Raw genomic sequence first — 144,179 nt, 5'->3', positions numbered from 1 at the left:
CCCGCCCCCCTCCAGAGAGCATCACATGGGCATCAATTTAAGAGGGGGTGGGTGTCCTCAGAGCCAATATCGTGGGGCGTGCTGGGAAAGAGGGGGGGGAGGGGGCCATGGGGGGTAGGGGGTGAGGGCTGGTTCTTGTAATGGTTAAGATCAATGCCGCTATCTGTCTGGCCCCAAGAAATGTCCTCCAGGGTTTAGGTCCTCGACCAGACCTGACTCAACCAGACCAGACAGCCTCGACCGAGTGACCGTCTCTGGCCTACTCTTTTTCTTCCTTCCCTTTTTTTCTTTTTTATTATGGTTATCTTTTTTTGTTGTTCTATTTTAAGTGTTTCTCTTCTATCGTTATTCTATGGGGTTTTTGGTTTTTGTTGTTGTTGTTTTATTACTTTCTGTGCCTTATATTTTCCTCTTTCTCTTTACTTCGTCTTCCTCTTTATTCTTTGGGTCCTTTTTCTTCTATCTGTGGCATTCAACGGGCCACCTTTGTTTAAGTCTTGTTCTCTTCTTTTTTTCTCTCTTCTTTCTATTTTCTTTCTCTTTTTCCTCTATCTTCTGATTTTCCTCTTCTATCTTCCCTGTCAGTCAAATTGGTCACCTATGTTCTGTATCGTTTTTAGTGTTGTTCAGCTTGTTTTCTTCCATTTTCTTTCCTGTGGCTGTTTTTCTTTGCCTTCCCTTTTTTCTTTAGGTCATTTTCTGTTCCTCCCTCCTTCGAATGGCCGCCTGCTTTAAGTCCATTTGGTGTTATTCTGCCTTACTATTTCTTTGGGTTTATTTTCCTTCTCTTCCTTAACTCAATTTCAATTTCCTCCACTTCTTTCTCCTTCAGGTCATCAATATACTCTGTGCTACGTTTGCTCACGCTCCTCTTTACAGTATCTCTTTGCTCCTACTTTTTTCTTCCTTGATCTCTTTAGTCTTCTGTCTGTTCTCTATCTGTATCTTAACGGTTTATTTTCCTACATTTAATTTTCCTTAACTTCCTACTCCCTACTTCTCATGCAATTTCTTCCTTCTTTTCCTTCTTTTTCTTTCTCATGATTCGTGCTCTTTCCTGTACCTTTTGCTCTCTTCTTCCTCCCTTCACACTTCTTACTCTTTTTCCTCCTTTTTTCACTCGATCATGACTTTTTTCCTTTTGTTTTCCCAGCTTTCTTTTCCACTACCTGTGACTTCAACTTCTTTCCATTTCCTCCACCTCTTCTTCTTCCTCTTCCTCCTGCTCCTTTTCTTCCTCTTCCTCCTGCTCCTTTTCTTCCTCTTTCTCCTGCTCCTCTTCTTCCTCTTCCTCCTGCTCCTCTTCTTCCTCTTCCTCCTGCTCCTCTTCTTCCTCTTCCTCCTGCTCCTCTTCTTCCTCTTCCTCCTGCTCCTCTTTTTCATCTTCCTCCTGCTCTTCTTCCTCTTCCCTGCAGAGTCCAGGTCCAGGCAAAGCTGTTTCTCTCTTCCTCCTTCTTTTTATCTTTGTGGTTTCACTTTGTCTTACCTTGTCTTTTGTCTGTCTGTCTGTCTGTCCGTTTGTTGGCGGATGCTCTCTCTCTCTCTCTCTCTCTCTCTCTCTCTCTCTCTCTCATATTTCCTCATTTCTTCCTATTTTTCTTATTTTTTCACTAATTCACTTTCTTTTCTTTTCCTTGTTTCCATTATCGCAACGTTTCCATCATTTTCACCCTTCATCTTTTTTTTATGGTCATTATCTTCGAGTTTTTTTTTCATCCTTTACAGTTTCACTTCTCATATTCATCATTCTAATCTTTTATCGTCTGCCCTTCCTTCCTTCCTTCCTTACTTCGTTCTTCTTATCTCCTTCTTTCTTATCTTCTTTTTGTTCGTTTTTATCCTCCTACTTTTACTCCTATTAAACGTCCTTTCTCCTCCTCCTTATCCTCTTTCTCGTCCTCCTTCCTCCACGTCTTGCTCCACCTTCTCTTTTTTTTTCTTTTCTTTTTTTTCTTCTCCACCTTCTCCTATTCCTTCTTTCCATCATCCCACTTATCTTTTGGTTTCGTTTTCTCTTTCTTCTTTTTTTTCTCTTCTTCCTCTCTCAGACACTTCCTGCTTCTCTCCTTCTCCTCCTCCTCCTCCTCCTCCTCCTCCTCCTCCTCCTTCTTTTTCATCTTCTAAGCCATCTTCTTACGCGGAGGCATGTGCTTCATCTCCATCTTTCTCCATCTTGTTCATCTCCTCCTTTACCTCCCTCGTAACCCTCATTTTGCTCCTCCTCCTCCTCCTCCTCCTTTCCTTCTCCACTTTCCTTTCTTCCTTCCTTCCTTCATTCATTCATTTATTCATTCATCCCCGCTTACCTTCCTTCCTTCCTTCCTTATTTCCTTCCTTCTTGCTTTCCTTCCTTCCTTCATTCATTCGTTTCTGCTCCTGCGTCTGCTCTTCCTCCTCCTCATCTAACTACTACTACTACTACTACTACTACTACTATTGCCTCGTCCCGACCTCTGTTCTCTTATCTCCTCCTTCCTTCTTCCTCCATTTTTCCTCCTTCCCACTTGCCATCTTCCTTCCTTTCTCCTTCTTCCTACATTTCCTTCATCTTTTTTCTTCCTTTCCTCCTCTTCCTTCCTACTTCTCCTTCTTCCTTCCTGCGTTTCCTCCTTCCTCCTGTCTATTTTTCCGACCACCCATTCTCCACTCTCCTCCTTCTTACTCTTCCTCCTTCCTCCTCCTTCCTTCCTTCCTTCCTTCCTTCCTCCTTCGGTCACGTCTCTTTATGGCTCATCCTCCTCCTCTTTATGCCCCTCAAGGACGACCTGGAAAATACCTTCAGACGCCTCCTCCTCCTCTTCCTCCTCCTCCTCCTCCTCCTCCTCCTCCTCCTCCTCCTCCTCCTCCTCCTCCTCCTCCTCTTCCTCCTCCTTCTCCTCCTCCTCCTCCTCACAATCCCTTCCGCACTGCATCCTTCACACCTTTCAATGCGTGATGAGGAAGAGAGAAAGAAAGAGAAAGGAAGAGGGAAGAGAGAGGATGACGAGGAGAGAAAGGGAAGAAAGATGAATAATGGAAATGATAAAGAAAAGAAATAACGGAAGAAGAAGAGCAAGATGTGTGAAGGGAAGAAAAGAGCAAAAGGCAATGAAAAACCAGGAAATGAAGGAACAAACTGAAGAAGAGAAGGAGTAGGGAGATGAGGAAAATGAATGACTAGGAGAGCGAGTGATGAGCAAGAAAGGAAAGAGAGTGGAAGGCAAAACATGATAACAACGTGGAGAAGAAAAAAAGTATGAGATAGAAAGGGAAAAAAAGATGAAGGAAGACGGTGAATGACAACAGGGATGAGGACGATGATGGAGGAGAGGTAATAAGAGGAAGAAAGCAAGTAATAAGAGAGGTGGAGGGGTGGAGAAGTGGAGGAAGCAAGGGTTGTGAAGAAAGAGAGGTGGAGGGGTGGAGAAGTGGAGGAAGCAAGGGTTGTGAAGAAAGAGAGGTGGAGGGGTGGAGAAGTGGGGGAAGCAAGGGTTGTGAAGAAAGAGGTGGAGGGGCGGAGAAGTGGAGGAAACAAAAGTTGTGAAGAAAGAGAGGTGGAGGGGTGGAGAAGTGGAGGAAGCAAGGGTTGTGAAGAGAAGTATCTGTTGAGAGGAAATTTTGTGGAGAATAACATGTTTTGTGAGAGCAAAAGACAAAAAAACGAGCAAAATATGTAACGAAAAAGAGCATACAATAAAAAGAAATATGAATAAATGAACTAGAAATAAATGATGCATAATAACGAATGTCAGCAGGGAAGACAACTGGATAGGTATGAAAATATGAACGAGTATAGAAATGAATAATAAAAGGGATATCAAGCAATTAAAAATAAGAGAGAGAGAGAGAGAGAGAGAGAGAGAGAGAGAGATAGAAAAAGAGAAAAAGAGAAAAAAAAACAGGGAGAGCGAGACAGAGATCCAGAGAGTGGGAGTAAACAACTTAGTGAAGAGGGTAGAGAGAGCGAGAGAGAGAAGGGAGGAGAAAGGAAGGGGGTATCGGTAGGGGGGTGACGGGGGAGAGAGAATTAATCCCTCAAAGAGAGCATTTTTAGGAGCTGCGGAGGAGGAGAGTTTCTTCAGTGCTAAGTCCTCGAGATCAAGACAAACGACACTAAGTTGCAACATGGGAAGAAATTTGCATATTAAAGGAGGAGGAGGAGGAGGAGGAGGAGGAGGAGGAGGAGGAGGAAGAGGATGTAGAAGAAGAAAGATTTGTACAGTGAGCGAGATTAATGAATGAGAATGGGTAGTAGTTGTAGTAGTAGTAGTAGTAGTAGTAGTAGTAGTAGTAGCAGTAGTAGTAGTAGTATGGGGAGTAGTGGTAGTAGTAGAAGGAGGAGGAAGAGGAGGAAGAGAAGAAGCAAGAGTTTACATCAGAAAACAAAAATAAATGTAAAATAAAAATAATAAGGAGACGAAGATTAAAGAGTTCCACCATTAACAACAGAAACAACAACAAAATAAGAGAACAACAACACAAACAACAGTAACAAAAAAAAAAGAAAAACAGATAGAGTAAATGATTAGTACAAAAAAAAACAAGACTAAAAGAGAAATTTATGAGAAGGACGAGAAGATGGATAAGGATGAAGAAGAGAAATATAAAGCAGAGATGGAGGAAGAGATGGTGAAGAAGAGAAATAGGAGGAGGAGGGGGATGAAGAAAAGGAGGACAAAGAAGTGGAGGAGGAGGAGGAGGAGGGACGTGAAAGAGGGATATTACAGCTTTGGGGAGGGAGAAAAAAGGATTAGAGGAGGAGCAGGAGGAGGAGGAGGAGGAGGAGGAGGAGGGTTAATGGCTGGCTGTGAGAGAGGAGGAGAGAGGATGTGAGATGAGACGGGTGAGTGGCAGGGAGGAAAAGGGAGGCGACAAGGGACAGGGAGGAGAGGGAGGAGGAGGAGGAGGGAGGAAAGTGATGTTAAGGGGGATGAAAGGGCACGTAGTGAGTGGTGGAAGGTGGAAGAGGAGGAGGAGGAGGAGGAGGAGGAGGTAAGAAGGAGAGTAAGGCTGAATTAAAATGTCCTTGAGGGGATATTAAGGTACCGAGAAAGGGTTTAATAGACTAAGAAAGATAATGATAATAATAATAATAGTCTCCCTTTCCTCATCCCTCTTTTTCCCCCTTCATCCAATCTCATACCCACCCTTTCACCCCCTCTACAAGGTCAATCTGTCACAACTTATCCTTTCCTCTCATCATTTCATCCTTTTCATTACTTATTTATTTTCCTCTCTGTTTTCTGCATTCTTTTCACTCCTCTTTATCTATTTCTTCTGTATAAATAACCCCCTAAGTAAGTTTTTTTTTATCTCCATTACGCAAAAACAAACACGACTCAGAAATTCTCACAACCCCCTTATCTTCCCTTCTTCACCCCTTCACTTCTCTTCGCCCCTTCCTTACCTGCCCTTCCCCAGACCCGCCTACATTCCTCTACAGCTCCACCCCCCCCCTATTACCTGCCTTTCCTTAATCCCTTCCTCACTACCTCTTCTCTTCCCATCTTCACCCAAACACTTCTCTTCGCTTCTTCCTTACCTGCCCTTCCCAAGTCCCTCCCACACTACCCTTCCTCTTCCTTATTCATCCCATCACAGCTCCTCTTCCCCCTCCCCCCTCCGCCCCCCTTACCTGCCATCCCCCGCCCCCCAAGGCCAGGTGAGGTGCGTGGCCCACTGTCCGTCGCGGGAACTTTTCGGAGCAACTCTGGCCATCAATAAAAAAAACTTGCCTAATGTACGTGAGGTCATTATTAACACCGGAATTTCAGATTTTCCTTACCCGCGTCCATTATGCCTCCGAGACGAAGGAAGGAAGGAAGGAAGGAGGGAGGAAAGGAGAGATCTGAGTGAATGAAAGAAAGGAGGAGCGGAAGAAATAAACATGTAAGAAGCTCATAAGGAAGGAGAAAGAGAGTGAGGTGAAGGAAAGAAAGAAGAAATAAACTTATAATGGTTTGTAAGGAAGGAGCGAGGAAGGTGATGGAAAGAATGCGAGGAAGAATAAACATGTAACAGCTGATGAGGAAGATGGGAGAGCATGGGGTAAAGGGAAGAAAGAAAAAGGCGAGGAAAAAAATAACATGTAACGGCTTATAAGAAAGGAAGGAGAGAGTGAGGCTGATTAAGGAGAAGGAAGAGAGTGAAGAAGGAAAGAAAGAAGACGTGGAAGAATAAACTTGTAATGGATTCTAAGGAAGGAGGGAGGGAATTAGAAGGTGAGGAAAAAATTAACATGTAATGGCTTATAAGAAAGGAAGGAGAGAGTGAGGCTGATTAAGGAGAAGGAAGAGAGTGAGAGGAAGGAAACAAAGACGTGAAAGAATAAATTTGTAAAGGATTCTAAGGAAGGAGGGAGAGAATTAGAAGGTGAGGAAAAAATATACACGTAACACCTTATATCAAAATTATATAACCTGAGAAAAAAATTATAAGCTCCTGAACACATAGGTACATTACATCATCCAATCAACTTGCGTAAGAGCACAAGAAGGAGAGAGAGAAAAATGATGAAGAAAAATAACCATATAACGTCTCATTTAAATTGTGTTACCTAAGGAATAAATTATGACCACTACTGAGGATACAGGTAAGTTACAACATCCAGTCAGATTGTGCAAGAGCGTGAGGGGAAGGAAAGAAAGAGGAAGGTGAGGAAAACAAACATGAAACGTATCGTATCTAAATTATGTAACCTGAGGAATTAAAATACAGTGGGGGAAAGTGGAAATAGTTTAATATATAGGTGAGTTACAACATTCAATCAGCTTGCGTAAGAGGGTGAGAGAAAGGAAAGTAAAAAGGTGAAGTAAGAGTGAACTTCTAACAATTGATACCTTAATTGTGTAACCTGAGGAAACAAATCATAAGCTACTTAGGAGACAGGTAAGTTACACCATCCAGTCAGCTTATGCAAGAACGGGAAGGGAAGGAAATAAAGGAGACGAAAAATGACACATGCAACGTCTTATATCTAAATTATGCAACCTGGGAAATTAATATAAAACTAATGAGGAAATAGTTCAAGTCTACCATCCAATCAGCTTGAGTAAGAGCGTGAGAGGAGAGAAAGAAGGAGAGGAGGAGGTAGTATACATGTAACGTCTTATATCTAAATTATGCAACCTGGGAAATTAAATATAAAACCAATGAGGAAATAGTTCAAGTCTACCATCCAATCAGCTTGAGCAAGAGCGTGAGAGGAGAGAAAGAAGGAGAGGAGGAGGTAGTATGCATGTAACGTCATATATCCAAATTATGCAACCTGAGGAAATGGGTAAATTACAACACCTAATCAGCTTGCGTGAGATCGTGAGAGGAAGGAAAGAAAGGTGAGAAAAAAAGACGATGTGACAGCTTATATCAAAATTACGTAGCTCAGGGAAATAAATATAAACTGATGACGATACAGGTAAGTTACAACATCCAATCAGCTTGTGTACTCACCAGTTCCCGCCAGGTGAGGTCAGCCAGGTGAAGTAACGTTGTTTCGTATGCAGGTGTGGCCGGGGCAGGTGCTGGTGGGAGAGGAAGAATGGGTTAATCTGCTGGTAAAAAAAAAGTTATATAAGCTGAGATAGAATGAGTTATGATGGCAAAGAATGAGTTAAGCTGGGAAGAATGAGTTCGGATGGGAGAGAATGAGTTAAGCTGGGAAAGAATGAATCAAGCTGGGAAAGAATGAGTCAAGCTGGGAAAGAATGAATCAAGCTGGGAAGGAATGAGTCAAGCTGGGAAAGAATGAGTCAAGCTGGGAAAGAATGAGTCAAGCTGGCAAAGAATGAGTTAGGATGGGAAAGAATGATTCAAGCTGGGAAAGAATGAATCAAGCTGGGAAGGAATGAGTCAAGCTGGGAAAGAATGAATCAAGCTGGGAAGGAATGAGTCAAGCTGGGAAAGAATGAATCAAGCTGGGAAGGAATGAGTCAAGCTGGGAAAGAATGAGTCAAGCTGGCAAAGAATGAGTTAGAATGGGAAAGAATGAGTCAAGCTGGGAAAAAACGAGTTAATGGGAAATAATGAGATAAGATGTGAAAGAATGGAATAAGCTGCTGGAAGGAAAGAATGAATTAAGCTGGGGAAGAATGATTTAAGCTGGAAGAAGAATGAGTTAGGCTGGGAAAGAATGAAGAAGCTGGGAGGAAAGAATGAGTAAGCTGGGAAGAATGAGTTAAGATGGAAGCGACATTCAAGACACACCATAATCTCTCTCTCTCTCTCTCTCTCTCTCTCTCTCTCTCTCTCTCTCTCTCTCTCTCTCTCTCTCTCTCTCTCTCTCTCTCTCTCTCTCACCATGCTCTTTAATTTCCTGTTTTAGCTCCATCATCCTTCTCTTCCTCTTCCACCGTCTCCTCCTCCTCCTCCTCCTCCTCCTCCTCCTCCTCCTCCTCCGCCTCGTCCTCGTCCTCGTCCTCCTCCTCCTCCTCTTTCTTTTTCCTCTGCTCCTCTCCACCTTGTCCAATTCCTCAATCATTACCACCTCGAATTCCTCCTCCTCCTGCTCCTCCTCCTCCGTGTTTCTTTCCGTCCACAATCTAATCTTAGACATCCTCGCCTCCCCTTGCAATTATCGGCGTGTTTTTGTTAGCTCGCCTTTTCTTGTCCGAGTTTGGGAGTCTGTTTGTCTGTTTTGTCTGTCTCACGCTGCTTCCGGGAGTGTCTTTGTTATCGCTCTGTTGTTGTTTGTCAGTGTTTGTGTCTGTGTTTGTCCGTTCGGTCTGTTTTTGTTTATAGTGTGGCTTGTGTGTGTGTGTGTGTGTGTGTGTGTGTGTGTGTGTGTGTGTGTGTGTGTGTGTTTCTATGGGTTGCTCATATTCTCTCTCTCTCTCTCTCTCTCTCTCTCTCTCTCTCTCTCTCTCTCTCTCTCTCTCTCTCTCTCTCTCTCTCTCTCTCTCTCTCTCGTTCTTTATTTATTTGTTTTCTTTTTTGTTTTCATTCTTTCGTTCTTTGTTATTTTTTTTTTTTGCTTTGTCTGTTTATTTTTGTGTGTTATTTTCTAACGTGTCTTTGTTTCTGTGTGTGTTTGTACGTGTTTGTATGTGTTATTCTATTTCTTTCTCTCATTTTTTTCCTTTTTTTTTCATTCTCTCGGTCCTTGTTTTCCTCTCTGTGTCCGTCCGTTTGTTTGTCTTACTCCAATCCGTCTCTGTTTGTCTGTCAATGTGTTTGTTTCTCTATGTCCCCAGACCATCCATCTCTCTCTCTCTCTCTCTCTCTCTCTCTCTCTCTCTCTCTCATCTTCCCATCACATCATTATCCTCCCCTTTCAACCCTCTAAGTAGTCTATCATCACTTCCTTCTTCCTCCCTCCCTTCCTCCCCTTCTCCTCTCCTCCCCTGTATCTTCTCCCCTCTAATTTCGTTTCCATCCTTTCGCCTTCCCTCCCCTCTTGCCTTCCACATCCTTCTGTTTACTCTCCTCCCCTCTTTTCTCCTCTCCTCACCCCTTAACTCCTCTACTCTTCCTCCCCCTCCTCCTCATCTACCAGTTAATTCCTCTACTCTGCTCTACTTTAATCTAATCTAATCTAATCTAATCTTCTCTCATCTCTTCTCCTCTCCTCTCCTCTTCCTCCCCTTCCTCCTCATCTACCAGCTAATTCATTTACTCTATTCTACTCTAGTCTAATCTAATCTAATCTCCTCTCATCTCTTCTCCTCTCCTCTCCTCTTCCTCCTCCTCCTCCTCATCTACCAGCTAATTCCTCTACTCTATTCTACTCTAATCTAATCTAATCTCCTCTCATCTCTTCTCCTCTCCTCTCCTCTACTCTCCTCTTATTCCTTCTCCATATTATCTTTCTTCTCTAATATCTCTTCACTACTTTCTCTCTACTCCCAACTTTCTACTCTTTCCCCTTCCCCCTCCTCTTTAATTCCACATTCTTCTCTTTACTCTCATTTCATTTATTCTCCTCTCCTCCTATTCCTCCTTTATGATATTTTCTTTCCTCATTTTCTTCTTTTATTTCCTCCCTATTTTCACTTTCATTCATCTTTACCTTACTCTTGGCCTTTTATTTAATCCTCCTCCTCCTCCTCCTCCTCCTCCTCCTCTAGGCCAGGTGACAGCCGCCAGCAACACACAAAACCACGTGAATACTACAGATTTAAAGCATACCTGGCTACTCTCTCTCTCTCTCTCTCTCTCTCTCTCTCTCTCTCTCTCTCTCTCTCTCTCTCTCTCTCAGTGAGACAACCACTGATCCCAGTGAGAGAGAGAGAGAGAGAGAGAAGGGTGATGGAGGTAGGGGTGAGATGACAGGTTTCAGATAAAAGAATAATGAAGGGAGAGTCGCACTATTTCATTTATCACATTCTCTCTCTCTCTCTCTCTCTCTCTCTCTCTCTCTCTCTCTCTCTCTCTCTCTCTCAAAGGACAAATAAAGGCGCATAAGGTCGAAAGTTTCGCAATATAATCTTCCTTCTCTTCCCTTTTATATATAATTATCGTACACATTATTTTTTTTCCTTTTTCCTTTTTTTTCCTGGACATTGATATTTAGGTTGATTATAGTATATCCCTCTTTTTTTCTTCCTTTGTTTGACTTCCTTCTTTTCTTTATTATCAAACTTTTTCATCTCCCTCTCTTTTATCACTCCTCTTTTACCTGTTCATGCTTTATCACGTTTGTCCTTTCCTGAGGTTATATTTTTAAGACCATTTTAATATTTCCTCCTTTGTTTTATCATGTCAAAATTTTCCCACTTCATGCTTTATCACGTTCGTCCGTTCCTGAGGTTATATTTTTAAGACCATTTTAATATTTCTTCCTATTTGTCATCGTGTCAAATTTTCTCCACTGAATCATTAATTATCCACAATATCTCCTTCTTTCACTTCTTCTAGTCTCCTTTTCACTAATCTATTTAACATTTTTCGTTCCCATTATTTTTCTTTTCTCGTTATCTCCTTTTTCCTACAGTTTATCTAGTATATTTTCCTCAGGTCTTCGGTTCGTATTTATCACTGTAACTTTTCTTCTATTCTCGTATTCATGTATTTCCTTCCTTTTTCCGCTGCCTTTCTTCTCCTTCCTCTCCGCTGCATTGATGTATTGTTATTATCTCTATTGCTTCTATACTTCATCTTATATTTCCTCTTCCCAGCCTTACATCAATCTTTCTTTTCTCTTTTATGTGTTTGCTTCATTCGTTTTCCTCGTATTCCTTCTCTCTCTCTCTCTCTCTCTCTCTCTCTCTCTCTCTCTCTCTCTCTCTCTCTCTCTCTCTCTCTCTCTCTCTCTCTCTCTAATCATAAACACTGAATGAAAGTGAAAAGCATAATAGAAGAATAAATAATGATGAAATATTAAACCTCATTTTCATCTCGCCTCTGTCAGCATCCTGTGTGTGTGTGTGTGTGTGTGTGTGTGTGTGTGTGTGTGTGTGTCCGTGCGTGTGTGTGTACATGGAGACAATTTTAGTGTGGAAATAATGGAAGAAAAGAGCGGTGAAGGATGTGAAAGAGTAACGAGATCATATTTTGCGTGAATTTATTGGAAAATCGAACCGGGGAGAGAGAGAGAGAGAGAGAGAGAGAGAGAGAGAGAGAGAGAGAGAGAGAGAGAGAGAGAGACCAAACCAATATACATTACTTAAAACTCACCACAAAAAATCACTCATTATTATTATCATCACCATTTTTATCACCTTACAAAGCGAGACGAACAAAAATTAAACAGACACAAACAAACAAACACCCTCATTAACAGGTCCACATCCAGGTAATTTCATCGCAAATTAACACATTCATCAAACAACCCAATTCCTCGCCATTAGTCTACAAACATATTCAACAACAACAACATCAACAACAAAAACAAGAAAACCAACACCGGGGCCAAGAAACACAACCCCCGACCAAACGTACGATAATTTCCCTCAGAGGCGCGGAGAGGAGAGAAGAGGAGAGAGAAAACGAAATCGGAGAGTGTGGCGTCAGATGAACGATAACGAGCGATGTGCACACGATAGCCCGCCGGGTGTCAGATGTACGATAACGACCCCGTACACACGATACCCATGTAAACAAGGTCTGGGGCGACGATCTCATTATTCTCCTGATTGCTCTTCGCTGCTCGCTGGAACCCATACGAGGAGGAGGAGGAGGAGAAGGAGGAGGGGAAGAAGGAACTAAAGGGGGAATAGGTGTCAGAGTAGGGAAATTGGAAAGGAAAATAGTGGATGATGGGAGAGAAGGAAGTGAGAAAGACATAAACAGTAAAGGAGGAAGAGAGGAGAAGGAAGAAGTGAAGATAGAGGAGAACGAGGACGAGATCGAGGAGCAAGAGAAGGAATGAAATGAAAAAAAAGATAAAGAGAGAAACATGAGACAGAAGAATAGGAGATGAATGTAAGTAATGAAGAAATAAAAGAAAAGGAGGTGATGGAGGAAAAAGAAAGCATTGAGGAGTAGGAAGAAGAGGAGGAGGACGAGATGGAAAGACGATATGGCGGAAAAAAAAATAGAAGGGGAAGGGAGGGAAGAGCGGAAATCGTGATAATAATGAATAAGCAATAACAGTAAGTGAAGGAATAAAGAACTAAATAATAAACACACCAATAAATTACGGAATCGAAAAATACATGAGAAAAAGAGAAAGAGAAGTAAGAGGAGACGATACAACATAAATGAACACAAGTAAAACAGACACAAACACAAAATAAATAGAGAGATAAATAAATTAAATTAATCCTCCTCCTCTCTTTTTATTCATCAACCCTCACTTTCTCTGTAACCTTCTCTCTCTCTCACACACTCTCACTTCACCCTCACTCCCACCCACTCACTCTCACTCTCCCCTCGGTCGGCCCGTGGCGTTGCACCTGCGCTGGCCGGCCTCAGGTAAGGAGCCATAAATATATTAGCTGCGTCGCGAGGGCAAGCCGCACCTGCTTCATATTTAACCCCGCGTCAGCCAGGTGAGGGGCCAATCCATCTTGCCCTCCCCAGCCGAGGCTAAAACCTGATTTAAAATGGAAAGAGGCGTCTAAAATATGATTCCTCCTCCTCCTCTTCTTCTCTGCCTTGGTCTGATGCTTCCACTTACTACGCATGATTTCTAGCTTCTTTCTTTTCTTCTCGTCTTTATATTACGAGTTGTAACTGATTTTTGTACCTGCATTCGAACTCCTCTTCCTTCCAACCCTCTTCTTTCATTTCCACTTCTTCGTCTGCTTCTTCATCTCTATTTCTTTTTTTCTAAATCATGAGTTCTAGTTGTCTTCCTCCTCTTCACTGTCTTCTTTTTCTTTCTTATATAATTCCTCTTACTAAGCATGAGTTTTGGTTTCCTTCTTTCATTCTCTTTTTTTTGTTGTTGTTGTTCATTTTATCAAATTTCTATACAAGCATTCTAAACCCTCTTCCTTTCAATCCTCTGCCTTCCTTCCTTCTTCGCTTGCTTCTTTCTCTCTTTCTTCTTTTATATATCATGAGTTCTTGCTGTCTTCCTCCTCTTCGCCGTTTTCCTCATTTTCTTCCTTCGATAATTTATCTTCTTCCTGTTCTGCGTCTAGTTCCTCGTATTTTTTCCTTTTTTTCTGTGGCATGCATCTTGCCCAAGCCAACCTAACCTAACCTTTCCACCTTTTCTGTATTTATTTTCCACGCATCCTTTCTCTGCACTTCTCTCCTCTTCTTTAATTATTTTCTTACCTTTTTTTACTTATTCTTAGTATGAACATCCAACAGGCCTATATTCCTCTTCCTCCACCTCCACCTCCTCCTCTCCTCTCCTCTCCTCTCTTCCTCTTCCTCTTCCCCCTCTTCTCCTCTCCTCTTCTTTCCTTTCTTCCTCTTCCTCTTCCCCCCTTCCTCTCCTCTCCTCTCCTTATCTCACCTCGCCTCACCTCTCCTCTCCTCACCTCACCTAACCTCACCTCACCTAACCTCACCTAACCTAATCTCACCTAACCTTTCCTTTCCTCCCATCTTCCCACCTCCGCCTTCCTTCTTCCTCTTCCTCTCCTCCTCCTCCACTTCCTCCAGATTCCGCTCTTCTTACCCTCGAGGGGCGGGAAAAAAGTGTTATCGGAATATAATTAAGAACCAGCGGCCAAAGGTGAACTGGCTGACAGGTAGGAGATAATTGCGTGTGCTCCAGGCGGCTCCCGCGAGGCCCCGATATTTAGGGCAGAAATTTCTCAAGACTTGGCGGCGAGGGATGAAGGGATGATAAGGGATGAGTAAACGGGGATGAGCATTTATAGAGAGAGGGATAAAGAGATGATAAAAGAAAGGAAACTGAGATTACAGATTAGTAGGTATGCGTATAGAGGAGATAAGTCAATGGTAAGGTATAAATGGAGACGGAAAAAGAAATGATAAAAGAGAAGTAAATGGGGATAGATATACAGAGAGGGATAAAGACGGGAAAAAAAGGATGAGTAAATAAATGCATATGCAGAAAGGGATGAAGAGAGAAAATAAAAGATAAGTAAAGATGAGTAAAAGGAGAGAGGGATAGAGATAATGTAAAAAATAAGTATATGGAAAGTATATAAATAGTGGAAATAAGTTAATTGTAAGAAAAGGATAAGAAATAAAGTATGCAGTAAAGTATATATAGTAGAGATAAGTTAATAATATAGAAGGGTAGGAAAATGAAGCTGAGAAAAGAAAGTTTAAACCAACGTATGCAAGTGTATAGAAAAGTAAAAAAGGAAAATGGAAAAAATAATATAAGAAAGAGTAAATATATTCGGTAGGTATTGCAAGTGAGGAAAGTATGCAAAGTATTTACTAGATCTAGGAACCAGTAAGTAAAGTAAGTAGGTAAGTATATGGGCAAGGAATCAAAGAGTATCGAAACGCGTCTACACCAGGAATTGACGTCTATTTTGGCCGCTCTTTAGTACTCTCTTTTGCGGGAACAGTGATTTGCAGGCATTTTTTTCCTTCACATTTATTTTTATTTTTGCCCTTGAGCTTCCTCCTTTACTATAAGAAAATAAATATATAAAGTAGTGAGCGCTGAATAAGGTCAAGATGAGTGAGCAAGAAGAAACCGAAATGAAAAAATACAAACTAGTGCCAATCATCTACCTCCCTACCCACTTACCTATCTACCTGCCTGCCTACCTGTCTAAGCCCCAAACACACACACGGTTACACTCAAATTCATGCACACGCTCTCATACACTCCCAAACTTATCCGTGCACGTAAAAAAAATAATATGACGAAAAAAAAGAAAAAATGAGATGAGTAAACAAGAAGAAAACGTATATTGAGAAAAAAAAGAAACTACTGCCTCATCATCTACCTCCCTACCCACCAACCAATCTACCTACCTGCCTGCATACTCATTCACCTACTTATCTAATCTCCTAAACACACACACGGTTAACTCAAATTCATGTACACGCTCTCATATACTCACAAGCTTATCCGTGCACGTGAAAAAAATAGGACGAAAAAAAAATAGAAAAAAAAAATCATGCGGTTGCCAAGCAGTGTTTCATGAGTTCAAAGTCGGAGTTCAGAGGCAAAAATTTATGTAACGAACTTAAGTAAAAAGGAAAAATGAAGCATGGCTAATTAGTTTTTCTTTTTTTCTTTTTTTAACTAAGCGCGGCGGGAGAGAGAAAGAGAGAGAGAGGAAGAGGAAGAGGAAGAGGTAAAAGAAGAATAATATGAGGCGCATGTTCCCTGGTTTGGAGGCAATGCACGACCTCACGTAACTTGCCCTTAGGCTTTTTCATTAACTAGAGTGTTGATGTAATATTAGACAGAATTGCAAGATAATATAAAGGCCTTAAAATAATCATTAAAGGGAATAATGTTAGATACAATGCACGACCTCATGTAACTCCCCATAATCTTTTTCATTAACTAGAGTGTTGATATAATATTAGACAGAAGAGCAAGGTAATATGAAGGCCTTAAAATAATCATAAAAGGGAATAACTTACCCCTGTTAGAGACAATCCTTGACCTTACGTTACTTGCCCGTAGCTTTTTCATTAACTAGAGTGTTGATATGATATTAGACAGAAGAGCAAGATAATATAAGGGCCTTAAATGATCATAAAAGGGAATAATGTACCCTGGTTTGGAGGCAATTCACGACCTCACGTAACTTTCCATAATCTTTTTTATTAACTAGAGTGTTGATATAATGTTAAATGCAAGAACAAGTTAATATTAAAGCCTTACAATAATAATACATCGGCAATAGGTAGCCTGGTTTGATACAGTGCACTGCCTCATATAACTTTTCTTTGGGTTATTCATTAAAAAAAGTTGATTCAATATTAGATACACGAGCAATATAATATAAAAAACTTTAACATAATCATACAACGGCAAATAAAATGTAGACTTATTAGAGAATGCACTATCTCACATGAATATTGTTTAGTTATTCATTGATGAGAGTTGATATAATATAAGACAGAAGAACAGGATGACATAAAAGCCTTAAAATAATCATACACGAGAATAAAGTACTACCTCTGTCGGACAATGCACTCCCTCACATAAATATTCTTTGGGTTATTCATTGATGAGAGTTGATATAATATTAGACAGAAGAACAGGATGACATAAAAGCCTTAAAATAATCATACAAGAGAATAAAGTACTACCTCTGTCAGACAATGCACTCCCTCACATAAATATTCTTTGGGTTATTCATTAAGGAGAGTTACGCCAATATTAAAGACATGAACAAGGTAACATAAAAGCTAAAGAAATCACTACAGAGAACTCATGCCCTTGTTTAGAGACTCCCTCATAAACACTCTTCGCGTTATTCATTGAAGGGAGAGTTGGGGTAATATCAAAGACGTGAGCAAGGTAATATAGCCGCCAAAGAAGGTCATTAAAGGGACGTGTGTCTCAGTTTAGAGACAACGCACTGCCCCTCATAACTTTTCTTCGGGTTATTCATTAAAGAGAACAGAGTGAGGTAATGTAAGGGCCTGAGAAAGGGAATACAAGGTAGCTCTATCGACCTGTGATGTAATGTCTTTGGAAGAGAACAGAAACTCAAAGCAAAAGAAAACGTGACATGCTTGCTTACACATAAATGCACGCCGCCCCCCTTGCGTGACGCCACTACAAGGGAGACATTAACCACGCCTATACTTAAGTTGTCCAACTATCAAATGCAAGAGTTAAACGGTCCCCTCGTTCCCGCATCTCTCACAGGTAAAATCTGGAACAGTCTACCCCTAAGCTGTCCAACTTAGCCTTGGATTGTTTCTGCACTGCACACACAAAGGCAATTCATTTATTCTTTAACATTGAATTTGTTGGTGACCTTTTACAAAGACACCTGTGTGATAACCTTTCTTCCTTCTTTTTTACTATTCTGCTTCCTCTGCATCTGACAAAGCCTCTGTCACACCAGAAACTCTTTCCAGATAATAATGCTGGGCGCTTCATTTTTTTCTGACACACCGAGAGAAATAGAAAAAAAACGAGTCCATCAGGATGCATTGCTCTTCGTGGCGCCCATTAAAACACTTCCTGAGTCTGTGAATTATATATTTTTTTTTTTATAATGGAGAGAAGACAGTCAGATATCTTTTAAAAACCTAGAAAAAACTCACATCACTACTCTAAAATAAAGGATCATTTTGTGAAACCAGTGAAATTTAGTTCCAAAAATGTTTAATATTTATTACTGACATATTGATTTTGAACAAATAAGTCCTGCATAAATAATTATAACAAACACAACATGACACTTTTCATTCACTTGGTTTCTCTATGCAAATGTTAGTGATACCCTGATTGATGTAAAAGATGAAATTCTTCTCACTTTAGTATACAGACTTATCTCTGTTAATGCATCTTTAAATACAAAATGCTTTATTTTCCTACTTGGTGATTATCTTAATTTTCGCACGCCCAGTCAGCCTCGCAATACAGGTTCTCGAGATATCCCGCTGCCGTAAAAATTGCTGTTTATCTACATTCTTGAAACAACAGTCTTCCTACAATGGGCGAACTCGGGTGTATCGGAGTGATAAGGGCGCGGCTGTGATCCCTAAAAACACACGACCATTTTTTCCTTCAAGATACCGGAGTCCGCGTCCTGAGCGACCAGACTAACCTCGACCTAATCTATGAACCTGATAACATGAAGCCAAACGTCACTGAATGCCAAGAAGAACAGGTCCTGAACCTCCTCCCGGCCCTGGCGTAGCAGAAACATCTTAGGAAGGGAGAAAAGAGGAGAATTAGGAGGGAACGAATAAAAAGGAAGAAGTGAGGAAGAAAAATCAGAAAGGAAGAAAATATAGGAATAAAAAAGGAGAGTTTAGAAGGAACGAATGTGAAGAAAAAAGTGACGAAGGAAAGTCAGGAAGGGAGAAAGTATAGGGACAAGAAAGGAGAGTTAGGAAGGAAGGAATGTGAGGGAAAAAGAGAGGAAGGAAAATCAGGAAGGAGGGAGGTAGAGGAATAAGAAAGGAGGGTTAGGAAGGAAGGAATGTGAAGGAAAAAGAGAGGAAGGAAAATCAGGAAGGAGGAAGGAAGGAATGTGAGGGAAAAAGAGAGGAAGGAAAATCAGGAAGGAGGGAGGTAGAGGAATAAGAAAGGAGGGTTAGGAAGGAAAACATGTGAAGGAAGAAATGAGAAAGGAAACTCAGGAAAACATTAAGGGAGGGAATAAAGAAGGAAAGCGTTGGTTGACTACATACCCAACACTGAGCCGGTTTCACAGTCCAACACAGTGTCTTCGTAACAGCCCGAACCAAACTATAGAATCCCATACAATCCAAAATGGTGAGGTCTTCGATGCCACACTAAATACACAAGACTTTTCCTGTATAGCTTCATCAAATTTGTGAACTTAAATATAAACACCAGACACTATACAAGGAAATTTCGAAGGCTCTGGTATTGGTTTGGGAGCTTACTAACCCATCATGGGGAACTGTGAAACTGGCCCAATTTCTTCCTTGCCTTTCCATCCCCCCTTCCCCCTCAACTACCAGCGCCACCTCATTCCTTCCCCATCTCCCCCTTGCCTCTGCTTCCTCCACGTCCCTTCAACCACCAGCGCTTCCTACCTACCTCCCCATCCCCCCTGTCCCTCTCTTTCCTTCCCCTCTCCCCATCCACCATCACTACTCTCCCTCCCTCTCCTTCCTCCCTTCCCTTCCTAGAACTTCATCTCCCTTTGCCCTCTCCTTCCCTCCTCACCTTTCAACTACCAACGCGACCTCCCTGCCTTCTTTCCCACCTCCCCCTCTCCCCCCTTCCCTCCCCCAGCCCGCCCCGGGAAACAAAGACTGACGCAGGACAATCCCCTCGGCCCCGCGACGCCCCGCAACACAAGGGCGCGCCAGGCCCCTCGATTTGTTATTCCTAAACATGCCGCCGCGCTTCCATTCCCCGGCCCCGCTTCATTACCCCGACTCAACGAAGCACTGAAGCCCCACTCCGCTCGCCGGCATGAAGCTTCGATCCGTGTTTCGTTCTGTGTTTCGTTCGTTTCTGTGGAAGGACTTCGTGATTCCAATATTTATTTTTTTTGTGGTTATTAATGTTATTCTTCTTTATTAGGATATTGAAGGTGTAATAAAATGTAGATCGATTTGTTTTCTCGGTTGTTTCTGACAATAAGAATTAAGGTGAAGAGAGGAGAGTTTGTGATATTGGCGGAGAAGGAAGAAGAGAAGGAGGAGGAGCAGGAGGAGGACAAGGAAGAGGAGGAGGAGGAGGAGGGGAAAATGGCAAGGAAGTTTGTGATACTGAAGGAAAAAAACTTACGAAACCAATGTATGTATTGAAGAGGAAGAGGAGGAGGAGGAGAAGGAGGAGGAGGAGGAGTACGTAGATAAAAAGAAGAGGAAAAAGGAGAAAAAAAGAGAAGCTGCATTCGTCTTTCAGAAACAGCTCCTCTTCTCCTCCTCCTCCTCCTCCTCCTCTCTTGGTTTTCTGCGTCACTGACCCCACTTGACTCCTCCTCCTCCTCCTCCTCCTCTTCCTCCCGAAGCCTCTCCTGCCGCCACATGACAAAGCCCGCCGCGTCTTGATTCGCAGCCCGACAAAGCCCTTCCCTTCCTTCCCTTCCCTGATACCCGGCGAGACAAAGCTGCCTTCTCCGTCACTGTTTTTCCCGCACCCTTAAAGTAGATTCACCCTTCCCCCCTCTCTCTCCTCTTCTTCCTCCTCTTTGTCCATCCTCTTTTTCTCCTCCTACATCCCCTCCTCCTACTATCACTTTTTCTACATATTTTTCTCCTCTTCATTCTCCTATTGAATCCCTTTCTCTTCTTAATCCTCCTCCTCCTCTTCCTCCTTATCTTCATCTTCCTCCTCCGTCTCCTCCTCTTCCGTCCCCATGCAGCAAAAAAATCACAGACAAAGTAGATTCAACTTCCATATCCTTTAGCTCTTCCTCCTCTTCCTCCTCCTCCTCCTCCCTCTACAGGTATATAAACGTTATTTTGAATAGATCTTAAGCGAGAAAACGTTCCAACCTACGTATAGTTTTATTTTCTACTTACTACTTACTTTTCCTACTATTACTACTTCCTACTCACCCACTTCTACTTCTACTACTGTTATTGCCTCTGAAATGCACGAAAAATGACCTCTCCATCTCCGCCGATCCTCTTTTCATGGTGGACAAGGCATGGGAGGGAATGATGGATGGATTGAGGTGGCCGGCTGATTGAAACACGCGCCCACCTGTGAAGAATGCAAAGCAGCAGGTGTCTCGGCGCAATCTGGTGTCTGCCGCGTAAATAGGTGATGGCGGGGAAGGAGAAAACAAGCTGCGTGTGTCGGACCAAACGGGAAGTGAAAGTTACACAGCCAGGCGTTCTGACATCAATAATGCGGCCAGGGAAGGGAGGACGAAGACGAGGAGGAGGGGGAAGAGGAGGAGATGGAGGTGGAGGGAGAGGAGGTGGAAGTGGAGGAGGGGGAGAAGGAAGAGGAGAACAAGGAAGATGATAAAGAAGAGAAAGTGAAAAGGAGAATGAAGAAAGCAACGTTATTTGAAGAGAAAATGGAAGAGAAAAGAGAATCGAAGAAAAGAGAGAGAAGAGAAGAGAAGAGAAGGGGAGAGAAGAGTACAGAACGAGCATTAGAAGCAAAAGCCGGAGGAAGAAGTGAGATGGAGGAAAGGATACGAGAAAAAGGGAGGGACTGATAGATGAGATAGATAGAGAGAAGGAAGAAGAGAAGGGAGAGAAGGGAGAGAAGGAAGGGAGAGAGACTTCAAGCTTCTTATCAAAGCCTCTGGGGTGCCCTTCCTCTTCCCACCATCAGCAAGAACCTCTTACGCCCCCCCCCCCCCCTCCCCAGTCCAGTACCAAGGAAGATCACGACGAGTCCTTGAAGCCTCACCCTCCTCCCCTGCGGCGCCTCTCTCCGGCTTCGGACTATTAGCGAACGCCCCTCCCCCCCCTTCCACCCCCGCCCCCCCTACACCCAGCCTTCTAATGGGGTGGAGGCAAAAGTCTAACGTAACTGCATATTGAACTGTGCCACCCTTCCCCCTCCCTCTCCCCCCCTTTCCCGCATCCCTGCAGTCCTACCTCGCCCAAGGCAGGACCTGAGGGAGATCCTGCCTAAAAGAAGTCAAACCTAAGGAAGTCTAGCCAAGCGGCCGACCAACATTCAACCCGAGAAACAGACTAAGAAACCGACCGAACACCTGACGCAAGGAATCAAAAGAGGAAGAACGAAATAATAAACGAAATAATGAAGCTGCTGATAATTCGACCTAGAAAAAAAACGAAAAAAACGTGACGCAATGAATCCAAAGAGAAGGAACAATAAAATGAACGAAGTTACGAGGAAGGCTAGTGACGATCCGACCTAGAAATCACCAAACAAGAACCATGAACATTAGACTGTCGCGAGAATGAGAGACAAGTAAGGTAAGGTAATGGTGGGTGCATACGCTATAGCTGCGCGTGGCTGCGGTGCTCACTCCGATCCGTTCACCCTTTGAGCCTGTGGTGAGTAAAAACCTCGGAACACGGGCCAATGTGAAATCCGGGATTGCCACAGTTTACCTTCCCCAGGTTTCCCCAGGTACCCATTTTTCGACCAGCCAGAGAGGGAGGATGAACAGTTGGGTGAGATGCACGTCGACTGCCCAGGCCGGAATTTGAACCAGTGCCCGGGGACTCGTAACCAGACACGCTGACCACTGTTCCACGGAAGCGTTGAGGTAAGGAAAGTATAAATGTTTACCACAAAAACTATGAAAACCTTTACAAATGACTGCTAGAAAGAAGGCCAAGGAATAGGAAAGCTGAGGGCAGATATACGACAGGACAAGAAGACAGGATGAAAGAGGAAAACAGACGAGAAACAAGGAAGGAAAATAAATATTACGGGGGAAGATAAGAAGGCAGAATGACAGAAGAAATATAGAAGATTGTATTGCCGCGTGACAAGACAAAACGAACACAAATTGACAGAGGGCAACAGAAGGGAGGAAATCAAGGAAGAAGACGATATGAGAAACAAGGAAGGAAAAGGAGTATTATAGAAGAAAATACACATCGCCGGAGGAAATAGAGAAGAAGAAAGTAATACATCGTGACAAGACAAAACGAAACAGACTGATCGAGAGCAACAGAAGGGAGGAAATCAAGGAAAAGGAAGACAATATGAGGCAAGACAAGAAGGCAAACAGAGGAAATTTATAAGAGAGAAAAATCAAGCGAAACGAAGAAGACAGAAACAAAGATATATGAAGAAAAATAGAAGAGTGGCCGCCGAAAGAAGGAGAAAGAAGGAGATGAAATGAAACATAACAAGACGATAGATTAAGAGAAGAAAGCAGAAGAGGAAAAGAAAGAAAGAAAAATAGGATGAAAAAGAGACATGAAGATAGATTGATAGAAGAAAAAGAAGAGACAGAGCAAGAAACAGAAAATAAGACAAGATAAAACATGGCAAACAGGAAAAAGCGAGAAAAGTGAGAGAAGGAGAAAGCAGGAGGAACAAGCAGGAAGGAATAAGACATGACAGAAAAGACGGATTGACACAAGAAAGATGAAGGAAGTAAAAGGTCAAGGTCACTCAAGAAACACAAATGCAGAGACCGAACACACATAAGAAAGCAAGCCAATAACGCGCCACTTAACATCTGACCTCTGAGAACATGACCGAGAAGAAAACAAGAAGAACAAGAACAAGAGCAACCACACCTCTGACCTCTGGAAATATGACGAAGAGGAACTGGAATAAGAACGTAAAGAACAAGATGAAGAAGATGAAAAAGTAGAGGAAGCGGAAGAGTTGAGGAGGGTTAAGAAAATGCTGTTATCTGAAGAGAGAGACACCTGGAAATTAAGATAGTGATGGATAGAAGAAGAAAAATAAGGAAAGGGAAAGAGAAAGAGAAACATTCGTAAGCATATATATTTACAAGCTTATTAAAAAAAACTGAAAGAAAGAAAATTTAAGAGAAAAAAGAAACATTATTGAGACTGGTCCACGGTTACTATACTTGCTGCTACTACTACTACTACTACTACTACTACTACTACTTTTTTTTTACAAACGGGCCTCCATCTATTAGAGTTGCGTTGTGAGCGGTATATTCTCTCATATCCTTTCACATAGCAATTCATTGGCCCTACCCCGCCAATGACTGTGGCTACTACTATTACTACTACTAAAGAGACTCGACATAAGCTTAAGACTTGCTACTCCCTAAGGATGAATTTTATTTCCCTCCATTTCTCCATTCTCCTTCATCCTTTCTTCCCTCCCTATTTTTTATTCATGCTTTCTCTCTCAGTTTCCCATCTTCCATTCTCTTTCTCTTTTCATTCCATATATCATCTTTTTATTTCTTCCTTTCCTTCGTTCTTTTCGTTATCTTTTCCCTATCTACCTCATCCTTCCTTTTCTTTTTCCCACTGTCTCTTCCCATATTCCGCCTTCCTCTCAATCTCCATTTCTTCTAACTTTTTCCTCCTATCTTAAGAACATAAGAACATAAGAACATAGGAGTCTGCAAGAGGCCGGTAGGCCTGTACGGGGCAGCTCCTCTGAACCTAAGCTCCCGTGTAGCTCCCGTGTATCTAACCCCACCTAATATCGCTGTCCATGAATTTATCTAATCTATTTTTGAATGTGAATTTGTATTGGCACTCACCACATGACTGCTAAGATTATTCCCCTCATCCACCGCCCTGTTAGTAAACCAATTTTTGCCTATGTCCCTGTTGAATCTGAATTTATCCAGTTTAAACCCATTACTTCGTGTCTTTCCTCGTATGGCAAGTTTCTCAACCCCTGAATCATCTTAGTCATCCTCCTTTGCACCGATTCTAACATTTTGATATCCATTATATAGTAAGGTGACCAGAACTGAACCGCATAGTCAAGATGAGGTCTAACTAATGCTAAATATAGTTTGAGGAAGACTTCGGCGCTTCTGTTGCTTACGCTCCTTGAAATAAATCCCAGTACCCTATTTGCTCGATTTCTAGCTTGAATGCATTGTGCCCTTGGACGGAGATCAAAGCGCACTAAGACCCCTAAATCCCTCTCGCACCCAGACCTGCTTATGAGAGTGTCATTTAAGCAATAGTTATGTGAGGGGTTGTTCCTACCTACACTCAGAATACTGCACTTCCCTACATTAAACTCCATCTGCCATTTATCCGCCCAGTCATACAATCTGTTTAGTTCACCCTGGAGAATACTAGCGTCCTGATCCGACTCAATTACTCTACCGATCTTGGTATCATCTGCAAACTTACTGACATCACTACTAATTCCTGTGTCTAAGTCACTGATATAAATAATAAACAAAGTGGACCTAATACCGAACCTTGTGGGACCCCACTCGTAACACATCCCCAGTCAGATCTTTTACCATTGATCTGCACTCTTTGTTTCCTATTGCTAAGCCACGCCTTGACCCAGTTCAAAACTTTACCCGCTACTCCGTGAGCCTGTATTTTAAGCAACAGTCGTTGGTGAGGAACTTCGTCAAACGCTTTAGTAAAATCAAGATAGATTACATCATAATTTTCATCTCTGTCTACCGCCTCAAATACTTTATTGTAGAAGGACAAGAGATTGGTGAGGCATGACCTACCTTTCGTGAACCCATGCTGCGAGTCGTGAATTAAGCTATGTTTCTCTAAATGCTAACACTGGGTTTGGTTCGCGGGTTACCGCCCAGTCTAAGCTAAAACGAACCGTTCTGTGGTCACTATTTCCTAACTCTCCGCCCACCTCCAGCTCACGTATCAAGTTCCCATTATTAGTTAGGACTAAGTCTAATATGTTATCTCCTCTGGTAGGCTCAGTAACTCCCTGCTTAAGGAAATTATCTCCTATAACTTCAAGAAAATCCTCGGCTTCCAGGTCACCCACTGGGTCTTCCCAGTCTATATTCCTATAATTAAAGTCCCCCATTACGCAGACATTTCTACTCCTACTCGCCCTGCCAGTCTCCTGTAGTAATATACTCGTGTCCTGCCTGTTAAGGTTGGGTGGCCTGTACAGAACTCCTAGAGTTAGTTTTTCTTTCCCTTTGTAAACGTCCACCCAAACTGATTCTGAATCCATGTTAGTTTTGACTGAATTGTTAACTAAACATTTAAGTGAGTCTTTAACATATAGTGCAACTCCACCTCCCTTTCTGCCCCTTCTGTCTTTGTGAAACATCTGATAACCCGTTATTTCAAATTCCGATCTAAAATTTCTATTGGCAGTGTCTATCCATGTCTCAGTGATCGCTATTATGTCAAAATTTTCTGAACAAGCTTCAACTCTTAGTAAGTCTATCTTGTTTCTGAGGCTCCTGCTGTTAGTATAGAAGATTCTTAGCCCGTCCTCTGTTGCTCCCCTATAATTACTTCTAAGCTGCCTGGTTATATTATGAGCTAGATGTCCTCTCCCATTACTCCTCCCATTACTCCCATTACTCCTCCCCCCCTCGCCTATACTAAAAAATCACTCAGGGTACTAAGTGCTCGCTCAAGGGAGTCTGAGAGAGCCTCAACACCCTTGAACGTCAAGTGTATCCCGTCACAGGCGTAGAGGGCGTCGTTGCCAAAGAAGAGATCCCAATTGTCGACGAACAGCCACCCATTGCGCTCGCAGTGCTCAGCAAGTCTGCTGTTCACTGCTATCGCCCTGGACAGCCATCCATCGCCAACGTCCTTGGCAGGACGCCACACACTACTGGCGACCCACCAGCGTCACGTATCCTACCTAACAATTCTCTAATATGCCTGAGAAGGTCCTCGCTTGGCACACGGGAAACGTCGTTTCCGCCACAGCTGAGAAAGACAATGGGGTTCGATTCTTCGCTTGCCATACACGCTTCAATCCTTTTTTTCATCTTTGTTCGCTGTTCCTCTCTCCCTCTCTCTTTTTTCATATTTCCTCCATCTCACCTCCGTTAACTCCAACTCCTTTCTTCCATTTACTTTTCCCATCCTTCTTTCACTTCTCTTTGTCTGTCATTCTCTTTTTGCTCACAGTTATTCCTCCTCCTCCTCCTCCTCCTCCTCCTCCTCCTCCTCCTCCTCCTCCTCCTCCTCCTCCTCCTCCTCCTCCTCCTCCTCCCTCCTCCTTCTCCTCCTCCTCCTCCTCCTCCTCTTCACAAACATGCTCCAGTAATTGTAGAAGCCACGAGAAGATTCCCTCCAGAACACACACACACAAAAACATGACTTTCTTCCTCGTATTTTTTGCGCATGTATATTTTGCACGAGTGTGAGCTGTCTGTTGGGGTGTCTGGTGAGTATTCCCCCCACCTCTCTCTCTCTCTCTCTCTCTCTCTCTCTCTCTCTCTCTCTCTCTCTCTCTCTCTCTCTCTCTCTCTCTCTCTCTCTCTCTGGTGTGTTGTATGTGTTTTGTTTTCGTCTGTTTGTATGAATGTAATTACAGCTCTGACTGTCTACCTGTTGTTTTGTCTATTGGTCTCTTCATCTGTCTGTCTGCTGTCTGACTGTCTGTGGGGTTTTTTTCGTCTTTGTCTTTTCCTCTGACATTCTAAAATAAAATAAATAACAATAAAATAAAAAAAAAGGAAAAAATTATAGTGTATTATAAAGTTGAGACGCCATGTACAAGGGCCAATGAGACGGGGATGAGCACCAAGGCCACGTGCAACTTTAGGGTGTGCACCAACTTTACCTTTCACTAGCAATAATAATAATAATAATAATAATAATAATAATAATAATAATAATAATAATAATAATAATAATAATAATAATAATAATAATAATAATAATAATAATAATAATAATAATAATAATAATAATAATAATAATAATAACAACAATAACACTGTTTTCATTAGCATTAACAATGATGGTAATATCCCCACTAGCAACAATACCGCTGACTGGCACAACACGAGGACCTGGCGGCGGCAAGATAGGAAAAAACATCAAAAATTAATTATCAAAACACCAACCGATGCAGTGACTAATTTATTCATTAATTTATTCATCTACAATTTAAGCATACATACATACACATACATACATACACATACATACATACATATATACATACACACACAAACTGAGTTGCTGTTATGGCTAGCAAACCAGACCCGTTTAGAACAATAACAATGGAGGGAAAAGTGTGTGTGTGTGTGTGTGTGTGTGTGTGTGTGTGTGTGTGTGTGTGTGTGTGTGTGTGTGTGTGTGTGTGTGTGTGTGTGTGTGTGTGTGTGTGTGTGTGTGTGTGTGTGTGTGTGTGTGTGTGTGTGTGTGTGTGTGTGTGAACATGAGTGTGAGCGTGTCCGTGAGGCAAGAAAGACAGACAGACAGAAAGACAGACAGACAAAGAAAGACAAACAGACAGATAGACACACAGGCAGACCGACTGGCACGCACACACACACACACACACACACACACACACACAAACCCCCTCCTTCCCTCCCTCCCTACACACCTGTCTCTGGAATGGACCAAGGTATCCGATATTAATTTACACTGATGAATTATGCAACTCACTGTTCTGCCTTTGTCGCGCGCGCTCGCCGTCAAACATCCCCGACAAAGTACCATAGACTGCGGAAAACAGCGCTTGATTAACTTGAAGGGAGGGTGTCCGGGGGAGGGGGGAAGCGGACTTATAATGTAGTTCTGGTATTGCTTTATTCCTCTTTTCTACTGTTTTTCCTCTGGTGTACTATCCAGACCTATCCTATTCCTATTGTTAATTATAATGTGCTGATACTGTTGCTTCTATTCCTGTTTCTCTATTGACGTCCTACCCCTTTCCTTATTTTTTTTCTATGGCAAAGAAGGCAAGTCAAAAGCATAATATAAATAGAAAAAAAAAACACTCATCAATACTTGGAAAACACGCTTGATTGATTTGATTGTTGGCGGGCGCGGGGGGGGGGGTTTACAATCTGCTGGTGATGTGGCTTCTGTTGGTGTTTTCTGTTGCTTCTTCTTTGGTATCTTTGGTTTCTTGTTTCTTTCTGCTGTTTCTTCTGTTGTCTTTGTTTTCTTAGTTATGGCGTGTTGCTGATGTTCCTTTTGTTGGTGTTTCCATTAATTCTTCGTTGGTTTTGTTTTCTTTGGTTTCTTCTTTCTTTCTACTGTTTCTCCAATTGTCTTTGCTTACTTTTATTTAGTGTTGCTGATGTTGATTCTGTTGGTGTTTCTATTAATTATTCTTGGGTTTTATTTTCTTTGGTTTCTTCTTTCTTTCTACTGTTTCTCCTATTGTCTTTGTTTTCTAAGTGTTGCTGATGTTGATTCTGTTGGTGTTTCTATTAATTCTTCTTGGGTTTTATTTTCATTGGTTTCTTCTTTCTCTCTACTGTTTCTCCTATTGTCTTTGTTTTCTAAGTGTTGCTGATGTTGCTTCTACTGCTGTTTTGTACCGTTTCCTCTTTGGCGCCCTATCCTGCTGTATTTTGTTTAGGTAGTTAATAATTGTTGCTGATGTTCCTGTTATTGCTGTTTTTTAGTTTATGTTTACTCTTTTGGGTCATGTCCTGTTGCCTCTGTTTAGCTAGTTATGATATGATGCTGATGTTGTTGTTATTCCTGTTTCTTCGTTATCATTCTTTCCCGTTGCTTTTTTTTGTTATGTTTTCCTACAGCAAAGAAGGAAACAATGACAAAATATAATAGAGAGCAAAACTTTCATAAATACTTGAGAAACACGTATGTCAGGCAACTTATACATCGTCTGAATGATTGATATACAAATAGTGAATAATAACTGTACTCTTAAGAAAACTTTACATGTCATCAAGGTAAGAATACACGATCAAATACATATAATCAATCTTTCCTCAATTTGTTTCCTTCCCCAAAAAACAAAAAATATCAAGAACCTTTATATGCATGTCTATAGGCCTACGTATTAAGTGATGTATCCAGTTATTCATATATTTAACAGACAATCGCATACGCTCATTGATCTCCTAATGTATTGCTGAGCGGGCGGCAGGAAGGTATTACACAGGGATATATATGTATGAATGTATACACCTGGGCCTTATTCACCCTGGAGATAAGGGCTGATTTACTCCTCACTGCGATCACATGTGCTGGCTGAACCCTTTCCCTCCCTTCCTCTCTCCTCTCTCCCTGCTTCCCTTCCTCCCTCGCTCCCAACCGCTCTCTCCCTCTCCCACCATACGTCCGTTCCTCCCTCTTTTGCATAATGTGTTGTTATTGATGTTAGATTCAGTGTAGTGTTGTAGTAGTAGTAGTAGTAGTAGTAGTAGTAGTAGTAGTAGTAGTAGTAGTAGTAGGAATGTAGCAGTCTTAGTCTTTCTGTATAAATGTTTGCCTATCTGTCTATCTGTCTCTCTCTGTCCCTCTCCCTCCCTCCCCCCCCCTCTCTCTCTCTCTCTCTCTCTCTCTCTCTCTCTCTCTCCAGAAAACCAATATGTTGCAGCCACACAGTCCATTAGTCATGTGTTTTTTGCTCTTCGAACCAAGGAAGGGAAGAAGAAATGAAAAATATTGGCTTCTTATTTTCAATTCTTTTTGCATCTCTCCATCAGAACAGTGAAGAAGGGGAAAGAATGAGGGATAGGAGAAAGAGAGACGAACAAGGGGAATGATACAGAGGGAGCAATAGAAAGAAAAGAAGGAGGGAAAAAAGGAGGAAGGAGGAAAGAATGCGCGAAAAATAGGAAGTGAAGAAGTGGAAAAAATTAAGGATAGTAGAAAGGGAGATGAAAAGGGAGAAAAATAAAGAGAGAACGATATAGAGAAAGAAATAAAGGAGGGAAGGGAGACGTAGGGGAAGAAATAATGAATGAAAAACGAACAGTGAAGAAGTGGAAAAAGTGAAGGATAGGAGAAAGGGAGATGATCAGGGAGGAAGATGTATAGAGAACGACAGAGAGAAAGAAAAGGAGGAAAGGAAGAAAATAAGTAAAGGAGGAAGAAAGAACGAAAGAAAGAACGAAAAACAAAACAAAAACACAGACACAGACAAACACTCAACACAGGCTCATGCATGGATACTAGAGATGAACCGGGAGAGAGACAGAGAGAGAGACAGAAAGACAAGGTAAGAGAGAAAGAAAAAAGAAAGATGGTAGGAATGAAAGAAAAACGAGAGGAAGAAAGAAGGAAAGAAAGAAGGAAAAACGAACCGACAGACACACATACAGGCTCGTGCATAAAAACAATGAAAACACCCAGACATACAGACAGGCACAGACGGACTAAGAGAAAGACAGACACATGCGATACCACAAAAAGAAATACCGTGAAATGAAAGTAAGAATAGACAGATAGGAACCAACGGTAAAAATATATAAAGTCGAAAAGATAACATAAAAGATAATAGAAAAGAAAATTGTGAGCACCTGATCGGAAACATAATAACGAAAAGAAAGAATAGGAAAAGGAAAAGGGGAAAAAAAAGACGAACGAATATTAAAACCAAACGGACCATGTCTTTATCAAGAAGCAAAAGATATTTCTCGTTGCACAAGTTCCGAATCTTCTCTCTCTCTCTCTCTCTCTCTCTCTCTCTCTCTCTCTCTCTCTCTCTCTCTCTCTCTCTCTCTCTCTCTCTCTCTCTCTGTATATGTATGTATGTATGTGTGTGTGTGTGTGTGTGTGTGTGTGTGTGTGTGTGTGTGTGTGTGTGTGTGCGTGCAGAATACGGCAGGTGTGGCAGTGATTAATGACACCTTCGAAACTCCCTTGGGATGTGTGTGTTTAGTAAGGACACACACACACACACACACACACACACACACACACACAAAGTTAACTATTGTATATTACTCAATTCACGCAATGAACTACAATGAAACGAAAACACAAAACAGAAAAAAAAGTCTATGAGAACACAAACTTCTACCAAGCTGAAAATAAATAGCCGTTTATATAGTTTTTCATAATCAATAAATGTTAAAAGGATGAAGATATAAAGGCAAGAAGGAAGGAAAAAATGTTACTGTGCTCGGTAGAAGAGAATGGAGGAAAAGAAAGGGAGAGAAGGGTATGCCAAGAAGAGGACAAAAACGAAGGAAGGAAGGAATAAGAAATGATTAAAAAAGTGGAAAGACAGAGAAGGGAGGAGGGGCAGGGGGAAGAAGGTGGAGAAAGAAAGAGAAAAGAAGGGGGAAGAAAGTGAAGGGAAAGGTATATCAAGGAGTTAGGGAATAAACAGGCGTGAGAGAAAGGAGGAAAGGACGGTACGTTACATGGCAAAGGAAGGGCAAAAGAGGGCAGGGGAGGGAGGGAGAAGGAAAGGGGGAGGAAAGGGGACACGGAGAGGGGGAGGGGGAGGAGGGGAGTGTCGTATTTCAGGCGATTATGCGGGTTTACGGCGCAGGAAATGTAGTCAGGAGGCGAGCTGGCGAAGTTAAAATTGGCAAAGTTGTAAGCAAGTGTCCGTGTGATGCTAATTAGTCGATGGTGGTGCTGATGGTGCTGATGGTGGGGGTGCTGGTGGTGGGGGGGAAGGGGGGATGGAGTGGGGGGGATGGCGAGGAGTAGGAATAATACCTGTTACCTTCTTTACCTGGCTATTGATAAGGTGAAGTAGGTAGGTAGGCAGGTAGATAGATAGATAGATAGATAGATAGATAGACAGATACATAGATACAAAGAATAATAGTGATAGAGGGGAATATAGCGGTTACCTCATTTACCTAGTTTTTGATAAGGGGAGATAGATATATAGATAGAGAGAGAGAGATAAAGACAGATGAAGTGTTAGTGTATCTGTTTTATTATCATCATCATCATCATCGGTATTGGTGTTGTTCTTGGAGGCTATGGTGCTGAGCCTGCCAATACACCACCACCACCACCACCCACGCTACCGCCGCCGCCCACGTTCCCGCCGCCACCAGCAACACAAACACAACTTTACAACAACACGGGACGAGCCAATCCTTGTATGTATTCAGCTCTAATCGGATGCAACGAAACTATACCACCACCACCGCCGCGGCTACCCCCCCCCCCCCCACCGACCAACCCCGCCCTCCCCACCACCACCACGATCATCCCCCACCACTGATATCAATACCAATTCCACCACCAGTGTTAGTTTTATTGCCACAGTCACTATTATTATTAACATTATTATTACTGTTATTATTATTATTATTATTATTATTATTATTATTATTATTATTATTATTATTATTATTATTATTATCATTGCTATTGCTACTACAACTTGTTTCCGGCTGTGACTACGGACTGGAGATAGATTAATACAAAGGAATACATAGACAGATAGATAGAGAGAAAGAGAAAGGGAAAGAGGCAGAGAGAGACAGACAGATTATAACGAGAAACTCATACAATAACAAAGACAACCAACTAGACACAGTATAAAAGGAAACACACACACACACACACACACACACACACACACACACACACGCACACAAACACCTCCCTACGCACAACCATCCCACACCCGACCCACGCACGCATACACATACACAGACACGGAGAACAAGGAGGAGGAGGACGAGCAGGAGGAGGAGCAAGGGGAGGCGTAGGGCAGGGAGTCAATTTCCCACTAGCTAAGACATTACGACTCGCACAATATCCGGAGAAACTGGAGCAGCGCTGGGCCGGCGAGGCTGAGGCGGCAGTGAGTAGGGCAGCGGGGGCGGTCGATACTAAAGTTGGCCTGGGAGCAAGGTAGGCCTGGCCGGGGGAAAGGGGAGGGAAGGGAAGGGAGGGGAGGATAGGTACGGAGGGATCAGAAGGAATGAAGGTGTGGGAGGGAGGATGGTAGGAGGAAGGAAGGGAGGGAGGAGAAAAGGTAGGATAAGGAAGATAGGATAGATAAGATGGAGGGACGAGAAAGATTGAAGGTGAGGGAGGGAAGATGGGAAATAATGAAGGTAAGAGCAGGTGGGATAGGAAGGAAGGGAGGATAAATAAGGGTAAGGGAGAAAAGATTATATATATGAGAGATAGAGAAGGGAGGAAAGGAAGGAACAAAGGATAGATAGGATGGAGTAATGGAAGGGAAGAAAGGAGAGGGAAGATTGTACGCATGGATAGGAGAAAGATGAAGCAACTAATTAACCCAGAACAGGTGGATAGGCAGAAAAGGAGCCAAGAAGCAAGGAAAGAGAAGGAAGGTGATAAGAGAAGAAGGCAGAATGTATGACGGAGTAGGAAGGAAGAAGTCAGCGGTGAGGACATGAAAGGAAAAGGAGGAGGACAATAACTCAGGAAAGAAAGGATGCGGAGGTGAGAAAAATGGAAAAGAAGGAAAAGAAAGTACGAAAAATAAGAAGGGAAGACTGCATTGTAGGATGACGAAGATAGGGAAAAAAAAGAGCATAGAAATAATTGAAATGGAGAGAAGGGTAACAGGTGAAAAAGAGCAAGGCGAGGAGGAGGAGGGGTGAACAGGAAGAAAAGAGAAGATACGGAGAGAGGGAGAGAGAGCGGAAAGGAGACCAGGAAGGAGAGTTAGATCCCACAAGGCGCCCGTTCTATATTTACAAACACCAGGAAGACTCGATGCGTGCTCTCCCCCCAAGACATGGCTTTCACACTTACCGGGGGAGGAGGAGGAGAAGGAGGAGGAGGAGGAGGAAGAGGAGGAGGAGGAGGAGGAGAAGTCAATGAGGAAGACAAGACTAATAGGTGTAGGACAAGCTGGGTCATAAGGAACAAAGTGTGTGTGTGTGTGTGTGTGTGTGTGTGTGTGTGTGTGTGTGTGTGTGTGAGAGAGAGAGAGAGAGAGAGAGAGAGAGAAAACAAGAATAGACAAAAGAAAAAGATATATGGAAACAGAGACAGGTAGGGAGAGCTGGGGAAGAGAAGGGAAGAGAAGGAAAGGAACGGAAAGGGAGAGAGGTAGTGGAAGGAAAGGGAAGGGAGAGAAGAGGTAGAGGAGAGGAGAGAAGTGTTAGGGAAAAGCTCAGAGTAATGGACCGCGTCAGGATTAAGTCGAGTAGGCCGTGAATAGGACACCAACAAAAAAAATGGGCTTCAACGAGTAGGCTTAAAACGGATCAGCATATAAATAGATCGGTTATATTCTCCACCAGGTAAATGCGGACAGGTGCAAACATTACCTTTACCTGTTAATGTAGGGGAAGGGGGAGGGGGGGAGGGGTGGAGGGACTTTCACTCTCACTCTCTTTTTATCTGTTACTCGCGCTTACACACACACACACACACACACACACACACACACACACACACACACACACACACACACACACTCCATTTTTAATATTCCTTCGTCCTTTGCCTGCACCAGCTCACTCCTCTTACTTCTCCCCCCCCCTCCTCCTCCTCCTCCTCCTCCTCCTCCTCCTCCTCCTGACACAAAAACACTCAAGCAAGGTGTTACAATCTCCCTCCTTTCACTTTCCTCACTTCTACACATCCTTCCTTCTCGCTGGCTCTGTGTCAAGTTGTTGCAGGAGGAGGAGGAGGAGGAGGAGGAGAAAAATACTAACTCTTTCCTATATCTCTTTCATATCCTTTCTATTTTCATCCTTTCTACTCTACACCCTCTTTTCCTCTCTCCCTCCCTCCCTCTCCTCCTCTCCCTTCTTTCCTCCGGTCTTCAATCTTTTCATGTCTCCTTCCTTCCATCCCTCGCTTCTTGCTACTCTCCTTCCTTTCTTTTATCCCTTCTTTTATTTCTTATTCTTCCCTTCTTGCCTCCCTTTTTCTCTCCTTTTCCCTCTACGCTTCACATCTCTCCTTCCCTATAATCTCTTTTCTCTCCACCCATCCAATTTTGAACCTCTCCTTATCTCCATGTTTCCCTTCATCTCTTCTTTTTCTTCTCTTATTGCCTATTTCTTTCTCCTCTTTTCCCTCTATCCTTCCCATCTCCTCTTCTCGTCTCCTTCTCTTTAGTCCATTTTTCTCTCCATCCTTCCTTCCTTCCATTTCCCGTGCCTATCTTTTATCTTTCCATCATCATACCTCCACTTCTCTTCTTTCTATTCTTCCTTTCTTGCCTCCCTCTCGCCCTTCTGGTCTTCCTCCCTTCCTTCCCTCCCTCCCTCCCTTCCCTCCCTCGGACTCAGTGATGCCCTTGATTCAATGTTTACTTTACGTTCTTGCTCTTCCCCCCACGAGTTGACTTTTGCAAGATTCATCCGCCATAGCAAGACTTTATTTTTGTTATATATTATTTTATGCCTTGTTCTCTGAGGGGTGACGGGAGGGGAGGGGTAGGAGGGAGGAGGGGGGTGATGTGTTCTTTAGTTTCATTTTTTTAGATTTTCTTTTTTATGTAAACTTTTCCCGTTCTTCTCTATCTTAACTTCTCTTTTCTTCCTTATCTTTTCTTCCCTTTCTCCTGTCTTCGTAATCTTCCTTCCCCTTCTGCTTTTTTGTTTATTTTTCTTTCCTTTTGTCTTTATCTTATCTTCCCTTTCGCCATTTTTTCTTATCTTTCCTTCGCCTTTTTTATTATCTTTCCTTCCCTTTTTCCATATCTTACTTTTCTTTCTATTTATCGTTTTATCCTTACCTCCCCTTCCCCTTCTTTCCTCTTCCTTACCTTCCTTCAAAACCTTCTATTTTCTTCTAATTATTCCCTTCCCCTTTCTTCCTTACCTCCCCTACCTCCTCCTTCCTCTTCTCCAGTTACCTTTCTTTCCTTATCTCCTCCTCCTCCTCTCTCCTTTTCTCCAGTTTCCCATTCTCACGTACCTACTCCCCCTCCCCTCTCCCCCTATCTTCTTTCAGTGACCCATTACCATTTCCTTATCGTCTACGGCTCCCTTATTTCCTAATAGAATTTAGTAATGACAAAACTTCCGCCCTTTCCTCTTTTAATGCTCCCTCCTCCTCCTCCTCCTCCTCCTCCTCTTCATTTTCCTCCTCCTCCTCCTCCTCCTCCTCACTTCTTTAACACTGTCCGTTATTTCTGCATTTTACGTTTTCTTCTTTTCTTCTTCTATATCATTTTCCTTGTCAACTTAATCTTTTTTGGCTTCTCATTTTCTCATTTCATCATCATTATCATAAGCATTTTCTATTTTTTCCTTCCTATTTTTCATCGACATCCTTTTCTCATTTTCTCATTTTCATCAGAGTAATTTTAAGCACTTTCTTCTCCGTCGTCTTTTTCATCATCATCATCATCATCATCATCATTTCTTCCTCTTTATGTTTTACTAACTCAATTGCTTTTTCAAGTATTTTTCTTCGTTTCTTTTCTTCTCTCTCCCTCGTTTATTTTTCTTCTCTCCTTTGTATTTTGTTCTGCCGTTGTTTTATTTTCTGTTTTATTTCTGTTCACTCTCTTCTATTTCGTTGTATCTGTTTTTCTGTACCTCGGTCTACGTATTCCATTATGTTATTCTTTATGCCTTATTCTCTACTTCCGTTTTTTGTTATCCTTTTTTCTCCTATGCCTTCCTTTTCCATTCCAAGTCCGGTTTTCATTAATTTATCTTCACATTTCTCTATTCAATTCTATTCCTGTTCATTATTTTTCTCTAAGATTTTTATTTTTTATTTTTCTAACCTCAGTATGGCTCAGTTTTTACATTCTAAGTTTTTTTTCATTTCCTTTCATATTCTTTTTTATTAATTATTCGCTCAGGTTTCTTATTTTCTCCGTTTCTTTTATTCTCTCTATGCTTTCTCTCCTCCCTGCCTTTGTTTTGTTTTTTGCCTCTTAGATTCTCCGTATTTTCCTATTCCTTTCTTCGTTTCTTCTCCTTTTTTTCATTTCTCTGGTGCTTCCTTTTGCTTTTCCTTTTTTTCTTATTTTAACCTTTATTCTTTTTCCTTCTGTTCTCTTGATCTTTCCTCGTGTACTTCCTTGCTCTCTCTACCTACCTATCTATCTATCTATCTATCTGTCCATCTCTCTTATCTAGTTCTTTTGTTTCTCTTTTATTATCTTTCTCTTCCTTCCATCTTCCTTCTTTCAAGCCTTTCATTCTTTCTTTTTCCTTTTCTCTTTTCATTTTATTCTCTCTCTCTCTCTCTCTCTCTCTCTCTCTCTCTCTCTCTCTCTCTCTCTCTCTCTCTCTCTCTCTCTCTCTCTCTCTCTCTCTCTCCTTGGAATAATGAAGGCAAGTTTAGCATCGTCGAGTTTTCATGGCGGGATGGGCTCATGTCAGTCCCTATTTTTGTTCCCGAAGACATGTTGTGGTTTTCATATCTGCATGAATATCCTAACATGGCGGGAGGAGGAGGAGGAGGAGGAGGAGGAGGAGGAGGAGGAGGAGGAGGAGGAGGAGGAGGAGGAGAGGAGTGTATGTTTCAGCGATAACATGTGAAGTGACTGTGTGTGTCTCGAGAACGACGCCAGGAAATATCAAAGGAAGGGAGGAGGAAAGAGATGCGCTGGAAGGAGGAGGAGGAGGAGGAGGAGGAGGAGGAGGAGGAGGAAAGAGATGCGCTGGAAGGAGGAGGAGGAGGAGGGAGGAAAGTCATGCACCGGGAGAAAGAGGAGCAGGAGAGGGAGAAAAGTATGAAGAGATATTTAAGCAAAGAAAAAAAATGGTAACTCAAGAACACGAAAGGTAAAAGAGGGATGAGAGGAAAGGAGAGGTGTTCGAGGAGGAGGAGCAGGAGGGGGAGGAGGAGGAGGAGGAGGAAGGAGAAGCCTCTGGGAAACTGAGTCCAAGGTAGTAAATCTTCGAAAGTTGAGGCTTGAATCACAGACGAGGGAGGAGGAGGAGGAGGAGGAGGAAGAGGGGGAAGAGGAGGAGGAAAAGGAGGAAGAAGGAGTGGTATGGTGAGAGAATCCTAAATGACCAAAAGGACTCAGGATAAACGGCAACTGGTGTGTCTTGGAGTGCTGCATATATTTAATCTTTTTCTCCTGCAACGCCGAGAAACTTTGATAGAATGACTGAAAATTGAAATGGAGGAAAGTGAAATGGAGAAAACAGAAATGGAGGAAATTGAAATGGAGGAAAATGAAATGGAGAAAATAATTAAAATGGAAAAAAAACTGAAATGCAGTAAATAGAAATGGAGAAAACTGATATGGAGAAGAAGACAAAACATATATTCTCAGACAGATGAACTTAACTGTCTCTCGAAACTAGCGTCATGTTGAAAGATAAAGATAAAAAGTTTTTTTTAAGCCTATGGTACCGGTAGGTTTTCTTGGTGGGGTCTGACGGTAGGCCGCAGCCTGTTATGGCGCAGGGAAGTGTTTATAGAGGTGCCATCTTGCTTTGCTCTTGATGTTCTCCGGAGCTCATTTTTTATCCTCTTTTTAGAGAGAAAATCTAGAGTCCGAGTTGAAAGGTGGTCTTCAGAACAGCATGTGGGTAGTTTTAGGCCACTCGGCGGTGACTGAAAAATCTCAGCTTGTGGCGGCGGGCGGGACGCGAACCCGCGTCCTCCTTGACCTTGCCTGCACGCTATCCACTCAGCCACTGCCTCCCCAAAGAAATAAATTTCTGAACCCCAAAATATATAATTCATTACAGGCAAAAATTAAACAAAATAGAAATGAATATAACGATCATGATGCTAAATTAGGGACGCGACCCCGTACACAATGGCCTGACACATAAATATGCTGAGCACAAATATGTATTAAACACATGACGCAATTCATGCTAGCGGAAAAATACAGAAACCGATAACTCTGTGGTAAAATTCCACACGCGATGCTTTAACTAAAGTAACAAGACGACACAATAATCCACAAATCGAAGAGGTAAACAACATAACAACAAACACCATGCCACTCCTAATGTTTGCTTCTGTTTGCAGAGAAGCGCCTAGTGAGTTCTTTTTTGTTTCTTTGTTTACTGCCCTTCAGCTATTTTCTTTACTGTAAAAAATACTTGTTAAATCTACACACTACTAAAACAAATTGAAATAAAACATCATCATCATCATCGGTTTCTCTATATCTTTTTTCTTTGTGGTTTTACTAATTCAATTGATTTTCTACTATGTATATTATTGTCTCTTGTTCTTCTTCCCTTGTTTATTTCCTCCCTATTAATACAACAAGAACTAAAAATAATCTCACACCTGCTTTCACAAACACCTCTTAATACATACATAATAACAGATTAAAAGTACAGGTAGTCTCCACACATTCACACACATATATACACCTGTTAACTAATACATACGAAAACAGATTAAAAGAACATGTATATAATCATTACACCCACCGAGACAAACACCTGCCAATATGTGGGTCAGCGGGGCAGGTGTGGAACAGATAAGCTAAGACTGACTATTTTTAGATCTCCTTTATTAAGTTTGCTTGGGAAGTTAAGCTAAAATATACAGCAGCTGTCAGGAGGCTTTTCGGTAGGAGGGAGGAGGAACCTGCCCTGAATATGAATAAAAAGGCGCGTGGAGGCAAGCAGGAGGAGGAGGAGGAGGAAAGGACGGAGGCGCTACAAGAAGACCGGAAGGAAAAACAGAAAGGAAAGGAGGACGAAGACGAGAACGAGGAAAAGGGAGAAAGAGGGAGACGAATATATGCGTAACAACGACGATAGCAGAGAACGAAGGAGAAGAAGAGGACGGGGAAGATGAGGAAGGGGAATAGGAAAAGTGGGAACAGGAGGGGGGAAGAGGAGGAAGACGATGATGGGAGACAACGAAGAAGGAGGAGAAGAGAAAGGCTAAAGGTGAAAAGGAAGAAGGAAGAGGAGGAGGAGGAGGAGGAAGATTATAAAAATGAGACGATTATACCGATGACAATAAGATCAAATACATCAACGAGGCAGAGGAACAAAAAGAGAAACTGAACAGGATAAAAAAAAAGTTGCCAATGAAGAAAAAAAAATGAAAGGACAAAAAAGAAACGAGAATAATAAAAGGAAGTAAGAACAAAAGGAATAGCAAAAAAATGAAGGAAAAAAGGAGAAAAGGATAAAGGAGGAAACCAGGCCATCATCACTATCATCATCATCATCATCGTCATTACCATCTTCATCGTCCCCAAAGGAAAAAAGAAAATAGGTATAACAAAAAGAAGAGGAAAGAAGGAGCATGAATGAAGGAAGAAGGAAAGAAGGAAGGAGCTAGAAAGAATAGAAGAAAGGAAGAGCAGAGGAAAGGAAGAATAGAAAGATAAACCAATACATGAAGGAGAGAAAATGAGGATAGAGGAAGGAAAGAAGCAAAGAAGAATAAGAAATAAAAAAATAAAGAGGAAGGAAAGAAAGAAACGTATGAAGAAAGGAATGACGTGATAGAGGAAAGAAAAAATGAAAAAAAATGAAGGAAAGGTGAAGGAAGGAACCACCACCACCATCATCATCATCATCATCATCATTTTGCATCATCTCCAAGGGAAAAAGAAAACAACGAATAGCAAAAAGAAAATGGAATGAAGGTAAAAGCAGATCATCAATACCCTCATCATCATCATCATCATCATCGTCATCATCACAGTCATCGTCTCCCAAGGCAGCGCCCGATCAATACAGTGGCAGCCAATTCATCACGTTCCGTTTTTCGCCATTAATCAGGACATTGAAATTCGGAAGGGGGCGTAATAGGTTGGGACAGCGTGTTACATAATTCATGCGGCGGGTCATTAAGAAGTTAAGTAATTAGTCTGTTATAAATGCTGTTTGGGGGGTAGGGGGGAGGGGAGTAAGGGAGGGGGAAGGTGGGGGGAAGTGGGAAGGGGAGGGCGTAGGTAAGTGTGTGTGTGTGTGTGTGTGTGTGTGTGTGGTTGATATAGCAAAAGAAGAATGACAGAAGGAAGGAAGAAAGCAAGGAAGGACAAACTGAACGAAAGAAGGAAAGACTGAGTAAAGAGGGAAAGAAGGAAGGGCAATTATGAAAGAAGGAAGGAAAGAAAATTTGAAGAGGAAGAAAGAAACCAAAGACAGAAAGATAGAAAGGAAAGGTAAGGTAAAGGAAAGGTAAAGGAAAGGGAAGAGAGAGAGAGACGGTGAAGCAATAAATCAATAAAGCCAAAGAACAGAACAAGGGAAAGGGCGAATAAAGAACAGGGAAGAAAAAAAAACACAATAAAGGATGAAAAAGAAAAAGTCAGGTAGGAGGGCGTCTATTTTGAACCGGCAAGATTAAAAAAAATAAAAAAATAAAACATTCACAAAAGAAGAAAATAAAAGACGAGGGTGGGATATAGAGGAGGAGGACGAGGAGGAGGAGGAGGAGGAGGGAAGAAGTACAAGTAATAAGCAGCGAGGGAGGAAAATAGGGGAGCGAGGAAAAGTGAAAGTGAAGAAGAGGAGGAGGAGGAGGAGGAGGAGGGAAGAAGTAGAGGTAATAAGGTTCGTGTTTTTTATGAGCGTACGTGTTAATTATAGATGTTATTGGGAAGATGATTAATACAGGTAAGAGAGGAATCAATAAGGGAAGAGGAGACAATGAAGGGAGGGAAGGAGAGAGGGAGAGAAGGGAAGGAGGGAGAGAGTAAGGGAGATAAGTTAGGTATATGATGAGCAGGAGAAAGGAGGAACGAAAGCATAGAAGGAAGGAAAGAAGGAAGAAAGGAGAGCTAAGTTATGTGGTAGGTGAAGAAAAAAAGGAGAAGGGAGGCACGAAGAGAAAGAAGAGATGGAAGGGGGAATGGAGGGAGAGAGAGATAAATTAGGTAGTATGTGAATAAGAAAAGGAGAAAGGAGGAACGAGAGAATAAAAAAAGAGAGGATGGAGGAAGAAGCAAAGGAAGGAGGGAAGGAAGGAAACGGAAGAGGCAAAAGAAGGAAGGGAAAATAAACCAGAGAGAAAAAAAAGGAGAAACGAAGAAAAGAAAGAATGAACGAAGAAACAATGGGGAATGATGGGAAGGAAGAAAGGGAAGAACGAGAAAACGAAGGAAAAGAGGGAGAAAGGAAAGGGGAGCGCTCAGAAAGAAGGAAGACAAGGGCAAAACATCACACCTTGGACTTGTCTCGTATGAAACACGTCCTGACTCGTATATTAAGAATGTAAAATATAAACACATTAGAATAAACCCGAATGCAGGAGGAGGAGGAGGAGGAGGAGGAGGAGGTCACAGTGGGGGCGGGGGGGCGGGGGGGGTCCTTTAAGACAAGAGTGAATTAGTGGGAGCAATTACTCCCCTCGCGCCGCGCCTCTGTTATTAAGCAGTCAGATAAGAAACGCGTGAGGTAATTAACAAGATTAGTTAAGGCAACAAGCCGGCCGGGCCATATCTTATCCAATTAATACCTTACGATGATAGCTTGCTACTTCTAATCCTTCCTTCTCTCTTCCTTCTTCCTTTTCTTCCACTCCCTTCTTTCTCCGCTTTCCTTCCACTCCCTTCCCCCTTCCCTTTCCTCTGATTCCCTTCCTTCTCCTTACTCTTCCTCCCGCTAACTTCCTTCTACTCATTACTTCTCTCTTCCTTCTTCTCTTTCTTCCATTCCCTTCTTTCTTACTTTTCCTTCCACTCCCTTCCCCTTCCCTTTCCTCTGATTCCCTTCCTTCTCCTTACTCTTCCTCCCTCTAACTTCCTTCCATCTTACTTTTTGCCATTTGCTCCTCCTCCTTCTTCTCATTATTTTCCTTCTTCACTTTTCTCTCATTCATTTCCTTTTCCTTCCCTTTCCCCTCATTTGCTACCTCTCACTCCTGTTTCCTTCACTTTTCTTTCCTTCTCTTTCCTATTCCATCCACTTGTTTCCTCTCCTTTTTCCTTCTTTCCTTCTCTCTCCCACTCGCTCCTTCTCCCTTCCTCTCCCTTCCTGCTTCCCTCCAGTCCTCTCTTCCTGTTCTTTTTCCTTCTATCTCCTGTTTCTTCTCGATGTTACTCCAATTTTCTCATTCCTTTCTTTATATTTATTCCGTTATTCTCTCTCCTATTTCTCCTGTTTATCCTTCTCCCTCCCACACCACCTTTCCTCCCTCCTCCTTCCTCCTTTTCCTTATTATTCCTATTCTATTATAATTGTTTTTCTCTTTTATTTCTTCATCCTTCTGCTATTTCTCCCTTTTATCATCTTATTTTTCCTTCACCTTCTCCTTCTCCTCCTCCTCCTCCTCCTCCTCCTCCTGTCGTGTCTGCTGTATGTACTCTCCTGACACATTATTTCTCCTGCTTTCACCTCCCCCCCCCCCCCCTTTTTGCCTGCCTGATCCACCCCTTCACTTGCCTGCTTGAGTCAGCGCCACCTGCTATCCTTCCCCTGCTGCCTCTTATAACCTGCTAATCCACTCTTGTTCCAATTTTTATTTGTTTTTCTCTTTTCATCCATTTATCTTCATTTCTGTTTTCTTCCTCCTTCTTCTCTTTCCATCAGTCTATTTCTTGTTATTGTGTTTGTTTTCATGTCTTCCTCCCTTCCTTCCTCCCTTCATTTCTCCATCACTAATTATCAGTTTCGTTCTTTCCCTCTTCTGATCTCACTATTCTTCCTTCCTTCCTCTTTTGTTATGCCTGACTCTCTCCTTCTTTCCCTGCCCTCCTCCTGTATTTCATCTCCTTTTATTCCTCACGTCTGTTTTCTTACCTCCACTTCATTCCACTTCTATTATCCCCATTCTCTTTTCGTAATTTCATATGTCTCTTTCCTATTCTTCCTTTCTCCCTCCTTCCCTTCGCTCCACTCCATTCCTCCTTCCCTCCCCTCTTCCCTCCCTTTCCAATATCTCACCCTTCCCTCACTTCTCTCCATCGCCTCCCTATGTCTCAACCTTTCACTTCCTTCTTCTCGCATTTGTTAGGAAATAAAACGAGAAAGATTAACAATATTGAAAAAAACATTCGCTCTTATTTTCCTCCTCCTCCTCCTCCTCCTCCTCCTCCTCCTCCTCCTCCTCCTCCTCCTCCTCCACTTCTGTTTTCTCCGGTAACCAAATCTTCAACAACTTAGAGCTTCTTGCGAAAAGTTGAACGAATAACTTGGTGAAAAATAAAATTGTGAAAAAGAAAAAAAACGGATCATCTTGCAGAGAAATGGATCTTGCACGAGAGAGAGAGAGAGAGAGAGAGAGAGAGACCCCCCCTCGAGACACAGCAGACGTCAATATATTAATTATCCGTCACTTCATTTCTCCGTCAAATTGAAGTGATGGACATGAGACTCCGATTGGTGGACTTCCTTCTGCCTCACTTCACGTCTTGGAGTGCCACTTCTCAGGCAGGTTCAATAATGATGTTTTGTTTTTTGTTGTTGTTGTTTTGAGTGTGAGTGTGTGTGGGAAGGGGTGAGGGGACTGTGTTGGGGGGGGAGGGGGTTGTATGTGTCTGTGTGGGGGGGGGGGTGAGGGTCTGTCTGTCTGTATGTGTGTGTGGGTGTGAGGGTCTGTCTGTCTGTATGTGTGAGTGGGTGTGAGGGTCTGTCTGTCTGTCTGTCTGTCTGTCTGTCCGTGTGTGTGTGTGTGTGTGTGTGTGTGTGTGTGTGTGTGTGTGTGTGTGTGTGTGTGTGTGCGATCTCTCTCTCTCTCTCTCTCTCTCTCTCTCTCTCTCTCTCTCTCTCTCTCTCTCTCTCTCTCTCTCTCTCTCTCTCTCTCAGATCATGAAGATAAAACGAAAACGAAGGAATTAGAATTTCGGATAAAACTGAATGGATTGGTGAAAGATAAAAGGAGGTAAGAGAGAAGGAAGAATGATGATGATGATGATGATAAAGAAAAAAACAATAACAACATCGAAAACAAAGAAATAACAACTAGAGGAAACTGCAAGAGAAAGAAGTAAGGAGAAGAGAGGGAGAGGGAGAGAAGGGAAAGAGACAGAGACGAAGATAGACAAGAGTGAGGAAGGGAGAGAGAGAGATACGTAGAAGACATGGAGATTCAGAGAGACGGAGAAGAGAGGTGGAGAGGAGGCAGAGAGGAACAGGGAGGAGATTGAGGAGGAAGAGGAGGGTGAGGAAGGAGAAGGGATAGGAGGGAGAGGTAGGAGAGAGGGGTGGGTGGGAGGAGGGGGGGACCTGAGACAATCACACCCGCCCACCTGCTCACACCTGCATTGATTACCTGTCAACTCACCTGTCACTCACCTGTAAGAGAACCCCCTACCCCTTCCCTCTCGTTCCCTCTCAGCCCCTCTCCCCGTCAACGGCCTTCACCTGCCTCCTATCACCCACCTCCCCTCTTTCCCTTTCCCTTCTGTCCCACTTTCTGCTGCCTCACTTCCTCCTCGTCCTCCTCCTCTCTTCTCCTCTCCTCTCCTCTTTTCTTCTCTCTTTTCCTCTCCTCTCCTCTCCTCTCTTCACCTCTCCTCTCCATCTCCTCATCTAGGCCACTATTCCTTTATCTAGGTTACCCGTTTGTTAACCTTTATCACCATGATGTAACCTCAGCAAGTCTAACTCCTATTACGATATCTTCGACCTTTGTTTTTGTATTTACAGGAAGGGAGGCAGCTCAAGGGCACAAAACGAAAGCAAAGATAAAAATAAACTTTAGACGCTGCTCCGGCAAAATAAAACAGGAGAGGTCAAATAAGAGGTCAGTTCCGGGAGGAGAGGTGTTCTGATACTCTGTTTCCAATCCACAGTGCTCGGTGTCTGTCTGTTCATATTATACCGCGATTTTTTTTCTTCTTTTCATTTTCCATTGTGTGTTTCGTAGCTTTCACTCTATTTTGTGAGGCAACAAGTTTTTAACCGTCATTAAGACATCTTCAACCTTCCTTTTTTACTAATACATGATACTCGTTTTTGGTCTCTATGTCATAACTAGCATTTTTCTCTCTTCATTCCTCTTTGTTAGTATTTTTTTTTTACAACAAAGGAGACTGTTCAAGGGCAGCAAAAAAGAGTGTAGAAAAAAGCCCGCTACTCACCGCTCCCATTACAGAAAAAAAGTAAAGAGTGACGAAAAGAGAGGTCAAGTCATAGGCAGGAGGAAATGCAGACGAAGGAAGTCTGTTTATTCTCTAAATCTTGATGAAGCGCCCTTTTGATTCGTCTTTCTGATTTTCTTAACTATCTAATTACTCGTGAGGTGTCCATATCATTCCTCTCTCTGAATCTCTTTGTTTTTCTCTATATCTTCGTGAGTTTCTGCACCGTATGTAAAGAGAGATAAGATACACTAATTGCACACCTTTCTCTTCAGCGGGAGTGGCATGCTGTAATTCATATTGGTACTAAATTTGCCAAAAGCGGTGCATCCCACTCCTATCTTCTAAAAGCGTGAACCAGTAATATTAACGTGTTTAGATAATTAATCCTTCCTGCTGGGCTTTTATCCTCTCTCTCTCTCTCTCTCTCTCTCTCTCTCTCTCTCTCTCTCTCTCTCTCTCTCTCTCTCTCTCTCTCTCTCTCTCTCTCTCTCTCTCTCTCTCTCTCTCTCTCTCTCTCTCTCTCTCTCTCTCTCTCTCTCTCTCTCTCTCTCTCTTACATAGTTTTATTTTCTTATCTTTCCTTTTTATTGCATTTATTTCTATCAATCCTTCTTTCGTTTTCCTTCTTTTTCATTTTTACCTTTTTCCTTCCTTATTTTATTAACGTTGCTCTTTCATTTTACCTCCTTTCTTTCAATCCTTCCTTCTTTTCTCTCATATTCTTCATCCATCTCTCTCTCTCTCTCTCTCTCTCTCTCTCTCTCTCTCTCTCTCTCTCTCTCTCTCTCTCTCTCTCTCTCTCTCTCTCTCTCTCTCTCTCTCTCTCTCTCTCTCCGTGATTATATTGCAGCAAATTACTCACCACAATAATTGCTTTCCCCTCGAGGCAACGTGTCTTAAATATCCTGTGTAATTTTCTCATTTGCATCGTTGAGGCTTTTTTTTTATTTCAGGATTATTTTATTTACATTTTGGTGTGTGTGTGTGTGTGTGTGTGTGTGTGTGTGTGTGTGTGTGTGTGTGTGTGTGTGTGTGTGTTGCATTTCACAGTGTAATTTTTTTTTTGAGAGAGAGAGAGAGAGAAACAAACTGAATTAGAAAAAAAATGAAAATGAGACTGAAACACTATTTAGAATTTGAAGTTATATTTTGAAAAGCAAAACAGCAGAAGCAAAACTAGACTGTCTTTCCATGATACACACGCACGAAAAGAATGAAATATCACGAATGAAAACGCTCCATTTTTATTTTTAAACAGAAATTTGCTTTCATTATGATGAAACACCAACTAATTTCCTACTAATTATCTGACTGACTGACTGACTGACTGACTGACTGACAAACTGACACAAACTGATATAATGACTCTTTAAGTGACTGACAAGTTGACTGTCTGATTCACTGACCAACTGAAAAACTGACTGACTGATTGAAAGACTGTCTAACTGACTGGCTGACTTACTGATTGACTGGCTGATTGACTGACTAACTGAATGAATGAATGAATACTTGACTGACAATATGACTGACTAATTACCTAACTGCCTAACTGATTCACAGCCTGACTGACATTGACTGACTGACTGATCGACTGACTGACCGGCGGACCAACTGACTGACTGACTGATCGACTGGCTGACTGGCGGACCAACTGACTGACTGACTGGCGAATTGATTGACTGACTGCCTGACTAACTGCCTGAATGACTCACAGACTGGGAAACGCAATAACTGTCTGACTTACTGATTCGCTAACTGACTGACTGACTGACTGATTAACCTGCCATACGTGACACAATTCCTCGTTAAGTCCACGGATCTTAAAAAAATAACAAAATACAAAAATGAATATGAATGCAAACAAAACACGAATGCTATTTTTCTTGTTTTCTTTTTAAGCCTCTTTTTTCCCTCCCCGCCATTCTCTCCCCGAAGCCATAACTCAAAAAGAATTATTAAATATGGAGGAAAGTTTGTCGCTTGATTTATGGATTTGCCTGCAGCCACCACCACCACGGAGGAGGAGAAGGAGGAGGAGGAGAAGGGAGGTGAGGGTGTTAGTGGTGGAGGAGAATCGGATGAAGAAAAAGTGGACTGGAGGGAAAAGAGAAGCAGAAGGAGAAGAGGAGGAGGAGAAAAAGTAGAAGGGAAGAATGGAGAGAAAGAGAATTGCGAAGAGGAAGAGGAGGTGGAGGGGTGGTGGTGGTGGTGGTGGTGGTGGTAATGAAATCTGAAAGGAAGTATATAAAGAAGAAGAAAAAGAAGAAAAAGAAAAAGAAAAAGAAGAAGAAGAAGAAGAAGAAGAAGAAGAAGAAGAAGAAGAAGAAGAAGAAGAAGGAGAAAAAGAAGAAGAAGAAGAAGGGTGCTGGGGACAAAAAGAGGAGGAGGAGGAGGAGGAGGAAGAGATTGAAAAGAAGAGCAGAAAATAGGAAGAGGGAGAAGGAAGCGATGAGGTCAAAACAAACTTCCCATCCCACTTAACCTCTTCACAATCCTCTCATGCTGACTCCTCCTCCTCCTCCTCCTCCTCCTCCTCCTCCTCCTCCTCCTCCTCCTCCGCCTCCTCCTCCTCCTCCTCCTCCTCCTCCTCCTCCTCTTCCTCCTTTCTATTTCCATCTCCGTCACTAGTTTCTTTCGCATCCAACATTCTCGACCACCTCCTTCTTTTCCTCCTCCTCCTCCTCCTCCTTCTCTTCCTCTTCTTTACTCTTTGCACCTCTCCTCCACCTCCCTTCTATTTCCTCCTGTTCTTTCTCCTTTTTCTCTATTTCCTTTTACATCCACTTCTATTCCTCCTCCTTCCTTACACATCATTCTCCTCCACCTCCTTTTTCTCTTCCTTCTCCACCTCATCCTCCTCCCAGCTCCTCCACTTCAGCACTCGTTCCTTCCACTTCAAACACTCCACTTCATACTTTTCAGAAACACAAAGGGAAGTGGGTCGGAGTAGGCCTTGACTTTTCTCTCTCTCTTTCTCTCTCTCTCTTGGTCACGATGAGGTCTTGGGGGAGAGACAAAGAGAAACTTCGTCTTTGTTACTCTTTCGCGGTATTATGTATTGATGGTCTCTCTCTCTCTCTCTCTCTCTCTCTCTCTCTCTCTCTCTCTCTCTCTCTCTCTCTCTCTCTCTCTCTCTCTCTCTCTCTCTCTCTCTCTCTCTCTCTCTCTCTCACCCCCCCACCCCCCTCTCGAGCGAGTGTTCTTCATCTCCTTTGCACAATCCTCTTGTATTCTACTTATGCGACACACATCGTTCGGAATCTTCTTTGGGGTCCTATTTTTATCATTTCGCATTCTCTCTCTCTCTCTCTCTCTCTCTCTCTCTCTCTCTCTCTCTCTCTCTCTCTCTCTCTCTCTCTCTCTCTCTCTCTCTCTCTCTCTCTCTCTCTCTCTCTCTCTGGGACAATTGGTGGGTTTATTCTTACATGTTTGGTGGTATTGAAAAAGTAGAGAATGTGGAGGAGGAGGAGGAGGAGGAGGCGGAGGTGGTGGAGGAGGAGGAGGAGGAGGAGGAGGCAGATGATGTAGAAGAACAAGAACAAGAACAAGAAGAACAAGAACAAGAAAAACAAGAACAAGAAAAAACATAACAAAAACAAGAACAAGAAGACGAAGAACAAAGAAGAAGAAAGAAGAGAAAAAGATGATGATGACGAAAAGGACGCACAACAAAAAAATGATGATGAAGAAAGGAAAGGAAGAAGGATAAAAAGAGAAGATATGAAGAAAATGAAAAGTAAAAAGGAGGCACACAACAAAAATTGATAATGAAGAAATATTAAAAAAAGAAATGAAGGATAAAAAGAAAAAGAAAGAGAAAAAGACAATCAGAAGACGTAAACATCACACTGCTCGCTCAATATTCCTCCCAAAGTAAATCATTCGCCTCGCCTTTTGTCTTGGCTTTTTAATTTCCTTCGTCCTCTCCTTCCTTTACTTTCGCCTCCCTTGACACAACATTTAATTTGGCTACACCTCTCCCATGGCACTGTGACTTATTTTTTCTTCATTATACTTTTTCTTCTATCTTCTTCTTCTGACTATCATTATTCTCTCTCTCTCTCTCTCTCTCTCTCTCTCTCTCTCTCTCTCTCTCTCTCTCTCTCTCTCTCTCTCTCTCTCTCTCTCTCTCTCTCTCGTAACTTTTCAATACCTCTTTCTTCCCTTCTTCTTCTACTTCACGTCTCCCCTCTCACATCTACTACCTATCTACCTCCATCTCCATCTTTATTACTCTTTTTTTTTACCTCCCTTCTACGTTCTACGATTCCCCTTTTCATGTCTTCCTTTCTTCTCCTCTTTCCCTCCCTTTCAGCCGTTCTCTCCTTTATCATTTTTCCTCTATTCCTTTCATTCTCTTTTTACCATACACAGATAACCGTTTTAACACACACACACACACACACACACACACACACACACACACACACACACACACACACACACACACGCATCAACACTTACTCATTATCTCCCTCACTCTCTCCTCTTTCCTCACTTCACAAACACCCATCATCACCGCTCCCCCCTTCCCCCCTCCCCCCCTCCCATTCCTCGCCCCTCATCCCCTCGTTACCTCCCTCCACGCCTTTGTTTACGTGTGGAGGGCAGGTGTTGAATAGCGCTCACCTGGATGACTCGCTATAAAGGCCAGGTGTATTTGTGAAAACAGTGCACGAGAAGAGTTTGAAACGTGGGAATTTGTGATTTTCTTTTACAGTTACGGAAGCAAACCAAGGTCAAAAGTAAATAAAAACAAGAAAAACCGCGATAGAAAGTGTGAAAATATAAATAAATTCTTACCTTATAGAACAGGTGTAGCCAGAATGGAGCAAAATCTTTCATATCACGACACATACCTGCAAAGAAATTTAAAGTCCCTTAAGTTACTACAGTCATTACCTTCAATAGACTTCTTAGCATTAAAGTATTTGTTAATGATAATGATTCAATTCCACTTTTCATCTGCGTTATAGAAAAAGACGGTAAGTTATTAAAACGATTAACTCTATGAAGGTTATCAGCAGAGGTGTCAGAGTCCGAGTGGACAGGTAAAGTTAGGATAGGTTAGGTTAGGTAAGGTTGAACTATGTTAGGTTAGGTTAGGTTAGGTTAGCTTAGGTTTAGTTGGTGTTTCTGCTAAGTGTTCTTGTTTTCTCGTGTTGTGTTTCGTGTTGTCAATCGTATTATGTGGATGGATGAGGTGTGATGTGTGTGATGTGTGTGTGATGTATGTGTGTGTGTGTGTGTGTGTGTGTGTGTGTGTGTGTGTGTGTGTGTGTGTGTGTGTGTGTGAGTGTGGTTTTGCAATATCTTTTGAAAGGATAAAAAATCAGGAGTAAAACATACAAGGAAGAGGAAGGAGAGCTAAAACATGGAGAGAGGAACAGGAGGAGGAGGAGGAGGAGGAGGAGGAGGAGGAGCAGAAAGGATCCAACTCAATACATTCATCTTGAGCAACTAATGGGTTTTGGAGAGGAGTGGCACGCGCGCTTCCCTTCACATTTGCATAACAAAATAAATACACTAGGGCAAGACAGGGGCGGGGAGTGGATGAAGGAGAACTACTATTACTATTATTATTTTGATGGCTTATTATTTTTACCGTTATTAGCCTTACCAAGGGATGCACTCATTACCTGATCCAAGACAAAACTTATCTTATTGTTGCTTTAGTCAGGTAATTTTCCTTATTATATTTAGACAAGGTAATAATGAGGTAATAATGAGAAGTACTTATAGGTTATTTTTCTCTATGATTAATAATAGAAATAAAATAAATATCTGGTTATTTTCCTATATAATTAAATTAGTCGCATTTCAGGTTATTGTTTTACGTATTTCCTTATAAAACTAAAGAATAAAAGATATCTCGATTCTTCTTACATATTTCTTTAAAAAAAAATGGCCAAAAAAATCACACTATATTTTTGCATAATTCCTAAACCAAGTAAATTCAACATCTTTTTTGTGCACATTCATTAATAAATAAAAATATCATAAAACAACAGAATAAGGGTAACAAGAAATAGTCCCGCATTTAGTTATATGATTCCTAATAAACAAATGATTAATAATTCTTTTTTGTGCAGATATCTTAATAAAATCGATAAATAAACAACAGAATAAAGGAATAAAAAAGAAAAGTCCCGCATTTAGTGAGCCGGACGGGACGCCTTTATATTTTCCCCGTGACCCGGTTACACCCAGTAGCGAATTAATTACCAGTGTGTTTATTAATAATTATAGAGGCTCCGGCTAATTACACGGCCCGTCTGAGTGAATTGTGTTTCATTAGGACCGTATATTTAGTTCCTCTGCGTTATCATATTTTCGGCTTCAACTTCAACCCGATGGCGTATAAACTGCTTCCTTCTTCCTTAATGACAGGTTATTCTCGGTGGTAATTTCCTATTCTTTACTCTGCTAATTGTCGGCTGTTGTTGTTGGGTAGTAATTATTATCGCAGGCACATAATGGATACGATCTGCCAGGTGTTAATTAGATTCCATGCTTGCTACACCTACCGCCGCACGCACACACACACACACACACACACACACACACACACACACACACACAAAGAGGAAGACACCCACACATTTCAAGTTTGACGCATTGCTGTATAAACAAAAACAAATAAAAATACATAGATTAGCAAACACACACACACACACACACACACACACACACACACACACACACACACACACACACACACACACACACATAGATTTCAAGTTTGACGCATTGCTGTAAATACAAACATATATAAACTCATAGATTAGCAAACACACACACACACACACACACACACACACACACACACACACACACACACACACACACACACACACACACACACACACACACATAAGAAAACATCCCTTCCCACTCATGTCTGTCTGCCTGTCTGTCTGTTCCACTTCCTTCACCATTCGTCTGTCTGTCTTTCTGTCCCTCGTCCTTCGCCTTTTAAATTCAACCTCTGATAAAACAAAGACCCACACACCCTTTTCACGTCTGGGCAGGTGGTCAGTTCTTAACAACAGGTGAACCTTACCATATTAATGAAGCCACGCTCTGGCCAGATGTGAAAACGTAAGGGGGGCGTCCTGAAAGGTGAAGGTGTTTTCTCTCTCTCTCTCTCTCTCTCTCTCTCTCTCTCTCTCTCTCTCTCTCTCTCTCTCTCTCTCTCTCTCTCTCTCTCTCTCTCTCTCTCTCTGGGGCAGATTAGTGAAAAACGATGGGAGAAAGACGTAGACTGATACAAAAAGAAAGAAGGGAAGGAAGAAGGGAAGAGAAAAAGATAAAGAAAGGAAGGAAAGAAAGAAAAAGAAAGAATAAAAGAAAGAAGGAAGAAAGAAAGAAAGAAGGGGAGAGATAAATAAAGAGAAAAAAAAGACAGGGAGAGAAAGAATGAAAGAGAGAGAGAGGGAGTGTGAAAAAGATAAGAGGGAGAAAGGGATTATTAAAGCAGAGGACTAAGCAGGTAAAAAGCAGGTGGACCCGGAGAAACTTGTTACTGCTATTCTCTTTGGGGCGCTTATCGTGTTAAATGCTTTGTTTCCTCCGCTCACCAAGTCTCCTTCATCCTAATTTGGTCCCGTCTGCTTATTCCCTCTGTCTATATTCTTTTGTTTGTCTCTCTATTAACATATCTCTCTATATAGCATTCTGTCTATCTGTTAATCCATCTAACTACTTGTCCATCAATTTATCTTTCTGTATTTTTTATTGTCTATCTGTTTATGTCTATCTCTATTAACCTAAGTACCTACCTATTCATCCTCCTCTCTATCCACCTATCTGTCTATCTGTCTATATTATGTCTGCCTTTCCTTCTATTCTCTTAATGTTCTGTGTTCATGTCTGCTTATCTTTTTATTATTTTTTATTTAGCTTTCATTTCTTTGTACACATTAATGCATTCTTTATTTTGTATTTTTGTTATTAGGAAAGATGACCAGATGTAAGCTTTATTTGTTGACCTCCGTGTGTGTGTGTGTGTGTGTGTGTGTGTGTGTGTGTGTGTGTGTGTGTTGGTCGCGGCTCATCACATATTAATGGAGAGCTTTGTGGATCCATCACTGAATTTTCCAGAACACACACACACACACACACACACACACACACACACACACACACACACACACACACACACACACGTACACAGACCTTTTAGACCCTATATCCTTTTCATGTGCTCGTACCCTGCCCGTTATATAATGTGTGTGTGTGTGTGTGTGTGTGTGTGTGTGTGTGTGTGTTGTGATTCTCTCTCTCTCTCTCTCTCTCTCTCTCTCTCTCTCTCTCTCTCTCTCTCTCTCTCTCTCTCTCTCTCTCTCTCTCTCTCTCTCTCTCTCTCTCTCTCTCTCTCTCTCTCTCTCAAACGACATAGAAACGTTTTAGTTAATTGAATCATTAAATAAAGCAAAACAAACCAACAACATTACACTGTGTCCATTTCGTCAGTTTGTATTTTTGTTGGTGTAGAATATGTGGGCACTATTTTTTTCTCTGTTTATCTGCCTATTTTTTTCTTCTATATTACCACCTGTTTGTTTATTTATCTTTCTATCTATTCACTTACCTACCTCCAGCGAGCCCAGCTATCTACGTATGTGTCTATCTGTTTATCTATTAAGCTACTTATTTATATGCCTGAACATAGGTGTGTAACATGAAATGTCATATGCAATTAAAAGATAACAATCAGACCTATAGGGAAACGAAAACAAAGACACACACAGCTACAGAAACACAAAATTATTTACATACATTCAGACAAACAGGCACAGATTTAAAAAGTATACAGACAGTCACACAAACACTTAATTACATGTAGACAAACGGACAGACAGACAATAAACAAACGCAAAGGCACACAGACAGACATATAATCAGGCAGACACATGCACAGACGTAAAAAAAAACATAAATAGACGCCCAAAACATATTAGCCAACCCTAAACCCACTCTGAGGAGATTTCGGGCCCACTGAGAACGAGGTGGCGAGGTAGAAGAGGATGAAAGGAGCAGGAGGAGGAGGAGAGGTAAGCCGACCCACTCTTCTTGAAGGTGCTTGAGGGGAGAGAAGAACAGGATTAGGTAGGAGGAAAGAGGGAAAGGGAGGTGCTTGGAGGAGAATTAAGGCCTGGAAAGAGAGTACCGAGAGAGAGAGAGAGAGAGAGAGAGAGAGAGAGAGAGCATACATATGAAAGTAAAAAGAATAAGACCAACCATAATCCTTCATTCCTATCTTTTTCCATTTTTACCCCCTATCTACTTCCCATCTTTCCTTGCTCAATCTCTCTCATTCCACCTTTCTTCCTATCTCTTCTTTCCTTATTTTATTCCTCTAGTCTGTCTTCATAACTCTTCCTTCCCTAGTCTTCTTTCCCCAATCCTTCTCCGTAACTCGTCCTTCCTTAGTACCACTCCAAGATCTCATTACCCATTTTCTTTATCAATCAGCGTTCACTACTCTAATCTCTCTTCCTCCTTGTAATCTTCCCTCCTCACCCTTCCTTCCTTCCTACCCGACCCGACCTTACCTTACCTTACTCATCCTCTATATGTTGTCGTCCTTTCCTTACACGTCTACCCGACCCTACCCTCTCCCACCTTACTTTACCTTAACTTACCCTACTCCACCATACCTTACCCTACCTTTCCTTACATATCTACCTTGCAATGTTTATCCTCACCACTCTGAACACTGTCTTTCCTAAGGTGCCCACATGCTCATGATACAATCCTCTATAATGAGGTGTCTATGTATTGCCTCAGTGCCAATGTGGGATAAAGGATTAAAGGGGAACATTTAAACGGGTATTTTTAGAAATTAAATACAAACATTCTTGGACTGTTCTGTGGCTTATGATGATGTGACAACGGTAATAAGAGAGTTTAAACACTGAATTCATCTTTTTGTTTATTATTGCTGTCCTCTTTTTTTCTCAGGATGTTAGAAATTGTAGAATAGTAGTCGCACAGTAGTTAGAGGTGGTGGAGGTGATGTAGGAGTGACAGAAAGAGGAGGAAAAGGGCTAGGAGGCATGAACGAAGGAAGAATGGAGGAAAACGTTATAGCATTGCACAGGTGAAGGTGGTGGATGGCAGGAAAAGGAGGAAAACAACAAGTGGAGATGAAGGAGTGGCAGGAAGAGGAGGAAAACAACGAAAGCCACTAAGAAAGGAAGGATGGAGGAAAACAAGGAGGCATTAAGGAAGGAAGGATGGAGGAAAACGTATATAGTATTGCATGGCAGGAGCACAATGGCGGCGAGGGAGTGAGTCTATCCAAGAGGAAAATTAAATTCACGACTCGTTTATCGCAGCGGCAATATTTCTGGCAACACTGCAAAGGGGAAATACCGCTGAGTGATGCTGCAACACTGACTGACGGACTGACTGACTGACTGACTGACTGACTGTTTACTTCTTCTTCACTTCCTTGTTTGTTCAGGTCATTGTGTGTGTGTGTGTGTGTGTGTGTGTGTGTGTGTGTGTGTGTGTGTGTGTGTGTGTGTGTGTGTGTGTATTACATTGCTCAGGACTCAAGATTTGTACGTCTGTCTGTTATTACGTTCCTCCTCCTCCTCCTCCTCCTCCTCCTCCTCCTCCTGCCGCTCACCTTTCCAATTACTGTACCTGTCTAAGCCTCATAATGTCTCCCTCTCTCTCTCTCTCTCTCTCTCTCTCTCTCTCTCTCTCTCTCTCTCTCTCTCTCTCTCTCTCTCTCTCTCTCTCTCTCTCTCTCTCTCTCTCTCTCTCTCTCTCTCTCTCATCCCTCCCCCCCACACACACATATACAATCCTCTCCACCTTCCTTCCTCTCCTTACTTTCATTCCTCCCTCACTTATTACTCCTTTCCTACATAATCTCAGTTCTTAATCCCTTCCCTACCCCATCACTACACCCCTTCCCTCCCTTCCTCCCTTTCCTCCCTTCCTCCAGTCTCCCTCCCCACCACCAGTCGGGGAATAGCACTCTTTTGGCCCCAAGTCTCGGAGGAATAATGATGTGGGAAGTAAAATTAATCCCAGACCCGAAATTCGAGCATTAATCAAAGTGACGAGGAATGTCGCGGCGAAGAAAATGAAAGTTAGGCTGCGGCGGCGGGGTGGCGTGGAATTGCGACCCCGATCCAATGAACTGATGGCTGGGTGTGGGCTGATGATGGCGATGATGATGAGTTGGGTTCCACAGAGGTGTCAGTTCAAGAGGCAAAAAAGGTAGTGATAAGGGTGATGATGATGATTTGTTTGCTATAGTTCGATGGAAAAAATAGAAGGGAAGGCCAGTAGTTATTCCTCCCATTGAAAGGGTAATGAAACGGGTGATATTGATAATGATTTTTTTTTTCTAAAGGAGAGATAGTTCAAAGGCAAAAAATAGAAGACAAACCCAGTAGTTATTCCTCCCATTCAAAGGGTAATGATAAGAGTGATATTGATGATGATTAAATTCTACATAGGAGGCAGTTTGGGGGGCAAAAAATAATAGAAAAAAAAACACCAATAATTTCTCCAATATAAAAGGTAAAGGTAATGATGATGGTGATAATGATTTATATTTATTTCGTAGGAGACATCTTAGTAGGCAAAAAATAGGAATAAAAATGTTTAGCAATCATTCCTGTAATACATAAGACACTCGTTACAGTAGATCAAGGAGATGGAGGAAGGGTGGCAGGAACTGGAGGAAAACAACAAGGAGGCATGATGGAAGGAGGGAGGAGAAAAACGTGTAGTATTCCACAGACGTAGGATGATAATGATGATGATAGCAGTAATTTTATTTATTAGTATAGGAGACAATTTAAGGGCAAAATATATAAGGGCCGCGAGTCACTGCTCACATACATAGGGTAATAATAATGAGGATGGTGTTATCAATGTAAGGAATGAATAAGTCTTTTCCTGTAGGTTAGAAATTATGATGATGGTGATGCTTGTGATGAACAGAAATAAAAATGAAAACAAGTAAAAATGAAAAAAAATGAAAATCAAACAATGAAAATGAAAAACGAAAATGAAAATAAAAAATGAAAATGAAATGCAAAATGAAAAATGAAAATGGAACATGAAAAATGAAAATGAAAAATGAAAATGAAAAATAAATATGAAATAAAAAGGTTAATAATGATGAGGAGGAGGAGGAGGAGGATGGCTGTGATGAAAAAAAAATAATAATGAGTTCCTTCCTTGAATTCTACTGGTTTTGTGTAATCATTTACGTCGCTGTTCGTAATACTGCTCTTCCGCCTAATTCCTTTTACTTTCTGCGTGAAATTGTGTCTATCGAATTAAATCCCAGTAATTTAAAAGGAACAAATATGAGCCTCAATTATTTCGAAACGGTAACAAAATCAGCGCAAAGAATACCAGTGCGTACAAAGATCATTAAAAAGTTATTGTCATTCTAATTCGACTACTAAATAAAAGTCCTAATTAAATTTAAGCCTTAGACAGCCACTGGTGCTTCTTTTGACTGGTGCAAGGATTGTGTACATTCCTCCTCCTCCTCCTCCTCCTCCTCCTCCTCCACAACTTCTCTTTAAAATGATTCACTCCGGCTCATATTCGGCCACCATTAATTACTCTTGTTATCATTCATCTCTTTTAATTACTTCCCACAACATAATTTTCTCTTAAGTGACGTGTGTGTGTGTGTGTGTGTGTGTGTGTGTGTGTGTGTGTGTGTGTGTGTGTGTGTGTGTGTGTGTGTGTGTGTGTGTGTGTGTGTGTGTGTGTGTGTTTCCTTTTGACAACGTTAATGTGGTGTGCGACAGATTATATTTTCATTCTTTTGTTGTCATATCGCTGTTGTTTTCTTGTTATTGCTGTTGTTGTTATTGTTGCTAGGGGGGTTTTCATCATCATAATCATCATCATTATTATTATTATTATTATTATTATTATTATTATTATTATTATTATTATTATTGCGATGGTTATTGTAATCTTATTTTATTTCAGTGCAAACAAATGTTCCGCCCGAACTATTATTCAAAGCTAAGCTGCAGCCCTGAATTTAGACCAATAAAAATAGGAGCGGAAAGTGTTTCAACGGAAAATGTAATACAGGTTCACACACACACACACACACACACACACACACACACACACACACACACACACACACACACACACACACACACACACACACACACACACACACACACACACACACACACACACACACACACACACACACACACACACACACACACACACACACACACACACACACACACACACACACACACACACACACACACACACACACACACACACACACACACACACACACACACACACACACACACACACACACACACACACACACACACACACACACACACACACACACAGTCTAGCACACGACAACAACAAAATAATAGTAACGAAAACTTAGTGGTCGATTTAAATGCTTTATTTCAACTTTTTTTTCTTAAAACATTTTTTGTCATTCGCTCGCTTCATTTTTTCCTCGTAAAAACGGCCGTGGTGGGCTTTTTTAAGAATTAAGCCACTTTTATGGGGGCGAGAGAACAGAGAAATGTAAAAAAAGAATATATGATGACCGGAATGTTTCGATGAAAAATAATACTAAAAATGGAGTGAAATAATAATTGCCGCCGTGGAAGGGGCGTCATATGGTAAAATTTAATTAAGGCATAAATTTGGAGTTGATCGTACGACGTTACAATTAATTAGATTAATGAATCAGCTGGTCGAGGCTGGCAACACTGCAGGTGGGTGGTAGCGATGGGTGGGGGGAGGGGGTGAGAAAGGGCTGCGGAGCCTGGCTGGCAACACTGCTCTCAGCAAAACAAATAACAATACACATTTAAGTGTATTTATCTTAATATCCAAACGAGCAAGTTTTTGTCATCCATTTTACACAAATCCCACGGTATTTGTATTTTAATGACGGGAAACGTAATAATTGGATCCAGTTTTTTATTCTCTCCGCGCGGGAGGAAGAGGAGGGATAACCTGTGCATATTTGTAGGTAATTACACACGAAATACCTCCACGTTGAGGCACAAGCGTAAATAGATACAAAAGGGATACTCGAAGACTTACACGAATTTATTGATAATGACAAGCAAAACAACATGTTCAAGTAAAACTGTATATATATAATTCACAACTTAAAAGAAAATGTCACATATATATTTCTAGGAACCACACACAAAACCTACATATTTAATTAATTAGAAAGCGAAAAATGTGACGATAGGTAGATGAGGAGAATTTTTAAGGTTCGTTCAAAACTTCCTTTACATTTCACTAGTTTTTTTTCTTCAGCAATATATAATGAACCAATGTAGCGTGAATGGTTAACTAGTGCGTATTCTGACGGTAATTACGATTAAACCCAAGCAAACTTTTTCACCCGGGCACAAAATTAATAACGAATAAATACTTGAATAAAAGGTAATTCGTAGGTAAGGAAGGAAGGAAGGAAGGAAGGAAGAAAAATAGGAAGGAAGGAAGAAGGGAAAAAATAAAGAAAATAAAGAAAGAAAGAACGAAAGGAGTGAAATAAGGAAGGTAAAAAGATGAAAGGAACGAAGAAGGGAAAGAAGAAAGGAAGCAAGGAAGGAAGAGAGGAACGAACGAAGGAAGAATTGAGGGAAGGAAACCAGGAAGGAAGAGATGAACGAACGAAGGTAGAATTGAGGGAAGGAAGCAAGGAAGAAAGAGAGCAACGAACGAAGGAAGAATAGAGGGAAGGAGAACAGGAAGGAAGGAAGGAAGGGATGAATGTGCCAATGAACAAACTAAACAACAAAAGAGAAATGAAGGAAAACAGGAACGAAGGAAGGAAGGAAGGGAGGGATGAATGACCCAATGAACGAACTGAACAACAAAAGAAAAAGGAAGGAAAACAGGAAAGAAGGAAGCAGGGCAGGCGACACAACAGCCAACAGAAAGCAGAGCGGGAGTAAAATACAGGAAAATAAAGGGCCAAGAATCGGGGCTCGTTCTTCACGGCGGGTCGCGGGTCAGGCGGTCATGACGGGTTCCTTAAAAGTTTTGACACTCAGGAAATTCGGGAAGCGAACGTGTGTCGGAGGACCAGACGGCAGGTGACGGGGAAGGAGGGAGAGGGAGAAAAAAGGGGTAGGGTAAGGGAGTGAGGGAGGGACAAGGAGGGAAGGATGGAGGAGTGAGCAGTGGTGGGAGAAGAGAAGAGAGGAAGTATGAGAAAGTGAAAGGGGGGAGAGGAAGGAAGTAGAAGAAGGTGGAAGAAAGAGGGTACGGTTGAGAAAGGAAGAAAGGGAGGAGAGGGTGTAGGAAGGAGGAAAGGAGAGAGGGAGGGTAAGGTAGAGTAGTGGGATGAAAGGGAGAGAGGAGGTAAAAGGTGATGGGAAGAGGAAATAGGGGGAAGGAAAAGGGAGGGTAAAGCAGGGAAGAAAGGGAGAAGGATAGAACAGAGGGAAGGAGAAAGGGAGGGTAAGGTTGAGTAGTGCTAGGATGGAGGGAAGAGAGAAAGGAAGAGAAGATGGAAGGAAGGGAAAGAAAGGGAAAAGGGAAGGGTAGGATTAGGGAGTGAGGGAAGAGAGTGTAGGAGTAGAGGGTGATATGGATGTAGGGGTGAGGGAATGTGGGAGGAGAGGAAGAGAGGGAGAATAGGCGAGTAGGAGAGAGAGAATTGGAGGAGTAAAGAGAGAGAGGGGAAAATATAGATACATAGATAGACAGAAGGCAGACAAATAGACAAAGAGAAACGTTAAATAAAGACCCAAAAAACATAGAGAATAACAAGAGACGCAGCGAAAGAGGAAAAAAAGATGGACTGAAATGGAGAAGAGATAAAAAGAGAGGAGGAGAGAATTACACAAAAGAATAGACCGCACAAATAGACAAGAGAGATAAAAAAAAAAAGAGAAAGGGGGAAGGGAAGAGAGACAGTACCGTATAGAAAGAACGTTTAGTAAAAAATACTCGTAAAAGAGAGATAAAAAAGGGAATGAAAAAAAGAAGTGGAGAGCAGAACAGGTTGAAAAATACACCTCAAAAAAATGGAACAGATGGGGGAAAAAATATAAGACAACAAGGACTAAAACGTGAATCTATAAAAAAATACACACACACACACACACACACACACACACACACACACACACACACACTACAAGACAAAACACAAAACGAAATCCAATTCAACAGTTATATTATTTTTCTCACCTTAAATTACTCTCACTCTCACTCTCTCTCTCTCTCTCTCTCTCACTAATTAGAACACCGGAACACCTGAGCAGTATGAGTTACCTTGAAGTATTTGTGCTTTGTCAATACCTGGGGCGGGGCGGACGCTGCGTAAATACCAGGTGAGGAGATGAGATAATGAGATTGGTCTACAGGTGTTGCTGGAATCATTACCTGTCCCTTCCTCCCTCGCTCACTCTCTCATTTACGAATTCACTTACTCCTCCCCCTTCCTCCTTCTTTCATTCAGTTCGTCGGTATGTCAGTCAGTTAGTCAGTAAGTCACTTGTTAAACTCATTTCCTCTCTCTTATGCATTCATTCAAGTCAGTCAGTCGTTAAACTAATTTCCGTACCTCAGTCAGTCAGTCGGTCAGTCAGTCAGCCAGTCAGTCAGTCAGTCAGTCGTTAAACTCATTTCTTTCTTAGTCATTCATTTATCCGGTTAGTCAGTCAATTACTCGTTAAATTCGTTGTTCTCCCTTATTCATTCATTTAGTCATTTTGTTAGTCAGTTAGTCAGTCAATCAAACGTTAAACTCAGTTCTCTCCCTTCTTCTTTCATTCAGTCATTTTGTAAGTCAGTCAGTTAGTCAATAGTTCAATTCATTTAGCTTCCTTTTCCCTCCCACTCTATCTTCTCCCTCTCTCCCACTATCACCTGCATACTCACTCACTCATTCGATCACAAACTCGCTCCTCTCCTTTCCTTCTCCGTTACTCATGTCATCCATATTCTCCATTCATTATTCGCTCACTCACACACTCACTCCCCTGCTTCCTCGCTCACTTCCCTGTTCCATTTTCTCCATTCCTTATTCACTCTCTTATTTCAGGAACACTTTTTTTTCATTATTTTTCGTCGTTGCTGTAAAACAATAAAAAAAAACACTCATGCACCCACTCCCCTCCTTTCTTCCTCACTTAGCTTACTCGTCTTTGCCATCTCTTATTCACACTCCCTCACACTCATTCACACAATTGACCCCTCTCACCCCCTCCGCTTACCTACCCCCCGCACCTCTATTGAAAGCTCCAGGTAAGGGCTTAATTATTTACCTGTCTCGATATATTACCTGGCCGCTGATCAAAGTGCAGAGGTGAGTGTTGGTTCTGTGTGTTCTTTTGTGTTGGGTTGTTTGCTTCCTGTGTTTGTCTTTCCGTGCGTAATCTGGGTTGTGTGTTTGTTACTGTTTTTGTTTACTGTTTATTTGTTGTTAGTGTGAGGGATTTGTGTTTCTTTATTTGTTTGTTTTATTCAGTTTCATAAGCATTCATTGTGTTAACGTAATAATGTTCTATATGGGAAACAAAGGCTATGTAGGATCTATATTTCTTGCCTAGTGTCACAAGCATTCATCTAATTAGCATTCATTGTGTTAACGTAATGTTGTTCTACATGGGAAACAGAGGATATGTAGGATCTATATTTCTTGCCTAGTGTCAAACATTCATCTAATTAGCAAAATGTTTTAAAAGGGGTAAAAAGAATCTGTATTAGTATATTAATATATGATTGCTATGAACACTCATTTTTAATAACGCAATATTGTTTTAAAGCAGACAAAAAAAAGAACTATAAGACTGAAATTTATATGTTCTTTATCATCATTCATTTTATCAACGTAATGTTCTGTCTGTGTGAAAAAAGGAGGTATAGAATTTAGTGTGGGGGTGGGGGGGGGGTGTCATTCCCTACCAACCTTAATTCTGTCATCGTTAGGTTGTTTTTTTACAGGACAAAAACAGACGTGCAGTGTTTTTATTTTTATTTAGTGTGTATAAACATTCATTTTATTCACGTGGTGTTGTTGTATACGGGACAAAAAGGGATGTGTAGTATTTATATTTTTATTTATCGTCTATATTTTCGTAAATGGGCGCGTATTTAATTAAAGCAGCGTAACAGGATATATACATTTGTTGTGATATTTATTTGTTTGTTTAGTTCATTCGTTTATTGATGGCGTGCGTGTGTGTGTGTGTGTGTGTGTGTGTGTGTGTGTGTGTGTGTGTGTGTGTGTGTGTGTGTGTGTGTGTGCTGGCGTCCCAAAACACAGGTGTGACGTGTGTTTCAATTCTATACTTACACACCTGTTAATTCGGTTATGTTTTGACTAATGGATCCGCCGATGAATATTAACTCTCTCTCTCTCTCTCTCTCTCTCTCTCTCTCTCTCTCTCTCTCTCTCTCTCTCTCTCTCTCTCTCTCTCTCTCTCTCTCTCTCTCTCTCTCTCTCTCTCTCTCTCTCTCCTCTCTCTCTCTCTTCCTCTTACCAGTGATCGCTGGATAAACTAATAGGAACTCTCGCCTGCCTGGGTCTTCGGGGGCAGATTAATATTTCCCACCATCCATCTTGTGATACTTGTTCAAGCATCGCACGTAAGCTCTTATTGTGCAAACCGTTCACCTCCTACAATATGTCTTGTCGTGGCATATGGAGCGCAGTGTTAGTCATTTTTTTTTATATCCGAAATTTATCTCTCTTCTGGCTTCTCGTTGTTGTTGTTGTTGTTTTTTATTGGAGCAGCGATTAGGGGCTTTTTTGTTGCTGTTTCTGTTTTTTACCCTTGAGCTCCTTCCCTTGCTGTAAAAACAATAATAATAATACACTTAGTTTCCTGCAGTGACTTAACTTCCCAAAATCTGCACCCCCAAAGGCCGGGTAACGTACTCATGCCTCACGCGTGTAACGGGCTCAAAGGCCGGGCGTCGCATGTGTATGTCATTACAATTTTGGCCTAATTTTGAGCTCAGCAGCAATGTCTAAATGACTGGGTTAATAATGCACTAAATGGGGGCAGAGTCCACCGAACATATGGCAATGTATGGTTGGCCTCGTCCCGATGTTTGCATGAGGGCGCTGGTCTCGGCCAACAAAATGCATGAGTGAGATGAAACTATTCTCTTTGACGATAAAATTAGGATTCTTTCTTATTTTTTTCGTCCGATTTTGAGCTCTATTCCCTGTAGTCTCTAGTCTAGACCATACTAACCTCGCACTATCTGAGAAAAACATACACGCTGCACGATAAGGTTCATTTTCCCGTCAGATACCGCGATGTACAAAGGTGCTGTGATCGTTTGCTGTAATTATCCTATTATGCCCTGGATCACTGTAATATAGTGCCATCACGTAAACATATATTTACCGGTATTTTTACTCCGCCACGTCGATGATGGCAAATGAAAGTAAAAAGAAAACCAATAAATAGAGTGGACAAGGAAGCAAAAAAAGATTGATGGGAAGTGACAGGCCGAGGAAAGGATCATAGATACACAAGAGATACGGCTGAGGGGAGCAGTGTTATTATGTGTGTGAGTGTGTGTGTGTGTGTGTGTGTGTGTGTACGTGTGTGTGTGTGTGTGTGTGTGTGTGTGTGAAGACTACTGTTCAAACACACACACACACACACACACACACACACACACACACACACACACACACACACATTCAAGACGGGAGCTTAATCGAAAGTGTCAATGGCAGGGGGTCACACGCCCTTAGTAAGTCTCTCTCTCTCTCTCTCTCTCTCTCTCTCTCTCTCTCTCTCTCTCTCTCTCTCTCTCTCTCTCTCTCTCTCTCTCTCTCTCTCTCTCTCTCTCTCTCTCTCTCTCTCTCTCTCTCTCTCTCTCTCTCTTTTTTTTTTTATAACACACACACACACACACACACACACACACACACACACACACACACACACACCTGCTTCCTTGCCTGCCCAGGATGGTAATTAACCTTTACTTCAGCTTCTCTTCGTCTTGCGTGATCGGCGTTATTCGCTCCAAGATTAAGGGCTCGGGAAACCTTAATAACTAATGATGAAGCCGTTAGTGCTCTCTCTCTCTCTCTCTCTCTCTCTCTCTCTCTCTCTCTCTCTCTCTCTCTCTCTCTCTCTCTCTCTCAGGTGTCTTGTACCTTAATTAGCATCACCTGGCTTCCGTGCAAATTAGCCAAGACAGGTGAGACTAATTAGCCATTTACCTTGTTTTTGTGTGTGTGCATGCGTGTGTGCCTGCGTCTGTGTGTGTGTGTGTGTGTGTGTGTGTGTGTGTGTGTGTGTGTGTGTGTGTGTGTGTGTGTGTTCAGATCCATCTTTAACCAATCATGTCTTGCTATTTAACCCTAGCTCCCTCCCTTCTATGCCTCCTTTTTTCTTCCCTCCCTTCTTTCTCTCTCCCTCCCTCCCTCTTCCCTCCCTCCCTCATTTCTACCTCTCTTGTTTTACCTCCCATCCTCCCTTTTTTTCTCTCCCTCCCTCCTTCCCTCTTCCCTAACACCCTCCCTTCCAATTCCTTGTTTCTCCTCCCGTCCATTTTCCCTTCTTTCTCTCTCCCTCCCTCCCTCCCTCTTCCCTAACACCCTCCGTTCTACCTCTGTATTTCTCCTCCAATTTATCCTCCTTCTTTTTCTCCTCCTCAACCTCCCTCCCTCATCCCTAACCCCCTCCGTTCTACCTCCTTTTTTCCCTACCATCCCCTCTTCTTTCTCTCCCCAACCTCCCTCCCTTTTCACTAACACCCTCCGTTCTACCTCCCTATTTCTCCTCCAATTCATCTTCCCTTCTTTTTCTCCTCTTTTAACCTCCCTCCCTCTTCCCTAACCCCGTTCAATAGATCTTTTTTTCCTCACATCCTCCCTTCTTTCTCTCCTCCCCACCTCCCTCCCTCTTCCCTAACACCCTCCGTTCTACCTCTGTATTTCTCCTCCAATTTATCCTCCCTTCTTTTTCTCCTCCTCAACCTCCCTCCCTCTTCCTTAACCCTCTCCGTTCTATCTCCTTTTTTTCCCTCCCATCCCCTCTTCTTTCTCTCTCCCTTCCTCCCTCCCTCTTTCCTAACTCCCTCCGTTCTGTAGACCTTTTTTCCTCCTATCCTCCCTTCTTTCTCTCTCCCCCACCTCCCTCCCTCTTTCCTAACTCCCTCCGTTCTGTAGACCTTTTTTCCTCCTATCCTCCCTTCTTTTTCTCTCCTCCACTTCTCTGCCTCTCTCCTACCCGTCCTATAGACCTCCTTTTTCCTCCTATCCTCCCTTCTTATTTACTCCTCCTCCTCCTCCTTTTTCCTCCCTCCCTCCCTCCTTCCCTCCCTCCCTCCCTCCACCTGCGTCACTTGATAACCTCCCTCATATTAACTTATTTCCAACTTTAATTACCCTCCACACCGGAAATCGGATATTAAGCCAAGTAATCGCCTTACCAAAGAACGAAATTACCCCCATTCATCAATATTATTTCCCGTGTCACTTCTACGAGCCTTTTTAAGACGATTTTGGCTCCCTTTTTAGCTTTATTTGAGGAGGAGGATGTTATGTGTTAATCACGGCTGAAACGAAAGACGGGAAGAGGAGTGTGAGAGGATGAAGAAGGAGTTAAGGAGAAGAGAAAAGAAGAGAAAACACAAGAGGAGAAACGAAGAGAAGAGAAGCAAGAAGAGAGAAAGAATAAGATAAAGACAGGGGTAGATAGGTATTTCGATAGATGTAGGTAAACAGATACATAGACATATGGCTAGACGGTTATACATTAAAAAATATATGGTAACATACAAACAAACGCCAAATAAAAACAAATAAACAAAATTACATAAAACAGAAGGAAAAACACACAAGGAGAACAACATAGAGATTACCATACAGACAACTAGAGAGACAGTGAAGTAGACAGAGACAGACAGACTGATCAATTACACACAATCTTCTGATAGGCCTAGGTCACGAGAAGGCTTCATAACCAGGCTAGTACGTCGTTTGTCACGCTGATAGTAGTATACAACCCATCAAATATCCTCCTCAACAATTACCGTGTGTGTGTGTGTGTGTGTGTGTGTGTGTGTGTGTGTGTGTGTGTGTGTGTTGGTATATGTGTTTCCTTGTTTTTCGTCTTCATTTTCAGCTGTCTTTCGTCCACTACAACTTCCTCCACCTCCTCTTCCTCCTCCTCCTCCAAATCTTTCCTATCATATAACATAAAAATCCATGAAAAAAATCGAACGAAAAAAATGGCAAAAAAAAAAGACGACGACAAAAAGTTTCCGTGTTGTCCTCATCGCCAAGTTCGGGTTCGGATTCGGCCTCATTTTTAATTCCTGGGCCGAGCTGGTGTGATTGCGCCCGTGCGAGAGAGAGGGGGGGGGAGGGGGAAGGAGAGAGAGAGAGAGAGAGAGAGAGAGAGAGAGAGAGAGAGAGAGAGAGAGAGATGAAAGAAAAAGAAAGAAAGGAAAAAAGAGAGCCAAAAAGAATGATGAAGAAAAAAAAATGAAAAGAGGGAAAAGAAAGACATAGAGGAGAAAAGAAAGAATAACATAGACAAACACTTGCAGTTGTAGGAATGAAAAAAAGAAAGAAAGAAGAAAGAATGAAAGAAAAAGAACGAAAAAAGAAAGAAAGAAGAGAAAGAAAAAGACAAAAACACAGTTGAAAAAAGAAAGGAAGAAAGAAATAAAAGAAAAAAAGAAAGAAGAAAGAGTGAAGAGGCAAGACAGAAAAAAGTAAAAAGAATGAAAGAATCAAAGAAAAAAGAAAGAAAAGGAAAGAAAGAAAAGGACAAACGTAAAAACCTATCACTCATTCTTTATCATTAACTTTAACAGCATTAAAAATTCATTATTATCAGCCATTAACATCATTACCTTCCTTAAAACAACACATTTACCCAACACATAATCATTTCCTTAAAAACCTATAGGCCTAAACGAGACCAAACCAACCAGCTACAACATTACAAGTTCTACGTCATAGAGGCGAATCACATACCGTCATCATTATCATCATTATCTCCTTTATTCGTTACCATCACCCTCCCCGCCCCCGCCCCCTTGTGCTCGCTTACCTGTGCCCGCTCCCATCATTAATAGACCCCCGGTACCCTCATTATAATTGTTGTTATCGAGTTGAGTATTATTAACTTCATTTGTGTCTGTGTGCGTGGGTACTCCATGAAATGCTTACTCTACTTGTTACTGATAGAGGAAGACAGACACAGGCAAACAGACAGAGAGACAAAGAAAGACAGACAAAGATAGGTGGAGACAGACACACATTTAGATAGATGAATACAAAAAATAAAAGTCATAAACAGATTCACAAACGAAACACACACACACACACACACACACACACACACACACACACACACACACACACACACACACACACACACACACACACACACACACACACACACACACACACACACACACACACACACACAGATCGTAGTTATTCATAATGATCAGACATAATTAATGTAAAATGTTCATTTCAAGTAGTCATCATCATAAAAAATGCGAAGTAGGAATAAAAATGGACTGTGTGTTTCTGCTGTCGATTCCGGAAAGAGATGCTGAGTGGTGGTGGTGGTGGTGGTGGTGGAAGTAGTAGTAGTAGTAGTAGTAGTAGTAGTAGTAGTAGTAGTAGTAGTAGTAGTAGTAGTAGTAGTAGTAGTAGAAGTAGTAGTAGTAGTATATTCATGACATCTAGATAGTAATGTCTGAAGAATGTGATAATATATTAATTAGAGGCAAACAAATAAATATATATATAAATAAATAAATAAATACAAATAAGTAAATACGTATGGTTTTTTTTCAGGGTTTCGGTAATGGCAATGCAATGATGATTATACTAATGATTCCACCGATAATGTTAATGATGCATGTGAAGGAAGGTATGTGGAGAGAGAGAGAGAGAGAGAGAGAGAGAGAGAGAGAGAGAGACTACTACTACAATTACTACTACTACTGCCAATACTACTACTACTACTAATATCACTACTACTACTACTACTACTACTACTACTACTACTACGAAAAAAAGAAGAAAGAAAATATAGGAAAATAATTATATATAAAACACACACACACACACACACACACACACACACACACCTGCTAACTAATAATCTGCCCTTACAGATGCATTAGCCCTCACCTTGCCCCCCTCTAATCACGCCTTCCTCACCGTGCTAATGAAAAGTAATAATGAGGATAATTGGATTAGAAATTATATACAGTGTTAATTAATTTTGCTTCATCATATCGTTTCTGACTATGAGCCTTAAAAGTTGAGTTATCGATCACCCGAAAGTTTATAATTAGCGATTCCCAGGTAAACGTTCTCACCTGTTTGTTTTGTAAATAGTTCATTTTTCACGTGGCATAGCATCAGATGGGTTTTGCAAATTCCTCTCTCTCTCTCTCTCTCTCTCTCTCTCTCTCTCTCTCTCTCTCTCTCTCTCTCTCTCTCTCTCCACTATTTATCACTTCTCTTCCTTTTTTTTCATAATTTTCTCTCTTATTCCTTCCTTCCTTACTTCATTCATTCATTCATTCATTCATTCATCCTACGTGTTTCCTTCCTTCTTTCCTTCTTGCCTTCCTTTCCTTCTTCTTTCCTTCCTTCCTTCCTCATTAATTTCCTACCACCCTTGCTCCTTCCTTTCTTCTCTCTCCCGCACTTCATAATTCATACACATGCAATCTACTTTATTTTCCTACTGCACTCATTCCTCCCCTTCCTCCCTCCTTCCTTCCCTCCCCCCGTCCCTCTCTCCCTCCCTTGCTCTGCCGCAGGGGTCCGCTGATGCTAATTGGGGTCAACAATTTGCACTGTATTTAATTTCGTTATTAATTATTATGCTTTTTATCTTTATATCTCTTACTTTATACGCTTATTTTTCTTTTATTTCCGTGAGTATAATTATGTATTTATACGTACACACACACACACACACACACACACACACACACACACACACACACACACACACACACACACACACACGAGCACACTATTTATATGTTTGTCTGTATATCGCCGGTGATTTTCTTTATCGACCTTGTAATTTGTGAAGCAATTACTTTAATACCCACCTATTCATCTGTCTGTCTCTCCATATATGTGTTTTATGTGTATCTGGGTCCGTATGTATCTAACTATCTACCTTATGTGTGTTTTGTCTGCATGTATTATTTACCTGTCTACTCATCAACTATCTCACCCATCAGTAATAGAGGTCGTGATGGTGATGGTGATGGGGGTTGTGATGATGGTGTTAACAGTATTGCAATCTTGATAGTGGTGATGATGGGCGTAACAAAGGTGATGGCTTTGGATGGGGCAGGATTGATTATGATGGTGATGTTAAAAAAAATTGTGATGTTGTTGCTGGTGGTGGTACTGAGTAGAGATGGTAGTGAGTTGTAGTGGTCGTAGTAGTAGTCACTCTCTCGTCACCCCTGCCCAGGCGGGGAGGAAACGAGGAAATTTTCACACTTCTCAGTCTTCCGCCATTTTACTTACATAACAAGGAGGAGGAGGAGGGCTAATGGGTTGGGTTAGGTTAGGTAGGGAATGAAAAAGTAAGATTAGATTAGGTTGGGTTAGGTCAGCAGGTAGAGGCTGCTGTGTAGTTTTAAAGGAATCAGCATCAGTAGTAGCAGCAGTTGTAGCAGTAAGTAAGGTTAGTTTAGGTTAGCAGGTTATGACAGCTGTTCAGTATCGGAAGAGTTAGCAGTAGCAACAGAAGTAGAAGTAGATTAGATTGGGCTAAATTAAGTTAGGTTAGGTTAGATAAGGTTAGCAGGTCGAAGCGGCTGTGTAGTAGTAACAGTAGTAGCAGTAGCAGCAGGTTGTTAAGTTAGGTCAGCGGGTCGGAGCGGCCGTGTAGTCATAGCCCCCCAAAATAAAGCTGCCGCCTGTCCGCTCCCCGCCGCCCAGCTTTAAGCGCTAATAATAATAACTATTCCCGTTACCAAAGTAAAAGTAAATCGCGCGTGATTTTAAACTCGCCAACGTGACTGTGTATGTATGTATATATGTGTGTATGTATGAATGCATGGATGAATTGGTGGGCGAGTATAGCCTATGTATGTATATATGTATGTATGTATGTATGTGGGTAGGTAGGTATGTAGGTATGGAAACAGGTAAGAAATGTTTGAAAATATAAGTAACTATATCTATCTATCTGTCTACCTATCTGTTCATCTATTTGTCTATATATCTATCCATTCTCTCTCTCTCTCTCTCTCTCTCTCTCTCTCTCTCTCTCTCTCTCTCTCTCTCTCTCTCTCTCTCTCTCTCTCTCTCTCTCTCTCTCTCTCTCTCTCTCTCCGGTGATGGCGTTACCTGGTTATCCCTCCGCCCACCTGTTCTTTCCCCGCATTAACCACGGAATCATTGGGTGTGAAGAAGATAAGATTAAATTAACTCTCTCATTCTGTTTATCATTCATTTCCTCGCTGCTGCTTTCTCTCTCTCTCTCTCTCTCTCTCTCTCTCTCTCTCTCTCTCTCTCTCTCTCTGAACACGATTTTAATACACATTTCTTTTGTATTTCTCAGTTTTACTCATTTTTAAGTTATTCTGCCTTGCCATCTATTTCTGAAAAGGTGATTTTAATTCACAGTGTCTTGTTTACTTCTTTGTTTTAGTCTTATTGTGTTGTTTACGTACATTTGTAACTTTCCTTTCTTTTATCCCCTCCTTCGCTTACCACGAGTATTACTTTATGGGTAAGCTATTGAACTGAACCATTTATTTTGTTATTTATTGTTATTTTTTTTCTTCTCCTCCTCTTCCTTTTGCAATGAATCACTTTTTTGGTCATGTATTGTTTTCTTCTTATCCTCTTCCCTTTCTCTTCCGTATATCATTTCCAGTGTGTCATTAACTTTATCCTCCTCGTCATTACTATCATCATTATTCATCATTCTCTCTCTCTCTCTCTCTCTCTCTCTCTCTCTCTCTCTCTCTCTCTCTCTCAATCCCCTTTCCTTTCTCTATCTCTATCTCTCTCTATTTTGCATTTCCGCGTTTCTGCCCTAACATTAACTTGGTCCCTATCATCATTAATACACGTCCTCATTATTCATTAGATCTCCATAGGCTTATACATCTCTCAAGCTTATCAATGTATTTATCTTTCGTATTTTATAATTATGACTACAATAACATTATGAATAAGAATACTAGTCAAAATATTCACGTATTTTTTCTAGGGCAGGATATCCTTATTTTTATACTTATTATTATTTTTAGCTTCACTTCCAATATTTAAACAGATTTTGTTTTCTCTTTATTTGATTTATTTTGCCTCTTCTTTCCACTTCTCCATATTACTTCTGTTCTTGCCATTCCACTCCCAGGATTACTCTCTCTCTCTCTCTCTCTCTCTCTCTCTCTCTCTCTCTCTCTCTCTCTCTCTCTCTCTCTCTCTCTCTCTCTCTCTCTCTCTCTCTCTCTCTCTCTCTCTCTCTCTCTCTCTCTCTCTCTCCTTTCCTCTCTTCTTCACTCCCATCTTCCTTCCTTCTCTCCTTCACAACCTCGTTATCTTTATTTCCCGCTCTCTCCTTCCTTTCTTTCCTTCTCTCCTTCTCCTCTCCCTCTATCCACCTACCCTCCCCTTGTCACCCATCCTCATTTTTCCTTCCCTCCTTTCCTTCCCTCTCCTCCTCCTCCCCTTGTCAACCATCCTCATTTCTTCTCTCCTCCTTCCCTCCCTCCCCTCCTCCTTCCCTCCCTCCTTGACGCTCGCCACAGAAAGCCTCCCTCCTCATATTTTTCCTCTTCACATCAATCACGCTGACTTCAATAAGTAAGAAATGGGGATCGCGGCGCGTTTATTTGGTGTGTGTGTGTGTGTGTGTGTGTGTGTGTGTGTGTGTGTGTGATGTATTGCCCCTTGTTCTCAAAGTCAGTGGATGAACGTATATTTCATCTTTCTTTCAATAATTTAGAGGACAAACTTTAATAAATTGCCAAGTATTGCTACCCATACTACAGCTACTACTACCGCTACCTACTGATATTACTCCTACTGCTACTACTACTACCAGACACAATCATCATCATCACCATCATCATAACAACAATAATAATGATAATGATAAAGAAAACACAAGAAAGTCCAGGCCATGTATGTTAAAAGGGATAAAAACTAAATTGCAAGACGTAAGAACAAAGGAAATAGAAAATCGGAGACACATACAGAGAGAGAGAGAGAGAGAGAGAGAGAGAGAGAGAGAGAGAGAGAGAGAGAGAGAGACAATGATGGATGACTCAACAGGTTTTCTCCAGTCCATTATGTAGATTACGGTTTGTTTTCCTCTCCATTGGTCCCCTCCAGCTGTGTGTGTGTGTGTGTGTGTGTGTGTGTGTGTGTCAGGCTATCTTCTTCAACGGTCAATGTACACACACACACACACACACACACACACACACACACACACACACACACACGCACACAATGATGGACACAAGCAGATACATTTCCTTTTCCTTAACGCAGTATTTCTTTCTCAATAAGAATCATAAGAAACAATGCAGTACAGGAAAAGAAGAAAAATCAGAGTAGGTATAAAATTCACAATCTAGACATATTATACTTCAAAGTTTAAACAACGGAAACCAGGATAAAAATAAAAAAATGGAGTGTAACAAGGCAACGAAAGTAATAATGCCTTGCAGCCTTCTCTCGCGTGTATGTTATCTTTATCATGATTTAAACTCTTCAAGTCTTGGGAGTGAAGAGCCAGGGCAAAGCGTTAGAACCCCAGTGCTACCGTGTGGTGTCATGATGGGTATCCGATCCTAAACATCACGCCACGACCCGAAAATAGCGACCTTATACTAACATAGGTAAAGTAAAAGCTGTTAGTCGAAAACGCTTGATTTAATCTCATTCAAGACGGAAAACATTAATGTCTAAGGTTAATATGTTTTCTGTCTCCCTCTGTTATACTGGCAGGAGCAGCCTTTGGGAGGGTTTCCTTTCTTTAATTCGTTTTCACATCGATCTGTATCCTCTGAGTATAAAACAAAAATAAAAAATTAAAATATAAAAAATGTATCACAGCACAGTGAGAACAGCTGCATCGTTACTGCCACGGCACGAAAATTCACCCGTAACCGAAATTGAACCTTTTGTTGTGTTAATCAAACTCATTCTGTTTTCCTTGCCCTTAATTAAGCACCCTCCGTTCCTGTAAAAAAAAAGTCACTTCCTACTGTTATTTATCCCTCAGTTGACACCGTTGCCATTAACAAAACAAGTACGTGAGTCAAGTGTGAGGGAATAAGTAAAATAAACTAGTGGACGGGATCAAGGGCCTCTGGAGTGTAGTAAAGAAGGCGGCGAAGCAATTTACCAGCCAATAGAGCGGGTCACGGCCCGGCCCGCCTCCTGACGCCCGCGAGGGTGCCGCCGAGACCCCGAGTGTTCCGCGTGGGTGCTGATGGGGCCCTGGGGTGCTGTGTGAGCCTGGGTGTGAAGGGGTGACGGGTCTGAATGTGGGATTGGGTGTGGTGGGGAGCGTGAGTGTTTGTGGATGAGGAAGGATTGATGGGTGTGGAGAGGGGAGAGTGTGGAGGGTTTGAGTGAGTGTTGAGTGAGTGTGTGTGTGGGGAGGAAGTGAGTATGTTTGAGAAAGTGTGGAGGGTTTGAGTGGGTGGGATGATGTGGAGTGGGGAGTGAGTGTGTGTGGGGGGAGTAAGTGAGTATGTTTGGGAGAGGAAGTGTGGAGGGTTTGGGTGAGTGAGATGATGTGGAGTAGGGAGTGAGTGCGTGGGGGGAGGAAGTGAATATGTTTGGGATAGGAAGAGTGTGGAGGGTTTAAGAGTGTGGGATGAAGTGTAGAGGGGTGTGTGAGTGCGTTTGGTAGGAGATGGGTGTAGAAGGGAGGAGGGTAAAGGGTTTATGAGTGTGTGATTAGGTGTTGAGGGGTAGGAGGTGAACGTAGACAGACTGATGTAGAATGAAGGAGTGTCGGGATAGTAGTGTAGAGGGGTGTGAGTATAGGGTGGTGGAGGCTATAAGGGAGTGGGGTGTAGGATGTAGAGTGGGGGTCAAGATGTGGGGGGTAAAGGTGAAAAAATGGGTGGGGTGAATGAGTAAGAGAGGTGAGTGCAAGATGAAACAAAACCAAGCATTTGAAACGTATAAATGAACTAATACTATCTCTCTCATACAGCACCATTACTTCTACTTCCTTCTGTCATTTCCTGTTTCTCCTTCACTCCCTCTTATCAACCATCACTACCTACACATTCTACAACAAACGGCAAGACGAAACAAAAACATGCACTCTAAGCCCCCTCTCTCCTGCACTCCCTCCATTGACCATTACTAGCAACACATTCCACTACGCATTAATCCCCACCGCTTGGCAAGATCAAACAAAACCAAGCACACTAACTATTAATAAACCCAAACCCTTCTTACAACAGCACTATATATTTCTTAACTCCTTCCTCACTCACTCCGTTTCTCCACCCTCCACTACTCTCATTACCAATACACTCACGGTTGCTACTTTAACGCACGTCCAAGGCTAAGACGCAATAAAGCCCGCGGGTATAGAAGGCAGTGAGGCATAACTTTTGAACTCAATGTCTACATTATAATAACGCGGGCTTTCTCTTGCTTATTCCTGATGGCAAGCCGTGCTGAGGCGTATCGTAAGCATGTTTATTAAGGCTAAAGAAGTCATGTTTATCCCTTCGTAAAGTCTGCTGCTATTGAGTGTGCCGTACAATTTTCTTGAAAGGAATGTTGGTATATATATGCCTGTTGGGGAGAGCGGAGGAGAGAGGGAGGGAGGGAGGAAGAGGTGGAAGGAAAGGAGGAGGACAAGGGAAAGAGGGTAGGAAAAGGGAGGAAAGGACGTGGAAAGAGAAAAGAAAGCTTGATAAATACACATATATGGAAAGAGATGAATAGAATGGATTATAATAAAGATACATACATACATACATACATACATACAGAGAGACTGACAGCCGGACAAAGAAATAGAGCCAACCAGCCAAGGAGATAGACACAGTATATATATATATATATATATATATATATATATATATATATATATATATATATATATATATATATATATATATATATATATATTTTTTTTTTTTTTTTTTCTGTGCATTTGACCACCGGCTAACGCTTCATTACTGGGCTACAGCCGGAGGAAACTTTGTCAGGCAATCACTTAGAGCTCTCGAGAGGGACGATGTCAAGGCACTGGAACAGACCGACACGCCAGGTGAGGCGGTAAGATATTATACACCTGATGACTCCAGCGAGGGTCAGAGAAATACCTGGAACAAGGGGAAATAAAGCGAAGACGAAGAGGAGGAAGAACAAGAAGAGAGAAGAAAACACGAAAAGAAAGAAACAAAAGACTATGAGGATCACGGAAAAGAAAAATACAAGAAAGAGGAAAGGGAAGATTAAGAGGAAGAAGGACTAGAAGATATATAAAAGGAAAATGCAAGAAAGGGAACGCAGGGAGAAAAATATAAAAAAGTATATATAAACGAAAGAAATTAACGAAAATAAAGAGCAATATGAAATGGGAGAACGAGATGAGAGTAAAATAGATAGAGATGATGAGAGAAGATAGAGAAAACAGACAGAAAATAAGTAGAGGAAGACGAAGATAACAGGGAACAATACCAAAACAAACCAGACACAAACAGACCGTAACCACCACTCTCCCACACTCTCCCTCCTCCATTCTCCTCATCTCCCTCCCCCCTCCCTCCTCTCTCGCCCCCAGCCCCTCGCAGTCTAACCCCGTAACTAAATCATAAGAAGCCCCCCTCGTGCCGCCCCCAACCATTAAAAATCACATCATGGAAGCCAAAGCAGGCACGGACACGCAGACACGACTATGGGTGCTGCGAGAGAGAGAGAGAGAGAGAGAGAGAGAGAGAGAGAGAGAGAGAGAGAGAGAGAGAGAGAGAGAGAGAGAGAGAGAGAGAGGGGGGGGGGAATAGGGTAGTGATAATGTTAGTGTGGTTGAGGATGGGAGGGGAAGGAATATGAAATTAAATTGTCTCCTTGTATTTTTATTCTTTTGTGTGTGTTTGTGTTTCAGTCTTATATATCAACACTGTCTCCTTTTTTCTTCATCCTTTCTTTTATCTTACATCGAGTACTGTTCTTGTTTATTTATTACTTTGATCAGTTCATTTTCTTTAACTTTTCCAACATAAAAAACGTAAAATAACTATCAAACAACCACTTATTCACAACCCTTCGAGACAACACACACACACACACACACACACACACACACACACACACACACACACACACCTTCACAAGACATGACACACAAACAAACACACACACTCGTAGCCTCGTTTTTCAGCAGTATCGCGCTAATCAGCCTCTTCGGCGATCCCATTTCTCATTAATTGCACTCATTTATTCCCAGTCCATGAAGCCTGCGTCTCTTTCATCCTGTTTGGACCAGGACACACACACACACACACACACACACACACACACACACACACACACACACACACACACACACACACACACACACACACACACCTCATTGCACCCTTTTTTTTTTTACAGTAAGGGAGGCAGTTCAAGGACAAAAAACAAAAATATCAACGAAAATCCCCACTATATGCTACTCTTTTCCCTTTCTCCCCCCCTTTCCCCCTTCCCCTTCCCCTCACACACTTCCGAATATATATAATGAGCAAATTAATGAATGAAAAGTGCGTGTAAATAAACATGTCTCCCACCTTTCGCAAATTAAACGTGTAACACCTGTTTGTTTGCGTGTGTAGGAGAGTGAAAAAGATTATTCATATTAAAATCTCTCTCTCTCTCTCTCGCAGTACATCAACGTAATTTCCGGCAAAACTCCATCACCCTTAATAGTATGCTCAACTAAGTGTGTATAATTTTATTTTTCGAGCGTTAGTGGGAGTCAGCCGGGCGTGAGGGGCGAGCCGTTCACACTTGCATTACCGAGCACAAAACAGGCGGCGCGGGGAATAAATACGTTCCGCTGCGGTAAAATATGGCCTTCATTAAGCCTGAAGGAACGTGTAAACATGGTGGATACGTTAGTTGAGCTATTTTCGCTCTCTCCTTGTTCTAGTTTGACTTTCATTCGTGTTTATTGGGTTGAAATATTATTTCAATGACTGATATTATGATTAGCGGTAGGCGAAGTAGTTTGAATAGCTCTTGTTTTGGTGTTGTTGGGAACGACGGGGTGCTGGAGTCAGCCAGACCTTCATCTTCCTCCCCATTTGTTAGAGTTACTGCACTTGCCTATGTGTCAAATGATGAACTATGACAGCCTGCATAAATTCAGTACTATTAATGGTGGACAATAATTCTAGTGGGATGCATAAAGGACACGTCACCAAGAGTTGTTTCTTCCTCTTGTAGGCCAGCAGTGACATTAAGAAACTATTAGTTTAAATCTATGACATAAATCCTTGACATCAAACATCAAGATCAGCAGTGTTGCAGTCCTCAGGATTTGACATCAAGAATTTTAGGGAGGACTTCGTAAATTTGCTTAGCTTCTGCAAGGCTGTTCATGAGAGGGATCGTCATATCCAAGAACAATGGCGGCAAAGTTTTATGCGAATCTACCTAAAATTTAAATTGAAGTTTTGATTCAACGAATCCATGATGCAAAGTAAGAACATCCTGCAGATGTCTTAAGTTTTTATCCGGATCACGCCGCTAAACAAAGGACCATTAAAACTAAGTTAGCTATTCAGTTCTTCGCTGCCATTATATCTTCAAGTGAGTAGGACATGATGATATCACACAATGTCTCAGTATGACAGTCGCACTTGGCGGCATTTAAAAAACAGAGCAAACTGCTCACTTCCATATTTACCGGTTCACATGCCTGCTGTCGTCTGCACCCAGCAAACAGTGCGCGTGCGCGGCGCACACATGTAAACACACAACCCTTCAGTTCATACAGAGACTGGATTTTCTAAAGATTCCTGACGTCGGTACTGTCCTCTCTATATATCTGATATTCCTACGTATCATTATGTCTCTACTTATACCTCTGAGGTTGAAGGATAATTAAAGGCCGTAGCCCTGAGTGATGGTTAAGATTCAAGGAGCTCACCATCCGAGCCTAAGGCGGTGGCAGGTAAGTAGTACTGGCAGTTGTCGTACATCTTCCTCATCATTACGAACGCTAAAGGGCACGCTCAACCCTCCATTACGGTACCTTACCTGAAAAGAAAAACAGATCAAATCAAAAATCAAACAAAACTACACTGAACGTCTTCCGTTCATTAAAAAACACTAAAATACCTGCTTGTCCCGACTCATCCCTACAGTATTGTACTTTCATAACTACCTAACTCACTTACTCCTTTTACCTGGCTGTGATACCAAACCAACCTTTTCATTGCATCACATAACACCAGCAGTACAAATCTCCTCAAACGCCTCCCTGACACAACTCCGCTTCACCTCACCTTCCCCACCTTTGCCAATTACACACCTGGGCCCCGAAATAGCCCGATACAGGTTGGGACGGTGTAAGTTTAAAGAGCAGTTGACGCCGTGAATGAAGGCTTGGCGGCGAGGAGTAAATAGGAATTATAAATGGATACGAACACGCAATTCAGGTTTACGTCCATCATTTTGGCGTGTTGATTAGCGGAGAGAGAGAGAGAGAGAGAGAGAGAGAGAGAGAGAGAGAGAGAGAGAGAGAGAGAGAGAGAGAGAGAGAGAGAGAGAGAGAGAGAGCAGACAGGAGGGCTTGATTACACACACACACACACACACACACACACACACACACACACACACACACACACACACACACACACACACAAGCACAGTCCTCATCCTTAATCCTCCCATACACCAATACAGCCATCCATCTAGCCCCATCCCCCCCCACCACCACCACCCCTACCCCCCCTACCCCCCCACCCGAACCTAAATAGCCTGAATAACCTCGGTCCATTCATAGAGGTGGTTCATTTTTCACTTCGGTACGAGATCAGCGACGGCCTGGCAGGGGATGGCCGGGTCCCGCCCCTGTCACGCATTCACAGCGCTGACGGATGGCCCGCCGCCTCCAAACTGTATTTATGGGGGTAACGCGAGCACACACACACACACACACACACACACACACACACACACACACACACACACACACACAGTAGAGGAAAAATGTGACAAGTGGGAAAGAGAACACAGGAAAGATGAGGTAAAATATGTGATTGGAGGAGACTAAGAGGAAGGAAGAAAATTTTGATAGAGAGGAAAGAATAAAAAAGGGGAAAGGAAAAAAAGGAAGAGGCAGAGGGAAGAAAGAAGTGAAGGAGGGAAAAAAGAAAAGGAGAGGAAAGATGAGGTAAAATATGTGCTTGAAGGAGAAAGAATAAGAGGGAAGAAAATGGAGATGGACAGTAAAGAATAAAAATGGGGAATAGGAAAAAAGAAGTGGAGGGAAAAAAGAAGAGAGGAGAAAAGGTGAGGTAAAATATGTGCTTGAAGGAGACTGTAAGGGAGGAAAATGTAGATGGAGAGGAAAGAATAAAAACGGAGAAAAAAGAAGTGAGGGAGGGAACAAAGGATAGGAGATGAAAGATGACGTAAAATATGTGGTTGAAGGAGAATGAGAGGGAGAAAACTGTAGATGGAGAGGAAAGAGTATGAAAAGAGAAGTGGAAAAAAGAAGTGGAGGAGGGAAAAAAGAAGAGAAGGGGAAAGATGAAGTAAAAAATGTGCTTGAAAGAGAATGAGTGGAAGGAAACTGTAGATGGAAAGGAAAAGAGTATGAAAAGGGGGAGAGGAAAAAAACAAAGAATTGGGAGAGAAAGAGAAAGAGGGAAAACGAGAAGCAGAGAAGTGGGAGAAAAATGCTGGAAATAAAAGTTTGAAATGTGGTTAGTCAGTTTTCATCCAGTGAGAAATAACAACTCTCTCTCTCTCTCTCTCTCTCTCTCTCTCTCTCTCTCTCTCTCTCTCTCTCTCTCTCTCTCTCTCTCTCTCTCTCTCTCTCTCTCTCCTTGCCCCATGTTCGTTTATTTCCTTATTCATGGAGACAGACAGACAAACAGACAGACAGACAGATAGACAGACAGACAAACATGACCGATTCCTGCACACACAAACTTTCCCTATTTACTTTTAAACCTGAGGGGAAAAGGAGCCCAAAGCGTAAACAAGAAAAAAAGTGGAAAAAACGTGAAAATAAAAAAAGGTGCGACCGTGAAAGTGAAAAAAAATTCTTACTCTCGAAATCCCAATCTATGAATATGTAATGAAAGTGAATGATGATGATGGTGAGTGAGTGTGTGGTGGTGATGAGTTAGATGATACGAAAGTGAGGAAATATAGGAGATAGATAGATAGATAGATAGAGAGAGAGAGAGAGAGAGAGAGAGAGAGAGAGAGAGAGAGAGAGAGAGAGAGAGAGAAAACGAAAAAACGAAAGAAAGAAAAAGAAAGAAGGAAAGAAAGAGAAGAACGAAAAAAGAAGGAAAAAAAAGAGGGAAAGAAGGAAAAATCAACGATAAAGAAAAAAGCAATAAGCAAACAATAAACAAACAAAAAAGGAAGGAGGGAAAGAAAGGAAAGAGAGTAGGAAAAAAAAGAAAAAGAAAGAGGTAAGGAAGGAGGGAGGAAATCTGAGAGGAAAGGAAGAACGGAAAAAGGAAGGGAGAGAGAAAGAAAAGATTAGAATAAGAAAATAATAATAAAAATAATCTCTCTCTCTCTCTCTCTCTCTCTCTCTCTCTCTCGCAGACCCAGTGATGCTCTTGATTCAATGTTTACCTTCTCCTTTCTTGCTTCCTCGCCCTCGAGTTGACTTTGCCAAGATCCACCCGCCGCAAGATCAAGGGGAGCGATCAACCTCTTTATTTTGTTGGTGGTCAGGTGGTTAGGCATTTAGGTGGTTAGATAGTTAGTTAGTGAGTTAGTTAGTTAGTTAGTTAGTTAAGTTAGTTAGTTAGTTAGTTAGTTAGTTAGTTAGTTAGTTAGTTATATGGTTAGTAGTTTAGATATTGAAGACTACATATAGGTATTCTTACATAGGTTTTCAGTCTGTATGAATTTTATCGAGCTAACTAACACACCAACTGCATCCTTCCACTCTCCAATTCTCCGCTACTTCCTTCGCCCTCCTTCCCTTATTGCTTCTTCCTGTCTTCACTTCCTCTTTCAGTATTTCGCTTTTCCTTTTCTCCTTCACTCCTTCCCCCTTCTTCCACTTTTCCTTCTTTCTTAATCACCCTTTCAATACCTAACCTTCTTTTTCTCACTTTGAAGGGTAAACAGAAACGAGGAATAAATAAATGATAGAGTAAGAGAATAAGGACAATTTGAGGCTTTTCTTGATAATTCGCTGCGCCTCGTCGTCTCAATAATCGGCCTCATCCCAAGACTCGGCGTCAGCATCAGGCAGGGAGGGAAACGTTCGCCGATTTGCCTTGAGTTTCCCCTGCAAATTATATCACAGAAAATGGGACGAAGGGTTGCGCAATTGAATTAGTCCGCCTTGCTAGAGAGAAAGTGAGAGGAAAAGAGAGAGAGAGAGAGAGAGAGAGAGAGAGAGAGAGAGAGAGAGAGAGAGAGATTTTTAGGTGACTAGCGCTGACCTGATGATCTTTTCTTTGTCTTTTCTCTTCTTTCATCTCCTTTAACGGTAACTCTGGGTGGAGGAGGAGAGAGGAAAGGGAGAGAGGGAGGGAGGGAAGAAGGAAAGAAGGGAAAGGGGGCTTAGCAAAGGGGGTGGGGTCGAAGGACGGAAAAGGGAGAATAAGAGAAGAGGAAAAGGAAGAACAGAATTAGCAGGAAAAAAAGGGAGTGTGGAGAAGAGGGAAGAGAAGAAGGGGAGAGGGATAAAGGGAAAGTAAAGAGGAGGTAAGATGAAGGAAAAAGGAGGAGGGGAAAGGAGGATAAAAGGGAAAGTGGATAAGAAAAGCGGAGGTAGAGGATAGACGAGAGAGGGAGAAAGAGGAGGTAGGTAATAAAAGAGGGAAGAGGAGGATGGAGAGAGAGAGATGGAGGAAAAGAGGAGAAGGAAGGGAAAATGGAGGTAAAGAGGATTTCGTGTTTCTATTTCACTGGTTTTCTGGCTTTTTTTCTCCTACCTCATTTTTTTTCTCCTCTTTCCCTCCCTCCCTCCCTCCCCCTCTCCTCCCTTTCCCCTTCGTCCTCCATTTATCCTCACTGCTTATTCCTCCCCCTCTCTTTCTCTCCACTCGAAACTTTGATCCCTTAAGTTCTCTCTCTCTCTCTCTCTCTCTCTCTCTCTCTTCATTGTTTAATCCCACGTCTTTTTTTTCCTTTTTTTTTCTCAGGGCGTTTCGTTGAGTGTAATCCCTTGCGAAACTAAATCTATTGAAAGCATTAAGTCCTCTACGTCCTCCTCTCTGATCCCCTTCTTTTCTTTTACTGTTTATTGGTTCTTGTTGAGTTTCCCCTTTTTTTGTTGGTTTTTGTCTTTATTCAGCACTGCTTTTGTTGTTGTTGGTGTTGTTGATATTCGTGTAATTTCTTTCTCCCACTTTACTCTGTTTTGGATTTTCTGAGTTTTTTTTCTGACCTTGTTTTTAACTTTCTATATTTATGTCATTATTCATCATTATTGTTCATTGTTGTTGTTGTCATTGTTGTTGTTGATATTGACGTTATATCTTCCCCACTTGGCTCAGTTATGTTTTTTTTTGTGTGTGTGTGTGTGCGTGTGTGTGTGTGTGTGTGTGTGTGTGTGTGTGTGTGTGTGTGTGTGTGTGTGTGTGTGTTATGACCCTCTAGACTTTTATCTCTATTCATTATTTACGTTCAATTTATTTTTATTTTTTATTCGCATTGTTTCTTTCCAACTTTTCCAACTTATTTTCTCAGCTTACAATTGTTTTCCATTATTTTTTTTTTTACATATTCTGATCATAGTTTACTTGTTTGTCTTGCTGATCATTATTTTGTTTGTTTTGTTAAGTGGAATAATCACTTTCCACTTTGCTATGCTTGAATTTTGTCAGACCTTGATAGTTTTGTCATTACTGTTTATATAATCTTCTTAAGTCTGATTTAATTTATTTGTCCTAATCATATGTTTTCTATTATTGTTAAGTGGAGTAATTTCTTTCCACTTCGCTACGGATTAGAGTGTTTTGTTTTTATTATGCTTTTACACTATTTTTGTTTCCCGTGATTGGCTTTGTAATTCTCTGTTAATCCCTAAATTCCATCGTCTTCTTTACTATGTTTGTCTGGTATTCTGATTTGAAGAAGTGTTTATATTTTATCCACCGGAGTATTTTCTCTCTTATCTCTCTTGGTTTCTCTCATTTATTTTCTCTATAAGTTCAACCCCATTAGAATACGAAGATAATTAAGAAAAGAATAAAAATTAGGTTCTTCACTCAAAGCATTATCTCTTGTATTTCTTATGCCCTCTATTTTTCTTTCTTTCTCCTAATAATTTCGATTTTTATCACTTCGTAAATTCTTACCGTTTCGAAAAAAAATAACATTCTATGTACAAAATCCAGATACATTTTTCATAACAATTACTTTTATTTTTTTCTCTTAACAATTTCGTATTGAATAGTTGTCAATCTTCCTAAATTCATGCAGGTTCAAAAAAGAATATTATAACCTGGAAGAAAAGTATATGTTGTAAACCTCATATTTTTTTCTCTTCTCCTTCCTTTAACAACTTCGTATTGTTTTGTTATCACTTCAAAAATTCGTACCAGTTCGAAAAAAGCACAAACAAATAAAAAAAAACATTATTCAGAAAAAAAACATGAATACTCCATCACCATCACGTAAAACACCAACATTCACATTTCCACCACTGAAAATAAAATTACGTCTACGATTACACCCTTTTCCATGCACGTGGCGGGGATGGTGGTGGTGGGGGTGTTCCGGGTGGGGGCGAGGGGGGGGGGACTCATGTTTACCTGTGGCGCAGTAATTATGAGTCAAGGTAAGCCGGTAATTATCGTGTGCCGTGATTTGTGGCTCTCTGTTGTCCGGCGAGTCTTTTGTTCGCGCGTCTGTTTAAGCCTCAACGGGAAGCCGCGGCGGGATGGTACGGGAAGGGCGAAGAGGAGAGGAAGAGGAGGGGAGAGAGGAGAGGAAGAAGAAAAATGGAGAACCGAGCAGAAGATATAAAAACAAGGAAAAAATCGTACAGAGAAGAAAGAAAACAAAAAAAGAGATGAAATACATGAGTAGAAGGAGAGGTAGGTGAGTAGAAAGGAGAGGAGAAGAGAAGAGGAGAGAGGAGAGGGAGAGGAGAGGAGAGGAGAGGAAAGCAGAGCAGAGCAGAGCAGAGGAGAGGAGAGGAGAGGAGAGGAGAGCAGATGAGAGAAAGAAGGAAAATGGAGAAACAGAAACATGTAAAAACTAAAGGATAAAATCGTACCAAGGGAAAAGAAAGAAAGAGAACAGAAAGATGGATAAAACAGATGAGTAGACGATATGATAAGGGAAGAAAAACAACTACAAGATGACACGATAAAAAGGAAGAGATAATATTGAAAAAAAAAATAAATAAACGCTATAGAAAATGAAAAAAAAGGCAGGTGTGCGATGATACAAGTCACTTAGAAGAGAAAGCGTGATGTGTATCTAAAGTTATGACATGCTAACATTAGGCAAGACTATACGATATTTGACCATTCGCTTCATGAATGGAATGACTCGCTTTATATAACGTAATGCAGTGTGATGAAACGAAATATACGAGGTTCCATAAACACAGCTAAGCAAACTAAATAATACATAACAAAAATGGAATAAAAAAAGGAAAAAAAAGAAATAGAAGAGATGAACAACAACAAGCAACTATTTCATCTTTGTGTCTATCTATCTACCATGAATCTATCTATCTATCTACTTATTTATCTATCACACACACACACACACACACACACACACACACACTAAAGCAACCCAACCCGAGTATGGAGCAATTGAAGCCAGCAAACTTTTGGCCAACTGTTCTGCATTATTATTTTCTTCACTCTTTCGTCTTTCTGCAAACTCGAAACTCAGGGAATAAGGGAGAGGAGGAGGAGGAGGAGGAGGAGGAGGAGGAGGAGGAGGTGGAGGAGGAGGAGGACTATAGAGAGAGGGTGGAGGAGGAGAAAGAGGACAATAAGAATGAGAATACAAGAAGATGAGAAGGAGAAGAAGGAAGAGAAAGTATGAGAAGGAGGAGGAGAAAGAGGACAATAAGAATGAGGAGGAGAAAGAGAATAAGGAGGAGGAAGAGAAGGCGGAGAGGAAGGAGAAGGAAGAAGAGGAGACAAAGAAAAATAAGAGGAAGGAGGAGGAGGTAAATAAGAAGAAACAGGAGAATGAAAAAGAACACAAGGAGGAGAAGATGGAAGAGGGGAAATAAGATAAGAACGAGAATAAGGAAGAAAATAAAGAAGGTAAAAAGGAGGAGAAGAAAAGAAAAATAAGAAAAACAAATAGCACGAGGAATGGGTGCAAAAGGAAAACATAACATAACAAAGACGAAGAGAAGAAAACAAGATGAAAAAATATGAAAAAAACAAAGAATATATATAAGATAAGCATAAGACACAGACACAAGTGAAAAAAAAGTTGAATAAAAGCGAAGATATAAAAACAGTCTAGCTTCCAAACTTTTTCTCCTTTTCTTAATCTTGAGAAGAAACTTTTGGGCGGGGGCGGGGGGGGGGAGAGAGAGAGAGAGAGAGAGAGAGAGAGAGAGAGAGAGAGAGAGAGAGAGAGAGAGAGAGAGAGAGAGAGAGAGAGAGAGAGAGAGAGAGAGAGAGAGAGAGAGAGAGAGAGAGAGATTATGCAAGAATATGGAGGAAAATGAAAAATGGAAAGAGGATATGAAACACAGAATTAGGAAACTGAAAACGGGAATAAGAAAATGATACGAAAGAATAATGAATGGAAAAAAAGAAAGATAACACAGACAAGAATTAGAAACATGGAAATAGGTGAAGATAAGGAGGAAAAAGAAACACTAGAAGATGAACTGAAATAAGAAGAAAGAAAAAAGAAAAGGAAGGAAGTAAGGAGAAAAAGAAAATTAGGAAAAAGAAACACTGGACGATGAATTGAAATAAGAAGAAAGAAGAAAGAAAATGAAGGAGGTAAGGAGAAAAAAGAATTAAAGTGACTGAAGAAAGAATGAGACAAGGAAAGAAGGAGGAAGGGATAGGAAATGAAGGCGAGAAGTGATCAATAAAGGAAGAGAAGGAGATGAAGGAATGAAGGAAGGAGTGAAGAAGAAAAGAAGAACGAAGTCATGAAGAAAGTAATAAACGAAGAAGAAGGAAATAAACGAGTGAGCAAAGGAATAAGAGGATTTACTGAAAGAGGGAAGGAGCGTAAAGGAGGATGGAGTGAGCGAAGGAGTGTGGAAGGGAAGGAGGGCAATAAATAAGGGACTAAGCAAATGATTGAAGAATTGAGGGAAAGAAAGAAAGCGGAAGAGGGGAGAATTGAATAAATGAGGGAAGGAGGAAGGAGTGAAGGAAGGACTGTGGAAAGGATGGAAAGCGATAAATAGGGGACGAAAGGCATGACTAAAGAATCGAAGAAAGGAAGGAGTAAATAAAGGAAGGAGAGAGGAGTGAATGAGAGAAGAGAAGAAGGGAGTCAATATATAAGTGACTGCAGAAATGATTACATAATTATTGAAGAAAGGAAAGAAAGTAGAAGAGAAGGAAGGAGAGAGAGACTGAGAGAAGTGAAGCATGCAGTGAAGAAGGAAGAAGGAAGGAAATCAATAACCAGGAAACAAAATAAATTAATAAAGAACAGAATAAAGGAAGGAAGCCGGAGGAGAAAGAATGAGTAAATGAAGGAGTGAAAGAAGGAAGGAGGAAAGAATGAGTGAAGGAGTGAAGGAGGAGGGGAGAGGGAGGAGGAGGGTGTCAAGATCTGGCTAGTGACTCAAGTTTATGAATATTTTAACCTTGAGTGACGTGACTTGAGCTATAATCCACCTAGAGGAGGAGGAGGAGGAGGAAGGAGAAGAGGAAGAAAAAAAAAGGAAATGGAGAAGGAAGAGCAAGAAGAAAAAATAAAAAATGATGATGAAGAAGAAAAAAATAAAAGTGGAAGGAGTAAAAGCAGAGGACGAAGAATTAGCAAAACAACAATAAAAACAACAACATATACTACTACTACTACTACTACTACTACTACTACTACTACTACTATTACTCAAAGAAGATAAAACAATAAAACAGAAAGGAATGTAAAAGAAAATAAGAGAAACAGAGAAAAGGACAAGGAAGAGGGTAACAGGAAGAAGAGAGAGAAGGGGAAATCGGAGAGGAAGGCAAAGAAAAGACTGAGAGGAAGGAAGGAGAGGAAAAATGGAGAGGAAATCTGAGTGGCGGGGAAGAAGAGAGGAAGGTGGAGAGGAAGGAGGAAGATAAAAGTGGAGAGGGAAAAGAGGAGTAGGAGGAGGAGGAAATGTACAAGGAGAGAGAGAGAGAGAGAGAGAGAGAGAGAGAGAGAGAGAGAGAGAGAGAGAGAGAGAGAGAGAGAGAGAGAGAGAGAGAGAAATACAGACCGAAATAGTTTTTTGTTTTTTTTTACTGATCAAAAAAAGCATATTTAACCCGGTAGCTGCGGGGATCATGTTTCTTAAAGGTCCCTCTAAGCGAAAAAAATGAGAAAAAATCATCACTCACACAAACCATTTCATATCATATATCAACGCATTTGTGATCAGTTTATGTATCATCTATTTTGGGGGATTTATATCATGGCACTAATTTGGCCCGTCGCTAGTACACGGTAAAGCCACAAATTTGGCCCATCACTGCTACCGGGTTAAAACTGATATTTCATTCTTTGGGATTTAATACCTTGAAAACCTCTTACAACCCGTGACAAACAGACAGACACAGACGAAGAAAAACAAATAATCAACAGAAACACAGACACATTGGCAGGACACACACACACACACACACACACACACACACACACACACACAGGAAGAATAGAGAGTTGTCACCAGCCATGTGAATACACCTGAACGTAATTGTACACAGGTGAGCCGACACACCTGGCCGTGACACGCCTTGCCTACGCTCTCCCTCTTGTCATGCACAGAGGCGCTTCATTATTTTCAACATTATCATTATCAGCTATCTGTCGTTAATTAATTCGGGGAGAGCGACTTGATATTGTGTAGATGAAGGGAGTGATGGTGATGGTGGTGTGGTGGCGATTTTGATGGTGATGGTGGTGGAGGTGGTGGTGGTGGTGGTGAAGCTGTAATGCGCAACTTCTTATACTCTCTCTCTCTCTCTCTCTCTCTCTCTCTCTCTCTCTCTCTCTCTCTCTCTCTCTCTCTCTCTCTCTCTCTCTCTCTCTCTCTCTCTGTTCGCCACAGCCTCGCTTACCCGCGCTTCACACCTTGTCAACCCTGTGTTTTCGTTGTGCTCTTGGGATTGCGTTTGCTTTCACGTGCGTTTGTGTGTTCTTGCTTGTGAACCTTGTGTGTTGCCTGTGATTTCCCGACGCGTGTTTCGTGTGTGTTCGTTTGTGGTTTCTGTGAGTGTCTGTCTGTGGTTGCCTCTGTGATTTGTGTTTCCGGTGTTTTTGCGTGTGATTTGGCTGTTTCCGAGTAGTCTACGTGGGTACCAGAGTGTTTCAGGTGTGTTGTTGTGTTTCCGGTGTTTTTGCGTGTGATTTGGCTGTTTCCGAGTGTTCTACGTGGGTTCCAGAGTGTTTCGAGTGTGTTGTTGTGTTTCCGGTGTTTTTGCGTGTGATTTGGCTGTTTCCGAGTGTTCTACGTGGGTATCAGTGTTTCGAGTGTGTTGTTGTGTTTCCGGTGTTTTTGCGTGTGATTTGGCTGTTTCCGAGTGTTCCACGTGGGTATCAGAGTGTTTCAGGTGTGTTGTTGTGTTTCCGGTGTTTTTGCGTGTGATTTGGCTGTTTCCGAGTGTTCTACGTGGGTTTCAGAGTGTTTCGAGTGTGTTGTTGTGTTTCCGGTGTTTTTGCGAGTGACTTGGGGGTGTTGAATCGTGCTTATGCTTGAATTCCTGACTGTTTCGAGTGTGTTGTTGTGATCCCGAGTGTTTTCACGTGTGAGTAGGGTGTGTCGGGTGTTCTTGCGTGAGTTTCTCGTGTTTCTCGAGTGTTCTTTGCGTTGTGCTTGCTGACACCTCACCCTTTGAATTCTGCTCCTCCTCACTACACCCTCTTTACATCCCCTAGAGGATTAACCCTTCCTACCCCCCTTTCCCTCACCTCACCTAAACCCCCCCACCCTCGCTCACCTCACCTCCCTTCTGCTCCTCCACTACAAATCCCCTAGAGGATTAGCCCTTCCTACTCCTCCCTCACCTCCACATACTTCTAAGCCCCCCCCTCGCACACCTCACCTCTTTCCTAACCCTCCTTGATCTCACACATCTCACCTTACCTCTTTCCTAACCCTACTTGATCTCACTCACCTCGCCTCACCTCTTTCCCAACCCTCCTTGATCTCACACACCTCACTCTTTCCCCCTCTTCACTCACCTCACATCCCTTCCTACTCCTCCTCTTTCTCACTTTACCTCCTTTCCCAAACCTCCTCTCACTCACCTCACTCCTTTCATAATCCCCTTCACTCTGTGTTTTTATCTCTTTCATTTCAGGCAATCATTAATCACTTTCAGCTAAGATGGCGCCTAAGAAGTACAGTACTTGTAACGGTAGCTTCTAAGTTTACTTTTTTACAGGGCGTTCTGTTGTCTGTCGACTGTGTCTCTCCATGCAGCATCTCGAGACAAGACTGCAGGAGCAAAAAGAGAAGATAGAAGTAGGTCAGAATAAAATAATAGAGCTTTCTCGCACTGTTGCCTCCTTGCAGGAATTCATCTAGGCTAACGTTGCCGTGGTGCCAAACCCTTCTCCCACCGCCATCTTGCCCTCAGCGGTACCGTCGACACCAGCAGACAACACCACGCAGCTGGAGGGTGGTAGTGGCACCGCCCATGATGGCTTCACCGTCGTGATTGGAGGAGCCAGACAAGCAATTTATCCTGTTCATTGCTTCAACACGTTTGCCATTCTGGAGGAGGAGGACGAGCAGGAGAGCACCTTCCTGGTGGGTGACTCCATGGTAGTTTTGGTCTCCTCACCATGCAAAGGATATTGCTAAATTAGAAGGTGTTCAGCGTCGGACAACAAAAATGATCCCTTCCTTGAGCAACAAATCCTACGAAGAAAGGCTTTCCACCCTTAACATGTTCTCTTTTGAGAAACGTCGCCTCCGAGGAAAACTGATCGAATGTTTTAAGATACTTAATGGTATCACGAATGAAGACAGAACAAAATTGTTTGTGATCGATGACACTTTGCGAACGAGGAACAATGGCATAAAACTCAAATGTAGACAAGTAAATTCAGACTGCACCAAATTTTTCTTCACCAACGTTGTAGTGCGAGAATGGAATAAGCTCCCACCATCAGTGGTCCAGTGTAACACGATTGACTCCTTTAAAAACAAGCTCGACCGTCACTTCCTTGAACTTAATTTTAACTAGAGTAGAAAAGCAACGTTTTGGAGCCATCTGATTAGTGTAGATTCACTTAGGTTTAAGGACAGACCACCTAGTCTGGACCATGGGGTCTGTGTGGTCTGGTTTTCTATGTAATTCTATGTAATTCTCTCTCTCATCCGCCATCTTGCAGCCTCACCTCTAATTAATCTTTTATCCGCACCGGTAACGAGATGCTAGGCTTGAGAGAGAGAGAGAGAGAGAGAGAGAGAGAGAGAGAGAGAGAGAGAGAACAAAGTAACATGAAAGAATGATTCACAAAACATTACTATCTCTCTCTCTCTCTCTCTCTTTATCTATCTTTATCTATCTCTATCTATCTATCTATCTATCTATCTATCTATCTATCAACCCCCATCCACCTCCTTTCACCCTCCCTCTCCCATTCCCTTCTTTCCTTTCATCCACATTCTCTCTCTTCCATCCACCATCCATATCCACCCCCTCCCCCTCAACTTACTACTAACTATCTAACTCTATCTATTTGTCTATCTTTCCACCTCATCCACCAAGACAACAACATCAAATGAAGACAACAACATAATTTGTGAAGACAACATAATTTCTGATGCTCAGCACGGTTTCAGGAATAAGCGCTCATGCTTAACCAATTTACTGGACTTCTTCCAAGGTATCTGTGAAAACTGGGATAATCATATCCCCAGTGATGTTATATATCTAGACTTTCAAAAAGCCTTTGACAAAGTGCCACACGAAAGACTCGTCAAGAAACTCAAGTCGGCGGGGTTAGGCGACAATCTGACAGCGTGGATCAAGGACTGGCTCACTGGAAGAAAACAACGAGCTGTACTCAACGGACAGGACTCCGAGTGGCTCCCGGTCACAAGTGGAGTGCCACAGGGGTCACTGCTGGGACCCATACTCTTCATCATATATATCAACGACCAAGAACTAGGATTAAAATCCAATCTTTCAAAATTTGCCGACGACACAAAGGTGGGTGGGAAGGCCCTCACGACAGCAGACTGCGAAATTATCCAGAGAGACCTGGACCTGATCACTCGGTGGTCGGAAAAATGGCAGATGTCCTTCAACACTACCAAATGTAAAGTAATGCATATCGGATCCAGAAACAGCAATCACACATACCACATGGGTGGCGAACCACTACATGTTGTACAAGAGGAAAGAGACCTCGGGGTCACCATCAGCAGTGACTTGAAACAAACAAAACACTGCAAGTCCGCCTGTAAGAAAGCCAATACAATGCTCGGGTTTATAGCGAGGAACTTCGAGTACAAGACGCCGGGAGTCATGTTATCCTTGTATAATTCGCTGGTAAGGCCACACCTGGAATACGCCGTGCAATTCTGGTATCCAAATTACAGGAAAGACATTGAATTACTTGAGAGAGTACAGCGCCGCGCCACGAAGATGATACCATCACTGAGGACGAAGCCCTATGAAGAGCGACTCGAGCGACTCAACCTCTTCACCTTGGAAAAGAGACGACTATGGGGAGACATGATACAAGTCTTTAAGTACCTGAACAAGCTCAGCAACGTTGATCACTCCAAGCTCTTCACGCTACAAACTAGCCTGAGAACAAGAAACAACGGAAAAACAATTCAAGCAAAGCGATGCAATACCGACAACGGCAGGAGTTATTTCTCGAATAGAGTGGTTCGCTACTGGAACAGCCTCCCTGCAGAAATGGTTAGCGGAGACCATCAATTCTTTCAAGAAACGCATTTATCGCCACTTTACTGCATCGGGAGTGAACTGAATGTATCCAAGTGCTTCAATCCTTCCCTGCAAGCCACTCCTATGGCAAACGGATTGATTAATTCACTGAAAGCAGGCAGCCTAGTAAAGAGCCAACAGGCTTTCTGCTGCCTGCTAGTCCATGCTTCCATGTTTCCTCTACCTTCTTCACCCATCCCTTTCTTTCCTTTCTTCCACTTTTCCCTTCTTCATCCACCGTTATCTCTCCATCCCCTTCTCCCCCCCTCCCTTCACCTACCCCACCTTTTCCACCTGTCCCCAGCGGCGTTACCTGTTATGCTGTCACCTTGTACATGTGTTTACGGCCCAGGTAATGCGTGAGCGTCGTAATAAAGGGGCGGAGGGGCGGCGCGGCGGCTCTCACAGGTACACTACGCCAGGTGAATAAATTAAGACGCTCAATGTAGTAAAACACGACAGGTATGAAGGTGTTGTGTTGTGTTGTCTACCAGTGATGGGTTTTGTTTTTTTGTTTGTTTTGAGTGTTCTTTTTTGCTCGTTTTTTGCAAGTGTGATATTTTTTTTTTATGTTGTTTGGTGAATTCTCGTTCTTGTTTTTGCTCACTTGGTTGATAATTGTTGGTAGTTGTGTTTTTAGGTTGCTCATTTTGCTTCTGTTTTATGATCTTTCGCTTCTTTGGTATCTATTTCTTTAATTGAATATTTACTATCTCTTTTATTCGATTTTTTTAGTATTATTGTTTCAGTGTTCTCGAATTCTGATGTTGATAATTTATTGGTCTGAATCTTTCCCTCTACATTTTTTCGCCTCCTCTCTTTCCTCTTTATTGAACAACACAAAAATAGTATCTGCTTCACTTTTTCTTTTTCGATTATTACGATTGCTATGTCCCGATGTGGCTACTTATATACAGATGTGGATGGGTTGCTATTTTTAAAGTGTGAATCTCTCGTTCCTCTTTAATCAACTATCTACTCTTATATTGTGTTGAAAGACGCGAAAATAATGAATACGTTTGAAAATATATAATACGTAAATGAAAATGTTGATGGGAGGCTTGCCTAAATATCTCCTTCCTCTCAATCTTCAATCTACTTCTTTATTCTTTAAAAATGTTACTTCAGTATGGAAAAATTCATATGTACTAGTAAGTTGTTGTATAGAGCTTTTCAACTTTCTAGTACACATGAATTTTTCCATACTTCTATATTTCTTATGAGACGCGAGGAAAAAAAGTTCAATTTATACACGTAACTTGTATTTGTATATGAAGATGTTGATGAATTGCTTGTCTAAATCCCTCCTTCTCCTCCTTGAAAGAAGTTAAAATAATGAGTATGCGCGAAGAAGACATATATGCGTAGTTCCTGTATGCGCATTCCCCCGCTAGAGGGCAGCAGAGGTAGGCGGCGTGCGGCTCGGGCCTTGTCTTCCCGGACGCGAGACGGCGGCTTCGACTGGCAGGGAGTGATTTTATTTTCCTGATACGCGGAAAGAGAGTGGCGCTTGGCAACTGTGTGTGTGTGTGTGTGAGAGAGAGAGAGAGAGAGAGAGAGAGAGAGAGAGAGAGAGAGAGTATCCTGCGAGGCGTCACTTTAACGCTCCTTTTAACGTCGTCGTCTTCGCGTCATCGTCGTTGCCACTCTGATGACGAGGAAGGAAAGAAAGGCGACAGGTCTTCCTTGCTTTTCCTCTCTCTCTCTCTCTCTCTCTCTTTTCGTTTTCCTTTTCTCTTTCTTTATCTCTTTCCTATTCGTTTTGCTTATCTCATTGCCTCTATTTATTTTCTCCTTTTCCTTATATCGCTCTTTCTTCCACTTCCTTTTCCCTATCTCAGTCTGTCATTTTCTTATTTCTTTCATCCTCTATTTCTTCTCCTTCTTTCTCTTCATTCCTTTCATTTTTTTCATCATATCCTTGCCTCATTTTATTCCACAACGATTCAGTCCATTTTTTTTCCTCTCTTCCATTTTTTTATTTTCCTCCATTATTCTTTCTCTCCTCACTACCTTCCTTCCTTTCCTTCCTCTCTCCTCTCCTTCCTCCCTTTCCTCCCACTTCCTTTTCCTTCCTTCTTCCCTCCCTTTCCTCTACCTCTGATTTCCTTTTCCTCTCCTCTCTTCCTTCCTTTCCTGCCTCTCCCCTTCCCTCCCTTCCCTCCCTTTCCTCCTCCTCTTCCTCCCTTCCACTGACACTTGACAACTCTTCTTCTCGTCAATCCCTCTAATTACTTCTCCTTCTCGACCATAATAGTCTCCTTTCAGCCATTACTGCCTCCTCCTCCTCCTCCTCCTCCTGCTCAACCTCTTCCTTCCCCTCCTCCACCTCCTTATTCTGCTCCTGCTCCTCCTCGTTCTACTCCTCCTAATTCTGCTTCTCCTCCTCCTCCTCCTCCTCCTCCTCCTCCTTCTCCATGCTAGTCCTCTCCATCTTACTCCCTTTTTCTTCATCTTCAATCTCATTTTCCTGAATAGTTTTCTTCTTTTCTTCTTCTATTTCTTGTTCCTGTTCTTGTTCTTGTTCTTGTTCTACTTCTTTTTTTTTCCTCTTCTTCTTCCTTTCTTTCTCTCGCCTCAGGTTCTTATTTTCATTAACATCATCTTTATAAAAATCATCATCACTATCTTCTTTTTTATATTTCTACATTTTTTTTCTTATATTACTTATTTTTTCTGTATCTTCTTCATATGCTTCCTTTCCTTCAGCCTTCATATATTTTAACTCCTCTTATTCCCCCTCCTCCTCCTCCTCATCCTCATCCTCCTCCTCATCCTCCTCCTCCTCCTCCTCCTCCTTTTCTAATCATCTCAAGGGTTACATAACATCAAAATATGGTCCAATATATCTAACCCCGACTTCCCTTTATACACACACACACACACACACACACACACACACACACACACACACACAGTCAATTCCTTTCTTTCTTTTCTTTCCTTCTTTTCGTTCTTTCTTGTTTTCTTTCCTTTCTTCCGTTATCTCATTTTTTCTTCTACTTTCTCCTTCCTTCCTTCCTTCTTTTCATTCCTCACCCCTGTCCTTGCTGACACTCTTCCTTACTTTCCTCCTTTACACACACACACACACACACACACACACACACACGAACACACGAACACACAAACACATACACCCTTTATGACAACCTTATCGGCCTTGTATCTAATTTCACACCGTTGCAATAAAAACAGGAAGCAATTTGACTTGATGGCTGCTGCGCGCTGACGTCAAACAACTTCACTATCTTTTATTTTTATTTTCTCTTATTTTCTCTTTCTCTTTTTATCTTTTTATCTCCTCCTGACGCCATGAACGACACGCCAATGACTTGTTTAATGGCCGACAGGAGGCGCTTCTCGCTTGTCTTTTAAAACTTAAGGAGGGAATATTTCAAGAATTTTTACCTCCTCCTCCTCTTCTTCTTCCTCCTCCTCCTCGTCGTTGTCGTCTTCCTCCTACTACTGCGTCTTCGTCTCTTCCTCCTAGTCCTCTTGCTGCTTGTCTTGCACCTCATACCAATCTCTTGTCCTCTTCTTCGCCCTCCTCTTCCTCCTCCTCCTTCTCCTCCTCGTCATTATTGTCCTCTTTCGCTTTCTCCTCCTTCTTGCGTTTCATCTCCGTCCTTCAAAATAATAATCATCATTACCATCTATTTCTTCTTCCTCTTCCTCTTCCTCCTTTTTTTCTTTACTCGTTCTTACTTTTCATCTTTCGTCTTCCTTCTTTCCTTTTCATATCTATATCTCTGTTTACTCCTTCTCTCTCTCTTTCCTTCATTTACTCTCTTCTCTCCCTCTTTCCACCTTTTATTTCCTTCTCTCCCGTCTCCTGGATTTTATGTTTCTTTTATACCCTCTTCCCTAAATCTCCTTCCTCCTCTTATTTTTCCTTTCCCTCTTGATTTCCTTCCTTTTCCACTTAGCCCTCCAAATTTCCCCCTCTTCCTCTTCCTCTTCCCTTTCCCATTTTTTCCCTTTTTATCCCCCCTTCCTCCTCCCCCTTCTCCACCCCACTCCAACGCACTTTCCCTCCTTTTTTTCCACATTTATCCTCCTTTTTTCGGTCTTTCTCCTTCTCGCAGACGAAAGTTCGAAACGAAACGCTCCGACTCGGGGTTCGAAGCCTCAAAATTCAGCTCACGAGGTACTTAGAGAGGATCAAATGAGCCTGTTTGTTGACGATACTGAAACGACGGGAAGGAGGAGGAGGAGGAGGGGCGAGGAAGAAGGAGAAGGAGTAGTGGGAGGGGGAGTAGGAGAAGGAGGAGAAGGAGGAGGAGGAGGAGGAGGAGGAAGAAGAGGAGGAAAATAAAAGAAGACAATTGCTCTTATATGTAAATTCATTCTCTTATGTCTTCCTTTTAATTTGAATGAAGTATTTTCTTTCAATATCTAATTAATCTAAAAAAAATAAACTGGATAAAAACATAAAACAGTGTGTGTGTGTGTGTGTGTGTGTGTGTGTGTGTGTGTGTGTGTGTGTGTGTGTGTGTGTGTGTGTGTTCCCTCCCCTTGCTATCGTTTTAAAATTCCTTTCTTACCGACATAATTTACCTTCCTCATTCCACCTCCTTCCTTTACCTTACACGCCTGTCTGTACCCACAAACGAAGGCCTTGCAAAACTCAATTAGAGGTACGAATTTTCATCATTATACGTATTATCCCGAAACACGAAGATTAGACGCCAGATTCGTTACAGCTTTCATTTTCTCGTCCTACGTATTTGGGGCAAGACGAATGAGGTTGTTACGTGTGCTTAATTTGCCTTCGCCATTCTTTTTGAGTTGTGTTAGTGTTGCGTGTGTTCGGTTTGTCTTGTGTGGGTGATTATGAGATTGGGAAAGGTTAGGTTAGGTTAGGTTAGGTTAAGTTAAGATGTCGTGAGTGCTTAAGTTTGTGGTGTGAGGCAGTTGCGTGTGTTTATGGGAGAGGTGAGGTGAGGTGAGGTGAGGTGAGGTGAGGTTAGGTTAGGTTAGGTCAGGTCAGGTTAGGTTAGGTTAGGTTAGGTAAGGTATCATATGTGTGTTTATGGGAAAGGTCAGGTCAGGTCAGATTAGGTTAGGTTAGGTTACGGCAGGTCAGTTTAGGCTAAGTTAGGTCAAGGCAGGTCAGGTCAGGGTACCTTAGATTAGGTTAGGTCAGTTCAGGTCAGGTCGTTAGGTTAGGTTAGGTTAGGTTAGACTAGGTTATGTTAGATCGTCAGGTCAGGTCAGGTCAAGTCAGGTCAGGTCAGGTTAGGTAAGATGTTATGTGTTTGTGTTTGTGTTGTGTTGTGTATTTATGCGAATGGGGAAAGTTAGATTAGGTTAAGTGTTGCGATATGGTATTGAAGTTTTCACTTTGTGTTGTAAGGAAGTGATGTGAGCTTAGGAAAAAGGTCAAGTCAGGTTGGTTAGGTTAAGTTAGGTTTGAAGTTGTCTGTGTTAAGTTAATATTGTGAGGTAGTTGTGTATGAGAGAGAGGAAGGAAATGAGAAGGGACAAGTCTCACTAACACAATATACTTTTACCTTTAACCGCTTCCCCCTAGCCATATACAGGAATTCCATCGTTAAAGAAAGAAAGTCAGGTTGGTTAGGCTAAGTTAGGTTTGAAGTTGTCTGTGTTAAGTTAATATTGTGAGGTAGCTGTGTATGAGAGAGAGGAAGGGAATGAGAAGGGACAAGTCTCACTAACACAATATGCATTTACCTTTAACCGCTTCCCCCTAGCCATATACAGGAATTCCATCGTTAAAGAAAGAAGTATAAACGAAATAAAAGTGGGGAAAGGAGGGCATGACTGAGTTCCTCCCCCCCCCACACACACACACTTAATTATGAGATACTTCAGGACTAAAATGAAAATGAGAGATTTTGTCTGGAAAACTATATTATCTTCGTCGTGCTGAAGGGAAATTAATCTTAAGAGTGCGTGTCAGTTTGTTCCTGAGTGTGTGTGTGTGTGTGTGTGTGTGTGTGTGTGTGTGTGTGTGTGTGTGTGTGTGTGTGTGTGTTTGAATGTGTATTTTAGTATCTGTTTGTCTTTCTGTTTCCTTGTCTCTCTCTCTCTCTCTCTCTCTCTCTCTCTCTCTCTCTCTCTCTCTCTCTCTCTCTCTCTCTCTCTCTCTCTCTCTCTCTCTCGTGATACACAGTTCATAGCCGTGTATCACTCCGTATGTGTTTATCTGGACTACAGTTTCACAGGGGCAGCGTATTTAATGGGTATGACGGTGTGTGCATTCCCTTATCCAATTCCTGATTCCTTGGTTTGATGAAAGAATGAAAAGTGATGGGAGATATATTTAATGTTGGGTGATGGAGGAGAAGTAATGGAAGGGTTGTATAGAGCCAGATGTACCTTTGTTCTTATCCAATGGCTGACTCTTTGGTTTGATGTGAAAAGAACGGGGTTATTGTGAATCTATTTATAAGGAAGGAAGGGACGAGTGAAATCAAAGGACAAGGTTCTATATATTTAGTTATACTTTTACCTTTATCTCTTACTTCCATCTTCCTTCTCTTTCTCTCTCCCTTGTTCCTCTTTTCTCCCCCTCCCACTCTCCTTCTTTCTCTCTCTCCCTCCCTCCCTCCTCCTTTCTCCTTCTCATGTCTAGTATCAGTGGTTAACTTTCCTCATCTCATAGGATTAAAAGAATGCAAAAGGGGTTATTTATTTTATCAGCTATATAGATATACTCAACTATATTTTCAACATCGTTTTTTTAGACCGTCTTCATTTGTTTATTGGCCTAGGAACTGCATACTCTGCTATAAAAATATATGAATATCCAGCAAACTGAGGGTTAAAAACTCTAATCCATTCGTTAATTACTGGACACAAAAACATGGAACGGAATTACCTACAAGCCCAATGAGATGAACTTATCTATCAGGTTAGCCGATGATCAACGTGAATAGGCGAGGCTGAGGCTACTTAATTAGCCCTAAGGTTTGAAAAGAAAGTTTGAACAATGAGTTAATTAATCAGGTAATGAGCCGGTTCGACAGTTTGACACGGCTGATTTGTAAGCTCCTAAACCAACTCTCAAAGACTGACAAAAAGGCTAAGCAGGTTTGTAAGATTTAGGTTTGTTAGGCAGACTTGTTAGACTAAGCAGTTTGTTAAGACAGGCTAAACGGGTTTGTTTGACAGGTTTGTAAGGGTAAGGTTTGTATGATAAAGCTAAGCAGGTTTGTAAGACAGGCTGTGCAGATGTGTAGTGCAGGCTAAGCAGGTTTGTAAGGGAGCTTTGTAATCCTCAGCAGACGTGTAAGCTCCCAAACAAAACACCAAAGACTAAAAAGCTAACAAATTTAAGGAAACTGTACAAGAAACCTCTTTAGTCTCGCGGCCTAAGTAGAAAACCTGACCCTGTGGAGATGATTTGTGGCCCTGTGGATTGTTTAGTTTGGTGTGGGCGTTTAAATGAAAACAAGAGTAGTAATGATAATAGTATAAGTGAAGGAAAATAAATGTAGCTAACTGTGATATTAATAACAAGCAAAACCAGTAAAGGACTCCATCTCTGATACATAGAAATAAAGACGAAAGAAGCACATTCACGAATAACGAATTACCGTACATTCCCTAGATAAGAACAAATAAAAAAATACAAGAAAAAAATATTCCACAAAATACTCAACCAAGCCCAAGGAGGGACAAAAATAAGCCCTCCAACACCCCCAAAAAGAAAGAGACAGAGACAAAAGACAGGGCATAAATACTACCATCTTAGGGAGAGTTTGGGAGGGGGGTAGAAGTAAACAAACAAACAAACTCTCGCCCCAAGACGTGGCTAAAACTGATCTCCTCTTTAGTATAAGAATCTGGACTAGACTTAAATTCCTTGCAAGCTTAATCTTAACTCTTAGAAAAACTGTAAGCCGAGTAACTTCTCCTCAGACCCGTTTCGCGACTTAACTCCCCCCCACTCGCTCACCCTAACGCCCCCCACCCACCAGCTCCCCGCCCCCGCCTCTAACTTTCTCCTCTTCCCTCTCCTCTTGTTTCTCTTTCCTTATTCTCTTCTCTCTTCCTTCCTATCCGTTCTCCCAGTTTTAAGACTCAATCCTACCCTCCATCATCTTTTTCTCTCCTCCTTCTCTCCCTTTTCTCTTACCTCCATTCTCCTCTTTCTCTCTCCCTTTTTCCCCTTTTCTCCTCCTCCCACTCTCCTTCTTTCTCTCCCCTCCCTCCATCATCCTCTTCTCTCCTCCATGTCTCCCTTTTCTCTTACTTCCATTCTCCTTCTCTTTCCTTTTTTCCCCTTTTCTCCTCTTCCCACTCTCCTTTTTCTCTCTCCCTCCCTCCCTCCTTTCTCCTTCTCATGTCTAGTATCAGTGGTTAACTTTCCTCATCCTTTCGCCCCCTCACCCCTCTCTTCCTTCCCTCCACACCTTGGCTCTAATCCCCTTTCCTACTTATTTACCTGCCTATCTACCTGTGTGCTTGCTTCCCTTTCTACCCCTCCTGCTGGCCCTCCTCTTCCTCCTCCTCCAGCTCCTGCCTTTCCTTATTCTCTGTTTCCTTCTGAGAGTACTGTATTTAGGTACTGTGATTATTGTTTAAAGTATTATTGATTGCTGAGGTTATTTAAATTATTGTTATTGTCATTTTTATTGCTATTGTTATTTGCTACAGTTCATTCATACATTTGCTGGTGACAGCTTGTATTGCTGTAAATGTTGTTGTTGGTATTTTTATTTTAATCGAATGTTGTATATGTTTTTGTTCAGTTCCATTATCTTACTGATACCAACAAATCTTCAACGAAAACAAACAATCAGCACTTCAATATTCGTCAAGGGCACCTAATCTCTCACTTCCAATAACAACTATAAAAAACAACAACAAAACAACAACAAACACTCCTAAACAATCCCCGTTCAAAAAGGTCACAAAGATTAACGCGCCTCACAAAACTCGCGGCATTTATCATTTTTGTTACTTTTTGGGGAAACTCTACTAACCCCTTCCCCTACCCCTCCAACCCCCACCCTCCCTTTTTCCGCCCCCCTGACCCATCAAACTGCATCACTCGCCTTCATCACGGCGACCCGGCGCATAGCAATGTCATTTCATCTACAGTCTAATCCCGCTTGTGCCAGACCCTTTGATCCCGCATACCGCACTGGACAAAGAATTAAACACCACCTCGTTAAATGTTTTGTGCTCTCCGTCTGTTTTATTTGAATGCTGGTTTGGATTTTTGTACTTTTTTTATGTGTGTGTTTGCTTGGCTTTTTTTTATAGTGTGACCGTGAGTGTGTGTGTGTGTGTGTGTGTGTGTGTGTGTGTGTGTGTGTGTGTGTGTGTGTGTGTGTGTGTGTTTTATCTGTGTCATGTTTTGTCTGATGGTTGTTGTTTTTTTACTCTTTTTTTGTTCTCGCTGCTTCGGTTTTTGTCTGCTTTTTTTTTTCTTTCGTTTTACTTTGTCCTTCATTTTTCTTTGTTTTATTTGAGTCTCGGTGTATTTTCTTTATCTCGGTTTGTCCTTTATTTCTCTATCACTGTTACTGTTGTCGCTGTTGTGCTGTTGTTGTTGTTGACTTATTTGTATTTGTATTTCTGTAGTATTTCCTTGCGTGTGTTTGTTAGTATGTCAAATTCTCTCTCTCTCTCTCTCTCTCTCTCTCTCTCTCTCTCTCTCTCTCTCTCTCTCTCTCTCTCTCTCTCTCTCTCTCTCTCTCTCTCTCTCTCTCTCTCTCATATCGCCTAAATTACTCATCGGAGCACACGTTCAATATTGGCATCAAATGACAATCACTGCGACAGTTATCGGTAACAGAGTAATAGCGATGACTGTAACCTCCTATAACCTGATTGTTATGGAGAGGGAGGGAACGGGGAACAGGGAAGAGGGAAGAGGAAAGAGGAAGAGGAAGGGAAAGGAGGAATGAAACACAGAAGGAGAGAAAGAGAAGGATCAGTAGGGTACATGATGAAATTTGAGAAGGAAACCAGACGAGGAATGAAGAAGCGGGAAGGAGAGGAAGTGAAGGAAAGAGAGAAGAGGAATAAAGCAGAAGAGGAAAGGAAGGAAAGATTCTGGAAAGGAGATGATAAAGATTGAAAGGGAAGGAAAAAGAGGAAGGATACAGGAGAGGAGAGTAAAGATAGGGAAGGAAGAGAAGGAAAGAGAGAAGAGGGATAAAGCAGAAAAGGAAAGGAAGGAAAGATTCTGAAAAGTAGATGATAAAGACTGAAAGGGAAGGAAAAAGAGGAATGAAACAGGAGAGGAGTAAAGATAGGGAAGGAAGATAATAATAAAGTTTGAAAGGGAAAGAAAAGGAGGAATATAGCAGAGGAGGAAAGGAAAGGAAGAGAAGTGTAAGGAACGTAAAGGATAAAGGTTGAAAGAATGGCAGAGAGGTCAAAATAGAAGAAAGTCAGGTTAAAGAAAGGAAAAGATGGAGAAGGGAGAAGAGGAAGGGAGAAGAGGAGAGAATAGGCAGCAAGAATAAGAAAGTGGGAAAAGGCATAAAACTGAAAAATTAGGACACACACACACACACACACACACACACACACACACACACACACACACACACCACGTCAAACATTTTCCCATGAGTGACTTCCACGTGTGTGTGTGTGTGTGTGTGTTAATACCTCCTTTGTAGCGTGTATACTGTAGCAACCCGGATGTACTTCGTCCCTAAACACACACTCACACACACGCACATGCACTCTCACGCACGCAAACACACACAAACAAACACATGTACACGTGGATGGTCTATATTAGTGAAGGTACGAGTCTCTCTCTCTCTCTCTCTCTCTCTCTCTCTCTCTCTCTCTCTCTCTCTCTCTCTCTCTCTCTCTCTCTCTACTATGTCGTCGTCTTTTTCCTCCTCCCTTCTCCTCCTCCTCCTCCTCCTCCTCCTCCTCCTCCTCCTCCTCCTCCTCCTCCTACTACTACTACTACTACTACTACTCCCTCCTTCCTTGGGCCAACAAAGGAGGTATGACATGAGAGAGGGAATGAAGGATGAATTTAGGAAGTAAGGAAGAAAGGCAGGAGGGAGGGAAGGAGAGGAAGAAAGGAAGGAGGGAAGGGAGGAGAGGATGTGCTGAGGTAGGAGGAAAGCACGAATAAGGAATAAAGGAGGGAGGTAAGAAATAGAGGAAAATATAAGAGGACAAGGAGACGAAAAAGGAAACGGAAGAAAAGGAGGAAAAAAGGAATTATAAAGCGGAGAAACTAATAGAGGAATCGAAAGGAATGTTTGATGAATAGATGGAGGAACGAAAAGAGGGAGAAAAAAAAGTGGAGTGCTCAATAGATAAAATGAAAAATAGAGGTGAGAACGAAAGATGCAATCAAAGAAAAGTGGGAAAGGAAAAAATAAAAGCGAAAAGCATCAAGGAAAGTAATCTTGAAAGCAGGAACGTAGAAACAAATATGCAGAAAAAAAATTAAAGTGCAAATCAAGTAAATGACGAGAGAGAGAGAGAAAGCTACGCATAAGACTAATGAGAGGATATAAATAAATGAATTACGAGAGAAGAAAGAACAAAGGAAAATTCTCTCTCTCTCTCTCTCTCTCTCTCTCTCTCTCTCTCTCTCTCTCTCTCTCTCTCTCTCTCAAGGTGTAATAGGGACAGGAGCGAGGAAGAGGAACTGGGAAAATGGAGGAAGATGTGAAGAAGAAGGAAAAGAAGAGTAGGAGGAGGAAGGGGAAGAGAGAAGGATAAGGGACTGAAAGAGGAGGAAGGGAGAAAGGGAGGGAAGAGGTTGTGAAATAATAAAGAAAAATAAGAGAAAGAGGAGGAGGAGGAAGATGTAGAGGATGAGGACAAGGGCAAAATGGAAGGGGATATGGATGAAGAGAGTGAGAGAGGAAGGAGGGAGAAAGGAAGAGAAAAAAAGGTTGGTGTAAGAATGAGCTGAAGAAGAAAAAAAAGATCAGTTATATAAACAAACACAAACACACACACACCAGGTAGACTTCAAAAACCACGTGTACCCCCCCCTCCCCCCGTCCCCCCCCCCGACCTCCGCCCCCTTTTCCCCCCTCAACCAACTATGTAAAAAACACACACAGGTGGAAAGATTACGTCGTGTCTCAAGGATTTACACCCTTAATTATCCTCTTATTCACCTCAATGGCCTGTTATTACCCGGCCATGACTGACTGCGGGGCCCCGACCACTCCCTGCATGGACTGGGGGGAATTTTTTTTTTTTTTTTTTTTTTTTTACGGTAGCTGAGTGGAGTGGGTTTTTTTATCTTACAGTAGTTGTTGAATGTTGTTGTTATTGATCTTTTTGTTTTACTTTATAGCCTTACTGATAAAACAAATTTGCACCACAGTTAGACATCATACCTCATAAAAAATAAGACCTTATGAAAACAATCGTGGCAAGCTTTTTTTTTTTTTTACAGTAAACAGCTCAAGGGCAAAAAAAAATGTAAAAAAAGCCCGCAAATCACTGCTGCATTGCTCTTTCCATAGACGCTTTTAAATAACAATACCAATAAAAACAACACATATCTACTGCATATAATACCACTCGGCAAGCAACAGTAACTATTTATAACAACATCAGCTAAAGAAATAAATCAGACCTCACACAAACGATCAAACCAAACTTCAGTAGACGCTTTTAAAATATCAGCAACAACAACAAAACACCAACAACATAAGTTAGCCAATAGTACCAGCCACTGCATAGAACCACCCAACAGGCAACAGGAACGACTTAAAACAACATCAGCTGAATAAAGAAATCGAAACCTTGAGGAAACGATCCGGCTAAAGTTCCTTACAAGCTCAAATAACAATGAAAACAATAATACACACACACACACACACACACACACACACACACACACACACACACACACAACTTTACCAATAGTACCAGCCGCTGTATCAAACCACGCAGCAGCTTAATAAAGAAATCACACCTCATGGAAACGATTAGACTAAAGTTCCGCAGACGCTCTTAAATAACAACAACAAAAATGAAAATAACAACGCCCCACAACTTTGCCAATAGTACCAGCCGCTGCATAAAACCACTCGGCAAGCAACAACAAACAGTACTTCGCTAATAACTCCAAACCCCGCCGGCCAAAGCTTCGGGGAATTGCTGCTGTTCGGGAAAATTAATCCGCCTTTAAAACCGGGCGAGTAAACGTGAACCAGATTCGGGTAATTCGAGATTTAATGAAGCACCGAACACACTTTGCAGCCGACTAATTACGTTACTCGAGGAGGCATAATTTGATCTTGCCAGGGAAAAAATCACGGTGGAGGGGGAGGGGGAGGGGGAGGAAGGGGAAGGTGGGAAACGAGGGAAAGGGGTGAGGGAGGAAAATAGGAGGGGGGTAAGGGCGAGGGGATAGAGGGAGGGAAATGAGGAGGGGTGGAAATTGGGGAAAGAAGGGAGAGGAAAGGGGAAGGGAAAAAGGACAGTGTAGAAGAGAGGAAGGGGGAGGGAGGAGGGTAAGTGGGAGTGAGGAAAAGGAGACAGAAAGAGGGAAGGAGGGGAAAGGGAAGGGGGAAAGGACAGTGGAGAGGAGGGGAAGGGGGAGGGAAGAGGGTGAGTGAAAGGGGAAATGGAGACAGAAAGAGGGAAGGAGGGGAAAGAACCAAGAAAAATGGGGAAGGGCGGGTGGGGGTATGGGATATGGGGGGAGGGGGATCTAGACCAGGCAGGTAATGGAGATTCAAGCCTTCAAATCGTAAATGAAGTTGGATTAAGTCATTAAGTTGCTATTCGTGGGTCTTTTTATCATCATTATTTTTTCAGTATCTCCTTTCACTGTTTTCGAAAATGTAATACAGAACGGAAGAGAAGGTTTGCAAGTGTGAAATGTGTCGAATTATAACCTGACACATTGAAAATGTAAGATAAAACATGAGAGAAAGGTTAAAGAAAATGTAGTGTGTGTGTGTGTGTGTGTGTGTGTGTAAAGCAGTGAATCCAAGGCTAACATTAAGAGAAATAAAGAAAAACGGTTTCAAACGTCATATTCAGAAACACAAACGGACTTTTTCATCAATTAAAGTAGAAGATGGTGTATTATTTTATTCCCTCGAGGGTCAAAAGAGAAAACAGACTCGCTCTCGGACTCAGAAAATGGGAAACAGCGACAGAATGAATAATAGCGAGATAATTCAATAATCAGATAACTTTTCCACTTCTTCTTCCAGCATACTGAGAGGAGGAGAAGACGAAGACGAAGAAGAAGAAGAAGAAGAAGAAGAAGAAGAAGAAGAAGAAGAAGAAGAAGAAAAAGAAAAAAAAAAAAGCAAGAGAGAGAGAGAGAGAGAGAGGAAAAACTTTACCTCTGTCTTGGAGGATGAAAACTTTAACGGCAAACGAATTGCTTTTCCATGTTTGGGGTCAAAAAGTAAACAGTCTTAATAGGAAGAGAGAGAGAGAGAGAGAGAGAGTTAAAAAATACGGAAAATATCTTTGGATACAGAGGGAAATGGTGTGTGTGTATTTGTGTGTGTGTGTGTGTGTGTGTGTGTGTGTGTGTGTGTGTGTACCAGTGTTTCCAGAGCAACATACGCTAATTAACGAGGAAAATTGCCAACCACCAGTACAAAGAGTCGAATTTTACACTCATGTTTACGTAATGCAGACCTTAAAATGACGATAACCTCCACGGGTACACAAAACAGCACCACCACCACCACCATTATCATCATCATCATCATCATTAACAGTACAGATAGATAGCAAAACGCTCATCTAAGCCTTCCCAGTAGCAAGAGAAACACAGCCCCAAAAATGTCCTGCAGTCTTCGTTTTCTCCTAAATTGGACCAAGGAGAAGAAAAAAAATATTATGATAAAAATGGTGAGCACAAAGACTTCTGTGTAAATACGGCGCCCAATTAAGGGGTTTATAAAGACGAGAGAGAGAGAGAGAGAGAGAGAGAGAGTATTAAAACTAGAAGGTTGGTTTGACCCGTGTGTGTGTGTGTGTGTGTGTGTGTGTGTGTAGTCGTCTCCTCCTCCTCTTCCTCCTCCCCCTCCTCTTTTTCTTAATATCCGTTTTCTTTTCCTCCTCCTCCTCGGTTTCTTTGTCGTTTCCATCTTCCAAATCTCCCTCTTTTTTTCCTTTCTCGTCATCTTCGTCATCTCAAACCTCCTCCTCCTCCCTTCTTTCCTCCTCCTCCTCCTCCTCCTCCAATCATTTTTCCGTCTCCTGACATCGCTAGGGAATCATCGACTTGAAATGGTACCAATAAAAGGAGAGAGAGAAAAAAGAGCCACGAGACATCAAAGCAGATAACATAAATTGGCAAAAAGAAGAATAAAAGGAAGAACCGCGAGATAAATAGGCACAAAAGAAAAGAAAAAAAGACATGCATATATACACAAAAAATAGTATATAACAAAGGAAACATACCATTAGCAAAAATAAACAATGAAACTAATGATAAGGAAGCTGGAAAAGAAATAAGAAAACGGTAACAAACAAGACATGCGAAAATAAATAGATAAAAATATACTAAAAACAGTAGGAATAAGATCATGAGCAAAAAAAAAAAAGAAGATAATCAAGAAAACAGGAAAAACACATAAAAAGACAATACATTAGGAAATAAATGAGTAAAATATTGTAATAAAAGCAATAATAGCAAAAAATTAAATACAAGGAGTGGAAGGAAAATAATGAAAATAAGAAAACTGCAAGAAAACAAATGAGAAAATAGGGAAAAAGTGACGAGAGAGAGAGAGAGAGAGAGAGAGAGAGAGAGAGAGAGAGAGAGAGAGAGAGACAAAGGAAATCTCTAAATCTTGGCCTCAGGAAAATAACAAACAGGCCTCGAGGAACCTGCCACTTGCCTTTCCCTTGTCTCCGCCACGATAACAAGGTATCATTTCCCTCGCCCCCTCCCCCTTTCCCTCCCTCCCATTCTGCTCCCCTTCTCTCCCTACCCTTTCATCTCTACCCTCCTTTCCACCCCCATTCCTTCCCAACGCTTCTCCCATTCTCTCCCTACCATACTAGTCCCCCTCCCTTCCTTTCCATCCCTTTCCCTCCCCTTCCCTCCCTTCCATTTCCCCTCCCATGCCTTCCTTCATTTCCCTTTCCCTCCCCACCCTGCCTCTCCCCTCTCTCTCTCTCTCTCTCTCTCTCTCTCTCTCTCTCTCTCTCTCTCTCTCTCTCATCCATAATTTTACTCTTCCCGTCTTCCTCTTCATTTTCTTCTACCTTTCCTTTATCTGTTTTCCCCTTCTTTCTGCTCATTATGTTCCCCCTCATCACATTCCTATTTTTTCTTCACCTCCTCTCCTTTAATATCCCTTTTCCATACTCTCACTCTCATCCTCTCTCTTTTCATTATCCTCAACATTTTTTTAACGTTTCTTCCCTTCCCTCCCTTCACCCACTCTCCTATATTTCTTCTCCTCCTCCTATCCTCTGTTGTAATTTTCCCTTCCTTTAACCACTACTTCCTCTTACTATTTGTTAATTTCTACGGTATTATTCTAGTGTTTGCCCATACTCACCCCTCGCAACCAAAATTTTTCTAGGGGGCCATTGAGACTTCGGGGAATGCGGTGGAAAAATATTAAATGCGTCACAAATGCATAGTTTTTGAGTTATGGGGGGTTGAAAAATACCTTACAATTACTTAGATGTAGGGAAATTTCATACATTCCGGGTTTTTTTACAACGTACGGAAACCACGCAATTTCACTCACTCTCCGTACCAAAGCGGGGTTCGAGGGGGGCGAAGCCCCCCGTTACACCAATAAGATCATAATGAAGCATCTAAACTGTAAGTAATTTACGTCATAGGAATCTTGCAACCGTCATATACGACTATGTATTTACTTACTGGTAGCACGTTCGAACGCGTGAACCAGGTTTGGTATCACGTACGAACGCGTGAAGCAGGTTCGAACGCAGGTTACTTGTGTTCAATGTCCCTCAGTTAGCTGTTCGGTTGGGGTACTTTAAGAGGGGGGTCGAGGGGGGCAAAGCCCCCTCGTTAGCAGGTCGTAAAGTTCGGTTGGAGTAGTTTAAATATGCTCCCCCACCCAAATACCCCGAGTTCACGCGTGTCCCCCAAGATCGTTGGGGGAAGGGGATTAAATCGGCTTCTTCTTTACTTTTAAGTACTTTGTTTTTTAACTATGATATATGGAGGCGTATTATCGTATTCTGGAGGCGCGGAGTCAATATCCACAATCACCTTGTATACTGGGAATACGAACCGGGGCCCGTGAAGCAGATTCAGAATGCGGTCAGTAAGGATTCACGTGTTCGAACAGCTAGGGCAGGAGGTTCGAGAGCCTGCAGTCCCTGCACTTCCTGTAGAACCCGCAGTACTGTTTAAGGCGCGGCGTTGGACGGATCACGGCTAGCCGGTGGTTTTACTTGTGTCAGTGATAAACAATGAAGATACACTGTGTTTGGTGCCACGGACTCTACTTGGAGGACAGAAACCTTGCGATGAGGTGACAACCTACTAGAGAGGGCATGAGTGTGGTGTAGGCGGTTTATGTGAGCGCAGACGGCCTCCGGCGCCACGCCAGATGGTGAGGTGAGCATCGTTTGGTGGGTTCACAACGCTTCTCTCCCAAAACAAGCTTGGGGATCCAGTGAGTGCGTGGTTTCCGTATGGGAAACACTAAATTCGTCGCAAACGCTCATTTTAGTGGTGGTGAGAGGAAAAATCCCTAAATTTAGGGAATTTCCCTAGATCAAGGGAGTTTATATCCCCCCCCCACACACACACACACACTAAAAAAATACGCAATTGCGACGGATTTCGTGTCCCCCACCCGAAACCCCGCATTCCCACCAGGGGGCAGTATGGGCAAACACTAGAATTTTACCATTTCTACTTCTTTAACCCAGATCTTTCTATCTTTTCCCCATGTTCATTCCTGCCTTTACTTCATCCTAGTTTCCTATTTTACTCTGATTTTACTGTGAATTCCTTCGGTTATGAACTTAAGTAGGGTCGTTTTCTAATGGAAGAAAGAGCGTGGCTATCAGTGTATTCTTGAGGTACAGGAAGACGGGACAACTATCATTACCATTCTTATACCTGGTCTCCTAATTTATCCTGCTTAGCGTGGTATTTGCGTTCCATCACCTTTATCACAGCCTTCCCCTTTGGTTCCATTCCTTTATTCTTTCCTTCCCTCCTTCATTACCTCTGTCTTCTCTTCCTTCTTCCACTTCCCTATTCATCATTCTTTCCCTTCACCCAATCTCCCATTTATTCCCCCTTCTCTTTCATAATTGTCTTTTCCCTTTCTTTAACCTCCACTCTCCTCTTTCTACTTGTCACCTTCTTTAACCCGAGCATTTCTACCTTCTCCCGGTGCTCCTTCCTACCTGTAGTTGTAGTAGTAGTAGTAGTAGTAGTAGTTAGTTATTGCTACTGTTAATTACTAATGTTAAGAATGCAGTTTTCTCATAATTTCTCTGTATTTTACTCCATTATTTATTAATATTCTCTTTCATGTTTAGTTTATTCATGTGAACAACGATCCAGCATTTGAAAACAAATATTCAACGCATGTCAAGCGCTCGCATCTAATATTTATTAATTTATTTTCGAAACTTCCGGGAGAAAGTATGGCTGTCAGTTCCAATATAATTAATGTGCCTGCGAGGGATGACTAGACTAGGCTCATTAAATTACACTCACAGGAAATATCTGACTCACGATGATTACTATGTTCATTTTAGCTCGGCGTGCAGTATTAGGGTGTCAATTTCCATGAGCTAATCTATTTCTGACTGACTGTTTGGATTTACGAGGAAGCTGACACCAAACAAGACCAAAAGAACGTCATATTACGGGCTTATGAATGGTCTGGTGCTAAAATTATATATCTGAAGGTTTATCATTATATTGTTCTTAGTTCTCAATGTGTCGCCTTTAATTCGTTCTTGGTAGCTTGAACATTTTTCTTGGTAGATAGATTATGACTATGTTTTATTGTACTGTTATCATTATTACTGGTTTTATTATTTATGACAACTTACTAACCAAATAAGGCGAAAGCAAAACGTAATACTTTAGGATCATGATCATAATAATGTTAATATATCTTGTGGTTCATAATTATAGTTAAACTGGGTAACAACTTTAATAACCCTTTCCAGGCAGCTTGAAAATTCGTACTCTAGTCATTGTGCTATTAATATTATATATTGTATTATTAAATATTTCTACAAGTGTTACTTTTTACATACGTACGACGTGTTTATTTCTATACACATTATTAGGCTAGGAGTAAAATGTATAAATCATGTTAGGCTAGGAGTGAATTGTGTAGATCATGTTAGGCTAAAACTGAATAGTAAAAATCATGTTGGGCTGGGAGCAAAGCGTATATATATCATGCCAGCCTAGGAGTAAATTGTATAAACCGTGTTAGGGAAGGAGTGACCTGTACAAATCGTGTTAGTCTAGCAAAGAAGTGTATTAATTGCATTAGGCTAGCCGTGAGCTGCATGAATCATGGTAGGCTATTAGGCTAGCCGTGAGTTGCATGAATCATGGTAGGCTAAGAGTAAATAGTAGAAAATGTTAACACAAGTCATAAACAAACACGAGTCAATCGGAATATCGAAGAGGGATACACAAAGAAAAAAATAAACACAGGGATTAGCCATAGAAACAAATGGAGAATAAAAGATAATGAATAAGGAAAATAAAGAGAATAATACAAGCAGTTAAACGAGTAAATACACATAAACGGCGGAAGGGAGAAAAGGAGGAGAGGGGATTAAAGATAAATGAGGGCTATTCAAAGGGATGATATGAGAAATAATAAACGAGGGATTAAAATGAATATCAAACGAGAAAAAAAAATTATGGTGAGGTAAAAACACGTCATAAGCACATTTATCTACTCACAAAATTCAAAATAAACGAAAACTCGCCCTGGACACAAGACGAGCGGCTAAATATATATTCACTTCCCATTCCCGTATTTCTTATTTACCTACAAAGCTACACATTGCCACACGAGGTACAAACAGCCTTCAAACACCGGTGCATATAAATTTAAATATGAGATGAGTGTTTTATCAGAAAAGATAGTAATTTTGGTGGGTGAATGAATGAAAAAAAAAATCATCATCGCTGAAACGAGTAATTTGCGACAGAAACGGTACTAAGAAATGTTGAAGGGCACGTTAATACATAAGAAAAAAAATTCATGTCGACCACCTGAGTGACGTTGGTGAAAGACTGAACTTCTACCGAAAATATTGCCATACTGAATACATCATAGCCTAATATTAATTTATTTACCTTCAAAACCTTATATCACACTCAAATTATAGGAAGAAACCGCCATCAAACACATGCTCCTATCGATTCAACTAAAAAATATAAGTTTAAGCAGAAAATTAGTAGTTCTGAAAATATCATAGCCTAGCATCGACTTATTTACCGCCAAAACCTCACAACAGACTCAACTTTGGTAGGAAAATCCAGTAATATTACATACTTATTAATTTAAACGTGAAAAACCGTTAACTACTGAGCATACTGAACAAAATTACTAATAACTAACCATATAACATTATAACAAATTAAGTAAGAGTACTGTCCACCACAAGCACCTATCAATATAAGCATGAAATTTGCGAGCCAGACCACAAAATAATATCATAATAAATACAACGAATAATGACAAGTATCCCGCCATCTTACCTAATAACATAACAAGCATTTTGTTATCTCACCTTATTTCCGCCTCTCCCTCACTCCCTGCAGCATCGACGGTAACAACACGTATCCGCGGCACACACACACACACACACTGCTCCTAGTCACTGTGTTTGCCTTGATATTAGCGAGAAAAGTTAAAATATTACCAAGAGAAAAATGTAGCGCGGGTTCACCACTCACGGACGACAAGGGACTAACCGCCCGCCCTTGACTCCGCCCGCCGCCGCCAGAGGTCACGATTTTTGCTCCTAAATACTCACATTATTATCATCTAGTGCCTTAAAAGCTGTGTTGTATGTAATAGGTTAATATAATATGAATTAGGTATATATCTAATCATGCTGGCAGTTGGTTATCGGGTTTAATTAGTAACAAAATCATTTTCAGCCTCATTGCAAGATGGTATGTATGACTTCATGATCCATCCAGGCAAAAAGGGCTTATCTATATTTTCCTTTACCCCATTTTCTTTTCTTTTAATCGTATTCTCATGTATTGTTTGATTTGTCTTTACTCATGTTATAATTACCAACACAATATTTCTATTATTTCTATTATCACATAAATCAATATTGTTTTAGTACTTATTTTGATTGTCATATAAAAACAGAGTCATTCTTCAAAATAAATAGTCATCTTCATGCTTAGCTCCATGCGTTCATGCTTCTCCTACACACACACACACACACACACACATGCCAATTCCTAAAACTTCCTCCTCGACTCCTTTTTCCCCGAGGCATAAAATATTTACAAACTTTCTTAAAAATCTGTCAGCGAGAAAGCAAAAAAAAGTTAAAAAAAAAATCTTGAGCCCAACTTTTACGTGTTTCCATTGATTAGGAAATAAGACCCTCGTGTGTGTGTGATTCTCGGTAACCGTTAGTTTTATACAGCCTTCCAAATCGTTTTAAATCACCCCTGCCATGGAATCTTTTATTTGCATTTATAGTTTACTTACATATACAGGCCATTTGTTTACCGACACACACACACACACACACACACACACACACACACACGCCTTTGCCCGTTAGAAAGGAAGACAATAGCCTACTCAATGCAAACCATCTTGCTCTGTGTATAATTAAACCTATACATTAGTAGGCTAAAACTCGATTATCAACTCATCATGAATAGAAAAATGCTAAAATTGTACTATCTCAACCCACTGTACACTGAACCACTGAAAGGATAATAAATAAATAAAAAATGAGAAAGAAATCTGTACAGCGAACGAGACGGGACGAGAGGCCAGTGTGTTATTGTGGTGTGTGGGCGTGAGAGTGCATCGGTTTTCCCGTTTAAATATTCACCTTGTTTTTACGGTAATATCAAACCAGACAGAGTGATTTAAAGTACTAGTTAACGTGCGTGTATTGTGGACATATACGGTTACCGACAATGCTGCAGTATGTGAGGGAAGGTGGAAATAAGGTAAGAATTTGCAGCGTATCAACTGTACAGTACATATATGGGCTAGACTTTTCAGAACATATTTTAGGTTGTTGTTTTGTTGTTTTTGTTGTTTGAAAATGATGTTTGCATGTTTTCACAGTGTGTGTTGCAAGAACTGAGAATGTGGTTTATGGGTTTTTTCAGGTTACTGGGGAATGCGCATTGGCAAGTGAATGACCGTTAATATTTTTGTTTTAATTATTGTTGTTTTAGTGTTGTTTCTCGTATTTGATTTGCTGTTGTGCATTAAAGCAAGGCTCTCTAGGGGGAAACGGAGGGAGAGAGAGAGAGAGAGAGAGAGAGAGAGAGAGAGAGAGCATTAATAGCACTAAAAAGTTATCATTATTACTATCCTCATTATTATTACTTATATATATATATATATATATATATATATATATATATATATATATATATATATATATATATATATATATATATAGAGAGAGAGCTAAGAAAAATAATAATGATAGTAATAAAACTAATACTACTATTGTTATCCGCTTTTTTTATCATTTTTTTATGCCAAGTTTGTTTTACTTCTAAGATTCATGTCGATACCACTTACAACACACACAAGACCACGAAGCTCACCTCTGCCCGGGTCAAACAAACAGGTGAGGCTTGGCAGGTACAACAAAACAGGGCAGGTGCGGCTTACCTTTCACCCCTTTAACTTTTTTTGCCGTGATATAAGAGCGGCCATGCTTCATAATTACCACGAAGGGCCATTACCTGCCCCGCGCCGCGCCATGTGAGAGAGAGAGAGAGAGAGAGAGAGAGAGAGAGAGAGAGAGAGAGAGAGAGAGAGAGAGAGAAAGGGGGAAGGAGGGACACATATAAGCAGGTAGACAGAAACATAAGATAGACAAAGAAACACACACACACACACACACACACACACACACACACACACACAGTCATACAGATCAGCACAGCAAATATTCCAGGCCCACAAAAAAAAAAAACACAAACGGAATATAAAGTGTTGATACCTTGATTCTCAGAACGTTGTCCCGAACCCTGATTTTGGCTTTCCGTTAAGAGCAAAAAACAACACGAAAATGCCCTCTGCGTGAACTGGCATAGAAAAGGAGACTAATGAACCTAAACATGAACGAAAATAGATGAGACAAGGATGGATACAAAAGGACTTAAGTGGCAAAAAATAAGAAAATACCCCCTTCGTGAACTGGCATAGAAAAGGAACCTAATGAATCTAAACATGAGCGAACACAAGTGAGACAATGATGGATACAAAAGGAATTAATTGGCCACGGTTCCTTTTTTTTTCTTTCACTCAATTTCATACTCCTTATTTATTACTGAAGTGAATCGGAAACGCCACAATGAAAATTAGGATTATGAATGAAAAGTTGGGGGATTACGCCAATAGGAAAGGGATTAGGGCCGGAATTTAATGATGTGGGAGATTCTTTTTTTTTTATTCTGAATGCCAATCCGTATTATTGCGATTTTTTTTTTACAATAAAGGAGGCAGCTCAAGGGCACAAAAAAGAAAACTAATAGAAAAAAAAGCCCGCTACTCGCTGCTCCCAAAAAAGAATTAAAAGAGGTGGCCGAAAGAGAGGTCAATTTCGGGAGGAGAGGTGTCCTGATACCCTCCTCTTGAAAGAGTTCAAGTCGTAGGCAGGAGGAAATACAGATGAAGGAAGATTGTTCCAGAGTTTACCAGCGTGAGGGATGAAAGAGTGAAGATGCTGGTTAACTCTTGCATAAAGGGTTTGGACAGTGTAGGGATGAGCATGAGTAGAAAGTCTTGTGCAGCGGGGCCGCAGGAGGGGGAGAGGCATGCAGTTAGTAACTTCAGAAGAGCAGTAAGCGTGGAACTATTGAAAGAAGATAGAAAGAGAGGCAACATCGCGGCGGAATTTAAGAGGTAGAATGCTATCATTAGGAGGAGAGGAGCTGATGAGACGAAGAGCCTTAAACTCCACTCTGTCCAGAAGAGCTGTGTGAGTGGAGCCCCCCCACACGTGAGATGCATACTCCACACGAGGGCGGACAAGGCCCCTCTATATGGATAACAACTGCGCGGGGATTTAGTTTGTTTTTTGTCTGTCTGTCTATGTCTTTGTCTGTCTTTCTCTCTATATGCCTTTCTATCTGTCTATCATTCTCTCTCTCTCTCTCTCTCTCTCTCTCTCTCTCTCTCTCTCTTTTTGTTTCGTTTTATCTCTTCCTGTATCTGGGGTTTTTTTTCGTAACCTTCCTTTTATTCTTGTTTTGCGTCATTTTTTTACGTGTTTCTATTAGTTTTTGTCTCTGTTTATATTTATCTCTCCAGTTCTTTATACCTTCCTCTCTTTCTTTCTCTCCCTCTCCCTCCTCATTCCACTGTTTTGGTATATTTTTACATATGTGATTTTTTTCTGCATTCCTTTTTTAGTGGTTGCATTGGATTTTTTTTTTGTATATGTTTTTTATAGATATTTCTTTATGTTTATGAAATTCTAACAACCCTTTTTATTATTTGGTTATATTCCTACTCATATTTCACTATTTTTCCCCTCTTTAATTTTTTCCTCTTTTCTCTTTACTTTTTTCATTTTGTTATCCCTCCTAATCCTCGTCTCTTATTCCTCTTCGTGTCCTCCTCCTCGTCCTTCTCCTCGTTCTCTTCCTCCACCTCCTCTTCCTCTTGTTTTCCTCCTCCTTATTCTCCGTAACTTCTTCCTTGTCCTAGATAAGAAAGTTAAAGAAAGAAGACCAAGAAAGGAAAAGATTAAACTAAGGCTTAGAAGTGAGAGAGAGCGGCGAAGGACTCCGTATGCTGCTGACGAATAAACGCAAGGTGGTGCAGAATAGCAGGTATACAGAGAGAGAGAGAGAGAGAGAGAGAGAGAGAGAGAGAGAGAGAGAGAGAGAGAGAGAGAGAGAGAGAGATATGTGGTGATGAAAGCAATGGCAATAATAATAATGATAGCAATAATAGCAATAATAACAGTAATAAGGATAATAAATAACATTGATATATAACAAAACCGCCCGCCTTACCTCTTTTTTATTCACAATCTTCAAACTTAAACCAAAACAAAATAAATAAAAAATCGACTGAAGGAAGTAAAACATAAAGCAACAAAAATGATTCCACAAAACAGAGATTCGACTCGTTTTCCCTTTTATCAATTTTTATTCACGATCTATAAACCAAAACAAAATAAACAAACAAGTTGACTCAAGGAAGTAAAACACGAAACGCAAAACACAAACGATTCCACCAAACAGAGACTCGATACGTTTTCCCTTTAACAATTTTTCCCCGGCGCACCTTTTTTCCACCTGTCGCCGGTGTGCGTGGGAGCGGAACCCGGCACAGGTAAGCAAGACAGAGCGCGCTACAGGTAAATTACTGCATATGGATTTTTTGCTAATTGCCTCAATAAATACAGAGCGTATGAGTATAATTGGCAATTACTAAAGCATACACGTCACAATAATTATGGCCAGTCAAACGCCCTGTCCGATCGGCGCCAAAATACGGTGTTGCAATTCTACCTGACCGGAAAAAAGGTGTGGGCGGGTGTAGCCTGTGGGGGGGAGGGGCTGTAGGGTTAGGTGTGTATATGTGTGTGCTTGTGTTTGTGGGAATGTGTGTGTCAGTGTGTGTATTTTTGTGTGTATGTGTTTATATATGTGTGTTATTATGGTTTTCCTATGTGTATATGCTTGAACTATGTGTTTGTCTGGGGGGGGGGGTGAGGGAGACTGTGTGTGCAATCTGTGTTGTTGTGTGTTCTTAATTATTACTTATGTGTATGTCTATGCTGCGTTGCACATGTCTACCTGTGTGTGTTCGTTTTTTTTTTGTTTTGTTTTTTGTTTTTGTTTTAAAGTTTATGCCAATGGCGCCGGTAGGCTTTCTTGGTGGGGCCTGATGGTCGGCGCAGGCAAGTGTTTATAGAAGCGCCATCTAGCTTGGCTCGTGCTGCTTCACGGAGCTCATCTTTGATCCTCTCTTTAGAGAGTGAGTCCGGATTGATAGGTGGTCTTCAGGACAACATGTGGATAGTCTTAGGCCACTCGGCGGTGATTGAAAAATCCCAGCTTATGGCGGCGGGCGGGTCGTGAACCCGCATCCTCCAGGACGCGGCGCCCGCACGCTGACCACTTTGTGTGTTGCGGTGTATGTGGAAAATACATGAAGTTATGATGGATATTGGTGCTGAAGGAGGAGGGAAAACAGGGAAACGGAGGAAGTAAATGGGTAGGAAAAGGGGGGGAACGGAGAGACAAGAGGAGGAGTAGATGAAGTTGTCAGTGGAGGAAAGGAGGAAGGAATATAGAGGACAGGAAAGGGGAAAGAATAGGGGTGGTGAAGGTATTTAGGGGGAGAGAGAGAGAGAGAGAGAGAGAGAGAGAGAGAGAGAGAGAGAGGGGCAGGGGAAGGAAGGGGGTGAGGGGGCAAGGGGTGCGTGGTTAATGGTAAACACAGACATTAGTAAATTTCCTTCTGATTATCGAATGAATCACGCCCGGGAACAACCGCAGTGTGTGACGCTAATGACGCCCTTCAACAGACGTACGGCGTGTGTGTGTGTGTGTGTATGAGAGAGAGAGAGAGAGAGAGAGAGAGAGAGAGAGAGAGAGAGAGAGAACGGTTTGCTCTCTTCACAATCTTCCTTTTCTTTCTTTATATCCTACGTTAGTTTGCTCTAATCTTTTCCTCCTCTCTCTCCTGCATATTTCCCTTTTTATATCACTTTTTTTTTTCTTTCGCCTTTCTCTTCCTTATCTTTTGTGGTGGAGAAATGATGTGGAAGATGAAGAGAAGCAGTAGTGGGAGCAGTAGGAGAAGGAGGAATAGGAATATGGAAGGGAAACGAAAGGGTTGATAAAGAAAAGAAACATGAAAAGGTAGAGAAGGCGAAACAGGATGAAAAGGAGGAGACGGATAAAGAACAAGGAAGAGAAGTAGGAAAACACAAACTAGGACGTGACAGAATGAGAAGGAAGAGGAAGAAAAAACAGAGGACGAGAGGGAAACAGGGAGCAGCAGGAGGAGGAGGAGGAGGAGGAGAAGAAGGCTGAGGAAGTGAAAGACACAACTAGAACGAGAAAGAACCAGAGAAAAGGAGGAAGAAAAACAAACGAAAAAAAATATAAACTTCCTTCCTTGGAGAAAAAAAAATGGAGAAGAAAAATAGTCATTCCTCCCAACAGTATCGTTTTTTTCTCTCTCGCTCTCTCTCACTTGATTTTTTTCCTTCTATTTTATTTTAGTTTCCGATGCCGAATTGAGTATCTTTGACGGGACGGAATTGGCTTGAAATTCTGACAGGTTTTAGGAGGCAAACTGGAGGTGACTGTCAATAGGCGGCGTGACGACTTGACTGACTTTGAAGTTGAATGACTGACTGACTGGCTGGATGAATGTTAGAGTGAATGGGAAAGCGGACTGACTTACATTGAGAACGGCTGACTTAGGGACCTGACTAGACTGAGATAAAAAGACTGACTATTTCTGGGATTAATTTGACTAGTTTTTGATTCGACTGACTGACAGATTTGAATATGATTGACTGAATCGGATACTAACCACCTACGGACCTGACTAGACTGAGATAAAAAGACTTAACTATTTCTGGGATCCATTTGACTAGATTTTAATTCGACTGACTGACAGATTTGAATATGACTGACAGAATCGGATGCTGGCCACTAAAGGAACGTATCATGACTAAGAGTGGATTACTTAGACTAAGGTTTTTATTAAGTTTAAGCAAAATAGAACGTGAGTTAACGATATATATTGATCTGTAAATAATGAAGTAGATTAAGAAATATATTAAATCTCTTGAAATGGATAAGTTAATGATTGGGTAAATATATATAGAAAGACGAATGGAGGTGAAAATAAGAAAATAATTAAACCAGTGGATAATAAATGCTTCAATACAAAAACAAATAGATAAAGTACTTAATACATGTGAATATATATAGATAGACAGATAAACAGATAACTAAACGATTAAATATTGGAACACACCAATATACGAATAAATAAATGAATTGAAAAATAAACGAATAAACAATTTAATAGATACAAATAGAGATAAATTAATGAATAGATAACAGGGATTGCACAACCAGTATAAAACCTGTCATAATTTCACTTTGCAAAGAGGTGAAAATAATTAATTGTCAGAGTCACTAATGAGAGTTTGGGAGGAAATGGTTGTTTGCAGGAAAAAAAAATAATAAAGCGTTACCGAATAATGTTTCACAACCTTTTAATATTTTTTCCACTGACACGAACTGAAATACGGGATAAAAAAAGGGGACTGTTTCGCATATTTACACACACACACACACACACACACACACACACACACACACACACACACACACACACACACACACACACACACACACACACACAACCCAACTCAACCCAGCTCAACGAAACCAAACCCAACCCAACCTAACCTAACCTAACCTAACCCAACACACCACCACCACCACCACCACCACCACCACCACCACAACAACAACAACAACAACAACAACAACACAATACAACAACATCCATTCAAAAACAAAAAAACAACTTTTCACCCATTTTTCATCCCCCTTCCTTACCTTCCCCTCATCAACAGGCTCATTTATCTCTGTCTCCCCTCGCAACCCCCTCATCTTCCCCTCTTCTCCCTAAACGCCCCTCTTCACCACCTCAACTCCTACATTACAAAGATGATGGTGACCCCCCTAGCCCTCTCCCCCATCCACCCCCATCTTCCACCACTCTTCCACCCTCCCATAAATCAGCCTTAAGCATATCATTATTGCCTGGTGTGTGTGTGTGTGTGTGTGTGTGTGTGTGTGTGTGTGTGTGTGTGTGTGTGTGTGTGTGTGTGCGAGCGATCTGGTGGCCCTTGGCAATAATCAGACGAGAAATAGCAGAGTAAGAGAGAGTAAGAGAGAGTAAGAGAGAGTAAGAGAGAGTAAGAGAGAGTAAGAGAGAGAGAGAGAGAGAGAGAGAGAGAGAGAGAGAGAGAGAGAGAGAGAGAGATGCAGCCAAACAAACATAAACAAACACAATGGTATAGTCATACTTAGATCATTACATACAGACAGACAAACACAGACAAACGGCGTGTGTGTGTATGTGTGTCTGTCTTCCCGTCTATCTGTTTGTCTGTATCTGTGTGTCTGCCTATATGTCTATCTGTTTGTCTGTCTCTCTGTTTGTCTGTCCATAAATATAAACACGTCACTACCTGTTCGTCTCGACTCATTAACTCGCCTCCCTTTTATTTATCAACGGCGTCGTGCGTATGAGGCGTACCTGCGATGGGTTAATTAGTGGTTTTGACAAGGCGGTAATTGTTTCAAGGCTGACGAACGCGCGAGGCTCGGACAGGTGTGGACAGATGTTTTGAGCCGCACGGACCACTGAGCTGCTTTCCGTGTGTTACCTGGCCAGCGGGGAAGGAAGGGTAGATGGGAGAAGAGGGAGAAAAAAGGGTAGTGGAGGGTGAGGAACGGGAGAGGGAGTAGGGGGAGAGGGATGAAAGGAAGCAAGTATAGGAAGATGCGGAGAGGGAGAAAGGGAAGAAGAGGGAGGTGAGAGGAGGGTGGAAAAGAGGGATAAGAGTGGAGTGGAATATGGAGAGTAGGTAAGTATTATAGAGAGGGGAAGAGGGAGAAAAGGGAAGAGGAGGAGGGTGAAGGGAGGGAGGATGAGTAGAAGAGAGAGAAAAGGGAAGGTATGATGGAGAGCAGGCATGTATAGGAAGAAGGGAAGAAGAGGAGAGGGAGGAAGAATAGGAAAACGGGAAGAAGAGGAAAAATAAAGAATGAGAAAGAGAAAGAGGTGCAGAAATGGATGAGAAGGAAGGGAAGAAGAGAACGAGGAAGTGAGAAAAGAGTGAAGGAGGAGGGGAGAGAGGACGTGAAGAGGTGGAAGCTGGTATAAAGAGAAGAGAAATAGAAATAGAAAGGGAGAAGAGGTAAAGGAAGAAGAGAAAGAAGAGAAGGAGTTGATAGTTATTGCCTGCTTCTTCGTTATTATTTTTGTTTTGTTTTTTGTTTGTATAATCATCAAAAACAAAACGTCGTAAGTGCTGTCGTAAAAACTGAAACTGGAACTATATATATACATTTGCAAGTGTTGAAAGAGGACTTGAAATCACTGAAGTAGGATGTGAAACTATTGAAGGAGAATCTGAAACTACTGAAAGAGGATCCGAACCTAGAATTTATAGACCCGTGTGAGGCTGGCGGAGGAGGAGGATCCAAAACTCTATGCACATGTGAGTTCATTTCCGCGCCGATAACTGAACATAAAATAACGGGACATTAATCACGTGGAACTAAAAATAATTAACTTTGGGAGGGAGATGGAAGGGTATTAATGGAAGGGGAGGAGGAGGAGGAGGAGGAGCAATAAGAGGATGATGGAAGGGAGGAGGAAGAGGTAGAATACAAGGGAAATAGAGAAGGAAGAGGAGGAAAGAGAAGACGAAAGTTAATAAAAAAGGAGGAGAAAGAGGAGGAGGAAGAAGCGAAGGAGGAATGGGAGAACGAAGGCAAAAAGGAACAAGAAGAGGATAACAAAAAAAAGGAAGAAAGAAGAAAGGGGAAAAAAGAGATGGGGAAAAAGGAAGAAGTGGAATAAGAAAACAATAAAAAAGAAGGAAAATGAGATGGAGAAATGGGACAACGAAGACTAAGAGAACGATGATGAGGGAGAAAGAGGAGCAGTAGAGGAAGGGAAAAGAAGATTATTAAAGTGGAAGATGAAGAAGTGGAGGAAGGAAAGACGGAAAAATAAGAAGGAAGATGAATAGAGGAAAAGGAGAAAGAGATTGATAAAGTGGAGGAAGAGGAGAAATAGAGGAACGGAAGAGGAGATTATCAAAGTGGAAGATGAGGAAGTGGAGGAAGGAAAGACACGAAGAAGGTAATGGTAGAGAAGGAAGACGAGGAGTAGAGGAAAGGGAGGAAGAGATTGATAGGAGGAGGAAGAGGAGGAGGAGGAGGAGGACTAGGATTTAAAAGGAGCGTATTTCGGGAGTGACACATTTGAAACGAAACCGAAGCCGAGTTGACACATGATTCGAACCGGCGCCCGACAGCCACTTTGAAGCGTTCGTCTTGGGGTGATTCACTGCTTCGAACACTCTTTATGAAGCTCTTTTGTCCCTCGTCCGTGTGTTCGGGCGAGGCAGTGCCGCTGACAGTGAAGCATGGGAATGAGATGGGAACTTTTTTTGTTTTTATCGGTGAATTGACCTCTCGTACTTTCTCTCTCTCTCTCTCTCTCTCTCTCTCTCTCTCAGGGTTTCTATCCTGCGTATAACTAAAGGTGAGTTTGTATATGTTTATGTATGTATTTGTATATGTGTTTGTGTGTACCTTATGAAAAAAACATTACTAGTATAACTTCAATTTCCAAAACAAAACAAAAAGACGAAAGATTACTAACACACAAAAAAAATGAAAACGATCAAGAATTCTTCAAAATACAAAAATCAAAATGAAGAAACAATAACGGATAAAACTAAAACAAACAAAACTCACAAAACATAAAAAAGGAGAAAAATAATCAAAATAATCAACCTATAAAAAAATGAAAATATAGGAGAAAAAATGACAAACAAAATGGAAGAGAGAGTCGAGAGAGGGAGAGAAGGAGGGAAGAGCAACCTAATCAAGCAAAGGGAGGAGGAGGAGGAAAAGGAGGGAGGGAAGGAGAGGGAGGGTACAGGGTCGGGTCTAGTGTGCAGTAACAAAAGGTCACAGAAGGTCACGTGATATATGTTGGAATCCGAAGTGAAAAAAAATGGTGATACATCGCACCGTCGTTTCTCTGTGTGATCGTTAATGTAGTGAAAGGAGATGAATGGGGACGCCTAGGTGGAGATAGTGTGTGTGTGTGTGTGTGTGTGTGTGTGTGTGTGTGTGTGAGGGATTCGGTAATTTAGTAGCTTCCAGTAATTTAGTAGTATTAGTTGTCATTGTAATAGTAGTAGTAGTAGTAGTAGTAGTAGTAGTAGTAGTAAGGATGTTCACTACCACCATCATCACTATTCTTCCTCCTCCTACTCCAATTCCTCTTCTTTCTTCCTCCTCTCTCTCCTCTCTCTCTCCTCCACATCCTTCTCTCCCTTCCATCCTGCATTCCTCCATCCCTGCTCTCACCCTTCTTCCACCCCTTCCTCCCCCTTCATTCCTCCCATTCCTTCCCATCGTCCCTCCTACCTTTCCTCCCCTCTCTGTCTATGCGTTCCTCCTCCAACTTTTTTACCTTCCTTCCCTCCTGCAGTGTCGAGTCAACCCTATTCTCTCCCCATTCCTCCTTGCTTTCCTTTCCCTCCTGCATTCCCCTCGCTACCTGCCTCCTTTCACCTCTCCCTCTTTCCCTTTTGTCCTCCCTCTTACCCTCATATCCCTTCCCTCTCTCCCTTCTCCCCTTCACCTCTTCATCCCTTTTCTACCCGCTTCTGCACTGTTTCCCTTTCTTTCTCCCCTTTAGTTCTCTCCCTTCATCCCTCCTTTCCTTCCTCTCCGACCTTCCTCCCTTTACTTTTCTTCCCCTTTTCTCCTTTACTTTCTCTCTTCTCCGACTTTTCTCTCCCTCCTGTCCCCTTGTCTAACTACCTTTTTCTACTTCCCTCCCTCCCTTCCTTTCCTTTCTACCTTCCTCTCTCTCTCTCCTACCCCACCTACTTTTCTCCCCTTTCCTCCTTTTGCTTCTCCCTTCCTCGCTCATCGACCCTCCTCCCCTCCCCGCCCACCTACTTTTCCCTTTTCCTCCTATCTTCGTTCCTGCTTTCCCCCTCACCTCACCCTTCATCCACCCCTTTCTCCCCTTACCCCTCACCCCTTACTGCAATGGTTGTGGACTGCTGGTTGCGAATGGGGTATGCGCCTCACCATTAGACCAGACGCGTGAGCTGGGAGCGAAGGACCCCCTCTCCTTACCCCTCCCTCCTGTTCCTTTTCCCCTCCCCTCTCCCCTCTCCTCCTGTTTCTTTTACTTGTCCCTTTCTCCCTTTTCCTCCTCCTCCTCGTCGTCCATTTACCCCTTCCTACTGCTAAAGCTACTGTTCCTACTGCTTATACTATCCTTCTTCTTTCTCCTCCTCCCCTTCCTCCTTCCTCTTGGACTAGTAATACTTCTGCTGTTTCTCCCTCTTCCTATTTCTACTTCTGCTGCATTTGCTAATACTAATCTCTCTCTCTTCTACCTCTTCCTCTCTTCCTCTCTTCCTCCTGCTGCTGCACTTTTCTTTCTATTGATAATTATTACTCTTTTTTTTTTGGTGTTGAAACTCCTTTTCCTCCTCCATCTTCTCTCTCTTATCTTCTTTCTTCTGCTTCTCCACTACGTCTTACTTTTCCTCCACATTCTCCTTCTCCTCCTACACTGCTTATATATTCCTGCTTCATTATTCTCCACTTCCACCTTCTTCTCGTTTTCGTTATTCTGTCTCTCATTTTCTTTTTCCTGTCCATCACAATGTTTCAGTTTCGCTTTTATCAAGTTTTCGTTGTCATCTCTTCTTCGTATACTCTTCTACTCTTCTACATACTTTTTTTCTTTTTTTTCTTCTCCTCTTCCTCTTCTTCCCACTCTTCTTCGTTCTCCTCCTCCATTGTTGCATATTGCTATTCTCTTACTCTTTAGTCTTCTGTTATCCATCCACCTCTTCCACACTCTCTTCTTCATCTCTATTCCGTCTTCTTCCACTTCCTTCCATCTCAACTTCCCATTCTTTTCCCTTCTATTTAATTTCCTCTCCAATCCATATTTCTCTACACTTCAACACTTTCCATTTCTTCCTTCAATTTCCCCCTTTCTCTTCCCTCTCCCTCCCTCTCTCCCTCTCACTCCCTTTCCTCAGGTGGGACAGGGAGGCACCAGGTGAAAGGAGAGGAAAGGTGTCGCCGGCCAGATTATTGCATTTCGTCTTCCCTCCTCCTCCTCCTCCTCCTCCTCCTCGTGTCCGCCGCCAAGGATTAGGAGGTGACAGTTTTCATTTTGTGATTGTAAGGTGGAAATTATTGCTGTCTCGCTCTTTTGTGATTACGACGAGAAGGAAATAAAAAAAATGATGTGTTCTTTGTTATTTATTTGGGTTTATTTATTTGTTTTATTTTATGGCGTGGGAAAATTAATTGTACGCTTTGGCTTTTATTTTGATGTATTTTATTTTATTTATTTATTTTGCGACGTAGGGGAAAGTTGAATCTGAACTCTGGTTTTTGTTATGATTTATTTTAGCTTTATTTTATTTTTTAGCGAAGGGAAAAAACTTTTATCCGGTTTTTATTTTCATTTATCTTATTTATCTTGTTTATCTTATTTCTTTGTTTTATTTTTTATTTTCAGTTATCTTATTCTTATTTTATGGCGAGGTAAAAATCTGTCTTTATATTTTGCTGATCCGTATGTCCATTTTTCTTTTCATCTTAGTTTTCTTACAATTACAGACCTATCACAACCACCTTCACCACCACCACTACTACTACTACTACTACTACTACTACTACTACTTCTACTGCTACTACTACTGCTACTACTACTACTACTACAGGAAATTGCTTCTCTTACACTACGTTTTCTTTTGTTTCTTCTTGTATTTCCTGTAAGACGCATTTTGTAGAATTAATAGTTTTTGTCTATTTATATATATATATATATATATATATATATATATATATATATATATATATATATATATATATATATATATATATATATATATATATATATATATATATCTATCTATCTATGATAATGTAAAAAAGGATCAGTTGTAATATTCTTTCACCTATGTACGAGAGAGAGAGGTCACAGAGTTAAGTCGTGATGGCTGAATGGATGAAGGAAGGAAGTGAGGAAGAAGGGAGAGGAAAAGGGAGGGGGAAAGGAAAGGGAGGAGGAGTGGGTCAAGTCGATGATGGGGAAGTGGGTCGAGAGAGAGAGAGAGAGAGAGAGAGAGAGAGAACCAATTTTTTTAAAGGTAATTATAAAGAGCAGACAATATAGAGGCTTTGTCGAGGAGGCTGGAAGGAGAGATTAGGAGGAGGAACTATAGGTCAAGGAGGAGGAGGAGGAGGAGGAGGAGGTGAAGACATGATTTACCGCGTCATTGGCGAAGCAAGGAAGGAAGATCAATACTGGAGAGCACTAGCCTCCTCCTCCTCCTCCTCCTTCTCCTCTTCCTCCTCCTCCTCCTCCTCTTCCTCCTCCTCCTCCTCCTGCTACTTCGCGGAGAGTAGTGAAGGAGGAGCTACTTCAGGAGGGATGTTCAAGGTCAAATATGGTGACCTCTCCCACTATTCCTCTCCCTCCCTTTCTTTCCTCCACTTTTTTCCAGTTAAGTCTATTTTTAGTTTCCTCTTCTTTGTTTGTCTCTCTCTCTCTCTCTCTCTCTCTCTCTCTCTCTCTCTCTCTCTCTCTCGTCCTTTCTTCCTTTCCTCAGTAGGACAAACACTCCACTATTTTTCCCGCGAGCTTCCTCTTAGATTAGTTTGGAGAAGCGAGGAATATAGTGCAGTCTTCCTCCTCCTCCTCCTCCTCCTCCTCAGATAGGCTATGTATATTTTTTTTGGCAACAGTGGAAGTCGGAAGAATTTAATTGGGGGGAAGATTTATATTGGAAGGTGTGTGTGTGTGTGTGTGTGTGTGTGTGTGTGTGTGTGTGTGTGTAATGAGAAATGACGTGCTAAACTTTGCTCCTCCGCCTCCCTCCCCCCCTTTCTTCTTTCTCTCATTCGCTCCCTCCCTCCTTTTCTTCCTCCTTTTCTCTTTTCCTCCTTTTCTTCCTCCCTGCTTTTCTGTCTAACCTTTTTCTTTCTTTAACTTTTTATCATCACTCTTGTTCTTTTTTTCCAGTTATCATTCTTCTATTTTATCGTCGTCTTATCTCTTTTTTCTTCCTCTTTACATCTCACTCTCACTCTTTACCTTTTTATCTATCAGTTTGCTTTTATCTATCTCCTTATCTATCTATTCATCTCATATCTCTTTCCATCTCTAGATAACCTATCTCCTTTACATATCTATAATTCAACCTATCTGTTTCTTCAACCATCCCTACACCTTCTCCTAGTCTCTCTCACACTATCCTCCTTTCACCTTCCTACCCTCTCTTTATCTATCCGTCCATCTCTCTCTGTCTCTTCCTTTGTCTATCTGTCTACTTATCTCCTTTTTTTTATATAAAAAAATCAACACATCCTTTTTTCTACCAACCTTTCACCTCCGTCCTCCTCTCCCTCCACCTGTCTGTCTAACTCTCTATCTATTTATCCATCTATCTATCCATTTCATTCTGTCTATCTATCTATCCACCTATCTCATTTATCATAACTCAAACCATCCATTCTTTCACCAATCCTAGTACTTGCTCATCCCTCCCCTCTTCCTCCCTCCCTTCACCCCTCTCCCCACTCCTCCCCCTCCCCATTTTACCTGTCTCTCCACTCTGCCCTCCCTCTCCTCACCTGTCTATCCCCCCCTCTACCTCCCCCCCTCTCACCTGGCCGCGGTTTCCTACCTCTGTGTTTATCGCGGAGCTACGTGACAAAGCATTGCAAATTCAGGAGCGACAACGTGCGTGGAATAACCTGAATAATCTGTATGTGATTATTGGGGAGGATAAATCTGGCGCCGAGCTGGAAAGTGGCTCCCGAAATACCCGGCAGTCTTCGGCCCATCCATTCCCGACGGGCTTTAATGCTGGGTGGTTCATGCTTTTACGGGGTTTTCTTTGTACTGCGAATGAAGTTTCCGGGGTACGAAATGAAGAGTGAGTGTACCTTGTGTGTTAATCAATGCTAGACTCTTTTTTAATGTTGTGAAGCTTTGAGTTCATATTTTTTCGGGTTTTCCTTTGTACTGTGAGTGAAGTTTTTCAAGGTACGAAATGAAGAGTGAATGTACATTGTGTGTTAATCGATGCTAGACTTTTTTTAATGTTGGTAAGCTTTGAGTTCATATTTCTCGGGTTTTTTGTTTACTGGGAATGAAGTTTTCCAAGGTACGAAATGAAGAGTGAATGTACCTTGTGTGTTAATCAATGCTAGACTTTTTTTTAATGTTGTGAAGCTTTGAGTTCATATTTTTTCGGGTTTTCCTTTGTACTGTGAGTGAAGTTTTCCAAGGTACGAAATGAAGAGTGAATGTACATTGTGTGTTAATCAATGCTAGACTTTTAAATTTTTTAATGTTGTGAAGCTTTGAGTTCATATTTTTTCGGGTGTTCCTTTGTACAGCGAGTGAAGTTTTACAAGGTATGAATTGAAGACTGAATGTACCTTCCTTTTACTGTTGCGAGGTTGTGATTATTATATATTGTTGGCCTTTTCTTTGCACTCCGTCATTTTTTTATATAATGAAGGAATCAGCTCAAGGGAAGAAATAACACTAGAAAACAAGAAAATGCTCGAGTTAAGAAATTAAGACTGAGTGTATCGTGTTAGTAATCAATGCTCGACTTCCTTTTAATATTGTGAAGAGTGTTGAGTTTATCTTTTTCCGGCTTTTCCTTTCTAATACCATTTTTTATTTATATGGTTTTCTGAGGTACAAGATGATCACTGAATGTGTGTTTGTGTATAAATCAATTCTCAACCCCTTTTTTGATGTTGCAAGGCTGTGGAGTTTATATTTTTCGTTTTTTTATCGTATTTCGAGTGTTTTGTGTGAAGTTATCTCAGGTACGTGATGAAAACTGAATGCATGTTGTGTGTTAATGGATACTCGACTTCTTTTTAATATTGCAAGGTTGTGGAGTTTATAATTTTCGTTTCTTTCTTTGTATTGCAGATTTTTTTTTATATAGCAAAGGAAGCAGCTCTAGGGCAAAAAATAACAAAAAAAAACGAGGATAGAATGGAGATTAAATGTGTGTTGTATATAAATCATTTCTTAACTCATTTTGATATTGCGTTGTGGAGTTCATTTTTTCTTTACCCTTTCCTTGGTCTTCGAGTATTTGAATAATTTATTTTTCGAGGTACAGAACGAAGATTGAATGTGTGTTGTGTGTAAATCAATTCTCAACTCCTTTTCCAATGTTGCAAGGTTGTGGAGTTTGCACTTTTGGGGCCTTTCCTTTGTTCTGGGAGTGTTTGAATGATTTATTTCGAGGTATAAGATGAAAAGTGTATGTGTCTGTGTATTGTATTACATGAATGTGAGTATGAATCAATTTTGGACTCCCTCTAATTTTATGGTTTGTGGAATTTTAAACGTACAAAATGAAGACAATATTCTCTGCGTATAAATATACTTTCGACCCCCTTTAATTATGTGGTTTGTGAGGTCTTTAATCAAGGGTACAAAATGAAGACTGAACGTGTGTTGAGTATCAATTAAGTGATGAAATGGGACGTAAAAAGAGTTCGAATTTTTATAGAAAATGTGAGCTGATACCGGCGGGAAAATAAATCACCATGATTACCAAGGAAAATAAAATATGAAACAGTAGCCAGGAACGTATTGATGAAGCAGCGTCAATCACGGGGGACAAAGGATGACAAAGAACGTGAATCAAATAATAGTACTTATGAAAATGTAACAATATAAAGAGCTGAATTGAAATGAAAACGAATATACGTAAAAAGGCGTATTAGTATATTAAACTTCTAACAGTCAAGTAAATAGATAGGTATCCATAGATGTAGAGATATATAATGTAAACGGTTCGATAGCTAAAAAAAACAGTGAAGAAAAAGATAGAGAGAAAATTGCATATAAAGTTAGATAGACAAACAGACCAAGACAGTCACTTTCATCGACACACGGAAACACCCACACGGAGACACAGACAGACGCGAAGACGGACAAACAGAAAGCGACATATATTGTAACACACACACACACACACACACACATTTTCCCGTCCGGTATCAGCTCACATTTTCTATATAAATTCGAACTATTTTTACGTCCCATTTCATCACTTAATTGATACTCAGCACACGTTCAGTACACACCCCGTGGCGCAACTGGTTAGAGCGCTGCGCTGCCAGGCTTCACGGCCTGACAGGCCGGATTCTTTCCGTTGACTAGGAGTGGTTACTGACGTGTGAGGTCCTGGCAGTACCCATAGATCGACGATAAAGAGCACTTGCTCATGTCGGGAGGGTACCTGCTGGCGATTACGAGTCCAACACGTGACCAGGCCGTGGTGAATTACACAGTCCACTCACCAACCCACCCACCCACTCACCCCCCCCTCACACACAACACCCCACTCACCTACCCTTACCCCTCCACCCCCTTCCACCCCCGCCTCCACCCACTACCCCCCACCCCCACACGCAATCCAGGGCGGGGTCATCTCTTGGGAGGGCCTCGAGGCATGAGCTGAACCATGACTTCATCTCCAATACTTTCTCTTCACTCGCCGACCCTCCAAGGACTACAGTTAATCAGACGGCGACGTGCGTGTGCGTGTGCGTGGTTGTGGGTGCGGGGTGAGGGTGTGTGTGGGGGGGACGGGGTAGGCGGGTGGGGGGGGTTGTTCTCTATCTGTATCTCTATTTTCTTTTTTATCTGCGTCCTCTTCTTATTTTTCGTATTTATACTTCCTCCTATTTCGTTTACACACCTTTTTTTTCTATAAACTCCTCCTTCCCGTCTTCCCTCTCCTCCTCCTCCTCCTCCTCTTCCTCCTCCTTGCCTCCCGAAAACTACATATTGTTTCTACATTACCCTAATTTGGCCGTCCGGTTTCTCTTCCACTTACAAGCTCCCCCTTACCCCCCTTTTCTCTCTCTCTCTCTCTCTCTCTCTCTCTCTCTCTCTCTCTCTCTCTCTCTCTCTCTCTCTCTCTCTCTCTCTCTCTCTCTCTCTCACTCTCTCACACACTCTCGCTATCTCTCCCAGGCATCAGGTACAGGCGTGTCCACAACGACTTCCTGCTCATATTCCCTCCCTCGATCTCGTCAGAGGCACTCGTTGTCTAGCAAGCTATTGGCGGTCGGCTCGCTGGCTGGTTGGCGCGGCCGGTTCACTCCTTGCCTTCCTTCCGTCTCGAGGCGCGTCCAAAATTAATGCGGAATGAAAACTGTTCGCTCGCTGCTGCCTCCCCCGCCGTCCTAAGTTGGCCAAGGAGGAGCGAAGATTCCCGTGTAAACTGAGATAGCAAATTGGGAAAGTTGAGGCGGCCGGCGGCAGCTTTTATACAAGGCGGCGAGAAAGGGCTAACATTCTTATCACCTGTCGATTAATATTGGGTCCCTTCCGCCTACCTGCTTTACCTGGATGCCTTCTTCTTTCCTCCTCGCTTGCCTCCCTCCCTGTCTCTTTTTCTGCCTCCTTTCTTAGAAATTTGCTTCTTTTCTATCTTTTCATCAGTGCCCTTTCCTATATAGTATCCTTATCTCATTCTTTTCTTATCCTCTTCCTTTCTCTCTCCTTCCTTCCCTGTCTCATTTTCTGCCTCCTGTCGTTCGATATCTCCTTCTTTTTATCTTCTTTTCCTCTGATTGTTTTCCTGGTATTCTATCCTAACTTTTCTTATCTTTTCCTATATTTTCCTCTTTCCATTTCTATTTTTCTGCCTGCTTACTTGAAAACCTGTCTCTTTTCATCTTATTTTCCTTTGATTCTTTTCCTGGCATTCTACTGTACCTTAGCCATCATTTCTTATCTTTTCTTATTCTTCCTTTTCTCTCTGTCGCTTCCTGTCTTTCTGTCTTTCTGCTTACTTGGAAATATACTTCGTTTTAACATTTTTTTATTTGTCATTTCCTGATATATTTTCCTATCTCATTTTTCTTTTCTAATCTTCGTTTCCTCGACCTACCTCAATACCTGTCTTCCTCCTTACTTGGAAATCTGCTTCTTTTATCATATTTTCATCTCTGTCATTTCCTGGTATTTTGTTCTCCTTAACTCATATTTTCTTGTCTTCTTCCTTTCCTCTCCTTCCCTTCCTGTCTTCCGGTCTTCCTATCTATCTGTATACTTGGAAATCTAATTATTTTTTTCTTGTCCTTTGCTTCTTTTCCTGGTATTTTCTCACACTTCATTCTTTTTTCTTACTTTCTTTCTTCCTTTTCTCTCCTTCATTCTCTATTTCTCTATCTGGCCGCTTACGTTAAAACCTGCTTCTGTTTGTCGTTTATTTTCTTCTGCTTCTTTTTATCTTATTTTTCTGTCATTTCCTGACATCTTATCTCACCTCATTTCTCTTTTCTTCTCTTTCTCCCTCTCCCTCCCTATCTACCTGCATTCCTACCTACCTGCCTGCTCTGTGAAAACCTATTCCTATACTTCTCTTTCCTTTCCTTCTCTCCTTCTTTCTCCTTTGTCTCTTCCCGTATTTCCTCCCCTTGCATTTCCCTTTCTTTTTCCTCCCACCCCTCTTCATCTCCTTCGTTTCCTTCTTCTTCTATTTCTTCTACTTCCTTTTTCTCTCTTCCTCTCTAATATCTTTTCCTACTTCATTTTACCATTATTTTCTTTTCCCTCCTTCTCTTCCTCTTTGCCTGCTTGTCTTCCTGCTTACGTAAAAATCTGCTTCCTTTTATCTTCCTTTCCTCTCAATTTCCCTTTCTCACGCTTTCTTCCACCCCATTAGTCCTTTATCTTTTTCCTCTTCCTCCTCCTCCTCTCTGCTTTCCTCCTTTGCCTGCCTGCCTGTTCCCCGGCTAACGTATTTATAACTTGTTCATTTTCCTCCCTTTCCCATCTTTCCGTTTCCTTCCTTTCATTCCTACTTCTTCCTATTATTATTATTCCCTTTCCTTTTTTCCTTCGATTTTCTTCCTACTCCCCCTTCCGTTACTCCTATTTTCTCTTTCCTCCTTCGCTTCTGTCCTTGCTTCTTTCTTTCCTCTCCTTTTTTCTTGTTCGTCCATGTCATTTATTCCCATTCCTCTTCCTCCTTTTTTTCACTAACTGACTTCTTTTGCATTTCTTTTTTTCCTTCTTCCCTTCTTCTTTCCTTTCTACTCCTGCTAGCCTTTTTCTTCTTTTTTTTCTTTCCTTCTTCTTCTTCTTCTTCTTCTTCACCATCTACTTCTTCTTCCCAGCTCTTCCACCCTTCCACCATCACCATCCTTTCCTTAGACACGGGTTTCTCCTCACCACATTTCTTCATTCCTCATATCTCCTTTCACCATCTATCTCTCCTCCCACCGCCTCCTCCTCCTCCTCCTCCTTTCTTTCACGTTTCCCCTCACCTCTTCCTCCCAATATTCCCACGGAGGCAAACATTACTCCCCCGCACACTCCATATTCATTAAAATGTATTACCTGTGTGAGAGAAGAACACCTCACCTTCAAATCCTCTTCCACCTCCTCTTCCTCGTCCTCCTCCTCCTCTTCTCCCGTCTCCTGTGAGTGAGGGAGTGAGAGAGAGAAGAAAAAAATTGACACATACAAGAAGTTATTGCAACATTCCTTAAGGTTCTGGAGAGAGAGAGAGAGAGAGAGAGAGAGAGAGAGAGAGAGAGAGAGAGAGAGAGCACATCTGGGTAAGGCTTGGTAGGTGGTGTTTTGTTCAACGTAAAGAGATTAACGAGACTAACGCATCCTAATGTGATCCTCTCTCTCTCTCTCTCTCTCTCTCTCTCTCTCTCTCACGCTATATTAAGGTGTCACACACGTTATTGGACGGTCGGTAAAGATCAAAGCATGTTTATATATTATTTAGAAATGAGCCTTACCGCCAAAGTAAGCAGCAAACATCAAAAGCTTCCCAGACTCCTATTTCTCTCTCTCTCTCTCTCTCTCTCTCTCTCTCTCTCTCTCTCTCTCTCTCTCTCTCTCTCTCTCTCTCTCTCTCTCTTTATGCCGATATAAATGTGTGCGTGTGTGAACATGCATGCGTGTGTTTATGTACAGATGTGTGTGTGTGTGTGTGTGTGTGTGTGTGTGTGTGTGTGTGTGTGTGTGTGGACGTCTTAATACTTACACATCTGTTTGTGACTGGGAGGAAGGGTGAAGGGGAGGAAGGGGAGAGAGAGAGGAGAGGGGAGAGTGGAAAAGGGAGAGGAGGAGATGGAGAGAGGGGAGGGAGAGCGGAGAAGGGAGGGAGGGGGAAAGAGAGGGGAGAGGGGAGGGAGGGCGAGGGTGAAGGAGAGAGAGCGGAGAGGGGAGGAAAAGGGGAGAACAGAACAACAACAAAAAAACTGTAACATCCTCCTGAAAAATGAAATACCCGACTCATTTGGAAACTCAATTACAAGCCGACTGTCTCCAGCAGCAGCCGCGTGTCTAATGAGCCCCTGCTTGTTACGCTTGTTTGGGCTGTTCCCTGCTGGTGGTGGCGACGGTGATGGTGGTGAGAGTGGTGATGGTAATGGTGGTGGTGGTAATGGTGATAGTAGTTGTGGTGGTGGTGATTGTGGTGATGGTGGTGGTTGTGATCATGTTATGTTTGTATGTAAGATTAATTTTGCTTGTTTTTTTTATTATCTTTGTTATTATTATTATTATTATTATTATTATTATTATTATTATTATTATTATTATTATTGAGATTCATGAGAGGGCAGCAATGTAAAAAAAAAAAAATGGACCCATAATCCTCCCAGTTAGCGGACACGGGGTATGAAAATTAAAGGACTGCGACAGTTCAGCAAAAATGGAAAAATTTAGTTTACAGGTGGGTGCTGACTTTTGCTTTTAGCTTATCAATTTTAACATTTATCTTTTTTTGATTATTTCTTTACGTATTTGTATATTCGTTTGTTTGTTCATTTTTTTTTTTTTTATAGGAAAGGAGGCATTTTGTTCAAGGGGGAAAAATAACGAAAACTACTGCTCCCACATCAAGAAGATAGAATATTAAGAAGATGGTAAATGTTGGAAAGGTGTCCAGATATTCCCCGTAGGCCGTAGGAAGGAGTAACTACAGACGAAGAAAGATGACTTTTCCAGAGTTTACAAATGAATGGGATGAAAGAATGAGAAATGCTGGTTAACTATTGCCTTAGGAAGTTGGATAGCCTTGAGATGTAAAAAGACGTGTAATGAAATATGTTCTTTGTGTTGTTATTTGCTTGTTTATTTGCTTTTTCCCTTTCCCTTACCCCTATTCCTTGATTTTGTTATCTGTTTATTTACCTTTTCTCTTTTTTGTCCTTTGTTTATCTGTGTGTTAATTTGTTTACTGGTTTCCATTTTTTTTGCCTTTTTTGCTTCTTTGTAGTTTATTTGGCACTTCCTTGTTTGTTTGTTGCTGTTATTTGCTGGCCTGTGTTTGTTTTCCCCGCCCTTGCGTTGTATAAGAAAAATATAGTGATGGTGGTGCGTGTTTGTTGTTGTTGTTGATGCTGTTGTTGTTTTCCTGTGTGTGTTTGCATGCGCCTGTTTCTGCGTTTTCACAAGCCTGTTTGTTTGTTTCTCTCCTTTTTCTGTCTCCAACATCCTTGCTCTGTTTGTTTTCTCTCCTTTCTGCCTCTTGTTTATCATTGCATGTGTTAGTTTGTTTGCTCTTTTTTTTCATCTCTTCTGTTTGTTTTCCTTTGTTTTCTCCTTTGTGTTATGTTTGACGCTTCCTTAGTTGCTGTTCTGTGTTTGATTTCACTGCTCTTGCGCTTTTTTTCAGATTATGAGGATGTTGGTGCGTGTTTTTTTGCATGCACCTGTTTCTGTGTTTTCATTAGTCTGTTTGTTTTGGCTGAAGTTGAGGGGTAATGTGTGTTTGTGTGTGTGTGGGTGGGTGGGTGGGGGTTGTGGATGTGTTTGTGTGCACTGTTTGTTTTTCACCGGTTTGTTTTGGGGTGTTTGTTTGCCTGTGTTTCCTTCCGCCACTTTTGTTTGTGGAGGGGAAGATCTGAGGTATGTTTGTGTGTTGGTGCCACTGGTGTTTGTTTCCCTGTCAACATGTCTCCTCTGTGTTTTTTATGTTTGTTTGTCTATGTTTTTCATCGTCACTCTTGTTTGTTGAGAGCTGTTGTGGGAGTTGGTTGTTGAACGAAGTGTGTTTTAAATCGTTTTTTTCTTTAATATTTGACCTGTGTTTTATCTGTGTTATATATTAGTTTGCTTGTTTGTCCATGTTTTTCATCGTAAGTCTTGTTTACGGAGGAGAGAGATGTTAGAAACTGTGTGTTGAATGAAGATGTTGAAGTCAATGCTATTTATTCTGTTTGAGCTTTGTTGTTTTATTCTGTTTATAATCTGTTTGTTTGTCTATGTTTTTCATCGTGACTCTTGTTTGCTGAGGAGAGATCTGTGTGAGAGTTAGAGTTTTGAAGGAAGGGTGTTTGAAGTCGTTTCTTTTTTCATCTGTTTTGTCTGCGTTTAGTCCGTTTTTTTATCTGTTTAATCTGTTTGTCTGTGTTTCTCATCGTCACTCTTGCTTGCAAAGGCGAGATGTGTTTAAGAACTTGGTTTTGAGGGAAGGATGTATTAAGTCGATCTGTGCTTAGTCTGTTTGTTTGTCTTGTTTTCGTCGTCACTTGTTTGCCGAGGAGAGACCTGCTTGGGATTCTGTGTTGAACGAAGGGTTATTAAGTCTGTTTTTTTTTTTTTTTATCCCTACCTGTTTGCCTTCAATTCTTGTGGGAGTGTTTGCCTCAGCCACTATTGTTTGCAGGTAGAAAAAAACGGTGTTGTAAGGGGACTGGGGTGAAGGGGTGAAAGGGTGAAGGTTTTTTTCCAATTTTCTTTGTCCTGTTCTTCTTTTTTCTTTTTTTTTTTTAGATCTCATGCGTGGGAGTTTCAAGCTGGAGTGGATTAGGTTTTTCATATATGTTTTTTTCTGTTTTTTGTGCTTTTTTGCGTGTTTCTTGTGTTTTTTGAATGAATGGACTATTTTTCATATGCACTTTTTCGTTTGCCTGATTTTTTGTCGTCCTGTGTTCCGGGTTCACTTCCATATCTTTTTCACGTCTTTTTTTATATTTCCGATTTTTTTTTGTACCCTATTTCTCTGTTCTATCGTTTCCTCATTTCGCCGGAGTTCATATTTCACTTTTATTTGTTTGCATCTTTCTCTTCTTACTTGCTTCCTCTTTTATTTCCTTCTTTCTTTCTTTCATTCTTTTTTCTTTTATTTTTTTCCTTCTTTCCTTCTTTCTTTCATTTCTTCTCTCATTCATTCATTCATTCGTTCATCCATCTATTTATTCATTCATTCACTTTTCTTTTTTTGTATCTTTCTTTCGTTCGTTCGTTCTTAGTTTCTTTTTTCCTTTCATTTTTATTCATTTATTAATTTCATGTCTCTTCACCAGGTGTGTGTGAGGAAGAGGAGGAGCTCGCAAAAGATGGATCTGCAGGTCCGTTTTACAATGGTCTGTGTCTTACGCCTGATTGTTTAAACGTTGTGTTAGTCTTCATCAACCATACTGTGGCTGATTTGTCTTCTTTGTCACGTTTCTCAAGGTGTGGTTTATCGATTGCTTTTGTTTCCTTATATCACTTCTCACGATTGAATCTGTATTATGTCGACTTAACTGTGTAAACATCCATTATGTCTAACTAACGTCGTCCCAAAAATTTAATTAAAAAGCCAAACTATTCTTATAATTATTAAACATAACACTTAACACGAACCACCTTAAAAATTAACACTAAAAAAGTATAACACCACATAACTGTTGATAAATACTAATGACACGTAAACAAATTGGCGTTAGCTATGTAGGGGTGAGAGACTGTGAAAATTGAACACTTCTAACTACCTACGTCCCAAAGATGAAATTTAAATCAAACCAGCCACATGTGTTGATGAATGCTAATACGACGTTTAAAAAAATGGCGTTTGTGACGTAGAGGTGACAGAATGTTACACTTATGATGGAAGCACGCACGGACTCACGCACACTTACGCAGCATAACAACGCCGATGCAAAAATACGCCCCGCCCGCCCCCGCCGCCCCGCCCGCCCCGCATTTTTCATTCATCCGTCGTAGTTGGAGCCTCTCACTTATATTCGGGGCCAGGGTTGCGGACTATTATTGCCCGCTGTATTGTTTAATTAGTAATGTTGTCCGTGTAATACAATCCATGCATATTGATGACAAATAATTGTGTTTTTAATTTCTTGTTATGTTTTGTAATGGAATGGGAGCCAATGTTAATCTTATGCATTTTTAATCATAATTGTGTTACTTGTCATAGAGTTCGCACTTAATGACAGGTGTAACGTGGAGGTATTGGTTGTTTATTTTTTCGTATGTCTGTATTGCTGCAACCACTTTAATGCAGTTATGAATTATGCAATTGTTATGCGTTCGATTTCAGCTTTTCACCTTTAAATATTCCTGTGTTCTTTCAGTGCGTTATTTTATCTAATTGACTTTAATACGAGCGAAAAAGGTTTAGGCGGCGCCGGCATCTTTCATACATGTGTTTGTGTGTTTGTTTCCTTTGTTTATTCGTAACCTACATTTTTGTGTCTCATTGTGCATTGTTGTAAATAATATATATGTGCCTATGTTTAAATAAAAGAGAGAGAGAGAGAGAGAGAGAGAGAGAGAGACCCACAGAATTCCTCAGGGCTTCATAACTCTCTCTCACTGACTGGTATTGCAAGGCCAAGACAAATTCTGTATTTCCTGAAGCAATATCGGACGACCAGAAATATAAGAATTATCTTACTTCTGCTTCCTCCTTCTCTTCCTCCTTTTCCTCCTCCTCCTCCTCCTCTTCTTCCCCGTGTGCTCCTCCTCCTCCTCCTCTTCTTCTTCTTCCCCCTGTCCTCCTCCTCCTCCTCCTCCTCATCTTCTTCCCCCTGTCCTCCTCCTCCTCCTTGACTCCTTTAAGCAGATATGAAGAGAAATCTGCTGAGTGTTCGATTTTATATGACATCGACTTTTTTCCCCTTTTTTTTTTTGTTCTATTTTCTTTTCTTTTTTTCGCTTCAGCAGCAAGAGCCTGAATTCACAATGGCTGCACTTGTGAAGCCGAGGTGGAGATGTTCTTTGATCTACATATTATTTTTTTTTTGTAGTGTTAGTTTTGTTTTATTTTCGTGAAGTTCCATCCTTGATTTATTTTGCCAATGTTATTTTTTTGTGTGTGTGTGTGTGTGTGTGTGTGTGTGTGTGTGTGTGTGTGTGTGTGTGTGTGTGTGTGTGTGTGTGTGTGTGTGTGTGTGTGTGTGTGTGTGTGTGTGTGTGTGTGTGTGTGTGTGTGTGTGTGTGTGTGTGTGTGTGTGTGTGTGTGTGTGTGTGTGTGTGTGTGTGTGTGTGTGTGTGTGTGTGTGTGTGTGTGTGTGTGTGTGTGTGTGTGTGTGTGTGTGTGTGTGTGTGTGTGTGTGTGTGTGTGTGTGTGTGTGTGTGTGTGTGTGCGCGTGTGTGCGTGTGTGTGTGTGGCGGGTAAGGTAAGGAGAACATGCCAATGAAAAAAAAAAAAAATCTACCACCAATACCACTACGACCACCACAAACATCAACTACAAAAACAACAGCAACAACAGCACTCGCAAAATCTCCTTTCCTAGTCAAACAGAAAATCACAGCCTCTCTCTGTTCTTCTGTCCCTATTCCTTCCCCCCTTCCTCCTCTTCCTCCTCCTCTACTCCCTCCTCCCCTCCTACTCCCTCTCCGCAATGTCAACCTTCAGGCAAATGTCGAAACGTCTAGTGAACAGGAAACTAACGAAAGAAAAGTTCAACGTAACAGACATAACTTTATTTTTAGTGGGAGAAAGGGAGGGTGAGAGAAACAGGGGAGCGAGGAAAGGGAGAGAAAGGGAAAGAGAAGAAAGAAGTGAAAAAATGGAAATATATTGATCTGGCAAAATATATTACGTTGGAACAGAAGGAAAGAAATGGATAATCAGGTGAATGGAAAAATATTACATAACAGACAGACCGACAGACAGACAAATAGACAGGTGATCGAACAGCCAAACATTGAAGCAATACAAAAACAGAGAAAGACAGAAACAAAAACAAAAAACTATTATAACGAATGGAGAATGAGGAAGGAGGAAAGGAAGGAGAAAAGGAAAGGATGGGAAAGAAAAGTGGATAGAAAGGATGGAAGGAGAAGTGAAAGAGGGAGGAAGTGAAGGAAGAGGAGAATGACAAAAACTGAAACGATGTATGGAGAATGAGAAGGAAAGGGAGGAGGAAGGAGAAAAAGGAAGGGAACGAATGATGGATAGCAAAGATAAAAATAGAAGTTAGGAAATTGAAAGAAGGTAGATAGGTAAAGTAAGAGAAAGGAAAGGATGGGAAGGATGAAAGGATAAGTGAGGAACAGAGGAAAAGAAGAAAGGAGAGAATTAAAAAAAAGGCAGAGAGGTAAAGAATGGTGGATAGAAAGGATGAAAAGATAAATGAGGAAACATAAGAAGAGAAAGAAGGAATAAGAGGTAGAGAGAAAACGCGCAGTACAAGAGGCAGCACAAGGCTACCTGACCACATTTACCTGCGAAGCTCACCTATAAACACCTGGGAATACCTGGCGCCCGGAGCTCTTGGTTTCATAATACGCACGTGACCCGGCCTCGGCGACGCCCCACGTGTGTGACCTCTGACCTATCGCGGGAGGTGTGAGGGGGGTAGGGGGGGTAGCGAGCGACATGTGACCGATAATTCTGGTCTTTCAGGTGGAATAAATCATCAAGCGGGTGTGTTGCCGTGTGTTGCGAGGTGGGTTTTGTTTTGTTGATTTGTCTTGCTTCTCTTTCTTCTGCTTTTCCTTCTTTGCTTCTTCCTTCTCCTTTCTCTTCCTCTGTTTTTGTCTTCCTTTCTTCCTCGTTCACTACCTTCTCCTCCTCCTCTTCCGCCTCTTCT

This window comes from Eriocheir sinensis, chromosome 11 (assembly GCF_024679095.1).
Source record: "Eriocheir sinensis breed Jianghai 21 chromosome 11, ASM2467909v1, whole genome shotgun sequence".
In the NCBI taxonomy this organism is placed as follows: domain Eukaryota; kingdom Metazoa; phylum Arthropoda; class Malacostraca; order Decapoda; family Varunidae; genus Eriocheir; species Eriocheir sinensis.
This window is presented reverse-complemented; position numbering follows the sequence as displayed.